The 113,756-nt window shown below is 37.5% G+C and overlaps 3 protein-coding genes and 1 long non-coding RNA gene across 8 annotated transcripts; 1 reads left to right on the top strand and 3 right to left on the bottom strand.

Annotated features, from left to right (window-relative positions):
* Positions 1-15,039: 15,039 nt before the first annotated feature.
* On the bottom strand, positions 15,040-26,654 carry LOC139134279 (transient receptor potential cation channel subfamily V member 3-like). The gene is made up of 12 exons (XM_070701179.1): positions 26,544-26,654; positions 25,459-25,572; positions 25,105-25,209; positions 24,617-24,768; positions 22,793-22,902; positions 20,952-21,052; positions 20,615-20,632; positions 18,778-18,877; positions 18,336-18,397; positions 17,872-17,966; positions 16,741-16,882; positions 15,040-15,902 (listed from the first exon to the last, which is right to left on the bottom strand). Exons 1-12 carry the CDS (start codon positions 26,601-26,603, stop codon positions 15,666-15,668), a joined length of 1,296 nt encoding a protein of 431 aa, XP_070557280.1. The 5' UTR covers positions 26,604-26,654; the 3' UTR covers positions 15,040-15,665.
* Positions 26,655-27,363: 709 nt separating this feature from the next.
* Positions 27,364-29,134, bottom strand: LOC139134278 (uncharacterized). Its single transcript, XR_011552764.1, has 3 exons — positions 29,001-29,134; positions 27,984-28,318; positions 27,364-27,607 (listed from the first exon to the last, which is right to left on the bottom strand). It is a non-coding gene; the product is annotated as an uncharacterized lncRNA (long non-coding RNA).
* Positions 29,135-45,169: 16,035 nt separating this feature from the next.
* On the top strand, positions 45,170-84,228 carry LOC139135019 (transient receptor potential cation channel subfamily V member 6-like). Of its 3 annotated transcripts, XM_070702180.1 has the most exons (17): positions 45,170-45,553; positions 50,159-50,417; positions 53,095-53,296; positions 67,794-68,122; positions 68,685-68,907; positions 70,645-70,760; positions 71,340-71,453; positions 72,179-72,283; positions 72,834-72,985; positions 73,803-73,912; positions 74,592-74,695; positions 75,319-75,336; positions 76,021-76,120; positions 77,356-77,417; positions 78,250-78,401; positions 79,370-79,538; positions 80,396-84,228. In XM_070702180.1, exons 2-17 carry the CDS (start codon positions 50,184-50,186, stop codon positions 80,540-80,542), a joined length of 2,337 nt encoding a protein of 778 aa, XP_070558281.1. In that variant the 5' UTR covers positions 45,170-45,553; positions 50,159-50,183; the 3' UTR covers positions 80,543-84,228. The 3 variants fall into 3 exon arrangements, with proteins under 3 accessions (XP_070558281.1, XP_070558282.1, XP_070558283.1); XM_070702181.1 differs by lacking the exons at positions 45,170-45,553; positions 50,159-50,417; positions 53,095-53,296 and adding exons at positions 63,770-63,881; positions 65,628-65,804; XM_070702182.1 differs by lacking the exons at positions 45,170-45,553; positions 50,159-50,417; positions 53,095-53,296 and adding an exon at positions 66,058-66,955.
* Positions 84,229-91,033: 6,805 nt separating this feature from the next.
* LOC139135004 (uncharacterized) lies at positions 91,034-113,117 on the bottom strand. 3 transcript variants are annotated; one of them, XM_070702156.1, is made up of 7 exons: positions 112,908-113,103; positions 108,728-108,847; positions 96,965-97,126; positions 94,759-95,639; positions 93,358-93,514; positions 92,869-93,007; positions 91,034-91,351 (listed from the first exon to the last, which is right to left on the bottom strand). In XM_070702156.1, exons 2-7 carry the CDS (start codon positions 108,788-108,790, stop codon positions 91,212-91,214), a joined length of 1,542 nt encoding a protein of 513 aa, XP_070558257.1. In that variant the 5' UTR covers positions 108,791-108,847; positions 112,908-113,103; the 3' UTR covers positions 91,034-91,211. The 3 variants fall into 3 exon arrangements, with proteins under 3 accessions (XP_070558257.1, XP_070558260.1, XP_070558258.1); XM_070702159.1 differs by lacking the exon at positions 108,728-108,847 and having other exon boundaries at positions 112,908-113,117; XM_070702157.1 differs by lacking the exons at positions 108,728-108,847; positions 112,908-113,103 and adding an exon at positions 107,335-107,579.
* Positions 113,118-113,756: the final 639 nt, after the last annotated feature.

The raw sequence follows: 113,756 nt of genomic DNA, 5'->3' as shown, positions 1-113,756 counted from the left end.
GGTGACAGTATACCTTTAAGTTGAAAGTATTGTCGGTAGCACGGAAATATAATTCTTATCTGAATGTGTTAAAATGCCAGACACTGATTTTTATATACTGAAGGTACTTTTACATGTTATTATGTTATTCTAAGATATTTAAAAAATATACTTGTGCGGCAAACGATGAACCGCCAAGCTACTATAAAAAGATTTGTGCCCATGTTGACATCCTGACCTGTGCTTCGGCAGTAGGCTTAAATGTGGTGTCTGGTCATCTCGGACCGCGAGAAATTCTTTGTTTGCCGTCCGTGTGCTGATAGGTTTTCATAGAAAATTAAGAAAACAAACACGATGTTAACACTTTTGCAAAAAATAATTATTCTTTTCTAAAAGAAACTAAATTAAAACTAAGCATATGTATACACTTGTGTTTTTTGTCTGTGTTTGTTTTTTTTTCCCTGGCTGGCTTGTAGGTTTTTCAAAACTCAAAGGACGGCAAACAAGAATTTTTCTTTAAGTAGCCTTATACTGTTTACACAACTAAGACTCTATTCTAACGTATGGAACACCAAATGCTTACTGAATACGTTGATGTATTATGGCATGTTTATCATTATCTAAAATTGTCGTCACTGTGTTAAATATGAACAATGGTTTAGAAATAGGGGTACGAAGATATACCCTCAACTATCGGAAGACATGTAGACAGTAGTAGAGTTACCGTGTACTTCGAGTCTGCGTAATCATCAGCTATGAAAAAAATCGGGCTACTTTAATATAAATATGTTCAGACTCTATATTAATCCCTCCTCACATATTTTGTCTTTGGAAAGGACAACGAAATTTGAAATCGGCAAAGAAATATACGTAAGTCGCCGGGTGAAATGACAAGAATGCTAAGTACATTGGAGGAAGTTTTTTTCAAAAATGCAATTGGCAACGTGCCAGATTTACAACCTATGACTGACCTCCAGGTGCAAGAAATTTTCGCAGATGTCATTAGGCTGTAAATATTACCTATTGAAGAACACTGAAGTCCAGCCAACAAACGCATAGTCGATACATCTTCTGTAATGTGAATCCCTACGTGACGATTTTCAAAAAACATATAGTCTATCGCTATCAATGTAATATTTTTATTCTCTGCAAAAAAAGATAGGGAATGATGATTAATCACAGTGACAATGGTACAAAGGGCTTGCTTTGTTTAGCCTATTTTTGCAGGTTTGTGAACTTTGTACAAACACATATCAAGGCTATCTAAAGTCACACGAAATACTAAGATCGCTGAAAGCGATTATCTCAAGTGTTCGTCATCTCAAGTCCCTGGTCCATTGTCGTGGCTATAAAAACTGCCTATGTGCAAATATTTCTATTTTCAGCCCTGCCAGTGCACGCCCATAATTTACACTTTGAAGCGATGTTGATTACTCAGAAGGTGATGATGCATGGGCAACTATGTTATGCTTGATACTTACTGCACACATGCACGCAACGTACTGTTTTTTCAGTTGATGTTCGACATACGATGTAAGACATGCAAAAAACATGAAATTTTATTAAGAAACTGACATCATTATTCCAGGTCGCGCTAGTCTATAAGGAGTTTGGAGAGAGGGACAGAGAGATAGAGACAGTGACAGAGAGAGATAAAAAAGAAAGAGATCGATGGTTGATTTTATCATCAGTGCTCGGTGGTTAACGTGTTCAGCTCTCGTGTCCGCACACGTGAGGTAATGTCTCACCGATGTCTGTCTGTGTGTGTCTGTCTGTCTGTCTGTCTGTCTGTCTGTCTCTGTCATATATCTCAAACGTAGCAGACAGGATTGACTCGTCAGTTTGTACAAAGTTGCAGTTTTGAAACGTGTATTAGTAAATTATGTTCTTTTATCTGTACAGTACCTTAAACGAAAATAAAGATATTGACATCAGAAAATGTGACGCCATAACGTCTATAAGGGTATTTGACTAATGACTCTGACTATACAACGCATGGTCAGGAAACAATCCTTGCCATGAAGCTGGATTTGAAAGAAGTAAGTCTGTCTGCTAGTTCTATATATATCTCAAGACTCGTTCGTCAGATTAAAATCCAATCAGGTGCATAGATTCTGTTTGGGAAAATGAAGAATTGAAATACTGTTTACACATTTAATGACTTCATAGAACCTTGTTAAAAATAAAGAGTAACAAAATTTGATGAGAATCGCTGCAAATATAGAGCACACAAGCGTATAACGTAAGGGTAATGAAAAATATGACGAGGTTGCATGACAGTCAATCGCAAATATGCATATATAATGAACTTTTCCATCACCTTAATTATGCATATATCATATCCTAGACTGACCACTAGTATTACTTTCAGAGCAAAGCAAGAAACTGAACGTCCCCGAGGAAAGTGCCAATTGGAACAGTTTTTGTTGGACATGGATCAAAAATTTGTCGCTGAAGTTTCGAATGACCATGTATGACCTTTTATCTATTTTCACATTCGTGGTAGGCGGCAAGACTAGGTTCTTGATATGGATCTCATCGACAAAAAGGCATACCCATTGTGTCATAATTCTGCTTGTCGACGAGGAACAACTCTACTTAGCCACGTTACGAGACTGATATATCTATTACAAATCTTCCATAAGTAAAGGCTAGAGGTCGCTTCATATGGTAGTCTAAGGAAGCACTTTAAAGACACATTTTTCAGGTCAGCTGCGAAGGAGAGTGTCATTCATCGACCCGTAGAATCTCAAGAGACAATTCCTCAATAAAGGTTAGTGTAATATGAGGTAATATGAGGAATCTTTAAAAGAGGGAGAGTTTACAAAACCAGCATACCGAAGAAGCTTAGACCAACTACTTAGCATACACAGCATGAGCAAGCAGCTGCTACATACTGCAAGAACCCTTACTGTTTTCAGGCCTCCTTTTCTGAAAAGTCATTGCTATAATTGACCTGATTACTTATCCATGTACTATCGATACGGGTAAAATCTGTCAACAAAACGACTTGGATCAGGTTAAATGGAAGAATGCTGTCGGTGATAAGACCAGTCTCCAGCCAGTTCTTCACAAAAGACATGGAAGATGGACATGATTGGGTCGCCAAGCATGGAGTGTACCTTTATGTGAGTAAAATATCTCAACAAATAAACCGCCCTAAATATCACTTTGACTCGTAATTCACAAAAATATGAAAAATATAGCAATAATTTTACAAAAAATACATCATATCAGATTTCACTCCAACAGAATCAGCCATTCCTGAGGTATCGAACCAACAAACATACAAAAATTCATATGCACAGAAACAAACAAACATAGGTGCAGACAAGCATACGAACATCGGTGCCACGACACCTTTCTTGAGTGAACATGTGGGCTTGAGTGAACAGAAAACCAGTTTTCATTTACACATCGTAACACCTAGGCAAAGTCCATGGTTTCATCCGATGAGACTGCAGAGTATCTCTATAGAAAATAAATGTAGTAGATCAAATATGTATGGGCAAGGTATTGGGGCTACGCTTCTTGCAATCTGAGTGTTAAGTAGACTGCCAGCTTTAATCTGTTAAAGTCAAATGGGACGCTGACACGTCAGAATGGCATCATGAGTAGCCTGTAGTAGTAATCGGCTCGTATGTTTCTCGTGAATAACAACGCCCGTGACCGTCAGAGAGCGATATTACAAACATCGAAAAACGTGATGGACGTCTGGACAAACTGCCTGCTTCATTGATAAGTTGTACCGTAGCCTCCACGCGTATCTGTGTTTCGATCAGAACCATGACAGCAGTTGTAAAATGGCGTTGAAAGAGCCCGACAGCCATGAATGGCAGGCAGACATAGAGTAGAAGCAATCGTTAACATATATCTTCTTCTTTATTTAGTTGCTATGCAGGTGTAAATAATGTTACCATAATACTATTCCTTTTGAGTCAGCCCATTTTTCACACTTACAGTATGTTTGATTGCAAATAGAAAGACATATCCAAACATTATATATAGACTTTATATTTAGTGTATGGGTGCCCTAGTCAAAGTTCAACCCATTACAGAGTTATATATGATATGGGCAACTTGCATTTACAGCTTTTAGTTCCTCTTACTACACCAGCATGCATCGGTCAACGGCAGTAGTCGTCCTGGGCGCGAGGCACAGCACTATCACCCGTCTTTGAGTGGCGCAGTTGTAATTTCCCACTAATGAATAAATGTGATCACCAAATTGCGATTACTCTAGGTTTTCCAAGTATGACTATTGGGAGAAATAGGACTCTGGAGATCTGAAGAACGCTATCCGTTACCGTGTAATAAGGACTTACTGAGCAAGAATATGAACATGCACACGTACATATTCAATTATTATTTGTTCCATAACACATTGCACCAATGGTGGGAAACCTTGCTCAAGTGATAAAATTTCTTGAGAAACTAGAACATGCAAACACACGAACTTAAAATCGAAAGCAAAGTTGCGACAAATAATAGAACGCCACACTTGTGAACGTAAAATCTACCAAGGCATAATTTATAAAGCTTCCGGAATATACAGAAATAAGAAATATCATTATTTCGAACGCTGAATAAACGATATCGGATGTACCATATTAAGAGTTCTCGAAGCCTCTAGTAGACGAAGTAAAAAATAAAATATTTAGCCTTACTTTGAGTGAAATAGTGCAGATTTGGTTGACTTGTGACCTTGAGCATGAAGTCATCGAATCAAAATGGCTGCAACAGACAGAAAACCAATAACATTGTACCAAAGTCATTGGTTTCATCAGAGCAGACTGCGGAATATGTCAACAGAAAACGACTATCGTAGGTTATACAAGTATTCAGGAACGACTCTATAAGCTTGCAACCTCAATGTTAATTAGACTTCTAACTTGATCTATTAAAGTCACATTAGACGCCGAGACGTCAGAATGAGATCACGAGTTGCCTGGTGTGGTAATCAGCTCATACGTTTTCCCGCCAATTACCACGCCTGTAAATTTGGCCAGCAGTAATACAGCGCTCACGGGTTTAAAAATTAAAAAATGTCATTGAAGTCTTGACCAGCTGTTTGCTTCGTTTCTGAAGTGTAATTAGTATTTTCCCAGTTAGTGAACGAGAAACTGACAGCAGCAGCAAAATGGCGTTGAACTTGGAACTGACAGCCACGAAAGGCTGGTTGACGTAAGCAATTTAACATATCGACATCATATAGTTGCTATGCAAGTGCAAATAATGTTATCGTACGTTTATCGACCCTTTGTTCTATTGCAAACAGAATGACATATAAAATATGATATATACTTCATAGTCGTGTATGCGTGCACAAAACAATGCAACGTCGTTTATCTGTCAACGTTAAAAATTTGATACAGCTATAGCCTATATGATGTAGGCAACTCGAAATTAGCACCGTGAGTTCCTCTTTCTACCCGAGCACGTTTGAGTCAATATCATCAAAGGGGCTAGCGAAGATATCCGTCCTCGGGGATGGGGCGGGGATAGAGCTGTCTTGGGGTCTCAGCATAGGTTTCGTGTTACTATTGTTTATTTTATTTTTTACACATTTGACCATGATATTGCCAATTTAAGAGTTATACTACCACCTTTGGTGTCTTAGTCTTGTCTTAGCACTGGTTTTGTAAATCTTTCTTTTTCTTTTTCACTGTCATGTATTTTCCTGTGATACTCTTACTGTAATTAGTTGGCATGCATCTATTATCTGATGCGTTCCGATTGGCTGATACGCCAAAGCAAGCAAAGGTAAGTTACTGATATGTGGATGTTCAGATGCTGTCACCAGATTATTACCGGGTTAAATTTGGCAATGTCGACAATGGTATACCAGGAGATTTCATAAAGCACATTATTGGCTGGAGGCTTTCTTAACTGATCAGGCGTATTGACAAATTAGTACATGTTAACACACAAGTTTGAAAGTGAATTAATTTAGCATTTTATCCATACGTGTCCCAAAACGGTATTCACGATTGTCGAGATAAATGAAAAATAAGGGAAAGCAGAAATTGTAAACTTCAAATCTACTAAGGAAGGATTTGTAAAGCTTCGAGGGAAGAGAGAGAGAGAGAGAGAGAGAGAGAGAGAGAGAGAGAGAGAGAGAGAGAATCATCGTTACAAGCGCTGAGTAACCTAGTATCATAAAGGAAGTATAGAGACCATACTTAGATTTTCATGTCCCTGCATGACACAGCTGTAATTAAAAGAATGCATTACAACCAATAAGAATTAAAATGATGAATAGCTAAATGGTTTAAAGTTAAACATTGAGAAATCTGTGTATTTTACGGGTGTATTTTAACATTTTAGCTAAAAATGGTAAAACAGACTTTAATATGTGCAACTTTCATCCTCCTTCACGCAAACATAAGCATTCATCTTTAAGAATCCACACCAAATGTGATAGCTATTACACTGGTGCTTTAAGAAGATATAATGTTTGACCACAAATGATAGCACTTCCAAAGAGAATCGCATAAGCAAATTTCAAAGTCATTTTCTCAAGTCAGAATTAAGCCTTCCCCAGAAATCTATCAATAAACTCTGAAAGGTATCACACGATCGGTTTCCCAGGCTTTGATGATCAGACCAAAAATGGGAACTTATATTTAGAAACGTTACAAATGCAAGCGTCATCATCATCTTGACACACGTGTTAGGAAGGTCACTAAAAGAACATAGAAATTAAATTTGAAATCTTTCGCGACTATCTGAAGATAGAATTTAGATAAACATTGACCTAAACACCTCAAAATAATAATTATATTAAAACGTTATGCTTGAACAGATGTTGACTGAGTCACTCCTACAAGTATTTATACTGAATATCAAAAAATGTAATAGGCAAGATTCCATCACTTCTAGGTAACCAATAAACCAACTCAAAATAATCGGTCTCAAAGATTTCAAGTTGTGAGCGATGGAAGGGATCGAATGCCTGGATACAGAGTGGTAAAATGGTCCCTGTTTTGCCTTCCACACGCGGGGGACCAAAATGACATGTGAATTGTCGGCTCAGCAACTGATATCGGCGTTTCGTAGCTGGATTGTGGGTCCTGATTTAGAGTGATGATATAACTATAAGGTTGAATAAAAAAGTGCAGAGGCACACCAATCATATATAGAATGCAAATTTTAGATATAGATGTTTACGACATGTAGTTATCGGATATTCAAAACACGACTCGCTTGTGGGATTACTGAGGGTACAAATTAAGCAAGTAGTATGAATGAATGCTTTGGCTAGTCTGAATATAAGATTTTGGCTGAAGTGAAAAAAGTGTAAGTCCGACTACAGATGTTATAGGCTTTGCTTTGGTTTGTCGATTTCGAACAAAACGTAAGATTGTGAAATAACTCCCCTGCCTAATGTAAAAGAAAATATAACTGTCATATCCATCGAATTATCCCAAGTAAGTAAATGGCTACCATCTACCCTTCACACAGTAGAAAACCCCAAATAAGATGCCAAGCTAATACAGAAAAATATGCACTGCAAAGCTGTCGTGGGTGCTTTATTACATGCCTCGTATATCGAACGTCGCGCGCTCCATAGGATTCAATGGTAACTCGCCGATGACGTCGCGGGCCGCATAGTCATCACTGGACTGAAAGTGAACCGGAACTATTTTCAACTTGAAAACTTTTCGACGTAAAAGTCTTGAAATTGCATGTTTTGCACAGAAAATCCGGTTTTTGGAAAATTTCGCATAAAAATATTGATAAACCGCATAACAGTAATTTAAATATATCAATGCGCCATTCGATGAAGAAAATCGCTCTATTTTAATCGTTTTTCGTCTAAAATGAAAATAAAGCATTTGACTATAATTTGCCAATAAACGTAAATATTTTTGGTGCAAACTGAGTAAGAGAGGCATGTAATAAAAATATTATAGCCCAAACAAGGGACTATGTACCCTCGGGGCAGGAGACCATTTGCCCTCCTTACGTCGGGCAAATGGTCACCTACCCTCGGGCACATAGTCCCATGTTTGGGCTATAATATATAATATTAACTCGTATTACCTTAGTATTACATGCAATGCATGTGCTGTAACTGTAAAGTATAACTGTTTGAAATGGAGATAAGCGCATGATTGGTGAACACTTTTTGAAAAAATTAGATTTACATCACCAATCAGAAGACTTAGGATTTAGTTATAATTTCAGTCTAATCGTATCATCACATTGCAGGGCCAATATCCTACATTTTAGGGTTACAATAATGTGCTCAAAACTTTGAGATGGTATGTCATCCATACCTAATTCTTAATCTGCAAAAATACTCATTTGCTTGATCGAAAAAAAACGGGTCACAAATGTATAAAATGTAAATTTCAGCTGACTCGGACAGCTATTTACAAATAGTATTTGAGCTTCAGCTGACTAAAACGTCCATGAGTGTACAGAGGTGAACAAATGACCCGGTATAGTACCGTGACACAGGTATGTTGCAGTTTCTGTAAATATTAGCTAAGGCTTGACTGGAAACCTGTTACACTCAATATCAGTCGTTAAAAGCTTTACTTTTGGTCACAACGCGACATCGGCGCGATTTTCGACAATTAAACTGCAACTTACCTATTAAACATTACAGTACATCTCTAATTTCACATCTTGGGAATTGTCGAGTTTACGGTCTATTGCAAGCTAATCCGACCTTTACTACCAATTAAACCTTTGGGACTCTTTTATGTTATGTCAAGTAGTACCGGCGAAACAAAACCTGCCAAGCTGTTACGGGCGCATTGTTGGCCTTAATAGACGCCATGCTCTGTCTATGGGCAGCCTGAGTGCAGTAATGTAAGGCCATGTGAGATCAGGACCGGGTGACCCAAGAATAATCATGCAGGTAATAGATGTTAACTATCAGAGCACTTGGTACTTAAAATGTTATCGTATCTGAACAATCTATCACCTGTTTTAACCATCTAAATCCAAAACGATGGAGACGCAAGCCATGCCTAAATATTTACGATGTTATTTACATGCATATTCCATTTTTATATTTAAACGATGAAATACGAATAAAATATTTGGTTGCTTATTAATGTTTAGATTGGATATACCGGTGACAAAACATCCACAACATGGTATATGTAGATGTTAATCATACGGTAGAAATACGTTGACCTATCGAGATAGATGTAAATCCAATGTTTCAACTTTTTATCGCAAGAGCAATAAAACTTGAAACCCATCAGAGAAATATGTCTAGGGCCCCAGTAAACATGTTAAGAATGATAAGAATCATGGTGGAAGTTCTTTAGAAAATCGTATAAGATAAGACTGACAGCCTTATGATTAACCTTTAGAAGCTGAAATTTATCACAGATGCCATCGGGTGGTAAATATTACTTGTTCAACGACAGCGAACACTGCGGTCAAGCTATCGCACGTCGAGTAGATTCCGTAAGAGGCTGACCACAAAGCAATCAACGGATAACACTAATGTCATCATAATTTGACTTGTTGCAGTGCACCGAATGTGGTAAAACCATGTTTTTCTTCTCTTACATTCTAGGCTAATTGTAGTAGGTTTACGGTTTTCTCTTAGATCTATCTGGAAGTCACAGCGGAGAATGCCAAACCGTATGACAAAGTTTAACAGGAAAACACATGTTACAAGTGCCTATTGAATGAAAGCTGAAACATTTGTTGACCAAAGTTACATGTTTGCGTGTACTTCAAAAACGTAGAAGATAACGATTTTACGCGCGAAAATATATTTTTGAAAGCAACTTATAAGGAGTTACAAAGTATTAACTATATGAAAGCAAATATTACATGTAATTTTATGCAATCTGTAGTTTCCTTGCGAGCCGATTTCATCCTTGTCGCACTTTAGAACGACGATTGACAGTATGTAAAGGTCAAATAACACCACGGCCAGACGGGATGTACGATTTGGTTGTGTCCAGGGATTCGTCAAGTCATTCCCTTGTATATGTACCAAAAGGAAGTTCAGCCGGTAATAACCGCGTTTGAAGGGAGTTCACATCCGTTAACTACTGGTTGATACAATCATTTCGGCCAACGCAGAGGTTTACATATTTTATATCTATTTGTTTAGGTCTAATTGCAATGCACAAGTGCATTGTATTTAATTCCCAGGTGAGAAGGTGAAACTGGGTTGAGAGGAACACTTCCAAATCATCCAGATAGCGATGAAAGATTTCGATTCCCGAAAAAGTTTGGGGAGAATAGAAAATCAGGAAAGAGATATTCAGTAAACCTTTGAAAGGGAAGATGAATATGAAATTTGAAATTAAGGACTCGTACAAAATTATCTCATGAACCATTTCAAATTGCCGACTTGCAAGTTTCACTGCCAACTGAGAGAGTGAAACTTTAAAGCGCCGTTGCTAGTGGCCGAAAAAAATTCGGTAGCTCGGGTTCCCCTTCCATTACATGTAACACGCAGAACCATGTAGAAATTCTGACAGTTATATTACGGCTATATATCATAATTTTGATAAAGTCAGCTGAAGCAGTTGAACATTCCAAAATAATTGAACATTCCAAACAAACTGCGCGCGTACTTCATCTGGCTGCGAACCGCTCCCTTGTCTGTGTACTAAGAGGAAGTTCAGCCGGTAATAACTGTGTTTGAAGGGAGTTCATGTCCGTTAACTCCTGGTTGCCAGGTTGATACAATCATTTCGGAGGTTTACATATATGCTATATATTTGTGTAGGTCTAATTGCAAGGCAAAAGTGCAATGTTTGGCCGTTCTATACTGCACCCATCGAGTTGGCAACCATGTTTATTACGCTGTGGGGGCAGTCTGATTGCAAATGGAGTGCCACTTCAGTCTATGATATGTACACCCTGTATATTTACTGGATAAGTGCATGTAAGCGAACAATTTTCGGCAAAGTTCACGTCATGGTATATTGTAGAATTAATGAGATTATGCAGATATTGTTATGTTTTCTCATATACATCAGAGAAACTACTGTCTATGGTTTTCTTAAAGGCACTGTTCGCGATCCCTGGGATCGCCTTTGTTCTAGTCTGTTAGAGGATTATGGAGGTGTGATAGCCTTTTGTATTCCATTGAAATTGTAATCTGGTGGGCAAATTTTCTTATGAAACAATCTGGTGCCAACACAGACCTTTAACGATGAATTAATGAGATTACCTCAGCTACAATTCACCCTCGTTACATTGCCCTTCTAAACAAGCACGAAACTTCAAAACCACAGAAGAAATATACGTTGAACTCTCGTTAAAACATGATGGAGATTATGGAGGAGGAAGTTAATTTTAAAATAGTCTAAAGCAAAGTCTTAAATTAAGTGCAGTCGGCAAAGCTGCCTACATCAAACGTAACTGTAAATTTTATTGCAGATGTTATCAGCTAGTAGTTTACTTCAGTGAACACCAAGTTGACGCTGTTTAATTCAGATTCAGGTGATGTATGAGCCACGAATTCCGAGCACAACAGTTTCAATAAATCGCCGTGTACAGGGGACGATAAAATGTTTTGGTAGACAGGAACCATAAACAATTATTACAAATATGTTTTACTACAAGGACAAAGGCTACACCCGAAAATCGGCCAGTTTAACACGAACATCTGTCTTCTAGGATAATTTTTGCAGATTTATTGTCTCGGCCTTTGGAAGAGGTCATACTTTTTACAGCCCGACAGACTTCCTCATGTGACGACAAACCGCGCGCGTTGAAGTTGACGTTGAGAATATATCCCATTTTGACGTTGACGCGCGTGAGCGCAGATACATTAACTGCATAAGTTGAGCATTTGAAGATGGGAAATTGTATTCATTAAGTAAAACTTTAGATTGCATTTCATCAGGGGTAGCCTAGGTAATTCATAGATAGCAAAGTTTGACGAGTTGTGCATCAACGAAATATTTAGCCAAGCGGTTTTGGCTATGTCTTCGCCATAGGTGACTAGATAGGTGTCGTGCGTTGTGAATTCGAATCCAATCGAGAATTATAAACAATTATAACTACAGTATAAAGACTCCTTTGGTATACCTTGCATAAGCTAAGTACGACAATATGAATACTGATTCGTTCGGAAACGAGCTCTACAAGTTGGCAAACGGTCAATACATTAGTACTTTAATGCAGTCAGTTTTTTTACATTCATGGTACATGTGATAGATCTGAAATACGACCGTGAGGCACTTGATCGTAAATAACCCCATGATGAACAAGAGTATCGACTCTATTTCGGCCATAGGTCGTACTTTGAAGTTATAAAAGTGGTAATAAAGCCTCTTTATGCCGTTTGTATTTTTCAGTGTCTCATGGCAACGGCATTCACGATTATTTCACTGTGTCGTGGGCATTCCTTTGGAGTGACATTTTACATTTCATTCATCGGCAGTGACTATATTAGGAATTAAGAAACAAAAGTTACGACTACCATTTTTCAAACTGCCTCTTAGAAAGATTAACTATTTTGATTCCAATTTATATTTTCTACATGTGACTTTATGCACAGACCTTGATTGCACTGTGAGTGTACTAGAATTGGACGCGCCTTCAAATTAGGATCCCTGTGTGGCCAAATTGCTAGGGTGTTCACATTTGCATTTCTAATATAATTTTCACTACGGTGAAGAGAACTTAGAGCTCCTTCGTGTACTATGCAGCTGATCTATTGGATAGCATAGGAACTTCGGAGGGACTAAGACCAGGTTGACTTTTGAGGGATACGTAATGCGTGTGCCTAAGACTAGAATTTAGCTTAGTCCAAATCACTGAATGTAAAAAAATTTAAACGCCGTTCGAACATAGCACGAGCTCTTCTTAATTCATGCGAACATGCTTTTGTTCAAGTTGTTGGGCGAAAACAATCGAAGTTGCAGAAGATTTAAGCGTATGAACAGCCGCTGATGTCCATGCATTTTTTGTTGATCAAAACTTTGAAAAGACCATGTGTTTGTCGTGAATTGTATCTGATCGATTGCCATCGCAATTGGTACTTGCATTGGACGACTTGTATGATAAGGTTTTTATTGTGATTATCAAAATGATATTTGGATTGTCGAATATTTAATCATTACGAAACAACACATTTAATATATGTGTCGCTTGTCAGATGAGCTTGGAAATATTGTGGTGGTGAGGCTGAAATCCAGAATTTAAGCGGGAAAAGTAATGCGACCTTCTTTGTGTGATTGCAAATCTCGCTAAAGCGCTGTTTTACAGAGAAATTACCGGGGGTATGTCACCTATGCAGTTTTTGGACGATCATTATTCGTTTGTTTACCAAAGCTAGGCTGAAAGTGTGGCGTACTTTGAGTTCCCAGAGGATCCCTATAGCAGTACGTGCTTTTTAAAAGTTATCAATTACATCGAGAAATACACCAAGGCCGCGTTCAAAAAATGGTGAGCTAGGGCTGGAAGAATAAAGGGGGGATTCGAAAATTCTTGGGGTAGTCAAGGGGTACTTGAAAGTTGTGCTCTGCCTATAGGGAGACCTTTAAATATTTTGGCTCCCAACATTTTGATGTCGTCCAATGGTTCTAATGTTAGTAATAATTATACAAAATCTAGAACTGTTTTGCCGCATTTTATGACTTTAATCTGGAAAAAATCTAAAAATGTATGAATGCCATTAAATTTTCGTAAATAATAAGTAGGCCTTGTGATGGGACAGGAGCTACAACTGTTAATATTTTGAAAAAGCAATGAATACAGGAAATCATATATCACTTCTGGATACTAAGATATCTATGACTATACACCGAACGTGTACGACACACTCAGAATAGGAACAATTTGTTGATTTTTTTCTATTGACAATGAATTAAGTTAAATGAACTTCTTGTGGCGAAAGTCAAAAAGGTAACCTTGACACTAAGTTTCTCTCGCTGTTTCGGACATGCAATGATAGCTGCACTAGAGTGTCCTAAGTTATCGCATTTGCCTGAGATTTCATAACAGTTAAAACAAATCAAGGAGATTAGTACAACCTCTCGTTCTGTCAATTTCAACTCAAGATTTTATTTGGGATCGTTGTGTTATAACAGTAATTGAACTACGCGTATGAAGGCATTAACATATAAAACAGATAAGCCAGAGATTAAACAAAGATCAAGGTAAAAGTCACAACAATAGCGTCATAGTATGAATAATATGAATAAGAAAATTAATAAACTTCCTTTCAAGCTTAGCTATTACTGTCTTTAGTTGAAAGTTAATTTGATAATGACCTTACCCTTGCACTAACCTACTATCTATGTTACTGCATTGAAAAGAACGAACGTGTGTAAATACGACACCTTCACTAGCACAGCTACTGACTGCGACTAGTCTAATTGAATTATTAAATGACACGTTAATCAAGAATGCATGCTATCAGTAACAGAAAAAGACGAAGAGCTTCTCCCCTTTAAATCTTAAATTGTGTCTAAATCTGTGGGATCATTATTTGTGACGAGTGAATTCTAAGGCATTTTTGTTTCGCCTAGTACAAAATTAGACAGTAGGCTACAGTCTATGATACTTAAAGGTGAACTGGATATTTTTCGTTACCATGACCCACTTTCATATGTAATCATGACCAAAAGTCTGTCATCTTAATAAGCTTTGTAATTTTTTATTTAAGGTTATTATTTATAAATCTAAAAACTAAACCAATTGTATCAGCAATAAATAACGTTATTTCATTACACAAGATGACCTCGTCTTTATTTAGGCTATACCGTCGCGCCCGTTTTATTATGCCTTGCAGACACCTGTTACTAGGAACACATTGGTATTTCAGGCATCGGGAAATACCAAATGTGTTTCTGGTAACGCATTACACCTCAGGACACACCACAGGTTCTAACTAGCGACTGGAGCGTGCCTTTGAATGACCTTGAACTGCTGTACCATTGTCGCCATTAGGTTACCATATAAGATTCTTGATACAATGCGCAATTCTATGCACATTTTATCCGTACATTGAGGATCACCCATTGAATTAGACCAGATTATCGTGTTCATTGTACGATTTTATTGATGGATGTAACACTTATTCATAACGTTGTCGAGAACAGTAACTTATTTATATCTCTTTCATGACACCAAAGACACATGGTCATGATGACATATGATATAGAAGAACACGCCGTGACATGCATAGTGTTCTTGGCGCACTAACAACCACATGAATTTCGAAATATCCTTAAAGCGACACTAACACGAAGAACACAAATATACATATTCGATCTAAAATAGCCACCACTATGTAATGATAATCGCCCAGTAACCATGTACATGAACGTGCTGTCTCCGGCGAAGTCACGCCAGGCGTGGTTGGAAGATTTTTGTCTGGTTTTATACAAAATAATTATGTTGTGAAAGGTTAAGCAGTATGCCATAATGCAAATATTTCAAACATATGAATACCTTCAATGGGGACCTTTTCCAACTTACTGTCTTTCTTCTGCGATAATCTACACGACAAATACCTGGCATTGCCATGTATTTTCTAAGTTTAGCATAGTCAGGAACAAAATAAACGGGCAGTGTTTGGCCCATGTTTTTGACCATAGACGTCGCTAGCGTTTGGAGAGCAAAGCTTTAATACAATGTAGTATGGACTAAATTTTACTGAATTTGCTTCCACTCATTTCAAATAAAACATGATTTCTTCTTGTATTTTATGAATCTGACACCATGCCTCCATTTGCCTTTTAATGATTTTTGCAACAACTTAGTTTGTCTAACTTCCCGGCCATCCCATAAAGCCATTTGAATATGCCAGTGTCTAGGACAGATCCTGGCAATTTTTCAACCAATTGGCCCCAGCATCCAGCTTTGTCTGTGATCTCGACATTCGGGCTTTCAGCTTTCGCTTTGGTCTCAGCGTCCAAGTCCTTGGAATTGGCATCCTCTCCAGTTGGCAGTTTATTGTCAGCTTTTCTTATCACCTTGAAAGACAGAAATATAAAACACTCTTGGGTCAAGACAATATCGACAAACGTCGGTTTACACCATGATATGATGGAAATTAATTTACAAAAACTTCAAGTAGGAATACAGTGCCTGAAAATTGGGTTGCTAGTATTATTTGAATAATTGTGTAACTAAAATTCATTTGAGTGATTACGCAAAGTCATTTACATTCTAGATTAAACAGCAACTAAGTAAAAGCGGCACCTGCAATCAATCGAAACAAGGAGTACAGCAATTATTACATAGTGACATGTACCAGGTGCATTGCACGCGCTAGAGCTGATCATTACCCAGCGACGATCCTGAGTAACTAGTAACTAGTGAAGACAGAAAATTGGAGTCCAGGCACTAAACACAGCATAACTTAGAAAACGTGTGTGTGTGTAAGATCCAATTACTTTACGAGGAGATAATTCGACTTCATAACAAACAGAAAAATACTATTGACATGTAAATACACATAGAACAAACAAATACATGTACCATGCCTGATGCACGCACTCAAAAATGTTTTAAGCTCTGTTGAATTGTCCGTTCCAAAGTCGATTCTGATATCCAGCGAGTTCATCCCGCTACATTGTTGTCGACCCTGTGTTTATAGTTGTTGCTGCCATGTAATGTATGTTACCTTACTATCAGTTTTGGCATTCTCTTCAGTAAAACAGGTGTTGGTTTGTGGTGATTTCCGAGCCCTATTTTCTCAGTAAAATTGTAGGGCTATCGCCGGGTAATTAACAACTTTGGTGTATGTTATACCGCCACCGCACGTGTTTGTATGACACTGATACCCTTTCATATTTGTAGTGTGCTTACCTTCCAATGTTGCAGAGAAAGTCTCTCCCGTGTGGACGAGCTGCCGATCTTTCTCTGCAATCGTGCTGAGGGAGTTGGTCTTATTATCGTCAAGGAATCGCTGAAGTCTGCATGGTTTTGGTTCACAGATGCAAGTGTCCCGCTGTTGATCATCAAAAACATCATGGAGTATTTTGTAAGTGGTGGAGGTCCTATACTTTCTTTATGTTGCAGCATCGTGGGCTAACTCAGCGTACGTTTGCTCAAGATTATCGCAATTTATACTGGTCTATGTTTGATGTTGGGCCATAATTATATTGAAGATAGTCGATTACTCGAAGACGGTACTAGTTCGTTTCGTACATAATCCATGTACTTCATTTAATATAAGGCTGTATTATTGTAAAATCTGTAAATTCAACAAAATATTTCGAATTTATGCACTATCTCATTGTACAGCGGCAGCATGATCATAGATAGATCACAAAGAGATGATTTATATACGAACCAAGTACATTCGACTTGATGCATTGTATTACATTTACAGGTATACGAGGGTATCTGGTATTGGTAAAGATACCCTTGTCAAATTATTAAGTCAAAATTAGGTACAGCTGGGAATTCAAGTGCAATATTATACCACGATATCTCCGACTCAACCTTAGGATGTTTTCCAATATCTCATCAGCCCACTACTTTTCGAGTATCCCTGTCTCATTGGTTTTGATGAAATGAACTGTGTTCTATTCGAAAATCATTGCATGATCCAAAGCCCTACATTTTCTGAAAAGTTGAGATTATCTATTTGCCTTCATTTTTTACACGATCTTATCAGTTTGGAGTAACTTATTGATATCTAATTAAATAACATGATCATAAAATGCTCCAACGGTGCATTGTCAGGTGCTTGTAATTGAAGAGGTGTTTATGTGGCCGATGGGCTTTGACTGGTCTAATGTCATTATGTAGACCTATAGACCTATAAACATTCAAGTCGATATGGCTGTTCTTCAACCAGTAATAATTGCTTCCTCGAATAATCCAACGCATCAAATACCTAGCATTGTTATATTATTTTTTACCTCCAGCGTATACCGGTCAATATCTATCTTTCTCATGGAAATAGTTAGGGGAATCTAATACATGCCGTACCTGACATCCTGTGCTGTAGTAGTATAGCGCTGTCGGTATTTCTGTAATTCTGACTTGCTACAAGAATGCTCCAAAACCATAATTACTCTAGCCTTCTGTTAAGAAAATGCAATATCCAAGTATTAGTCACACGGGCGTTGTTCATGGAAATGTTCGTCGAAAAATAAATCCCATTCTTTCAAAGAAAATTGTCCTTCGACATGTGAGCATGTACATTAAATGCATGTAACCGATTACCTTAACACTCCATTTCAAAGTTTGCCCACTCTGTACAAATATCCCCATGAGATACCTGTCGGTACGCTCTTGAACTTTTGCCAATGTTCTTTTTACCTCATGTCCTAGACACGTCATAATCTATGTTCAAGATCTACATACCATATTTTTGGAGAATTTTTTATTACAAGAACGATTTTCCTATTCTGACCAAAGCCATTAAGCTCTCGCTGACTGAATCCACTAACCTGTGAGATCCATTCTCTGCTTGCACGCTGTTCGATCGTCTTGTACGATTTAGCCATCTTAGCTGTTCAAAGGTCAAGATAAGTATATGCTGAAACACTGGTACCGACGGAAATGTCGTCTTATCCGGCATACGGATAATGCAAATGTTATCATTTGATTTACTGATGCCATATAATCAATCAATCAATCGATCGATCGATCTATCGATCAGTTAGTTTGTAAGTCAGTGTGTTGGTCAATCAGTCAAACAATGAATAAAGGAACTATTTCATTAATAAAATGATTTATATCTCTCATACCAAGTAACAAGTTTCTGACATACAAACGCACGTGTTTACAATGGCAATGAACACTACTGTTACTTATTTAAGTTTCCGGCTCATCAATGAATGTGTTTTTTGTATATTCTCTAATGGGTCAATTTAAGAGGCTCTGACCTACCGATTAACATATTCCTAAATAAGATAGGAATAAAAATCATGAAGGCAGCAAATAGAATGTCCGTCATTATTGGCCTTCTGCTCAATTCTATCTCATCATTCTGAAATAAAAATCGAGAAATGTTCGAGTGATGGCGGGGTGATGGTTTTTGTTGTATTGTTTTGCTCATTTACGATAACTAAGGAATAAACATTTCAGCTCTTTAGCGCCTGTTTTCAGCAGATGCCGTACCTATACCTTTCTGTCTGTCTATCTGTCTGCCTGTCTGTCTTTCATGTGTATATCACAGGGAGTACCATTTTGATGAAATGAAATTTAACGTAGTAGCCAGATTCATTTCTGAACTGATCAGAATCGCTTAAGGGTGTCAGAAGTTCTCCAGTGTTGTGATTCTCTTACGAAGCAAACAGTTTCTATTTCACTTTTGAAGAGCCTAGCCAACATAAGGTGGAGTTTTGAAGATGTATATACGGAACTGATTGGAGAGGGCTCAGTCGTCTATTGTACTTAAATCAATAGTTTGATGATGGTTACTGATATCTTATATTCATGCCTGATGAACAGTAAATTGTCTATATGCGGTCAAACCGTATATGCTAGATTTTCAACATGCCCCCAACCAACTAATCTATTGCAGTGCGCCAATCACTAAATGCTTATAGACACTGCCATACTAACTTTATAGAGAACCAAATATGATGTGAGAAAGTCATTTGTATGTCATGTTCACATGTCAAAAGTTCAATTTTAAGATTTATGGCGGGATGCTTTTTTTTGCCAAGTTTTCACACATTTATTTCAGAGTTATTCACTTCAATTCACTTTGTTTGAGTAAGATGCAGGTTAAAATCACAGTCTATTTGTTAGATTAAGTCCTAAGTCGTAGTTCTATAAAAAAAAACATGAAAATGTCAGGCTAGAATTTAAACAGTGGACTATCATACGTCCATTCGTCAGTTCTCTCATCTGTCTGCCTGCTGTAATTTCTCAGACCTATCTATTTCTTCTTAATTTGGAAAAGGCTTCCTCGCCAATGGCAAAAATCGTCCTTGATCCAAACTTGACATCCATGGCATCAGCCTTTTTGGAAACCTACACACTTTATAATTAACCTTGCGTTGAAACGTACTTGCAACACCAAAGCATTCGTATCTGATGAATGGACTGTCAAAATGGCCGGCACTAAGAAAGTAAACTCGCTTGAATCTAAGACGAGTTTTTCACGATTGCGAGTGTCGAAAGCCACACCAATGCAAGGATAGATTTGCAGTCATTAGTCAATTATTCAACCTCTTTCTGAAAGGGGACTTCCAGACACACAATTTGAGACAGATACCCTAACATTTCGCTGTTTAGCCCAAGAAAGAACATGAACCCCTAACTAAAAAGAAACACCATACATCATTGGCTTAATAAATGGACAGACACTAGTTATAGATTTCCGTTCACAGTAAATTTCTAGCTTTCTTGTAAACCTATGGTCATGTCAATCCCTTTTTATGATCTTAGCACATGAGTGTATGGTGAATAAATCGAACCAGTAACTGCTATACATTGCGCGATCTCTCTACAGTTTAGATTACTCAACCTAGTTATGTTGATCTAGCGAGTTTAGCCTCGTGCTATACGATTACCGGTTAATGTCAAACAATACAATTTCTCTTTGCTCACGGCAGTATATTGAAGCATTGAAATCATTTTATGATGTTGGAATCTATCATCTTCGACTTCAAAGCAGCGATTCTGTTAACTATATTAAAACATTTTTATTTGATTAAATTTATCTAAAATCAAGTGCATCATCCAAAAATGTTTAATTATATACATAGATACTCACTTTCCCGCTGATCAGAAGCTGAAAGTCAAAATTAAATAAGGTTTAAAATTAAATTAATTAATTAATAAATTAGTGAATGAATGAATGGATGAATGAGTAAAAAAATTACATTAATACGTAAAGCACATAAAGCAAAAGTGACATCTCGCCGGAATGAAAATCTTCACTATTCGCTGAAAGCCTCGGGATTCCTATGGGCACTTATTATCTTATCGGTTTGCTTGACGCGATTACTTGTAATGTCAACAAATCGATTTAGTCTGTCCTGAAAATGTCTTAACACAGTTTTCATTCGGCATGTTTGTTATTTCGTTATGTCAGATAACGGCATGCTTACCTCAGATTCGTCGAAGGTCATGTGAAACAGATACATCCAGCTGCCGTAGAATGTATCAAAGGACTCTATTCCCTCCATGCCGTTGTACGGGAAGAAGAACACTGCAAACAAAAGGACAAAAGAGACATTTTGAATATATCGGCATCGTCACTTGCGTGATATCAACACCCTACCTTTTCAATGAAATCAAATCTTACCTTTCATGTAATTTCTACAAGATTCCTAGTAGAAAGAAATATTTAAAATGGTATTTTTCACAAGACTATAGTGCAAACATAGACCCTAAGCTCTTTCTAGGGTTTATGCTGCAAGTACTCATAAACCAAAGTTAATGCCGTCCCTCCCCGGTAATGTAATCTTCCAAAGCCTATTCCCTGGCATGTATAGAAATTTACATATGTATTTTGGTGGATTTTGCAGGACAATTTGACGCTTCGTTGGAAAATTCTGTTTTGTGAGAAGAATTTTCTTAAAGCTAAGATGCAGATTAACTAATTCTACAAAACCCTTGTCGGAACTACTTTCTACATGTAAACATTGTCGTCTGCTCTTGATGATACTTGAATTTCAAGTTTCGCTTTTGTTGATAATAACACTCCGATTAGCAAAACCATGTCTTTATCGGATAGTTTTGGAAATGCATTTCATTATACGGATAAAACCAGGGATAACAGTCATCAGGTATTAGCAGCGTTACCAACTACAGCTGGACCGAAAATTACAATTTTCAAATTCAACATCATCGTCAGGCTCGAGACTGCAGTCTTGATATTTTCATGCGGTGAGGTCAATTTCATAGGTGGCCGCAAGAATAAACGTAGGATAAGGAATGAAGAACGATCAGGATAATGGATGTCTCAATACTGTCGTCGACATACAAACATCTGACTATACTTGTTCTTGTCGTTTTCTTGAGTTTTTTGGTTATTGTTTGTTTGTTTGTTTGTTTGCTTGATTGTTTTGGTTTTCAGTCTGGGAGAAAAGAACGGGGAGGAGTAATAATACTCAATATCGCTTTCGCAGAAATGCACCGATGGTTGGTTTTGAAGGAAAGCTGGAATTAAGTAGAATTAATGCGTTCCTTAGTCGAAATGTGCTGGAACAACGAGAGGGTGCAGGTCACATTTAGGCAGACCTTCGGGGAAGTTTCACCAGCCATCAACTACAGTTGCAAACACGTTTGGAGCCACCGCCTTTGCAAGTTCACCTTATTGCAAAAGGTGTGCAATATTTTCATGTGCCTGCTTCTGTAACTGGTGAAATTTCATCGTATGGTAAGTTTCGGTAGTGGTGGATGAGGGGCCAATAAACTTAGAACTTTGTATTGATCTTTTACCCAGCGACTGTAATTTACATAAGCAAAAGAGGTATCTAACAAGATCTGACAAGATCAAGATTGTATATGCTTCAATGATTGTATCACACAAACGACGACACCAAGTTTGAAAATCGTAATGTTTGAGAAATAATTACGCTAAACAACGATTTGATCTCTGCTCGATCGCGACATGAATTTTCGTTCCACAGGGTACGCCTAACATCTTCGACTATTGTGAAATGCCAGGATTTTTTTGTCGTTCATTGGTCGCTTCGGTACTGTTTTCGACGCTACACAACATTCCATCTCCCCGTACCACTTAAATCACGCAGAGAAATCTTTGGATTCTGTCGTATAATTCATCGGTTTGCTAAAGGGTATTACACTAAGAAAGGAAATCTTGCCAACATCACTATTAAATGGAAAGGAGCATTGAAAAGCAGAGACAAAGTGCTAGGCATTGTCGAGCAAATGCAAAGTAAAACATAACAATGACAACAAAACCCGAAAACAATATACTAACCGGGGCAGAGAATAGAGATGATTGTAATCCAAAGAAAACTAAACGGCAGAACATCTTCGGTGGTCATCTGATAGATCGTGACAACGGATTGTCCAAGACCTTCTGTTCCCCTGCAATGGAATGTATAACAATTCAGTTACGTATGCGTTCTTCCCATTCTCAGCAGATGGAAGTCCAGAGTGTACTAGAAATGACGGGTAACATAACATCTAACTGTAGCACGTTAAAACCCATATATGAACTGAAAATGCGCCCTTGTTTCAATATATGAGTTTCGTCAACTTTGATCATTCAGATACAGATCAGATCAGATTCGGATCTCTAATTATGAAAGATTATTAAATATGCAAATTAATAATGGGCTAGAGTAAAAATTCTCCATGGCGTTCAAAAATGTTATATCATGGTATCTTCAAGTACATAGCAAGTTGAATAAACTTTTACCAAGTTCATTTAGATAATATCCCAAATAAGGAAACTTTGTGAAATTTGCAAATAAGTGATAGGCTGAAGTAAAAATACTACACGACTTTTAATAACGTTATATCGTTGTGTGTTCAATGTACATAGCAAGTTTCGTCAAATTTAAAACAAATCAATCGAGATATAGATCCTTCACTATGAAAGTAAATATGCGAATTAGTGATTAGATAAAGAACAAGTGCTAAATGACTTTCATGATGTCAGATCATAGTATCACCCCTCAACATCTTTTATGTCTTATATATATCCCAGTGTGATCAACATTTGCGGCAAATATCATCGAATAGTGTGCAGCCATCCTAAATGTATATCATTTATTCTAAAATCATTAATATTGCAAATAACAAAAAATATGCAAGCAAAACACCAACCAAAAAACTAATCTTGCCATTCCTTTACATAATCTATGTATCAGATTCCATTCCAACATTATCAGCCATTCTTGAGATACCATGCCAACTGATAGACAGACAGACAGACAGACAGACAGACAGACACGAACACAAACACACACAGACAGACACACAGAGACACATCACACAGACATCGATGCGATATTAGCTCACGTGTATGAACACGTGAGCTAACACGAAGGAGTAAATAGGTAACTAATGATGTAACTTATTGCACAAATGCCGGCACTGTATACCATCAGAAGAACTATAAACCTTTGGGGAAACTATATACCGTAGCTTATGTGTGTAAGTTGAGTTCAATTCAAAACGGATGTAACTTAGTATTGGGTCAAAACTGAGGTTTACTTTTGTTAGCGATGGTCTTAATAATGCATTATTCAAAAAATTAATACCGCCATATTTGTATTGCAATATATTTTATCGTCACATGATAATTTATTAGTAATTACTTATTGCCAATCGAAATAATACAATCATGATTCAATACAGCTATAAAGCTGTTGAAAAGGTTATGTCGGATTTAAAGAGATATGAGTTCATCTACTCTTGACTCATAAGTTCATGTCACGGTCTTCTTACATCAATTTCCCCATAAAAATATACATGATTCACGCTTCGTTACTGCGGAAACTCGTAAATACAGATTCAGACAAAATGACAGGATCACAATACAGAAACCATTTTTTTCAGTTTCATGTGCACGTCAAATGGCGAAGTCAAACGAAACATAATTATATCAAACGGCGTCTATATTTATTTCTAGCTGATGAAATTGATAACACACACATATAAACGACTGAAACGGTGCAGCTGCATCCGAAATTCTAAAACCATAAGATTTGGTAATTATCAAGCAATTTTACACGATTTTAAATTTAACGAATATGTGTTACTCTAAAAACTGACAATATGCACGGTGGCTTACCTGAAGAAAAACAACATGTAGCTCCAAGCCATCGGAATAGCTACAGTCATCAGATGATCTTCAAAGTAACGCTGTGATAACAACCGTAACGGCAAACAGAGGATAAATAGGATACATGACAACAGAAACACTGGTCTTTCCGGCATGTAATACTGCAAGAGAAATGTTCTTCTGTTAGAACGTCAATCTAAAGAAAGAAAGTTAGCTCTCTGATATAACAGTGGAGAGACAATACAGGTATTCGACGAATATAGAAATGACGCCTGCACGGCAGCACGTGACATGCTATGAGCTACCATTGTTTTAATGCGTAAAGATACTGTATTATTTATCAATTGACTTCAACGAGGTGAAGTCAATTCCAATGGATACATTGCATGTATGAAGATACGAGTTTATCCATTTAAAGTTCATAAAGGTTCGCAAATGTGCGCTGTTTAATGGGTGGCATTGTCGCAGCTACTCATGCAGTCATCACGTGTACTCACAAGAATCTTCCAGTAATCACTTCTTAGGGCTGCGATGTTGAAATATTCCCAGGCCAGGTATATCACACAGTTCAAAAGCACAATGGATTCTGCTACATATCGAACCTGTTTTTGAAAAAGTTTATCAACATAAAATCTCCATCCTAAAACGGTCAATACGCATTTCGAACAAATGTCAATTTTACAACATCCTTGATGAGCCATCCTCAGTATTACAACAAAAATGTTTCAGATTTTTAATGAGAAAACATATTAATATCTTTTCTATTTAAAAGACAGGCACAATGCTGCAAGGTTTGCGGGGGTTTTTTTTTCGATTGAAGCTTTGGCTACATTATTGAAAATATCACCTACTATGTTTTCTGCGTCCATGCCGTTCAATAGGTCTCCCTCAGGTCGTAGATAAACAGTTATACTTAACATAATAAGATGGACAACAGCCAAAAAGAAGTGGATCAGTAACCTTTTCTATAAGGAGGAAAGAAGAAAACTGGTTTAAGTTTGAGCGTCGAGAGTGTATCATTTTTATTTCACAATTATAAAATTATAACAGGTTTGTACGATTTGTTACGCCGGTTTTTACACATTTTACCTCGTTCTGCACAAAAAAGAGAATCGAGAAAGTGTCTTTCTTCGTTATTATAGACGAGAAAGTGAAATCTTTCCTTTTTTAACTGTAAAGTGGAATATACTAAATTATATAATGTGAATAACAATAATGACAAAACACAGGAATGTCCACTGTTTTTATTTTTTACAAGTTGCGTCTTCAATGTTTCAGTTCACACACCACCCACATTGTCTACATCCACACCCTGGTCACTAGCTGCAATAATTGTAGCCCACGGGTCTTTGTTTGCCGTGTTGGCTATTCAGCCCCGGCCCGTAGGGCTACAAATATTTCCCATAGAAAACGTTGCAATTTTGCACGTAGATCTGCTGTGCACAGAAACGGCTCTCACTGGCGGCGAATCTTCTCTTATCTCACGGAAAATTTACCAAAGTCTTGCATCCCATCGACGGAAACCAAATGCGATAGTCGTAATTTATGCTGAATAATGATAGTTCAAACGACTCTGAGCGTAGTTTTTCTTTCAATCAGCCTCCATTTCGTAGGAAAAACTACACTAAGAGTCGTTCAACTGTCATTTTTCAGCCTACATTACAACTATCGAGCATTTGAATTACGTCGATGGGGTGCTTATTATGACCAGGAAGCAAGTCTTTGGTAAAATTTCGGTGAGGTAAAGGGAGATTCGCCGCCAGTTGGGCCGTTTCTGTGCAAAGCAGATCTGCTGTACAAAATTGCCACGTTTTTTATGGAAGCATTTGTAGCCCTACGGGCCTGGGCTGAAAAGCCAACACGGCAAACAAGGGCCCCTGGGCTACAATTATTGCAACTACCTGCACTTGTTAATGCAAACAAAAAGGTAAGTTACCTCGGCAAATATATCCCACTTTTCCTTTATCAGATGATAAATCGCACCATCCTCCAACATATCTAAATGTCCATCTGTGCCACCGAAGACAATCCGTTGCAAGGCTGATTTGGCATCTACAAGAGAAGGGACTAGATCTCACAGTTTCGATAAAAAGAAGAGTTACAGACTATTAAAGAGCTGTCGCGTCGGCAGCAGCACCTCTGTGGAGTACAGCCTTGCAAAGGTAAGGTAGAATGCGCCTCCGGAACAGATATTCGGACTCTCACTTTTTAAAAAAGAATTCTGGTCTACCGCTTGTGGGGGCTCAGTTTGAAGCTTTTGATCTCAGAAACAATTGCATTGCCTCAGTTTTTCAAAACATTAAAAATTGATTATTTTGCATATACATGTAGAGATAACAAAGGGATGTTTTAAGAAAATGTTTAAAAGGTTCATTGAGAAAAGTTTAATCTAAAGTTTACGTCTTTCTCTTGCGGCGCGCACACTGCCTTAATTCTTTAAATAAAAAGACCGAGCCTAAAAAGCCAAAGATACAAAAAATAAAAGAGTTGGTACGGGTCCTCTTATTAAAACGATAGATGTATGGACCCATATATTGTCGTACTCGTCTGCCTTCATAAACTACAAATGTATGACCGAAAGGTAGTCAGTCGCAAAATCTTCATCGAAACACGTAAATTGACAACTTGACAGTTTTAAACAGCACGATCGATTATCCATGGTAGGTTCCGGTCTGTTACAAGGGCTTCGATTGATATCGATAGACACCTAATTTGATACTGAAATTGACAGCAATAAAAAGAATGCTTACCAAGTTTCCCGTCTACTTTTATAGTATCCAATCCATCAAGGGGGTAACTAACGCACTGCACCGGCCCATATTCATACAGTGTATTACTGCTTGCTTTCAGCATGGCTTTGAAAATTTCACCGCGCCCCTCTTTACAGGCAAGTTCCAGTACAGTCAGTTCATCCTTGTTTGTTTTCTTACGGTCGTATGCGCATGACAATGGAAGCTTATCTTTTTCAAGGATTAAATCAAGAGGCTTGGTAAAAAAGATCTAAAAGATAATTATGATAAAACTGTTGTTTCTAAACATAACTAAGTTGTACGAAAGCTGGCAAAGTACAATAAACCACCTTAATTATGTTTCAAACTCCATGTTTGAAATATGAACGTTTTTTGAGGTGTGTCACAGTTTCCTTCGTTCCTTTACTAGTTTGATAGTCAAGTGGGCACTCCTTTCCACCTATGAGGAATCGTTGCACATAAAATATTGTAAAACGCCTGTAGAACAATGTCGTAGGGCCACAAGGTTTGTCATCGAGAAACAGTTCACAAGAAATAGTTAACTTCTTTTACTGGAGTCCATAATTATGAGTCATTTCAAAGATTGAATGTAACTACATACTGCATTCTAGTAGTGTTAAACTCACCAATCTGTTATGAATGACTGCCAGGTGAAAGGCGGTGTTCTTGTTGGAATCTTGTGCATTTGGGTCTGCTTTTCCCTGACCTTCGTTTCCTTCAAACTCGACAAGATAGTTATAGATATCAATGTTGCCGAGCGACGCGGCGAAGTGAATAGGGTATTCCCCATAGTCAACGTTGACAAAGTAATCTGAGCATTTATTAGACAGACAACCTTTTCGGCTGTTCGGTATTAAAAACCTGCCTATTGCTCGCTGGTCAACTTTGGCACCTGTGTTCAGAAGCATCTTCACTGTCTCCAGATCATTGTTCATAACTGCCAAGTGCAGGTAATTTAGTCCTGCAAAATGAAAAACTCCTTAAATGAGAATGACGTCCGGAAAGGCGGTTTTTACAAGCATGTTATCGATTGTTGTTATATTTTAACCTACAATTGATCACTTTCAAAGACTCATACAGACATCATATTGCAATAAAAATTACAATGAAAGGGCAGCATGTTTGCTCTGAAATGTTTTATACAGCATGAGAGAAACTAAAGGGAATTAGGGTTGCTGAATATATTCTTTGGACCACTTATCCTCGCCATGTCTTTAAAAACGGTGCCCTAGTGGAAGATGTTATAGAACATCAAAACAGGTCTGATGATCTGTATCATTCAAGGTAAATCAATCATTTGCCAGGTCCAAGTAACAAATAGAAAATGGCAATAATAATAGGTTTATCTTCAACCACTATTTAGTGGTGGTACAAGCTTTCCCGATTGGATGAGCGTACCCTGCTAGTATGCTGCACCAAGCACGATTCAAGTTAGACATTTCGAGTAATCCGGCAGTTATGAGTCAAAGCCAGGAATGGTGCCATTGATCATTTAAGAAGCATACTCGTCATATGTCAATACAACATCCATGTCTAGTCTAACATATAATTCAAAGATTTCAGATACTCTTTCCAAGCCATCTGGGTAGATGTGGTAGAGATATTTGGACATACAAGGATTAAGCTATCTATCTATTACTTACCAGGTTCCTCCGTTTCATAGATAAAAAATACAACCTCTGGGTACACATCTATCAAAATCTTCGCATTCTTTTCGAAAGCGTCTGCGTTTTTAAAACAACAGACATGAATATCCCAGACAGGATCTTTCCAATCGTTGTTGGACTGAAAAGATAAAAAAATGGTGGTAGCTTGTGTTTATGCATTAAATTTGAGCATATGACAGAAGTTGGATTTTCAACATTGATGTTCAGTTTCAGGTAATCATGTGCACATCGATGGCTGCTGAGCGGCGCCGCGCCTGCGCGTATTCAAACTGAAGTTTGAACTTTGCTATTCAGTTGTTCGTTTTGGGGTGATTTTGCTACAAAATACTCAGCAAACAAGCAAATTTCACTGAAATTCAAATTTGATTTTTAACGAAATTAACTTCTTCACGTGACGACAACTGTCCAAACTTGTAATATACTTGCCTTAAATTTGCTGATTCTCGGGTTTTACTACGACATTTTAAGAAATCTTTATTAAATGTAAAGTGATATCGCAACATAACATTTTTATGCGTCTGTAAATCGTACCCATGAATTGCGGGTTCTGGTGCAAACTCTACAAAAGATACAAATTTTAAAAGTCGGTAAATACTTTATATTGACGCCTTAAGATCTTGTTCTTCTATAACACTGAAAATACGGCGAGAAAATGAGAGACCTGTTTTGTGTAATTACGCGTACGCGTTGAGGACTCGCTTATGCCCTTTCGAGTGGCGAAGTTCAAATAAATGTTTTCATTCACATTTGGTATTTAGGTTCTATAAGTGTTAGTTTTGAAAGTTTTTTCAAATGCTTTTGTCAAATAGTAATAAGAATAGCTGAAACAGTAATCCATTAGTTTCAGGCTCAGTCTGTGCACTGGTTTTAGGTCACACTGTTTTGTAATTATTGTCTATTGTAACCTCTTCTAATATATTAAGTGTTATCTGTAAGTTAACGAATAAGTGATGGTCGGAAAATATTTTTCTTTATTTTGTCCTCTTTGGAAAATCGTATAGAAGACATCGTATTCATTCATTTTCTCACCCTGTATATCACAAGCTGTCATGACAGTGTAAATATGACCCATGTGATGATTTTCAATGTAATACAACAAGCAGACGCTTACTAAAGTCATAAATTGGAGATTACCTTTATTTCTTGAGATACATCCAGTAAAGGAGGAAACTTTTTGTTTATTTTTTCTCGAATAGCTTTGGCTTGCGCAGGAGTCCGATCATTGTCATACTCATTAAACATTTCATGTAATTCATTGCCAAACGGTGTAAACTTGTAGAGTTTATACTTTTTTAGTTGTTCTTTCCTGACCTCAGTTGATTCACGGCTGACATTAATTGGTGTGTCTATAGGAGAGAGAGAGAGAGAGAGAGAGAGAGAGAGAGAGAGAGAGAGAGAGTGTGTGTGGTGTGTGTGTGTGTGTGTGTGTGTGTGTGTGTGTGTGTGTGTTTTGTTAGCAACATATGTCAGTCCTTTTGCCAGTTTGCAGAATGTTCCAATAACTATTTTAAATTATTGTTGCGATTCCTTGTGTGTATACTGAAGAGATAAAAAACTTCCTCGGATATTTTTCGATACATTACCTTTCTTTTCACCCTGATTGGGCAATTCATGTTCATCTTCCAGATTTATCAACTTGAGATCATGCTTGTGGTCTATCTTCTTTTTCCATGGTACCTTGATATTACATGAGAGAAAGATTTAAAATTGACTGCGATCACTCAAAATACTGAAAAGCGGTTTGGGTAAGTCGTTTTAAAACACAAAGACATTGACACGAAATCAATCGCACTTTTTGACAGTTTGATCTTACAACATGCACATTCCTACAACGGAGTGTTTTACAACATGGTTCAAAGATAATGTAACATGATTGCTGTAAAGATATATTCTGTCTCAATTTAAAACTCATGGCGTGGTTTTGCACCAGAATGTCCGAAAAGATGAACAATTCTGCAAGAAAAGTTTGTGCTCTTTTCTTTCCGAAAACCTCTATAACCCTGCGTGTACTTTTGATGCACAACAAAACATTTACTTACTTGCCTATACAAACACACTGACTCACATGCACAAATATAGACATACATATATACATACATACATACATACATACATACATACATACATACATACATACATACATACATACATACATACATACAGACAGACAGACAGACAGACAGACAGACAGACAGACAGACAGACAGACGCGCGCGCACTAGACACACATATATATATATATATATATATATATATATATATATATATATATATATATATTATATATATATATATATATATATATATATGGGGTAAATACAATGATGCTCTTTTGAAAAGTAATTGCTATTATTTAAAGAAAATAGCATATTCTGAGAAAATTAATTATCAAACGAATTTCGGTGAAAATGTTGTAATTTATTTTACCGATATTACTACGTGTATTAATGAAATATACGTCAACCGGAGGGTGTGCCGGCATGATTATCACCAAGCTGTTTGTGGTTGTCCAATGCATTCAACAACTTCATCACTCACAATTCATGCACCTTAGCATAAAGTGTGAGGGCTTTGACATTTGATCTGTGACGGCTATGAACTGTTTCTAAGCAGGGCTGCATGAAAGGTTCGTAGTCGTCAATAATGACATGCAGACTACAGTATGTATAATAGTTCTGTACAAAGTTTTGCAGAAAAAACAGCACCGAGATCCGAGCTGAGCAGCTGACGAAAAGCGTTTTGATAAATGTTACACTTTTCAGCATATGCGTCCACGACGAACGAGCTTAAACGTGGATACGTTAACATGTATTCCACATTTGCCTAGCGTCTTGTAACCAAAGCTGCCAATACTGAGATGTACTGGTAACGAAAACAATTTTTAGATATCTATACACTAAACCAAACTACATTAAACTAAATTAACTATACAATCGACTAGATAGTTCGCACAATCATTCATATTTTGAGCTTCAAAGTCTGGTTGATCACAAAGAACAGGTAGGGATGGGTAAACACACATGCATTTTTGGCATTTTTGAAACCATGATTGCCATCGTTGAATATAATAAAACAACTCTACCTCAATACTTTTATAAGTGTCAGTCGTGCAGTATAAATGACATCAGACCATAGATTTGCATTCCAATACAATATTTCCCCGACGTCGTGCTTTTTGTCATTGAAAGAACTGAATCATTAAAATCCATAAAAGAAATATATGTATGTTCTTTGTAAAGAATACTATAGATTTTAAGGACCACAGAAGCTCTTTGGAAAATTTCTGTAGGTAACAAGATTTAAACAGATAACAGACTTTAGTCTGATATCAAATTAAACCGCAGATACGATCGGCTGACAATATCACCTTCAGAGTGTTAGTATTATTTACACCACATGATCGCCATTTATTGCCAGACTTGTAGAAGTTTGGACGGTTATATTGCAATCCCGTGGTTTTAATAAAGTCAATCGAAGCGGTTGAACAGTGATCTAACTGCGCCCATTTTATTTATTACCTGTTCCTGGTCGCCCATGTATGTGTGTAGAGGACTTGATTACAGCGATGTGAGGCACATTATAGCATGGTTTGAAGTGATTTTACCGCCATTAACGGATTGGTGACTCAGAGATTTACATGTCTTTCAGTTCACACATCTCTGTTTCGCTGCTAGTCACAGAATAATTTTCATTTTTACAATTGCATCCCTCATCCACATTTTGTGATATAAAGCCACTTTAACTTCAGATTAACAAAATAAGCATAAAACTTAACATTTAGTCGACACGAACATGAAATTGAAGCGGTTTTTTTAAAGATTACAATAGTACATTTCAGTTCAGTTATACGTGGCGTGCGTTGCTCGACTCTAACTCAAGTTTTCACCAAAATTCATCCATTCAGTAAATAATTATAACAGTTGCCCTGACAGAGAAGAGCTTGGCTTACTGAGATCTGACGCGGTAGATTGATATTTCGTACTTACAATTAAATATGATCATCACCGCTTTGGGATCGCTAGACGAATTGCTGAAGATTTAAAACATCGTTCATTGAGAATAATTTAGGAACTATACTGCAGCCGTTCCTACTCCCGAACGCACGACCTACCCTGTAACTAAATGATACTTTACTCCTTCGGCAAAAACACAACTCCGTGACCTATACATCTCAGTATCATAAGCAAAGGGTTCTCAAGATTTAAGGTAGAACTCGCCTCGGGGACAGATAGTCGGACTCTCAAATTTCTACAATTCTTTTCTGATCTACCACTTGTGGGGGCTCATTTTAAAGCTCTTGGAGAAAGAAAAACGTTCACCGTCTTAGTTTTTCTAAAATTCAAAATTTAATTTTTCCCCCGTAGAGTTAACACAGGAATGGCGGCTATTTTGAATTTCAAATATCGCAAAATGTTGGGTAATTTGTTTCGCTAGTTCCAAACTTTGCACGGTGACCCCCTATTTTTATTGTTGATTTGGTAAGAGAATGGTTGAAAGTTTCATTCAGGAAAGTTTGAGCAAAAGTTTAAGTCTTTCACTTTCGAGGCGCATACTACCTTAAGGAGAAAGCTTCCGGTATACAGGTCTAACTATATCTTACTTAATCAACTGGATCAAAAGACCATGGATTTGCTATTGATGGATTGTATCAGAGTATTCATAAAAATGTTTCTAGAGCGCGTCAAATGCCTTGTTAAACACTGCATCTCGCTGAGATAATAGGAATGCTGATACCATAACCGAACGTTTACATTCTTGAGAAGACATTCCCCGCTGCATGGCCATGCGGATAAATCAAAACAGCGCTGATTAAGATAACATTTCCAAAAGGAAGATGTGTGCATCTCTCAACATGAAAAAGGACGGTTTGTTTTACGTGACGTCAGAGTTATCGAAATCAGCAATTTTTGGAGGAAGTGCCTTTTAAAAACACCTAAACGTGACAACTTTGCTTAACAGTCGACATATGGATCGATAAATAATTGGCGGGATTGATTAGGAAAAGTTCAACAGATTTACACCAACTTTGGATTGAATAGCGTACAATAGACAAACACATAAGATGCCACACTGATAGCTACGGGCTAAGTTTTATCATAGTGTTAGCAGATGACTTGCCTAATGTGGAAGTGTATAGTTTCTTAACTCACCTATTCGTGAAGAAGTATGCTGCAGCTGCTCCGAAAAGTGCCAAATACTTGACTGGGAACTGTGTTCACTGAAATATGGTTAATAACACATGCAATGCCTATCTCTACAGCACGTTGTCGTCTAAATTTTCAACTTGCAACTATCAAAGTGACATCAAAGTGAAACAATACTCTGTTCCATCAAAGTGCATAAACTTTTATTTACCATATACGGATATTTAGTCACCTTGACAGTATAATTGTGTTAGTAAATCAGGCATTCACAACCCTTTACAACGCCCATGGTACTCCTTCTCGTAGCGTTAAACCTCCCCTTGTGATGCTAAACCGCCATAGCAAATCACGGACTGCTACCGTACTACTAGATGGGAGGGATTTGGGCTCATATTTAAATCATGTTCAATGAATGCATGGGCAGTAACAATAATGCTTGTATTGGAACCTAAACGGAGTGGTCTTAGAAGAGTAATAAAGAAATAATACCAACATTTTTTTCAGACGACAATAAATTTATGCTATAATTGTTCTTTTACATTTCTTGTTGACATATTTACACCCTAACGCAATAACATTCGCGAAACTTATAAATGTTATTCTCACGCATATTTTACCTAAAACCGTCGCCAATGAGTGAGGAATGAATATTTGGGGAACAGCTTTAAAAATCTATACTGAGCTTCAAATGTTTCACTAAAATGTACTGAAATATGTACTGGATATCAATAATCAGGAATAAAAATGTCCAGCTGTCGTAATATATTCAAACGCTACATTTCACCGTTGTCCTAGTATTTTGTTGTTTCAGACCAAAACCACTTGAAATTCACAAGAGAAGTATGTGAAGGACTCCAGGTATCTTCAAGAATGATATACAGTAAGCTTACATCATGATGGCGGAAGTTCATTTGAAAAAAAAACGAATGTCAGATTTAAAGCAGATACTATCGATGCGTAAAAATATAAGATGCCGTCGGCCGGTAAACATCACCTGTTCAACGACAGTGAAGATGAAGACCAAACCAGCCGATTCCACGTTTTTCCCAAAATTATGTTGACTTTTGAAGAAGCACAGCGTTACACTAATGCCATTTTCAAGGTGTGAAGAATACTAATAATCGTCATGTTTACCAAAGGTATGTATGAGTTTTATTCAGTGTAGTCCTCACTTTCACTAACTGTGACTACAAATAAAGACTCACCAGAAGATCGCAAGTGCATGAAACTCGAAAACATATATTTTGCCTGTTCATTTGCACTTAATGTGATGTTTTTTTTGTCTTGCTTTTGTTTTGTTTTTTATATTTTTTGTCTATGGCGTCTCTATTCGTAATTGTCAATCACCAGCTGTGAAAACATCGAGCTACCTGCATGTAAATATTCAAACTCTATATTCGTCTGTCCTCGCGTAGTCTGCCTTTCGAAAGAACAATAAAAGTCCTCAAAAATACACACATAAGGCGCTATAGGTAAAATGTTAAGAATGCAAAGTACCATTGGGGAAGTTCTTTCGAGAATGTATTTGGTAACATACAAGATTTACAGCAGTTGATAGATGTAGGTGCATGAAGTAGTCGCAGATGCTATTGGGCTGTAAATATCACCTGTTGAACGGCCTGGGACACAAAAGTCTAGCCAACAAACGCAGAGAAGATATCTCTTATATGATTTAAATCCCTGCGTAACATTTGCGTGATTTTCAAGACTTATACTATCAATGCAACAGAAAGATAATGAAAAAAATATTAATCACAGTTACAATGGTTTGAGTGCACTTGTTTTGGTCAGTTTTTGCGAGTTTATGACTCTATAGGCCCTACATACACGTATCACCATCACGAGTTCCTTCCTTGTCGAGGCTCTAAACTGCCTATGTGCCGATACTTCCATTTACAGCCCTGTACGAGCGGGCCAGTAATTTACACTATGAAGTGGTTGTGACAACACAAGAGTATGCAATAATTCTTAACATTTACTACACACGTGCATGCAAGCCTATCGTTTTTCTATTAATGTTCGACTCGTGATCGGGTCGTGCAAAGCACACGAAACTTTAATTTAGAAAATTGACATTAATATCATAACGCCCGCTGGTCTATAAGAGATTTAGTGAGAGGGAGCGGTTTGGAGAGCGATTTTAAAAAAAAGATTTGGAGATTTGGAGAGATTTAGAGAGAGAAATTTAGAGAGAGATTTAGAGAGAGAGAGATTAGAGAGAGATTGGGAGAGAGAGAGAGAGAGAGAGAGAGAGAGAGAGAGAGAGAGAGAAATAGCAATATTGTGACCCTACTGAGAGGGACGTTGTCGCTAGTATTTTATTGGCGGATGATGTGAGCATCACTGCCATGTGATCATTCACTGAGTATTTAGCTCTTATAGTCACCCACATGAGATGTCTTACAAATTTATGTATGTCTCTCTGTCTCAAATATCTCAAAAGCAGCTGATGCGATTGATCTAGTATGTCTGCTCTAAATATGATTGTATAAACCTGACATAGCGTAAACTCGACTTAGGTAGTTCAACGACTATCCTTGGGTTGCAGCACGGCATCAGATGGGTTTCAATGAGCAGCATAGTGTTCAACGAAAATCTGGTTCTTACGTTTACAATATCGAGTCTCATGCGCATAAATTAGTCTTTTTTTATATTTTCTGATTGAAAAATTCATCCTTCTGTACCTAAATCCACCCTCAATATCACCTTCAGTCTCAAAATCACACAATTACTAAAATATGGCAACTACATCTGCGTATCAATTTTGCTCCACCAAATCCTGCAAATCGGCATTTCCTCAGATATCGAACAAACAAAAATACAGAAATTCACAAACATTTAGACACAGGGGCGGACGAGCAAACAGATATCAGTAAAAGAACACCTTCGGTGGGGAACTCGGGAGCTAACGGTGGACTGCGTCAGAAAAACCAGTTCCCACACACATATAGTATCAAGGAAGCAAAGCCCTTGGTTTCATCACTGTAGACTACAGAAGATCTCAACAGAATGTATTGGGGAAACTGTAGCTTGCCATCTTAATATTACATAGTCAATCAGTTAGTCTGTGAGCTGCTGAAACCTAAGAAAGCCATCATGAGTAACTTGTAGTCGTAATCTGCCGTGGCAATGGCCGTCAATTGCGAAGCGTGTGGACTTAGGATAGCGATGTTACCGCCGTGATTCGCAGACTGCTTAAAGGTCACCAAAATGATGCTAAACTTTTAATGCAAAATATGCTCTGAAAAAACTATTGTGGGAACTAGATTGGCCCGTTTTGACATCATATTCTGCGCAATGCAAGGGCTGTAACGGTAAACATAACTTTGAAATCGAGAGTCGTGATTGTTGAACAATTTTGAAAGATATTGAATTGACTTTAATGAACAGAGGACATTAGATTTAAAAATTTGAACAACGATCTAACTCGTTTTTTCTTACTATAGGGCCTAAATTTCATGCATTAGGGTCACAATAACGTGCTCAAAACTTTCAGAACGAATGAAATGTTCGATGGCGAATGAATGTTTAGATTCAATAATAAAGCAGTTCCCCACCATGATACACCGTAGGGGTCAATCATAGGGTATACGTCGACCTATTGTTACGTGCAGAGAAAACGAACAAAAGGGTGAACTCAGCAGTTTCCGTTTAAACAAAATTTATTACGAAATAAAACTAATTGCTAAGTCAGGGATAGAGTACAAGCTTTAAAAGTGTACAGACTACTTATCTCAGCTGGGACGGCAGAGCTCCAGTCTCAGAGTTGTAACAGTCAGTCGGATGAATGAACAGTCCTTTGGCTGCAGGCTTGAAACTGCACAAAGTCCACAGTATAAATCCAGCGTTGGCAGTGAAGGTCTTGAAAGGTCTTGAGAATGACTACTGCTGGAGTTTAGTAACACACAAGAGACACGATCCCAAAAGTCTGACTGGAAGCTGTGCACGTCCCTTTTATAAAGGCATATAAGAACAATCTAGAACTTTTATTGACATGCTAATTACTGTTCTAAAATTATCTCCCTTACACAACTAATCAACTTTCCAGAACATTCCAAACATGACTAATTGAATTCAAGGTTGTGAGGTCATCAAGGGCAGTGACCTTGAGAATGTTCTAGACTAATTGAACTCAGGTCATGATGAGTGTGGGGGAAATGACCTACATAACACACCCCCTCTTCAAAAAAAGAAAATTTTTCAAAGAAAAATCTTTCTTTTACAAATGTAATCTTGAAAAAGATTTAAGTACTCAAAATTTTTTACTCTAAAGTAAAATTTCTTGAAAGTGAACAACAATAAACTCTAAATACGAGAGAGACAGTCTGCAATTAAATTGTCTCTGCCTTTGATATGTCTAATGTCAAGATTAAACTCCTGTAACATTAAACTCCATCTTAGCAATCTCTGATTTTTGCCTTTAAATTTCTGCAGAAAAACAAGAGGGTTGTGATCAATATAAACCACTATTGGCTGATTTGAAGAAGTAACATAAACTTCAAAATGCTGTAAAGCTAATATCAAAGATAAACACTCTTTTTCAATTGTAGAGTAGTTTCTCTGGGATTTGTTAAATTTGCGTGAAAAATAGCAAACAGGATGATCTACACCATGACTATCCTCTTGCAATTTGGTATTGGAAAACTTGAAATGGCACTGAATTTGGCATAAAGTATGCATGGCAAAGTCCGGTTATTTTTATTGAGTTCGATAAAGTCATTGTTCGGCAAATACTTGGCTTCCTCCTGGAGATATTCCGCTTTTGCAGGATTCAGTCTGTCTGGATGTTGTTCCACTGGATTACTGTCGCAGACATCTTCGTTGTGATAGATGACGTTTGTCCTTGTTGGAACATCTTGAAACAGGTGTTTATATTCATGGAGCAGTTCTTTCACCTGTTGTTGTTGTTCTGGCTGGAGGTGTGCCAACTTTGTAGACTCCAGCTTCTCCAGGATTTCTGAGTTCTGAAGCTTGACCGAGCCCAGCTTTGAGTTTAGAGTATTTTCACTCAAGTCAGTTTCAGTATCACTATCTTCATAATGGTTTGAACTGACTGCACTGACAGGCTGAGTTATAGTAGGATTATCCCTATCAAAATATGGCTTAAGCATATTTATGTGACATAGCTGTTTTTGTTTTCGCCTGTCAGGTGTTGTTATGATGTAATTTAAATCACTCAATTTCTTATCAATTAGATATGGCCCAAAGTAACGAGCATGGAGTGGTTTGCCAGGAACCGGAAGTAGAACAAGAACCTTTTGACCTGGTTCAAACTTCCGTTTTGAGGTGTTTTTATCGTATTTGGTTTTCATTGACTGCTGAGATGACTCAAGATTTTCTCTGGCTAATTCACATGGTTTAGAGAGTTTTGTACGAAAATCTGACACATATTGCAAAATATTCAGACAATCATCATCGTCTGATAGGAATTTCTCTTTAACGAGCTTAAGTGGGCCACGGACTGTGTGTCCAAATACAAGCTCAAATGGGCTAAACCAAGAGACTCCTGAATTGACTCTCTAACAGCAAAGAGCAAAAAATGAATTCCTTCATCCCACTGCTTCTCTGTGTCAAAACAGTAGGTCCTAATCATGTTTTTCAAAGTTTGATGAAATCGCTCAAGAGCACCCTGACTTTCTGGATGATAGGCGGAGGACCTATACTGTTTAATGCCTAGCTGATCCATTACTTGTGAAAAATACCAGACATAAAGTTGGAGCCTTGATCGGACTGGACACATTTAGGGAGGCCAAATAAAGTGAAAAATTGACTAAAGCTCTCACTATAGTCTTTGTCTTTATGTTTCTCAGTGGTATGGCTTCTGGGAACCGGGTTGATGTACACATAATTGTCAACATATACTCATTTCCTGATCTTGTTTTTGGTAGGGGCCCAACACAGTCTATTAGTATCCTACTAAATGGTTCTTGAAATGCAGGAATTGGCTGTAAAGGGGCCTTTGGAATGGTCTGATTTGGCTTTCCTACCATTTGACATGTGTGACAAGTTTTACAGAAATGTGCTACATCCTGCCTGAGATTAGGCCAATAAAAGTGACTGAGAATTTTATGATAAGTTTTCCTGACTCCTAAGTGACCAGCCCAGGGCGTTTCATGGGCCAGGCGCAATATTTCAGCACGATAGGGCTTTGGAACCACAATTTGATGTTTTATAGCCCAATCGTCATCAACCAAAACGTCTGGAGGTCTCCATTTACGCATGAGAATACCAGATTTTGTATAATAGGAAACAGAGCTATCTGAAGTTTTACCTTCATCATCTACCCTGTCAAACAAAGACAAAATATCTGGGTCTTTGTGTTGTTCTGCAATGAGATTTGATCTAGAAAATGTCTGACTTGGGTCAGCAGAAGTTTTACTGGAAGTTTCAAATCCACGAGGGATAACGGAATGATCCGTGTCAAACACCTGACTGAGAAAGGTGTCGTTTAAGTCAACATCTGTGACATTATTTTTGAGAGTATTTTGATTCTCGGAAGTTTTCTTTGACATGGCTCGAGTAATGGCACATGAAGGAAATAAATCGGGTATCTCTTGTTCAATTGGCTCTGGATCCTGATCTAAACTAGGATTATCAGTCACAAGTGGATTAGTAATGACCTTGTCCCCAGCAAGGTCGTTTCCGAGAAGAAGGTGAATCCCTTCAAAAGGCAAAAAAGGCCTAATACCTAAAGCCACAGGTCCAGAAACAAAGTCCGAAGACAAATAGACATTATGGAGAGGAACAGGAATGTAGTCATTACAATCTACCCCTTAATAAGAACTTTAGAACCTGAAAATGACTTTTCAGAAAACGGCAGGGTATCTGCCAACAAAAGAGACTGGGAAGCCCCGGTATCTCTTAAAATTTGACAGGGGTAGCGGAAGAAAAATCACTAGAAAGTGATATAAAACCATTATGAATAAATGGTTCGAAAATACCCATAATGCTATCTTGAGAAGAATTGACCTTGACCTCATTAATTGGGGATAAGAGGGATTTAACCTCAGAAAATGTGTTGCACACATTATTAGACTCTAATTGAGTTGATGAAGAAATAAAGCCGGTGGGCTTAGATCCACTTTGACTACTTTGACCTTCACGTTTTCTTTTCAATTTGAAACAATCTGACATTAAATGGCCGTCTTTCTTACAATAATTACAAGAAAGTGTACCGAACTGTTTGTCAGAAGGAGATTGAGACTTGGATCTGATGATGTGGAAGTGTTACTTGAATTTTGTGAACTGTTGTCATTGATTTCCTACTCTCCTTTGAAAAATTCTTGGATGAAAAGGAGGAGTTAAATTTGCCTGCATTGTTTCTGTAGGAAAAGGACTGGGATGGTTTGCTGAGAAATGAAGATTTGTGGGTCAATGAATAATCATCGGCCAAACGTGCAGCAACCTCCAATGTATCTGCCTTTTGTTCATTGATAAATGTTTTGATGTCACTCCGGATGCACCTTTTAAATTCCTCAATCAAAACGAGCTGTCGTAATTTGTCATAATTCTGACTGACCTTTTCAGAAGAACACCAACGATCAAACAGTTGTTCTTTTGTTCGAGCAAATTCAACATAAGTTTGATCTTTCGCCTTCTCACAATCCCTAAATTTCTGACGGTAAGCTTCAGGCACCAACTCACAGCCCTTGAGAATTAATTCCTTCACAGAATCATAATCTGAAGCCTGCTCTACTGACAACTGAATGTAAATTTCTCTGGCTTTACCCACCAAAGCACTCTGCAAAAGCATAGACCAGGACTCCTTAGGCCAATCCAGACTCTGAGCAATTTTCTCAAAATGAAGGAAATATTTATCAACATCCTTTTCTTGGAAAGGGGGAACTAACCTGAAATGCTTAGTGATGTCAAAACTGTCTGAAGGGAAGAATTTTCCTGACTTTCTAAGCTCTAAACGTCTCATTTCTAACTGCAGTCGTGTTCTGCTAATTCTCTTTCCTTTTCTTTTTCCTCTCTTTCTTTCTCCCTTTGTCTTTCTTCCATTTGTAATTCTTTTTCTTTCATTTCCAATTCCCTCTCTTTCTGTCTTTCTTCCATTTCTAATCTTTCCTGCCTATCTTTCTCTCTCTGTCTTTCTTCCATTTGTAATTGCATTTGTATTTTTTCTTTTCTAATGCCTGTCTCTCTTTTTCCATTTGTAATTCTAGTTTCTTGATCTCCAAATTTGTCTGCATTTCTAATTCTAATTTTCTTAGTTCAAAGGTAGACTCGGGCTCATAATCTTTCAAGGTGGATTCCTCAAATTGGCCTAAATTAACTAAATGTTTTGCAATGTGGTACTGTATATCCCGCTTGCGCATAGATCTTTTGACATCTACTTTAAGGAAATTGGCCAGTGCAATGAGGTTGTCTTTTTGAGGGAATCAAATGCGTCCTGATCGAGGTCATCCATAAATTCGCCTGGCTTGAATTCCGCCATGATTGAATTTCGCTGAGTTCATGTGTACATGTACAGTAGTTTTGAAAAGGCTGTCAAAATGTTGTCAAACGGCTCAAAATATTCGTATCCCGGACAAGCCCCCAATTTTGTTACGTGCAGAGAAAACGAACAAAAGGGTGAACTCAGCAGTTTCCGTTTAAACAAAATTTATTACGAAAATAAAACTAATTGCTAAGTCAGGGATAGAGTACAAGCTTTAAAAGTGTACAGACTACTTATCTCAGCTGGGACGGCAGAGCTCCAGTCTCAGAGTTGTAACAGTCAGTCGGATGAATGAACAGTCCTTTGGCTTGCAGGCTTGAAACTGCACAAAGTCCACAGTATAAATCCAGCGTTGGCAGTGAAGGTCTTGAAAAGTCTTGAGAATGACTACTGCTGGAGTTTAGTAACACACAAGAGACACGATCCCAAAGTCTGACTGGAAGCTGTGCACGTCCCTTTTATAAAGGCATATAAGAACAATCTAGAACTTTTATTGACATGCTAATTACTGTTCTAAATTATCTCCCTTACACAACTAATCAACTTTCCAGAACATTCCAAACATGACTAATTGAATTCAAGGTTGTGAGGTCATCAAGGGCAGTGACCTTGAGAATGTTCTAGACTAATTGAACTCAGGTCATGATGAGTGTGGGGGAAATGACCTACATAACACTATCGAAATAGATGTAAATGCAGTGTTTCACCTCGACGCGGCGTTTTATCTCACAAGAGCAATAAAACTTGAAACCGATCAATATATGCAAGACTGTAAATTGTTGAGATTAGAACGAAAAAAGTCATGGTGGAAGTTCTTTAGAAATAAAATTCATATCAAGATAAGATTAACAGCCTTATGACTAACCTGCAGACGCTAAAATTAGTCGAAGATGCCATCGAGCGATAACTATCACCTGTTAATAGTGATCGTGAACTCGAAGGCCAGGCTGTCAGATGCTAAGTCGATTTTCCTCTGACGCAAGGCGCTACAAGGGTAACATCATAGAGAAGCAACGCATAATAGATAGTCATGCCATCTTATTTTTCTTTGTTGCGCAGACGTTGGACAACAATGCATGATGTTCGTCAAAACCACGTTCAGTGTTTTCAGGTATCTTCGCTTGCCGAGGTCTCTTGTGCGGGCAGCTGGATGCTCCCCGAAATCAGAGTAACGGACCCGTGCGAGTGGACGATGGTGTCCAGGTATCACATATTTCTGGTAACTTTAATGTTTCGGCCTGGACCTACCTTCACAGCTGACCAGGACGTAAATGAAAGCTGAAAGATGAGTGGGCCAAAGTTACATGTTCTGTAGATACCTCCGATCAAAAACGTAACGATAACAATTTAGAAATTTCCAAATTGGCAGGATTGCCATGTAAATATTTGGCTTGCCGCAAAATTTTGTACGGATTGGAAGAGATATTAACTTGATCTGTAAAGGGAAGATTACTGTGATATGTGATATTCCGGACTTTTGCAATTTCTGACTCGTTATGAATTGCCGACTTTCAATTTTTACTGCCAACCGAGCGGGTGAGACATTAAAGCGCCATGGCCAGCGGTACAAAATATTCGGCAGCTTAGGTTTCCATTCTATTAATAAACAAAGCCACGTTTTATACAACTATCACAATTTTGATAAATCCAACTGAAATAGTTAGATATTGAATACAAATTACGCGCGCAATTAATCTGGCTGCGAACCGTTCCCTTGTCTGTGTACTGAAAGGAAGTTCAGCCGGTAATAACTTCAATTTAAGGGAGTACTTTACAAAGTCATCCATTATTTCGTCAGACGCAGAGGTTTACATATATGCTATTGAGTAGGTTAGTAGCAAGGCAAAAGTGCGCATTTGACCATTCTATTTTGTACCCATTAAGTTAACAACCATGTTTATTACGCTGTGGGGTCATTTTGATCGCAAATAGAGTGTCCCTTCAGTCTATGATAAACATACCCTATATTTACTGATTAATTTCTGTGCAGTCAAAAACGATTTAACGTCTTTTTGGCAAATTTTACGATTTCAAGGCTGTTTTTTGTACGCTAAAACCGATCCAGTCACCCGTATTTTTGTTACTTTATAATGGTTTTCAATTTTTATTTAATTCAATGGTACATTGGTATGTCATTTGAAAGAATTAGTACAGGGTATGAGTCCGCAATGTTTTTCAATTTTAGGTCAGTTAAGTTAGAAGGGGGGTGGGGGGTCTGAGGCCAAACTTAAGCAATTAAGTTAGATTTATTATATTGAACTTTTGATGTTGCCCCTAAGCTTAATAGCTATCGGAATGATACCCACGCGTAGCTGCGCAGTTCGATTACGTAATGGGTTTGATTAGATGATTAACAATATTTAATTTTTTCGCCTTGTCTGTGTAAACAACAGTCAAGAGAAAATGTCGATGAGTTATCTCCATAATTTCCTGTTTACTTCAACATATTTCTCTAGGTATATGATCAAATGATGTCAAGTACCACGATTTCAAATTGACGAAGCCTTCGTCGCGTCCCGCCGTTTTAGCGCCACCTACGGTCACTAGCTGTAAATGAGCGCAGGCAGGGAAAACGAAGGGAAGATGATCGATCCATTGCCGGGCGATGACCGACATGCGACAGCAGTACTGATTTGATACGTTTGTGCGTTATAAGACGTTGCAGCCCGTCGTTCACCGTTCAGTGTCTCCGTTACTTGTCAGTCATGGACGTAGGAATATTATGTAGCATGACATCTGAGCGTTTAGTGAGAGATTAGGCAGCAGTGTAGTGAGTACACCGACGTTGTCCTTACATGTTGACGGCGTTGCAACGCGTTGTCACAACAGCTACTGACCGAAGGGAATTACCGTGCCGCCAGCCATATCTGCAGCGGTAATTGGATGGATTGATTAATTAGGTGTATCTGTTTACAAGTGAAAGTGACATACGTTTACACCTGGTAAGTTTTGATTAACGTATGGACCTTAATTTCATTTACAGCGTTCGTTTAGCGACGCGAGTTCGGAATACCGCTATCGGGCCTCTCCACTGAAAAGTGACAGCCATTGTAGTTTGCTGGGTGTCACGTCATTTGTGGTGCCTCCTTTTCAAGAGTGACAATTGCAAAATTCCGACTACTCAAGCAACGCGCAACGCAGTAAAGTAGCTTGCTACCGCGGAAGAGCACCGGATATCACACGAACGTATTTTTCGTAGCCAGTAAGGCCCCGAAACGTTGGGCTCTTTTCCTCTGAAGCCCAAATACCAGACATGAAAACGCAGATAAGTTTATTGTTGTTAGCAAGCACTGAGCTCAGGGGAAACGTTTCCGTTCATTGTTTTCATTTGCTCTCCGTGATGTAGCCAAGTACATGTATTTGCTAAATTTATAGAGGCTAGGCTGTAGCTGCCAACTTTACATCAGCCTCTTTCCAAGAAGTTTTAACTCGCGATATTAATATTTTTAAGTATTTTGAACGAATCAAAATCAGTGGCAGACGAAAAATTTTCGCAACTGCCCCCACCCCTCTACAGTTTCATAGGTATCTTTCCTCTTGTGCTGGCTACCCCCACCAGCAAATCTCTAGATGTGTGTAATGTAGACTAGAAATCATTTAATCAAAATAACATCACAGATTGTACACAATATACTACGTTGGATGGCTAAGACATCGTGTTTCAACGAATAGGTAGTAGGGAGAGAGCAGGAAAATACATTTGTTCTAGCAAACCATAATAGTGAAAATTTATATTATAATACATAAAATTATTTTACTATCAGTGTGAATTTACCAATTTTGTGATGATAATCAGCAGAGAGTATCCTGCCTGTCCTTTCAGAAAAGAAATTTTATACTGACAAGCATACCTACCATGCAAATTATAGTAATGTAACAGTAGTCTCACTGACGCTGTAATATCCAATACACACTGACCTTTAAGTTTCATAACAACATAGCAATTAGAATTTTTCAATTTCAATTTTTTTGCCATATCTCAGCCACAAGCTAGTTCTAGCAATTCACTGCTATTCGTCCATGACAGATTGTTATTTCAAAGATTGTGTAGTGCTTCTCAAAACGTAATGATCTGTAGTTTTGTTTACATTCTTCAGAATATAATTAAGACAGAAGCTGCCAAGGTCCAGCTGTGAGATCAGTAAAAATGGTTGCGTTGTTTAAGAATAAGTGTGCGTAACTGTATTAATACATTGTCATTTGCTTGATGAATGTGTGTCTAGTAATATAATTATAAAATAAAAATAGCTTGAATTTAGCGATAGTGTACCGTAATCCTATTGCATGCTGATCGTAGTGTGCTGAACAAACAACAGGTGGTCATACTTGAAATGCAGGAAGAATAATATATGTGTAACTATATCAGCAAATGGCAATACACCTCAGATATTTTCTATTTTCTGTGTTCTCTTTGTAATGTACAGTTCTCCTACATCTCCAAAATCATGTCAAAATGCATATACACCTATAGGGCCAGCGTTGCAAATTTTATTCTTTTCACTAGTTTTGTTTTTAATATCAACTACAAATTCTTGTTCTTTTGCTACTCCTGGAAGGTATGTTGAGCTACACAGTATTCAGCTTGTCAACTCAGCCTGTACAAGTGTAAACTGCATTGTTTATTGTTGACAGGTAAATTCTGGTCCTGACTGGAATTCAAAGTTAAAAAAACATATGGCAGAGCATGTGCAGAGGTAGACGGTGTGTTAGCAGGCTAATAGTAGGTGTTTAATATCAAAACCACATTTTTAAATGACTAAAAAATCTCATTCTACCAGATCTGAAGTGGCATTGAAAAAGGACAGCTACATGTAGGACAACACTGTAGCTACTGATACTGCAATGGCCCAATTAAGGCCGCGTTCAAAAAAAGTGGTGAGGGGGGGCTGGAGGAATTCAGGGGGGGGATTCGAAATTTTTTGGGGTAGTCGAGGGGGGGGACTTGAAAGTTTTGCTCTGCCTATAGGGGGGGGACCTGAAAATATTTTGACTCCCAACATTTTGATGTCGTCCAATGGTTCTAATGTTAGTAATAATTAAACAAAATCTAGAACCGTTTTGTCATATTTTATGTCTTTAATCTCGAAAAAGTCTAAAAATGTATGAATGCCATTAAATTTTCGTAGAACAAGTTGGCCTTGTAATGGGGCAGGAGCTACAACTGTTGATAATTTTTCAATATTTCTATGCAATGTATCAAACACAGTTTCTTGGTGTCTCTCTACAGCATGCTGCTGAAAAACACAATATTCAGTTTGTCAACAAAGCCTGTTTGTCTAAATATTGGTGATAATTGAATGATGCAAATGCACGGTACACGTATGCTGTGTTGGCAAGCTGAATACTGGATAGCTCAACATTCTGTAGGGAGTAGAACAAGAACGCAATTGTATAAACTGAACAAAAATATTGTCAAAATAAAAAGTTAATACAACTACTGCCCTCCTACTACATACTGGCAGTGATGACAGCGATACATGTAGCTCTGACTCTGATCTAGTTTAAGAAGAGTTTCGGTCATAGGACACTCAATTGACTGTGAAACATACATCTACTTGTACACAAGATCCAGCCAGAGAGCAACACATAGAAGACTAGGGCACTAACAGTTCCATGGATATTTGAATTCTGGCATATGAGAAGAATAAAATATTAGAGAAAAAAGATGGGGTCACCATACTTGATCTTATACAAATGTACGATGAAAAGTCAGTTTTTCTAAAATCACTTGTACAATCAATATATAAAACCATTCATTTCAAGTTTATGCAGTGAATGAAATTTTCACATCTCATTGTACCAATAACACAAAAGTAAAACTTTGAACAGTAAAGACTCTAATTTAAATGGAAAAATGTGTGACTAAATGGAATCTTTTATTTTTTATCAAATTTGCCATTATTACACCCAAAATTTCTGAGATTAAAACATTAATTTCATGGAATATTTTAACCTTCCAGTATTGTCAATTTTGTAAACATTTTATAAGTGGCATCTAAGTTGTACATATGTCTTGTACTTTTGAAAAAAAAATTCTCGGTAGGTCACTGTGCTCATTTTTTCACAATTTGGTTAAACATAGCAGGAATACACAATTTTCATACTCTCTCATGATTGTCATTTTGTGTGCTTTTCAGCTGGTGCCATTGAACTGGCCACAGTTGGATAAACTCAAGTCGGCTTAGACTGAGAAATCCAAAAAGTTCACTGATGCATTTAAAAATGAATCAATTTAAGAACTTGCCCTAGGTATATGGCTCTACAACCTGCTGATAAGAGGTAGTGTTGAACATTTGCGTGCAGAACGACACATTACATGTTTTTTTTTACTCTGCGTGCATTCCTAATTAATATGCGGCTATATGGTAATTTGGGGGGGACTTGAAAATTTTTGAGGGTATCGAGGGGGGGACTTGAAAATTTTTGAGGGTATTGAGGGGGGGGATCTGAAAAAAAATAAGATTTCAATCGCGATTCCTCCAGCCCCCCCCCCCCCCCCTCCACCATTTTTTTTGAATGCGGCCCAATTAACCCTTTGAACGCCAAAGTCAATTTTTGCTGCCTTTTTAAAATGTAACCCAGACTAATTTTTTTTCAAATTTTTTTTGCAAAATTTTGACCAAAAACTGTAGTCAATAAAAAAGTAATGGTCCAAAATCATTGAAATTGGTAAAATTTTGCACAAAAATTGGCGAGAAAATTTACAGCACTCAAAGGGTTAAAGCATCCAAACACTATGAAATGTTTTCAGATATGCTTCAGAAATGTGTAGCGCCCACTTGTTTGAATAAAAATGTCAGTAAAACGTCCGACTATGTTCACTGCGGACCAAATAATCAGAAGAAATTTTTTCAGTAATTATCAATATAAATACCCATACATAGAATATTTCAATCAGAATAGATTAATTGTTACATTTTGAAACTACAATGTTAAAGTCAGGCCATGCCAATATTTGATCAGTCTTAACATTGTGTTCATGTTGACTTTGTGCTCCATTTCACAATGAACAGTGTTTGTTACATTGCCCAGTATACAACCATCACCAGGTGACTTGACTCACTCATGCTTGGTATGCTTACAGTTTACAGTGACACCTGACATAGGATATCGAACGGCTCACACTGCAGGGGTTGCCATGGAAAGTTTCATTGTTAGACTAGTCGGTTGCTATTTTGATTACCATTATTAGCAATAAGTATCCATGTGTATTGTCAGACTGCAAAAATTTATTTTTCAGACGTGTTGCTTCACTGCAACTTTTTTGGTTCATCATGCTGGCATTTAATATGTGAATTCAAGAAAAGGTCATATATTCTTAACCCATGCGTGTCTTTTTAGCATTATTCCAGCGCTGCTTTTTATTAATTGTTTTCAACTCTCCTTTGTTATGTTCAATATTATAATGAATTATAATCAGTCTCCTAGTGTTGAAGTATTATATTATACTGTACATGTATACTGTGGACTTCCAAGAGAATTGGAAAGAATACTTTCTTTTGCTTTTCTTTATATTTCCTGTGGCCTTTGTGTTTCATACATTGCAGGTTATAACTTAATCAACACGGCAACATGGGTAATAGCTTTGGCTGCCTCGGTGACAATGAGGGTGATCCGGATTCGGAATGGAAGAAGCAGAATGAGGGGATGGCCAGGAATCCCCTCTATAAACTGATCAACCTCAAGAGCGGAGGGGAACTGTTTGAGGTTTACAAGAGACAGGGGGAGGAGGCCTTCCGGGAGAAAGTCAAACAAACGCTGCCGGCATTTCTTTACAATGAGATTGGACAACATAGAGAGATCACGGTAATTAAATAAAGAGAATGTTTTCTCCTGTTCATCATTTATGAGAAAATATTAATATTATGTTTCTGACCATGATAGAGGAAAATAGAAATAATTTTGATGAAAGTTGCAAGCCAATGCTGTCTTGGGGCATGATAAAGTAAACATCATTTTGGTCAAAAGTTTTTAATGAAAGGATTCAGAGTGAGACAAGTGGCCTTCATGTGAACAATTTTTAACAACATAATCTTTAAATAACGTCTTTCTTGTCCAACCACTTGTGCCAAATACATACATTATGTGTCTTCATGACGGTATTGACTGCAGAGTTATATTCTGTCCCTCAAATGTGGTGAGGAAAATAGCATTTGCCATATAGCCTTGCTCCACAGTTGGTTTTTAAGCCACAATTTTTGACCGAGAAGACAAAAAGAAATAAGGATGCTGTGATTATTTTGATTTCATAAAGGATAAAACTCTCAAGTTCATTAACAAGTTTATTGGATACACAGTGGATGTGAATGCATGCAACTGTTAGAACAAACGCTATCAAGCCATATCAGTAAGACAGTTTAGTCACATTGAATTTTCATTCTGTACGCCAAGTGGATAGGCTGAACACATTCCTAGTCAGCATGCGATGGCATGACACAATGTTCAACAGGGCATTCTGAAAGCACTTTTGATTTTTCTTGTAAAATTTGACTAAAAATGGTTTTTAAAAAGGTTGTTCACAAAATGCCAGGATTTATGTCCTTGTACATTGTACATGTGTGCTTTGATATCTGTCCTCAAGGCCACATGTCTCAGACAATTTACCTCCACTGCATAAAGATGTATTCAGATATACATAATGGTATTTGGTTAACAGTCAATGACAAATGAAATCTGGTCAAGACTAAACTGCAGTAGTACAACAGGGGTTTCATTAAGAGCCGGCAGCCGGCGAAATTGACCGGTTACTCTCACGATTTCGCCGGCTACTTTTTTGGAAAATTGAACTCTTTCATAGCTAAAATATTTTTTACCTTCTGAAATGACACGGACAAGTTTCACAAGTTGTGTAATCAAACTTTTCAACGGCTTTTATGGGAAACAAAATTTGGAAGACGAGCGACTACTACGATTGCCACGTACTACGATGCAGCACGGTCTTGCCTATACTGTCTCAATAAAAATCGGAATTGCAATTGACGATTCTATTGGCTACCTGAATTGCTGATTCCTATTGGTGACCTTTATATACGCTAATGAAAACGTGCATACTACACCTGTCGGCCGTCGTTAGCTCAACTCAAAATGGTCGATGAACAAATGAAGACGGAAGCGATCGCAAGGTCAAGCTTCGCTGTACGATCCTTGGTTTTGAAGTGGACCAAGAAACAAGAGAAGGATAATTACGTGGATTTAAACTGTTTTCGAAGGCAATGACCTGATTTTTTCTCACGAAAAACTTTCCGATTACAGTTGGAATTTTAGTAAGCCGATGTGCGTTGCACTGCGGTAGGCGTAATTGTGAAGGAGTATAACCAGCTGGACGTATGATATGTACTGCTCTTCGGTCTATCGACGCCAATAAGAATGTCGCCCAGAGTGGTTACAATACGATCAGACCTCTAAATTCACTTCAAAAGCGATCGTCAGGTTAAATCCAAATGTGCGCTTCTGAACGTACAAATTTTCATATCCTATATCAAGGTTCTTACTTTGCATAGCCATATAGTCAAATAACCTTGAGGATCTTTGATTCTATTTGCGAAATATGGTAATGATTGTCATTTTTTATCATTATTCGTTATCCTTTTTACCTCCCCAGTGGTATCAAAGTTCTTCATCAACAGATTTCCATATCAAACATCAGGGTTCTTAATTTTAAGCATAACATTATGAGTGTTTCATCCAGGATGGCATCAACAAGGGGGATTTTCCCCTTTACGAGAAAATTTCGGGGGCATTTCACCAGTTCATGTGTTCTACTTGTACCTCTAAGGTGTGACTGGCACCATATCATGGAAGGGGGAGTGGTCCCCTTGACAAATTAATTGGGGGGTGCCAACATTTCAACAGAGGGGGAATCCCCTATCCCCCTGTCTAGATGTAACACTGTATAATATCATCTACATATCAAATTTATATCATTAACAATAGTAAATTATTATAGTTTACCTTCAAAAAGCTCTAAAGACTTGTTTTCTTTGTTCAAATTATTGACATTACCACATTTTATCATTTTAATTATGAATTATCATATTTAGGCCTAATCTCCCAGGAAAATGGCTTTTATGATATGAACACAAATTGCCCTAGAACACTGCTGACTATTCCCCTGAAAATACTAGAAATTCAAGTGACTGTAAGCTGTAAAATGTAAATTTTAGCTCATTTTTCAGGGTTTCCGGCCTCCCGGACCCTCCCCCGACGACGACCGCTTTGTGGTCATGGCAGCTGCAAGCCGCCAACTTTTCCATTCTAGCCCCCTACTTCAAAACTTAATGAAACCCCTGGTACAAGTTGTACACTATATACATTGTAGGCAAAATTAATTTCACTGCAATTTTTGAGCAGAGCAATTGTGAAACTAAATGTTCAAAACGGGTAGAGAGTGGAAAATCCAGCCAAAGTTCCAGTGTCTGAAGCTCTGCATCCCCAGGAAATATGGCATACTCAATGTTAACTTCCCGTTGTGTTTCTCAAACAGCAAACCGGCAAGGGCAAAGATGGAAAACAGAGTGAAAAACACTTCGCATGCTGGCACTTGGACAAGCGAGGTGGAGTCGGGGAAACCATTCTGCATATCTGCTATCTCAACAACACAGAGGACCACAAGAATATGGCCAAGATTTTGATCAATATGTACCCTGACCTTGGACTTGACATTTATGAGGGCAAGGAATACTATGGTGAGTTATTTTGACAATGATGCCCTCCACGAATCAGGACTTGGGAGCTTTGAGTGATTAAATGACTCAGAAACAATGCTTGTTAATGTTTACCCTATTTTCATGATTTTAATAGAACTATCATACTGTAAGTCCATACAATATTCATGTCTATTGATCATCATACAAATTTCATTTCTTCAACATGTTTTCCCGTATTACATTTGCAATTTTTAATCTTGGTGAGGAAAATTGGAGGCCGGATAGAAACAGTCACACGAGAATTTTTTTCCCAGTAACAGGTTAAGCACCATCACATAACAATATCTTCATTGCAGTACTTGAGCTGCGACTTCAATGAAAGAAAGAATTTTAACTGAAATCAGCAACATTGATGATACCAAACTGACATGAAATACGTTTGTTGTGGCTACAGGTCCATTTTGAGCAATACCTATGTCACACCAGTAATAGTACATGTAGTAAGCATAAAATCCTAATCATACCTAGTTTGAATCACACATGTATTGTAAATATAAGAAAATTTTACATTTTACTTGAAAATATCTCAAAAATTTACACCTTGGACCACCCAACCCATTTATCCACCCACCCTACCAGTCTATATTCTTAAAGGGACATAAGCTGTAACTTGTGGCAAGTTTTTCAGTATTCTGCTTCTGTATATCAACTACCGTGTCTGACCCTAATCCGTTTGTCATGCTGAAATTTCGAGTATTCTTTTTGTCAACACAGCTTGTACGTGTGTAGTGATCATTGTTTATTGTTTACAAATGAATTCTAGTCCGGACTTGAATACAATTTTCAACAATAACAATGTAGATTATACTCATATAGGTTGTGTTGATATGCTAAATACTTGGCATTAAATTACAGTTTTGGGATTCAATGCAGAAAGTGTAGGAAAACAACAAAAATAAAAGTTCTGAAAATATAGCCAGAAAATACAGCTTATGGAGCTTTAATTGTGAAAGTTTTTTTCTCACAGAAATATTTGAACAAAACTTTAACAGTTTGTTTCATGGCACTTATTATTATCTCACAACATTTTCAAGCAGTCTAATATCACACAATATTATAATTTACTTTGTAGCGTGCAGTTTTGGTCATAGACTGTTTCTCTAGGGTCTATGGTTGTGCCATGTAGTCCTCAAAATCATCAGTGTCCATTGCACTTTAAGAAAGGTTTTTGTTTGAAAGATCATTTCAGACAATTAGTACTGTAAACCAGAAAAAATCTCAGCTCAGGAAAATGTGTACAATGTTTTTTCTTGAAGTGTAGTTTAAACGTCCTTGGAGGGACAGCTTGTAGCCGTAACTTTTAATCATAATATTTGGATATATTTCTTTACAAACAAAACAAATATGTACATGTATGCACCTCCTTGAATTCAGATATAATTACAAAGTATAAGCCCAAGTTGGCTTCATGTACAGTATGAACAGTGTATTTGTGACAAATCTTACAGTCAAGACTTAAATTTGAATCATCAACAAAATATAATCTCAGAAAACACACAGATGCAGGGTTTGTTGACTTGTTGAATTCTTTTAAGTATTCTATTTGAGGAGTAGAACAAGAAACTGTTGGATAAATATTAAAAAATGGAGAGTACATGTTAAGATATTGCAAACAGAGCTGTATATAGGGAGGCCAGCAGGTCGCCCAGGATGTGCTGAATTGACACTCAATCACCAGTGACTTACATGTAGTCATGTTCAAAATTGAAAAAACATCGATAACGGGAAAGAAAATTGTGGAAAAAATTACATGAGGCTAAAAATTAAAAATGCAGCTATTCTCTCATATGTTTTTTATTTCTTTATATGAACTACTTACTTTTTGAATAAACTGCAAAATTGAGCTAGAAACGGTACCGGGAACGGCGATCTGAAACATGGCAGCACCTAATATTTACATCACTGATTTTGAAACGCATTTTTGGAGGTGAGCCAATCAAAACATCCCTTACATCGAATACTCATTTGAAAGCCCAGATCTCGCTCTTTCTCACGATATAAGGTTCTTCACCAACATAGGGCAGTGTATATGACCAAATCCGAGACAAAAAATTGAGAGCGATTTTTCCGAGACCTAACCCGACCAACTCTCAGTGAAACGTCCTCTAGTACGCAGTTTATCATTATTTCTTTTGAATTTTGCTAGAAAAATGAGAAATTTTGAACAGCTCACGTATTTATTGACGGAGATATTGACCACGCTTCACAGTAAGTGAGGCTACCCACACACAATTCTCCATGATCTGTACACACGGAGATCACTCATTGAACTGGAGCAAATTTCTTCTGTACACAGAACAGCTCGGTCCATATATCAAAATTCTGGGACCATAGTTTTGATAATCATAATTCTCTAATTTCTCACGGTGAATAATGAGAAGATCAATCCCTTTTGCGCAGAGGAGATAGCAATTTTGTGATTTTGTCGACATAGACTTTTGACAGCCATACACAATATTTTCAAGGAAACTAAGGGAATAAGTTGCATCTGTGTTGGCAAAAGAAAGGGTATTGATTTTTTTAAATGTTTGTAACAAAGGAAATTTGCATGTCTGACAGGTGGTATGATGAGACCATCTTAGTTGCTGATAACTTTAACATGACAAGTATGCAATTTTTAGCACCTCCAAACATCGATTCTCATTCAATTTACTCCTGAATTTTAAAGATGATCAATAATTTTGGAACATAGTTTTAACCAATAATCCTTAAATTAAATTCTAAGTTTCAAATTGTTCAGAAACTGATAAAATTGAAGAAGCCTTTACCAAATAATGTCAAAACTCCACATGGCCCCAGTGGTGATGTTTTGAAAGCCTTATTTGGATAAAATACTTTTTGTAGGTAGTTTTAATGCAGTAGAGCTATTCAAAAGTGTCATCAGCTCAAAAAGACCTTCAATTTGATATATCACTTATGCCATTTGAGCTTAATATTTTCATTTTGTCATTTCTCGTTAAGTGTCGTTCATCTGTTGCCATGGATAAATCCAATATGGCTACCATCGTAATCGCGTAATTTTAGGATACATTTGTGTGTGCCATTGAAATCTATCTCCATGCCAAATTTGGTACAAAAAGATGTTTTATTAACAAAGTTACAGCAAATTTACTGTAAATTTCAGCTAAAACTCCTTCATTTTTGTCCCATTGTTCCCATTGTTATTATATGTATTGTCTTTCTACAGAAAGAGTAAAAGTGAATGTTTTAAAAGCTATAAAATTGTAACCGTTCATCCAATTTCGAAAATATAAAAAATGTTTAGCTTCTCTCATTGAAATCTAAAAAACTACATTAATTAAAATGCAGATTGAACATTTCAAATTTCAGTTGGCCTCCCTACTGTATAAAGTATAATTAACATTCAATTCTGAAAATCAATGTATAAATATGATCATGATATTTTCTGTTGAATTTTATGAATGCACTGGTCTCACATGATTCGTTTTCAATGGTGTTACGTGCAGAGAAAACGAACAAAAGGGTGAACTCAGCAGTTTATGTTTAAACAAAATTTATTATAAAAATAAAACTAATTGCTAAGTCAGGGATAGAGTACAAGCTTTAAAAGTGTACAGACTACTTATCTCAGCTGGGACGGCAAAGCTCCAGTCTCAGAGTTGTAACAGTCAGTCGGATGAATGAACAGTCCTTCGGCTTGCAGGCTTGTAGTTGCACAAAGTCCACAGAGTAAATCCAGCGTTGGCGATGAAGGTCTTGAAAAGTCTTGAGAATGACTACTGCTGGAGTTTAGTAACACACAAGAGACACGATCCCAAAAGTCTGACTGGAAGCTGAGCACATCCCTTTTATAAAGGCATATAAGAACAATCTAGAACTTTTATTGACATGCTAATTACTGTTCTAAAATTATCTCTCTTACACAACTAATTAAATTTCCAGAACATTCCAAACATGACTACTTGAATTCAAGGTTGTGAGGTCATTGAGGGCAGTGACCTTGAGAATGAGACTAATTGAACTCAGGTCATGATGAGTGGGGGGAAATGACCTACATAACACACCCCCTCTTCAAAAAAAGAAAATTTTTCAAAGAAAAATCTTTCTTTTACAAATGTAATCTTGAAAAGGATTTAAGTACTCAATTTTTTTTTTTTTTACTCTAAAGTAAAATTTCTTGAAAGTGAACAACAATAAACTCTAAATACGAGAGAGACAGTCTGCAATTAAATTGTCTCTGCCTTTGATATGTCTAATATCAAGATTAAACTCCTGTAACATTAAACTCCATCTTAGCAATCTCTGATTTTTGCCTTTAAATTTCTGTAGAAATACAAGAGGGTTGTGATCAATATAAACCACTATTGGCTGATTTGAAGAAGTAACATAAACTTCAAAATGCTGTAAAGCTAATATCAAAGATAAACACTCTTTTCAATTGTAGAGTAGTTTCTCTGGGATTTGTTAAATTTGCGTGAAAAATAGCAAACAGGATGATCTACACCATGACTATCCTCTTGCAATAAAACGGCACCAGCAGCAGTATCACTAGCATCCACAGCTAATTTGAATGGCAAAGTGAAATCTGGTGCAGACAACACTGGAGCACTTTGCAGTATGGCTTTAAGTGTATCAAATGCCTGTTGGCATTGCTCTGACTAAACAAACTTTACTTTTTTTTTAAGTAAGTTAGTCAAAGGCTCAGTAATTGTGGAGAAATTTGGACAGAATTTTCTGTAGTAACCAGCCATACCGAGAAAGCGCATCAGTTGTCGTTTGCAGTTTGGTATGGGAAAACTTGAAATGGCACTGATTTTGGCATCAACAGGTTTTACCTCACCCTGTCCTACAGTATGTCCGAGGTAAGTCACCCTCGCCCAACCAAACTCAGATTTGGCAAGGTTGACAGTCAACATTGCTTTGCTCAGTCTCTCAAAGAACTTCCGCATGAGCTTGATGTGTTCTCCCAGGTGTCACTATACAGGACGACGTCGTCAACGTAAGCTGCACACCCGTCTAGCCCGGATATGACGTCGTTGATCATCCGTTGGAACGTTGCCGGAGAGTTCTTCATTCCGAATGGCATCACCTTGTACTGGAACAATCCGTCTGGTGTAACAAAGGCGGATATTTCACGAGCACGATCCGTCAGAGGGACTTGCCAAAATCCCTTCAGTAGGTCAAATTTCGTCACATACTTGGCTTTTCCCACTCGGTCGATGCAGTCATCAATCCTCGGGATTGGGAAAGTGTCTGTCTTTGTTAAAGTGTTGACCTTCCTAAAGTCCGTGCACATACAATAACTGTGATCTGATTTGGGAACAAGTACAATGTATGCACGGCGAACTCCAGTTACTTTTACTGGGTTCAATAAAGTCATTGTCCAGCAGGTATTTGACTTCTTCCTGGAGATATTTCGCTTTTGTTGGATTCAGTCTGTATGGATGTTGTTTTACAGGCTTACTGTCCCCAACGTCAACGTCGTGATAGATGACGTTTGTCCTCGTTGGAACATCTTGAAACAGGTGTTTATATTCATGGAGCAGTTCTTTCACCTGTTGTTGTTGTTCTGGCTGGAGGTGTGCCAACTTTGTAGACTCCAGCTTCTCCAGGATTTCTGAGTTCTGAAGCTTGACCGAGCCCAGCTTTGAGTTTAGAGTATTTTCACTCAAGTCAGTTTCAGTATCACTATCTTCATAATGGCCAGAACTGACTGTACTGACAGGCTTTGTTTTAGTAGGATTATCCCTATCCAAATATGGCTTAAGCATATTTATGTGACATAGCTGTTTTTGTTTTCGCCTGTCAGGTGTTATTATGATGTAATTTAAATCACTCAATTTCTTATCGATTAGATATGGCCCAAAGTAACGAGCATGGAGTGGTTTGCCAGGAATTGGAAGTAGAACAAGAACCTTTTGACCTGGTTCAAACTTCCGTTTTGAGGTGCTTTTATCATATATGATTTTCATTGACTGCTGAGATGACTCAAGATTTTCTCTGGCTAATTCACATGCTTTAGAGAGTTTTGTACGAAAATCTGACACATATTGCAAATATTCAGACAATCATCATCGTCTGATAGGAATTTCTCTTTAATGAGCTTAAGTGGGCCACGGACTGTATGTCCAAATACAAGCTCAAATGGGCTAAAACCAAGAGACTCCTGAATTGACTCTCTAACAGCAAAGAGCAAAAAATGAATTCCTTCATCCCACTGCTTCTCTGTGTCAAAACAGTAGGTCCTAATCATGTTTTTCAAAGTTTGATGAAATCGCTCAAGAGCACCCTGACTTTCTGGATGATAGGCGGAGGACCTATACTGTTTAATGCCTAGCTGATCCATTACTTGTTGAAAAATACCAGACATAAAGTTGGAGCCTTGATCGGACTGGACACATTTAGGGAGGCCGAATAAAGTGAAAAATTTGACTAAAGCTCTCACTATAGTCTTTGTCTTTATATTTCTCAGTGGTATGGCTTCGGGGAACCGAGTTGATGTACACATAATTGTCAACATGTACTCATTTCCTGATCTTGTTTTTGGTAGGGGCCCAACACAGTCTATTAGTATCCTACTAAATGGTTCTTGAAATGCAGGAATTGGCTGTAAAGGGGCCTTTGGAATGGTCTGATTTGGTTTTCCTACCATTTGACATGTGTGACAAGTTTTACAGAAATGTGCTACATCCTGCCTGAGATTAGGCCAATAAACGTGACTGAGAATTTATAATAAGTTTTCCTTACTCCCAAATGACCAGCCCAGGGCGTTTCGTGGGCCAGGTGCAATATTTCAGCACGATAGGGCTTTGGAACCACAATTTGATGTTTATAGCCCAATCGTCATCAACCAAAACGTCTGGAGGTCTCCATTTACGCATGAGAATACCAGATTTTGTATAATAGGAAACAGAGCTATCTGAAGTTTTACCTTCATCATCTACCCTGTCAAACAAAGACAAAATATCTGGGTCTTTGTGTTGTTCTGCAATGAGATTTGATCTAGAAAATGTCTGACTTTGGTCAGCAGAAGTTTTACTGGAAGTTTCAAATCCACGAGGGATAACGGAATGATCCGTGTCAAACACCTGACTGAGAAAGGTGTCATTTAAGTCAACATCTGTGACATTATTTTTGAGAGTATTTTGATTCTCGGAAGTTTTCTTTGACATGGCTCGAGTAATTGCACACGAAGGGAAAAGGCCGGGAATTTCTTCCTCTATTGGCTCTGGATTCTGATCTAAACTAGGATTATCAGTCACAAGTGGATTAGTAATGACCTTGTCCCCAGCAAGGTCGTTTCCAAGAAGAAGGTGAATCCCTTCAAAAGGCAAAAAAGGCCTAATACCTAAAGTCACAGGTCCAGAAACAAAGTCCGAAGACAAATAGACATTATGGAGAGGAACAGGAATAAAGTCATTGCAATCTACCCCCTTAATAAGAACTTTAGAACCTGAAAATGACTTTTCAGAAAACGGCAGGGTATCTGCCAACAAAAGAGACTGGGAAGCCCCGGTATCTCTTAAAATTTTGACAGGGGTAGCGGAAGAGAAATCACTAGAAAGTGATATAAAACCATCATGAATACCCATAATGCTATCTTGAGAAGAATTGACCTTGACCTCATTAATTGGGGATAAGAGGGGTTTAACCTCAGAAAATGTACCGTGTTGCACACATTATTAGACTCTAATTGAGTTGATGAAGAAATAAAGCCGGTGGGCTTAGATCCACTTTGACCACTTTGACCTTCACGTTTTCTTTTCAATTTGAAACACTCTGACATTAATGGCCGTCTTTCTTACAATAATTACAAGAAAGTGTACTGAACTGTTTGTCAGAAGGAGATTGAGACTTGGGATCTGATGATGTGGGAGTGTTACTTGAACTCTGTGAACTGCTGTCATTTGATTTCCTACTCTCCTTTGAGAAATTCTTGGATGAAAAGGAGGAGTTAAATTTACCTGCATTGTTTCTGTAGGAAAAGGACTGGGATGGTTTGCTGAGAAATGAAGATTTGTGAGTCAATGAATAATCATCGGCCAAACGTGCAGCAACCTCCAATGTATCTGCCTTTTGTTCATTGATAAACGTCTTGATGTCACTCCGAATGCACCTTTTAAATTCCTCAATCAAAACAAGCTGTCGTAATTTGTCATAATTCTGACTGACCTTTTCCGAAGAGCACCAACGTCAAACAGTTGTTCTTTTGTTCGAGCAAATTCAACATAAGTTTGATCTTTCGCCTTCTCACAATCCCTAAATTTCTGACGGTAAGCTTCAGGCACCAACTCATAGCCCTTGAGAATTAATTCCTTCACAGAATCATAATCTGAAGCCTGCTCTACTGACAACTGAATGTAAATTTCTCTGGCTTTACCCACCAAAGCACTCTGCAAAAGCATAGACCAGGACTCCTTAGGCCATTCAGACTCTGAGCAATTTTCTCAAAATGAAGGAATATTTATCAACATCCTTTTCTTGGAAAGGGGGAACTAACCTGAAATGCTTAGTGATGTCAAAATTGTCTGAAGGGAAGAATTTTCCTGACTGTCCAAGCTCTAAACGTTTTATTGGACACCGTGGTGCTAAGCACCAAAGGTGTCCTATGTCGCCACAATGTCTGTGTGTGTGTCCGTCTGTCCGTCCGTCTGTCCGTCTGTCCGTCTGTCCGTCTGTCCGTCCGTCCGTCCGTCCGTAGACAGATTTTGTTCCACTCATAACTTAAGAACCCTAAGTTCCAATGTCATGCAATTTGGTATTTGGTATTATCATGATGAGACTTAGATCTGATTAGATTTTGGTGGGTGTGGCTTATTAATTAATTGCTCATTTGCATATTTTATGATCTAGTGGTCAGAACCAGTAAGGCCTTTCACGATGCTGAAGTTAGACACGGTTTCGGATTCAGTTTCGGATTCGGTTTCTGATTCGAGAGACTGAAAGAAATTTATATTTTCAGCCAATTGTTACACTGTGGAATACTGGATTTTCCTTACTTTCCCTGGACCATTTTTCAGCTAAAATAATATCTAATCACACTAGACAAAGTGAAAATAAGATCACAATAAAACAATGCATATATTTCATGGCATAAATTGTGTGCATATATTCACAAGTAAAATGGTAAAAAATAGAAATTACAGAAAGCTTCAAAGGACTCTAATTAAAATTTAAAGGAAGTGTCGAGCAAGGAAAACAATATTTACAAAAACATACTTTAATCATTTTATACGTCACAATGTGTGTCACATGGTTTAATGTTAATATGTTGTATTAATTTGATGTTTTGATTGATGTTGTTTTACATAAATTGCATTTTGAATGTACCATACTAAACTCTCGGACTAAACTATCAGGTAATATGTTGCGTAATAAAGATAGCATTGAATGCATTTCTTTGAATTGTGCGTAGTACTGTTAGCTTGAATAGTCTGAACTGCATAATGCCCATAATTGAGATCGACAGCTCATAAGTTGTAACTTTTGACTGATTTTCAGCAGTTTTGTCTTGTGTAGTCATGCATTACAGTTCCTAAAGTGTTTTGATTTTTTAAACTTTATAAATTATGATTATATATGAAACATTTATGTCATGAAATACATGCTACATTTATGTGATAAAAAACATGCTATTTGTGCAGTAATTTCATCTAGTTAAAATATCTCCTTGTGTATCAGTAGTTATTATATTCTTCAAAAAAATAATAACATAAGCTTGAAATATAATAATCGCAAACATACCATTCCATAATTTAATGACAGTAGGTCGGAATTCGCAAGACAATAGTTGTAAACATAGACACAAAACAGCACAGAACAGACAGTAAATAGACGGTACACAAACAAAGTCATATTCATGAAAGAAAGATATATGGACCTCTGGCCAGAAGACCAAGAAGTGATGTCAGGTGTTTCGAAAATGGTAAGCGCATCCTGCCCCACATGTGGCACCCGCCATATATCAATCTATAAGTCAGATAGGTAGTGGTCACTAACTAAGGCCCAATGTCACCGATGCCATCAGTGATCATTTGATGAAGAGAGATATTGTATTTATCTACCAGCTTGCGATACCTGCCAAAAAGCGTTTGAATGTAGAGACAAGTCTTGCTCTGGTGTAACCTTGATTTAATAGTTTGTAAGAGAGATGGCCATGTCTCTTTACAAAATCACCATATGAACTGCATGCTCTAGCATATTGAATAAGCTGGGAAATGTATACCCCATAAGCTGGTGAGAGTGGAATATTACTTATGAGGTGTGGAAAATTGATGATACTAAAGTTAAAATCATCTCTCTTGTCATATAGCCTAGTAGAAAGGTGACCATTATAGAGTCAAATTCAAGTAAAATGTCCAGATATGAAGCAGAAAAGGCCATTTCTGTAGTTTCTTTAATCTCCAATTCTGGAGGATAAATCATATAAAACTATTCTCAGTTATTCGAATCCGAAACCGAATCCGAAACTGAGTCCCAACTTCAGCATCGTTGGCCTTTCAGCCTCGTGCATTGAGCAGCCATACTTTCTGTGTGTCGCTACGAGATTCAGTTCCTGCTACGTCTATCTACAGTCACACCAGTGGAGCCAGTACGACATTCGGTAAGAGGTTTATTTTTGTATCCGTATTTAGAGCATGTGTTAACTTTGCGTGTACCGATAATAACTGTTAGTGAATGAGAGGTGAGATTGTGAGAAGCTGTGTGCGGAAAGAAACGGCCTCGAAGGTTATCCAAAGCACGTCACTAATAAGTCGTGTTAAAACTGATAAGTCGTGTTAAAACGTGTGGCAACATCTCACCACACATCGAGTATACAGTATGGGCCCTAATTATGGTCTAGTTTAAAAAGAGTATCTAAATTTACGAGCGATCGACTGTAATAGTGTTTTCAATATTCACGGAGTTCATTCGAAAATGTTAGTCGCGTGATGACGACGCCATGGGGCTTGGCGTGCATTAAAAACAACCGTTCCCCTGATTTCTACCACACTTCGATTGAAATGATTCTTATAGTGGAAACTGAAAGTTCAACCCCGATTTGCGAGAATTTTTGGTTGTTTTTGGGCATCGTAACTTTTGTGGAGTACGAGTCGGGGGCCCCTGTAAGGTTGTGCCGTCACGGACATAGCAGAGTAAGCGAAATGTGGTGTTTACATCATGGTTCAAACTAGGATATATTTTCATTTTAATATACCGAGTATGAAAACAAATGAACCTCCTGGTTTCACTTTAGTAAATTACTATATCTTGTATTTTCACTGATAATCGTGAAACTTGCCAAAATGTCTCGATAGAACTTGCAGACCACGCTGTTAAACACAATGGCGTTTGTTATGCCCAATCAGATTGAGCGTTCTTCCGCACGCTTTCCAATACATTCGACATTACATAGTACAAGATATCGTAAGACGTAATCGTTGCTATGATTTGCGGAAGCGTTTTCATGCCCTTCGGCATGTCGATAGGGGCCATGAGGTAAATTTTCTCAGTAAACGCAATATCAAGAGAAATACGAGCGTGCGGAAGTGGGGCGAAGAATATGTAAAGACATTTAACACTTCTAAATAAACAACAATTATCAAACGTTTATAACCCATGTGTTAGAAAATGTAACTGGCGCATTTTTCTTTCCGACCATTGTACAGCGGTGCACGGACAGTGGGCTATCGCCACCGGAAATATTCACAATATAGCAAGGCATTTCTGTGTTCAAGATATGACAGTCGATGAATTTCATTCGGTTGTAAAACGAATTTAAAATTACCCCTCTGTGTCATAGTGTGGCGTTCAAATTATGGCTAAACATTTCAGTTTAAAATGTTGAAAAATGAAGTGTAGTCCACAGTTTGTTTCAACACATGCATATTTATTACTGGTATGTTATTTCATTTCAATAATTTAGCCCATCTTTAGTATGTATTTTTTATTTCTTTAGTCCATATTTGTTTAGCAGTGTTCTAAAATTTTGAACAATTTGCAAATTATTCTGATGATATTTCAGATGCATATATTTGTGGTGATGATAACATAGTTGGTACTTTGTACAAAGATTGTGATTTTGTGCAGTCCAGCTGCAATTGAAACATCAACTGATAATGGTGTATTAGTTTCCTATTGGATTTATCTGTCAGAATTGCACAAATCTGTGCTGAATTAGAATAATGACGCTGATCAAGAATCGCATCTGATTTCAGTTTTACAGTGGCTATTGGGAGAATGTTGTTCGCAGAGGAAATGCATAATGTGCATTGAATGTAAAATCAAAATATTTAATATGAAATTTAAATCATTTTAGTGAATCATAGCTAGACAACCTATCTCTGACATATTTTTCTTTCTTTTGCAGTACTGGTATTCACTGTGTCTTTACTGCAGCTGCTAATTAAAAAAAGAGCCAAAATAATCAGAATACACACACTTAATACACAGACATTTGACAACAACATCCAACAGTGACATTGACAATACATACTAACAAGCAGAGCTTGTTAGTTCTAGAATATACAGAATATTATCTCACATAGTGAGTGTCTGAATATTATTCTGAATTGTATTCCAAAGCACATTCTGAAAGTACTCTTCTGAAATATCCAATAACAGTACCTTCTGAATACTTTCTAGAAATACTGAGCTTTCATAGTGCACCTATACACGTATTTTGAACTATCATTGATAGCGAAGGCAGTGACAATAAACATTTCATATTTACGTGCATTATATATTTAATTGAACTTGACATTTTAGAAGTACACTGACAAATATGAAACAAAAAGAAAAGTCAAAAAGCATCAAACCTTGCAAAGAAATTATACATGGAGAGCCGAAGGTCTTCCCCAAAAAGCCAATATGAGATTGTCTCAATCAGAGGTGATGGCAATTGTCTATATCGTGCTATAAGTTATGGGATGTACAATACTGAAGATTACCACATACAAATCAGACTTGATGTTATTGATTATTTAACTACACATTGGGATGATTATGAAGATGTAATCAAAGTTGAATATGCAAGGTGGCATATCCAAACGAAAGAGGAATATGCACACTATATGAGCAGACATGAACCAGGTTTAGCTACATATGCAGGTCATATTGAGTTGACTGCAGCTGCTATTGTGTATAATGTATGTATCCAAGTACATCTTGACCCTGCAAATAACCCCATAGACACTGTTGGCAATTTGTGTTAACACACAATTCCTTATTTAATGTGCAATGGTCAAACACTATCCATGAAATATCTACACATCTCCCTAATACACTGATGACCCACGGTGTCCACTCAAGTCTCACTTTGATTTCTACCTGTAATCGCTGTTCTTCTAATCGCAATTCTTTTTCTCTCTGTCTTTCTTCCATTTCTAATCTTTCCTGCCTTTCCTTTTCTTTCTGTCTTTCTTCCATTTGCAATCTTTCCTTTTCTAATGCCTGTCTCTCTTTTTCCATTTGTAATTTTTCCTTTTCTAAATCCAATTTCTTAAGCTCCAAATCTGCCTGTCTCTCTTTTTCCATTTGTAATTCTTTCTCTCTCATTTGTAATTCTAGTTTCTTGATCTCCAAATTTGTCTGCATTTCTAATTCTAATTTTCTGAGTTCAGAGGTAGACTCGGGCTCATAATCTTTCAGGGTGGATTCCTCAAATTGGCCTAAATCAACTAGATGTTTGGCAATACGGTACTGTATTTCCCTCTTGCGCATAGATCTTTTAACTTCTACTTTAAGGAAATTTGCCAGTGCTATGAGGTTGTCTTTTCTGAGGGAATTAAATGTGTCCTGATCAAGGTCATCCATAAATTCGTCTGGTTTAAATTCCGCCATGATTGGATTTCGCTGAGTTCACAGTGTACAGTAGTTTTGAAAAGGCTGGCAAAATGTTGTCAAACGGCTCAAAATATTCGTATCCCGGACAAGCCCCCAATTTGTTACGTGCAGAGAAAACGAACAAAAGGGTGAACTCAGCAGTTTATGTTTAAACAAAATTTATTATAAAAATAAAACTAATTGCTAAGTCAGGGATAGAGTACAAGCTTTAAAAGTGTACAGACTACTTATCTCAGCTGGGACGGCAAAGCTCCAGTCTCAGAGTTGTAACAGTCAGTCGGATGAATGAACAGTCCTTCGGCTTGCAGGCTTGTAGTTGCACAAAGTCCACAGAGTAAATCCAGCGTTGGCGATGAAGGTCTTGAAAAGTCTTGAGAATGACTACTGCTGGAGTTTAGTAACACACAAGAGACACGATCCCAAAAGTCTGACTGGAAGCTGAGCACGTCCCTTTTATAAAGGCATATAAGAACAATCTAGAACTTTTATTGACATGCTAATTACTGTTCTAAAATTATTCTCTTACACAACTAATTAAATTTCCAGAACATTCCAAACATGACTACTTGAATTCAAGGTTGTGAGGTCATTAAGGGCAGTGACCTTGAGAATGTTCTAGACTAATTGAACTCAGGTCATGATGAGTGTGGGGGAAATGACCTACATAACAATGGCAATTGTCTTTTTCCAGGAGAAAACTGTTTGCACATCGCTATCGTAAATGGAGATCTGGAGTCAGTAAAATTCCTTGTTGAGAACGGCGTTCCCAAGAATCAACGCGCCAGTGGACGGTTCTTTTTGCCAGAAGATCAAGTGGACAATATCCTGGCGATGAAAAAGACAAACTATTTCGGCTATGCCTATTTTGGGGAGTATCCGCTGCATTTCGCCGCGTCGTTCGGCAACATTGAAATCTACAACTACTTACTGGGTTTACACGGCAGTGATAACGTTGATCCCAATGCCCAGGACAGCTTTGGCAATACTGTGCTTCATATGATAGTCATCCATGACAGGCTGGTGAGTTTGATGTTTCACTTACCTTAATCACAGTCCCTCCATGAAAACAGATATCCAGGGAAATTTGAAAAATCATGATAACATTATGCAACACTAAATATGCATGCCGGTGCCAAGGTCCAATGAAATTACGCACTAGAGTGTAAGGAGAGATGTTAAATCTTGTGTCATGTTAGAAATTTGTTTATCACCTAAATTTGTTTTTTTGTTTTTTTCAAAGTTTGTTTATTTTGCTAAAGATCTTCAATGTTTTGTATGATGAAAACTATTTTCTTGGGAGACGGTGTTATGTAGTGAATTTATTTAAAGGGAAAGAACACTTTCAAAAATGCAGAGATGTAGAGAATTAAGATCTATATTCAAACTGTTCTTGTGAAATAAAAATGACAGAAAATCTCCATGGGTAAACAATGTTTAAAGATGTACATGCATACCTCATACGTAAAACTGTTACAAGTTTACTCTATACTTATACGACTATAATATGATTAACATATGTACAGTATAAAAATAAGCTCAGAAACTTTTCTCATGAATAAATTATGCTTTATTCTGTCAACAGGAGATGTTTCAAAATGTCATGCATTCTGAGGTGCCGCCTAATCCAAACATTCAGAACGCAGCAGGCTTGACAGCTATGGCCTTAGCATGTAAAATGGGTCGCAATGAACTCTTCCAGTCCATGCTGGAATTCACTAGCACCACTTTGTGGAAGTTTGGCACTCTGCAGTGTGTTACCTACCCTCTGGAAGAAGTGGATAGCATAAAACCGACCGGGGAGCTTGGTTAGTATTTATGATATTTACAGTAATCAACCCTCATTTTAATAAAATCATAGTGACCACCTAGATTATGTCAAGTATTTTGACTGCAATAAGCTTTCCCCATTACATGAACCAATGGTTTAGCCAGCCGCTTTATGCAATTGGGTCAAACCAATGGTGCCTAGCTTGTTGATAAATCACCTTGCTCAAGCTGCCGCATAAATTTACATCAAAGTTGTCATTTTGTTCAATATACTCAATATGATAAATCAGCTAATGGTGATTTACTGTGTATGTTTGTTTGCTTTTTTTCTGTTACTGTAAAAAAATATGTCAGGCATGTCAAAGACAATTCTGTAAATTTATACAGTCTGTGTCTTGTAGTTCAGAAGTATATCTAAATAGTCAGAAGTGTGGCCTTTAACAAACATGATTTCCGGAAACTGAGTCTTCAGAGGGATTGTGGAACTTTCTACCTGTCAGCCCTATAGCTTTACATGCGATCCAAAAATTTACTTGCATGATCTCAGGCAATTTGTTTGCATAGCAGCGTGACATATTGGCGTAGGGGTGCACTGCTAGTCAGCTATACAGCATATCTCACTGAAATTGTCACGAAAGGTTTTAAAGAGTCTTACTTATCATAGACTGTGTGCCATTATAATTTGCTTTATTAAAGCTCCACTTATAGTCTGTGTCCTTACATAGTTTTTCATTCAAAAGATATCATCCAACATCATTTTGGCAATCTAAGTTGTGTCAATGTATAGACATACATTTTACTGTAAAATATGCCTTTTACCTCACATCCTTTTTAGAGAATTTCACCAAATGTGCTAATTTATAATAAGATGTGACTAATTTAAACTTTTCCCGATGTTTTCTACAGTGAGGAATTGTCTTTTAATCGCATCATTACAATGAAAGTAAAAAAAAAGCTAAAACATGCATCTTATTCATAGTGTTTTACAGTACGTGTATCCCCCAACACTGACCCTAGAGTCGCACGAAAACAAGCAAAATGAATTTCGAACTGCCATTTAGCAATGACCCATCAAAACTACCTTTGGTGTTACTGTATAATAGCTACAGAAAACAGTGAACTAAACTATTTCATTGTTGGTCTGTTAACACAGACAGGTCAGTTTGTAGTAATACAACTTTTGTGATATTTCACAGAGTTCATGTTAGCATGTAATCATCTACATTATCATGAATTAAGCTACATAAGTTAACTTCTGTGTACCTCGAGATATTTGTACTCTCAAATGTAGCCATAAATGTACATTATTGTTTTACAATCGTGAGATATACCTAATGGATGTACATCTAGTGAGCACAACAACTTGACAAAATTATTCTGGAAATGAAATCATGAAAATATTGTGAAAAAGTAGCAGATACTATGAGCATAGACCCTAGTCATAATTCCCGTTTGAAAGTATTTGTGATAGTTAATTTATTTAATGAAAATTCTAGTGGTGAAACCGCTAGAATTTTCATTAAATAATGGAAGATTAAACCTCATTTCTTTAAAGTGATTAACCACTTTACTTGAGCTAAAAACACAAAGAGGAGAGCTCTTCAACATATTCCTGATATTGTACATACTGCAATCCAGTTTATGAGTGTTCATTGTTTTGTTGATTGGTTTGACAGCTGGACAACCTTTAAGGTTGGGATCAGTAATGGCCAAATATGGCTTTTGGAAAATAAGATTGCAGTGTGACTTTTGATCGATTTTCTTTTTTTTTTCAGATTTGCAGTCAGCTTTGTCCATTATTGTGTTTGGTGATGAAGATGAACACCTTGAAATGGTAGAGGGCGGTGTCATCTATCTTTTACTTCAAGAAAAGTGGCAAGTGTTTGCCAAGGTATAGAAAATTATGTAATATTGCATTCATGTACATCAAAAGCATGCGTACATTTACCATATTAGGTAGCATAAATTTTACAAGGTCGATCCATGTTGTTAACAAAATGTAAATTGAAATAATTTAGTGACAACAAGGAGTCTATCTTTTTGTTCAAATTATTAAGGTATTGTATTGACATTTATTTTTAAAGTTTACCTAATAGTAATGATAATGTCAGATTTCTCCTGTGCAGATCAGACAAACATTATTGTCAACAAAATTAGCATTATGGAAATTTCTGTGTATTATCACAGTGACCAGTTTTCTTTGAATGTCAATTGGAATGCAAATGAACTGCAAACAATTGTCTGTCACTTATCTTTATGTTACTGTAAATGTTTGACAAGATTTGTTGAGGAAAAATATCGAAGGAACAAATTTTTATCAAGTATAACATTTAAGAAATAATAGTTATGCACGTGTGTCACATGCATTGCAAGCAATTTAATTATTTAGTGTCATGCAGACGTTTATAGATATAGTCAGATACTCATGTACTGCAAACAAAACCTTATATTGTTTTGTTTTGAATTCCAGAGACAGTTTATAACACGTTTCATCTTGGCGTTTCTTCATCTGATTGCGTTGAGTGTTGCTGTCTACCTACGACCTGACGGTGACTTACTGGGTGGCACGGACACCAGGGACATTGTAAGTGAATTCACCATTCACAGAAACTTGAGGCGTGCATGATTATAGCAGCTGAATGCACTTGCATAACCCACTCATGCAGTCAGCTATGCATATGCAGGACATTAAAGTACCCCCTCAGTGGTAGAAAACGTATGGTATATATCATTAATAACATTCCTGTGAGCTAGAGCTCCGTATTTCTGTTGAGGATGATAGTTCGGCACAATCATCATGATTTATTGAGAAGAATGATAAACTAAAAAACACTGCAAATTTAATTTGAAGTCCTGTTTAACTGTTTAATCTTTTCAACTCTAATGGCCATATCCTAATTATCCCAACTTATAAAATCTGCACTTTTACTGTAACCATGATTCCTGACTAGAGCATTTGTTTGATTTTTGAATTAGTCAGATATGGGTTTAAATGTTTAGGTAACTTAGGACATTTCATATAATTCAAATCATCATGCCTGCATGTATATCTTCTTCGATTTCAATGAGAAATGTAAATTATGAAGCACATGATCTTCTTCGCATTCACTTTCACTCAAGGTGCACGGAATGCAGATTACAGCGACAAGCAAAAATTCAATGTGTGTCAATTATTGCATCACAGGTATCTTGATGAAGTATTCCCCGGACTGAAAAGTGCAAGGGTTAAGTATCGGATACCTGTACATCACCTTAATCACTGCATTAATGGATGACTGATATTTTTTTTGTTTTTATGTATACACGTAGGTTCGATATGTGGCTGAAGTGATCCTGCTTATTGACTGTGCAATATACATCTTTTTCGAAGGCTTCAACATAAAAGCTATAAGACTCAAGTATATTAAGTCATTGGTGAGTGCTGCAGCAGTTTAATCTCTCTCCCCCCAGGTCCCTTTAAACAGGCCCACAATCACCATCGATAACAATGGGTTTGGTTCAAACCATGATGGTGAAAGGGTTAATCATCAGTTATATATTCATAGTACAATTGATGGATACCTCTTGCAAACAAGCTTATGCTACCGGCGTTTGAGTGACATAATAATATTACATGGGTTCATTTTGGGTTTGATAACTCTATTGCCAATTTGCCTGTGAAAATTTATTGTTTGTCTGTAGTTTTTGAAGATAGCACAGCTATATCAAAAAAACAGGTCAATGTCTTAATATTCAGCAGTGGAACTAGAAGTGAGCTTCAAATTTGTCATCTTATTTCAAGGAGACCACAGCTACATGTAGCTTTACTATTTTCAAATGTTTGTGATTATCAAATTATTCAGTGACATGTCCATTGCAAAGGAACTAACCGTGCAATATACACATACTTATGCTTGTTTCACTAATATGAACAAATTTCTGTTAAAAAGGAAAAAAAATTTTCCTCTTTTCTTCACCGTTTCAGATTTACGTTCCAGCAAAGACATTATTTTTGCTGTCCTGTATTCTGTTTATACTCTGCCTGCCATGTAGATTTGCATCCTTTCGTACCCTTGAGGACAGCTTGGCAATATTTGCTGTGCCCATGGCCTGGGGTTACATGCTGTTTTTCTACAGGTATGTAACCGCAGTGTCTTTATTGTCATAACGCAAGTGACTTCAATCTCTTGATCTTTAATCAGACTTGTAAGTTGACACTTTCAACAAGTACTGGTACTTAAATGCATGTATGTATAATTAGACCCAAGGGATGTTTTGGCCAGCAAGGTGGTGAAAGTGAGTATAATATGCAAAGACCAGGGGTCTATGGTATAATATCACACTTGTGTAATCAACCATGGACGTATTAAGAAGAAGGGATTATAATTTCAGAATGGCTAATTTACTTGTATTTTTATGTGACGTTCTTATGTGCAATAGAATCCATAGATATGTAGGAGAAGTAGATGGGTGCTGCATGTACTCTGTGTACACTATATGACTAAATAACAAGATCATCAAATATGACTTGTATAGAAATTCATCTGCGTTGGAAAAGTATCATGTCTAAACTTGAACTTTTGATCTTGAGAGATCTTGGGATTGAAAATTCAAGTTTAGGCATGACTCATATTTGTTGATTCGCTTGGAAAAATTCCAATATTTCACAATTCTCAATACATTACTACGATGTTTCTATTTGAAATTACAATTTTAGGTTATCAGAAACTGCTATAGGTAAACAATTGTAGACATGCGAGTTGCCCTTTAAGCAATGATATTTTTTTATTCAACACAAGGCAGAATTCTCGTACTCATAGATTTGCATGCTTCCTTAGAGTCAAAAGTTATTTCACAAAGCAAACAGTCAGGCCTGCCTAACATGGTCATCATGACTGTTACTATGTTAGAAATTAAGTGATTGAAAAAAAGTGTTTTATCATTTATTTTTCAGGGGTCTGGAGTCACTTGGGCCGTTCGTGACCATGATTTACAAGATGACGGTTGGAGATTTATTTCCATTCAGTATCATATGGGTGACAATACTCTCCGCCTTCTCTCCCGGTATGTAGAATCTGATAGTGTGTGAATTTCCTGACTGACACTGTAGTCTTTGTTAGTCCTGGAAAATACGATGATGCAGATGTTGAGGAGAAAATATCCCATTGTGGGAAATTTCACTCGTTTACAAACAATAGTGTCTACAAGGCCGATCTGTGAACTGTAATTCTTCGTAAATGTCAGCTAGGAATGTTGCAATACTATAGTCATTAAAATACAATTATTCACAGTGAATCAATAAGATTGATTACAATTTATCATACCTAACCTAATGACCTTCGACCGTCGGAAATATTTACAAATTGATTTGACGTAGACATTGGAGCACATCATGATTCTGTATCATTCAGAAGGTCACCTTGATCAGGTGGGCAACCATACATGTGTGTTAATTCTTGCAAGCAGTGGGTGTTTATCAACCCATATTCTATGTGGTATTAATCTAGATAGGTATGTACATCAGTATGTTCAAATTGACAAGAGAGTAATGTTAATTACGTATGGATGACAATGTATGACACATACATGTACAGGCAGGATGAATAGGACAGAAGCTGAATTTTGGCTACTGTATGGTAAATAAGTATAGTAGTACATGTTTGTCCACTCTAGTATTATACAAATCTTGAGGATCATCCGTGAAAGCCAGTCTAGTCTATCGATTATCTGTTTTTCATTGCAGCATTTTATTACCCATTCAAGGGTATTGATGATGAAGTTGAGACTTTTGATACACCGTACGGCACGTGGATGAGTCTCTATCACATGACATTCGGTGAATTTGAAGTAAGTTTTAGGATGAGCATGCATAATACCTTGATATTAGCCCCGCATATTCATTTTAGTGAGTTCACTGATTTGTCTGCCAGGACCCACAACATGAATTTTCATATAAAAACTGCAACACATAGCAAAAACATTCACTAGTAAGAATAACTGAAAAAATATTCAAAATACGATCATCAACTTATTACAGCTGTGTTATTATCAGTATTATTAATCTTTATTCATCCAATAATAATGAATCAGATTCTTGCCATGCTGGAAATATTGAAGAAAATTTGCAAATTTGAAATGGAGTGATTTTTTTCTTACTTTAATTTTTGATAAATGCTACAGACTTAGTGTATGAGAAATAGAACCAGTCCTAAAGTGATAATATTCCCAAAGTTTATTACACACATATATATATATATATATATATATATATATATATATATATATATATATATATATATATATATATATATATATATATATATATATATATATATCTACAAAAATGTATATACGTATATATATATGATTGCTTACCCTAGACTCTAATCCAAAAATAGCCTTTCATTTATTGAGAGATGATTGTTAATACTGCTGATATTAATCCATGTGATTTCTATGCTTTATTTCAGGCATTAATTAGTGGAGGGGTGAGTACATCTATGTCATAGTAAATGAATGATTTAAACTCTTGTTTAGTGCATGTTTACCATACGGAAAAAATTGCATGCTTTCAATTGTTTTTGACACAACTAACCAGTGGCACCTTCTTGTCGCCAGAATGTTCTCGCTGAAATCAACAAGCATTCCTGTATTACATAAGTTCCTACATTAAACAAGTGCTTGGAACTCATTGCCTGTCCATTCGACTTGATAAGATTTCAAGCTGATCGTAGGGTTTTTCATTTCTGAATGATTCCACCTGTGTGTTCACTTTCCTTTGAGGATTGATTGATTTGAAGAATTCTGTCTGTACTTTTAAGTATGCATACGGATATGACATCTTAACATTGAATAATTTATCATTAATTGAGCATCAAAGTCAATTTTTGTCGCCTTTATAAAATGTACCCCTGTCAATTTTTTTTCAGACTTTTGCCCAAATTTTTACAAAAAACTGTAGCCAATGAAATTTTTTGTCTGTTTGGTCCAACATCAAAAAAATTACAGAAAAATTCATGAAAATTGGTCAAATGTTGCACTCAAATTTTGGTTAGAAAAATTACAGCACTCAAATGGTAACTGTACAGTATGTGTATGCATATAAAATTAGAGCCTTTCCAGTCTCCAAAAACATACCAGACTGACAAATTATGTATTCTTTAACTTTTCAGGATGATGAAATTGATAAGAGTAGAATACCTGCTCTTTCTAAGCTGTTACTGTGTTTGTTCATGATCCTGGTTCCAATTTTACTCCTGAACATGTTAATTGGTAAGTTGGACTCTAGAGGGCGTGCTCTCCTAACCGGTTGAATCTCTGTCACCTCAGTGTTTCAATCAGTGGTTTTTTTCATGCCAGATTTCCCTCTCACAAAGCAAGGTTGCATGTTGTGGATTCAGCATAACTTTCATAGGGTTTCTTAATATGGGCAGACTGCAGGATGCTGAAAAGTAACATTACAAAAAAAAGGGCAATGAGAAGTGCACCAATTGAAACTTTTCCAGTTTTTTACATAAGGGATATCAAATTATTATGAGACAAATTATTATGTTCAAGTACTTCAAGATGCAGTCACATCCTGTCTTTATGTCATTCAGTGACTGGTGTTTGGTGAAAATTTTAGAAATTTAAATATAGTAATGATACACCTCTTTCAGTTGTTCCAAACATTGTACTCCACAGATTGTATCAGTTGTTTGTATATTTAACACAGGTTTCACAAAACCATTCATATAAAAGTGAATTTGTAATGTCAATTGCTAGCAAATTTACTTTTGGTATATGCTTTTCCATTTTTCTTTCTTTTTCTTTCTTTCATTCTTTCTTTCTTTCTCTGTCTCTTTCTTTCTGGAGGGGGAGAGGGGGGCAGGGCACTCTGACCATTGAATGATTGGTAACTCCACTGCCAATAGTCCACTGGATACAGTATTACAGTGTATGTACTTGTGTGACAAAGAATATGTTGCTGGTCTGCATGAATTTAGAGAGTTAATCTAGAAGTTCCAAAAATGCAAACTGAATTTTGAATGACCATGTCTTACATGATTGTATGTGATAAGCAAAATGCAATATAATCAACATTACAGTTAACTATTAAGGTAAAATGCGCCTCGGGGACAGATATTTGTACTCTTAAATTTTCACAATTCTTTTCTGATCTATCACTGTGGTGGCTCGTTTTAAAGCTCTTGGAGTAAGAAAAATTTCACTACCTTAGCTTTTTGAAAATTGACAATTTTATTTTTTCTCATAGAGTTAACACAGGGATGGCAGCCCTTTTGAATTTCAAATAAATGTCAGATAATTTGTTTCTCTAGTGACAAAGTTTCATGGTGACCACTGATATTTATTCTTGATTTGATGAGAAAATGGTTAATAGTTTCATCGAGGGAAGTTTGAGCAAAAAACTTTACATCTTTCACTTTTAAGGCATACCACATTTGTACACCTTACGGGATTTTAATTGTCATTTTACCTTTTATTTTATCTTTTACGTAATTACGCAGCCATGATGTCCAACACTTACCAGATAATCAAGCTCAAAGCCAGGAGGGAGTGGCAGAGACAGGTAATGAACAGATACAGCATTTCTGTAAATGCGTCTCATTTGATTGCATGCAGAAATAAGTTAATGCCTGGCCTACGTACGTGTATATATTTATATATTCATGTGACATGTGCTGCTTTTGATTTAGTATTGTGGATATTGCATCTCTGTTGTCATTCTGATCAGTGCCACAAAAACATGTCACGTAATAGTATTGTGTCATTTTACGTTATATATCTCAATTTTTCAAATGTTAAGCAAATTTATCGACTTTGTTACAAAAAAAATTGCCAAATTTAGAAAATGTTTTGCGTGTTTCAGTAACAGTAAAACAACACTTCATCAACTTGTTCAAGCTAGCAAAAGTGCTCTCATGAAATTGTATCATCAGTCAAAGTTTATTGTGATTTTTCAGTCGAAATTAAAAAGAAGTCCCGACAATCATGAAAATTAGCACACTTAAGTGGGAAGACAAAATCATATGTCGATGAAAGGGGAGTGGGGAGTTCTTGTGGTGGGGGTCACTGGGGAATTTGGTTTTTTGGGAGCTAGGGGAGAGAGGTAAATGATGGGATGGGAGGGGAAGCTTTTTAAAATCATGGTTGGAGGGCAGTTGATAAATAGCTTGTACTTTCCCCTCTAAAAATTCATTTTTGGCCAAAATTCTTTGAAATACTGTATTTACACCTAAAAACGCAGAAAACATCTTTCTTGAAATAGACTGGTTGTGATTGGCAGCCCCCTGATATATCTATAGGCAAACTTTTTCAGCTTATCATAATCATAGTTATTTTGGATGTGGGAGCATAATGTCACCTAATTCTTACATAATTATGTTTCTTTGATCTGACAGTGGGCCAAAATAATTATGGTTTTGGAGCGTTCATGCAGCAAAGCTGAATTACGCAGATACCAACAAGGTTACTCAATAGCTGGCACGAAACCCAATCGTCAGACAACACAACCTGGAGATAATATGTCTGAAGCAAATTCAGAATATACCAGGTAATTTTATAAGATAACCATATTTACAGCTCTGCCCAGTCCTGTTCAGAAAAGTATCTTGACAATTGGAGGGACAATGCCAGCAATTTTCACAGTTTGAGTACAACATAGCTGGTGTGGAATAATGTTATTAAAAATCATGTACATACTTACCAGTGAACAAATAAATTTAAACAATGCTTATGTGAAAAGGGGAAATTTTTTCAAATCTGTGCCCTCTCTAACTTCTGTAAATCCAGAAGAATACAAAGGTTCTCGACTCATTTCTGATTTACAAAATTCTGAAAACCATTCCTCTGTGCATATAGATCTCTCAGATGATCTGAAAGAATCATTACATATTATCACTTTGCCAGTTGATGTCAGTACTTAAAGATTTCAGTCCTTCATGACATCATGAGACATTTTGGTGAAACGCATTTTATCAGCTGTGAAGTCTAATAAAGTATGAAATTTTGTTAATCCTTGACAGGAATAAATCTTAGGAAGAGAAAACACGACAGTACATTCATTTTGTATTTTTACAATTTGTATCAATTTGTATGACAATAGAAAATTAGTTTCAAAAGTACATGATATCGATTGTAAAAATTTTGCTCATTGCATAAACATGAGGAATAACTGATGAGGCAAAAGTTGAGATTTGTTGTCATTGGGATCGAATGCATGCGCCCCTTCCACAACCCAATATGGTATGACCCTATTGATGTCAGTGTGTGAAACATATGCAGTACAATTTTTGAAGAAGAGTCATGAGAGATCAAGCAAAAGACTGTCAAACTTTGGTTGTGTTCCCAGTGTGGCCTTGTCCACAGTTTGCTATTACCTTTGACTTTTATCACATACATTGCATCATATCAGTTGTTGCTGAGGCCATACGATGCCTAAACACTCTATTGCATATTTCAATAACAAATCAGTTGATCAGCAAAATAACACATTGGTATGATGCAAATGTTTCACTATAGGAAGTCGTACGCTTCCATAGACGAGGTACTGAACGACAGCAGCAGTACTGAAGAAGGGGAGTGCTGTGCCTGTTTGATGATTGTCAAACCAACCTCCAAAGAACATTCTACACAGAAAAAGTCTGAAAGCTCATCAACCTTGGAAAGACTCCATCTCCAGGATTGGAAGGTAACACTTTTTTTTTGTAAATGTTTACCATTTCCTAATTGAATTTTTTTGCCATTATGAGAGACACCAAGATTGAAAATTTTGCTCCTGATTCAATCGATAGTATGAGGATATCAACATATTTTGAAGGTGTATCAGTGATATCTACATTTGTACAAGCCTTGACAATATTCTCTAAAACCGTGTCTGCGATTTTTTCCCGGAGGTTCCATTCAAATGATATGGCGTGATAATTAAAATTCCTTGAAAAGCACCTTCATCTAACACCTTTAAGAGCGCATTAAAAAAACAAAGGCATATAAAGAAAATCCCAGACACGGTTTTGAAGGATATTGTCAAGGCTTGTCAATGAAGAAATTCCAACCGGAAATCTTGCAGCGTGTTTGCATAAGGCGGGAAAAACCGGTTTTTGGAAGGTTCAGTAAAACGCTTGTCACGTGACTCTTATGCAAATAATGACCGTGTACTGTGCTTGGTCGGATAGCTCTATATCAGGGCTTTCAGAAAATGTATACTTTATTGGGGTTTGGGACGTGTTCAATTGAGAAAAAAATAAAAATCTGAAAGTGTCTAAAAGGTATGTAGCTACATTTAAGCTGATAATAAAAATAATGCACTGTGGATGTTCAAATGTAAAGAGTACATTGCATCATGAACTGTTGTATAACTAGTAATGTTATCGTTTGTGTTTGTGTTTAAAATTATGCAAATTTATGTAAATATTTGTGTTTACAATTATGCAAATTTATGTACATATGCATCTCACTCTATCTTCACAAATTGAGATTGGCCATTTTGGTGATGTCACTCATCGTATATGTATACATGTATTTTACTATGCTGTTTTCCCCTACCAGGTGATCAGCAGAAATGCAAGACACAGGTTGGCTGAACAAGGCAAGAAGGGATCCAAGGCAGCACGTGTCAAGAAATCCCGAACCCCTCTCAGCTCCAGACCAGGATCTGCGGTTGTACGTGGCAGCAGAAATGGCTTCTTGGCATAATGGTCACTCATGGCCATGTCATCAGCAGAATATTGTATTCTCTGAGGTTATGGATATCAGCTGAGCTGACTCAGCAAAAATACTTCACCTGTGGTAAACAGGAGAGATAATCTCCCTATATTCGGAGCGAGACACATTGGAACATCAAAAACATGGAAAACTGGAGAGAAAAAAATTTGCCCTGATTCCATCCAAAGTTGTCCGTCCTAACCAAACTTGACAAACTTTTTGTATATTTTTGTACGATATTCACTGTTCAAACACTTAAGAGGAAAGAAGACCCTAAGGTAGTATGTGCCTCGAAAGTGAAAGACTTAAACTTTTGCTCAAACTTTCCTAAATGAAACTTTAACCATCTCTTACCAAATCAACAATAAAAATTTGGGGTCACTGTGCAAAGTTTGAAACTAATAAAACAAATTGCCCAACATTTTGTGATATTTGAAATTCAAAATGTTCGCTATCCCTGTGTTAACTCTACGGGGGAAAAATTAAATTTGGTATTTTCAAAAAACTAAAACAGTGAAAGATTTTCTTTCTCAAAGAGCTTTAAAATGAGTCCCTACAAGTGGTAGATCAGAAATGAATTGTAGAAATTTGAGAGTCTGAATATCTGTCCCCGAGGCACATTCTACCTGAAACGAAATCTTATAACATACAGGTCAGACTCTTAGTGTGTTCTTATTGTGTACATAACATTGGGTTTTAGGTATTGTGTACATGGGTTTTAGGTTTCCTATTTGTGAACTCCGCAAGTTGACCACTCTTTCTAGCCAGGTACAACAATTACTCTCATTGCAAATTCAGTTAGATAGGTTTCAGAAATAGAGCAGCTATTATAAATGCTTTGAATTCCATTAATTTCAACCAAAAATTTGTTTGTTGGTGAAATCACATCCTCGTTTACCATCTTGTGATATCATTATTTGCTTAAGCAACCAGGAAAGCCTCCATTTGCTCTATCGAAACTTTGAGGCCAAGAGGACAATTCAAAATGTGACCAGTAAAATATACAAAAATGGTGAATTTTAAAGTGAGTGAAGAAGTGACAGATCGATGAAAATTAGTAAATGGCATAAAGTATGACATGCAACGGAAGGGGAACTATTTGAATTCGTAAGGGTGTATCTTGTGATTAATAGAACATTGTGGAGATGTGACTGTTGTTGTGCACAAAAGTAAAAGGTTTGTTTCTCATCCTCGTGTGCCCCTATCTAGAGTAGCTACGTCAGCTTTTTTTCATGTTTACTTAATAAACTTGGTGTGTATTGCATTGGCAGAATATGTGACATTTATTACCTGTAGGATTACATGCTTACAATGTACATTTCTGAACAGGGTTATCACATCCATCATACCAGACGTCAAAAATTACCATGTTAAAACATTTTTAATTTGGCTTTTTCACGTCATTTGTTAGATCATGTGAGCTTCAACAAAAGAACATAAAAAACATGTCATTAATGTAAAGACATAGGATGAGCAAAAGTTATTATTTTCTGCCAAATGATTGAAACTTAAGATAAATATGATATCAGGGTATATTTCATGTTGTTTTGTGACATTTCCCACTTGAACTCGATCAACATATCATGATGTTTATATCTTCATTCATTGTGTACAGAACCAAAACTTTTCCTTGTGCGTATCATCTATTGTGCAGAAGTGTTTTGAATGTTTCAAAGTCCGTATGTCAAATCAGTCATCACAAATTAAATCTTTTATTCTGTTAATCACCAATTATTCGCAAAATTGCAATTTTCTGCAATATCCCATGGCCATATGCTATGCTGAAATGATTGGAATTGAAAATCAGGAGCAATTTCAAGTAATTCTGTAATATGGATTTACTGCTGATTTTCTTGTGATATGTTCAACCAATCCTTACAACAGCTTGGCGTTTACAGGTGTTTCCACAGGGTGCATATGGTGCACCAGGTTATTCATAAAACATCTTCAAAATCACACATTAAACCAGCCAAGATATAACCCCCTACTCAGAACAACAAAAATGTAATATTTTAGTGACATTTTTTAATTATGCGATATTCATATATATTTTGTCACATATTTGTAGATTGCTTATTTATCCAGAAAGTGTCATGAAGTCAATATCAAGTTATACGTAGCGCACCAAACATTATTTTTTTTATTGCAATATATTTTCTCAGTATTTTTTTAAGACAGTGTATATGGGTTATTATCATTTTGTGGAAAATGTTGAGCATTTACAGAATTTTCATCAAGTTTTAATTCCACACCTGATAACACTTAATAGGGTGGCTTATACTGTCTCCAAAATCTTTGTGATCATTTATCAAAAGTTTTTTGCTGACGAACAAGAGCTGGAAACTGCATAAGTGGTCAACTGTCAAAAGTTATGTACATTCCTATGTGTATTCATTTCACCATAGATAGTTGATCGGGGAACTGTCTATGATTTCACATTATGATACGGAAGATCATAAGCAGAAGAATTGCTTCATTGCTTTTTAATGTTTCTTCAGTCCTACTGAGATACGTTTTAAGTTGTACATATTTACAGAAGGGATATCCACTCGCTGGAGGTGTTTGATTATGGTTTGTTCAATATAAATCAAGCAACATTTTTATTTTGTCGACTAGATAGCATGGTTGAACCATATAGTTCAATTTTTCCCCTAATATTCTCATCTTAAATAACAGCTGACATAATTTTACCACCTTTATTTACAATGCGTGTTGCATATGGAAATGCTGATTGTGTAAAGCAATAAATTACACCCGAAACAAACAGAATCCCCATCAAGCTTCAACTTGTAAGTCTTGATTTTTTTCCCCTATCTGTCAAGATTAGTGAATTTTTCCAATTTGATCTGTGTTTCAGCAGCTTGTTATTTTGATCCAGTGTGTGAATTCCTCCCTCAGATTTTACTGGTTGGCTTGGTCAGTATTTTTGTAAAGTAATCTGCTTCATGTCAAGTTAGTATGTAGTTGATGATGTTCCTGGAACAACTAAGTGTTTCTCAGGTGGATCACAGAGTATTTATTTCAAAACCTTCCCTTTCTTTCATGAAACTTCTTTTCAGCTGTTTTGGCAGCATTTACCTAAACCAGAATGTTGCCCGACCATGTGTCCCAAATGTGTTTTCAAAATATACCTTAAGTCACCTTTTGTCATCCTCCACGATATACAGAAGATAATTTGTAGCAGAGTATCCTGACAGGGTCCTTGTTTAGTCTATGTAAGATGATATATTTTTATGAAGCGGGAGATGTTGACTAACGGTACACAGTGTCTTTATAAGTTTACATCCTCGTATGGAATAATGCAAGTATGAAAAGTTCACATTATAAAAAATAATTTTTGTGGCCTTATTTCATTTCTGTCTTAAACAATGATAACTTCTCTGATAGATTGTACATATTTTTAGCATACTATTTTACAGTGAGAAGTATTTTAACATGCACATCATAATATTGCAAGATGGTACTGTACAGTGACATATATTGTAACATATTTACCCACATTGTATGGTATCACAGAGTGACAGATATTGTAACATATTCACATATTTGTACATGGTTCAGTATTTGTTAGTAAGTAAAATATATTTAAAAGTGGCTGTGTATATTTAATATCATAGTTATATGATGTTGTTAGTAAAACCGCTATCACTTATGTCATTAAAGCCTTCTCAGATGGATCACAAGTTCAACAAATGAATGCTTCTTCATACATTACAAGCTCCTCAACCTCCCTCCCTCCTCCCCACTGAACAAAAGCTCATCACTTCGAAAGAATTGGTGTCTTGCAGTGAGTGAGATGTTATTGCACCAGTATTACAATCTTTGTCTTTACCTTGCAGTCTTAACTTTTTACAAACCAACTCCTTAAGAATCATCTGTTTTCTTTCACGATTATTATCACAAATCTCAGACAGAACTACTGTATTCATTTCAAATGTGGTAGAAGGAGGCATAACGATGAATTTTTGTTACCAAACGACAAAATATCAGACATTCTTTGTGAAGAACATCCTCTCATGCAACACGAGTTAAGACTGAGTTATAGCTTTCCTTAGAAAAAAAGCTCTTGGGTTTTATAATAGTATTGGAATTCATCACAGCAACCATACACCGATAAACAACCCATAGCTTATAATTTATGACACGCCACATGCTCATTCCTTGTCCCAATTTGCTGCAACACATCACATGACGAGAAAATAAATACGACCACTCCTTACTGGTTCGAGAAAGTGACGTCAGAGCCAATCCTGTACCAGGGAAGCGTTCGATTATGATCCTCGGGGAGCCCTAAGTGACGTCATGATGTTATGGTGGGGCTCCCCGGGGAAGTGGGAAAATCGAACGTTACCGGGGTAACAAAATGTCAGACGACAACAACAATACACCCGGAAATCAAAGATTTCACCACAGAATAGCTATATTTTTGCTTGTTCATTTTCAACAACTCCACCATGTCACGTCAATTGTTTTGATTAACTGTACCAACCAATACATACGACTTTTCTCCATGAGCACTAGTGTTGTCTGTTTGTCGTCCGCCATATTTGTTATGCAGTGCCCCGCACTTCCCCGACTCGACGAGCAGGGGCGGTGAAATCCACCCCGAGGTACCCCGACAATGACGTCACACGATAATCGAACAGAAGCTGGGTCGCCCCGGGCCGCCCTAGGGTGCCTCGAGGAAGATAATCGAACGCACCCCAGGGAAAAGCCGGTCACGTGACTGTACACTGTCACCTGCGGCTTTCAAACAATGGCGCATGGTTGGACTTGGAGAGCATGGTGAGCGTCCGGGATGAGCTGGGAGCCGCCGACTAAAACAGTATAAGATTTTCAGCAAAACACAGAAAACCCTTCCAGGTAAGGGACGGACCATTAGATCTTGGGAGGGGGGTGGTCAAAAACAGAAAAAAAAATTTTCAGAGCAAAAAGTTAGGAAAAAAAAAATCTTCAAACTAGTTTGCAAATAAAAAAAAATAAATCAGAAGACAAAGGCGTAAAAAAAAAATCTGCAAAAGTCTTTAAAATTTTGAATTTTTTTAGATTTTACCGACTGAAAGCAACTTTCTGTATTTTTTAGTACATCCTCCAGGCACATTTTCATTGTAATTTATACATTTAGAGTGACTGTATCCCTTATACTGGAAGTTGTGATTATCTTAGCTTTTCAGGACTTTTGTATTCTGATCACTTGAAAATTATGAAATTATAGAGCCTGTTTTCTACTTGTTTCCTGCGTACAAACCAAGCAGGTACACTAGGTAAAACATTGAAACTATGGTATGGTTGTCAAGACAGAAAGTTGTATTTGCCTTTTAAGATCAAGGTAAACAGATGCAGGCTACATCAGTTTCATTTTTTTCACAGCATTTTATTGCAATGATGAATGCAAGAATGGCTGAACAAGTAGAAACACGTCAATAATGATAAAACAACATATCAAGTCATTATGTGTTATTTTGCTTTTAAAAAGGCATTTTCAATTCTTTTTTTCTCAAAAAACAGCCTCAAAAAACAACAGCAACACATGTTTTAACATTCAACAATACACTACCGTACATAGAATGCCATCTATCCAACAAATCCCAACACAAAAACACACAAAAGGGTTGAACTTTGGAAGTTTCTCGATAGCAAATACTGAATAAATCTGCATGAATAATCGTTTTTGTGTAGCAAATTTCAAAGAAATTGGACAAGCCCTTTCAGACAAATATTGAAATTTCAACACATCTATACACATCCAATCAATTTGGACATGCTGCTACAGAGAAATAGATGTTTTGATCAAAAAAGTGCATCAATTGCTCTAAAAACACAAATATGCAATTTTAACTATATTATTTAGCTTATTTTAGCTTCTCAGCTTGTCAAAATTAATTGTAAATCATGAGATATGCATGATGTTTGGTGGGGTGAATGTAGGCATTTCACCACGCAGTAGAAAGGGAAGCCAGGAAACCAAAATAGTAAACCAAATAACACCATTTTATCTCTTTTTTTCAAAAGCTCCAACAGCAGGAGGGGGGACAACCCCCCTCCTGACCTCCCCCCACAAAATACTCCCCAAGTGCCACCAAATAACACCATTTTAATCTCTATTTTTCAAAAGCTCCAACGGCAGGAGGGGGACACCCCCCTCCTGACCTCCCCCCGCAAAAATACTCCCCAAGTGCCACCAAATAACACCATTTTAATCTCTATTTTTCAAAAGCTCCACCGGCAGGAGGGGGAACCCCCTCCTGACCACCCCCCGCAAAAATACTCCCCAAGTGCCACCAAATAACACCATTTTAATCTCTATTTTTCAAAAGCTCCAACGGCAGGAGGGGGACACCCCCTCCTGACCTCCCCCCGCAAAAGTACTCCCCAAGTGCCACCAAATAACACCATTTTAATCTCTATATTTCAAAAGCTCCAATAGCAGCAAGGGGACACCCCTCTCCTGACCTCCCCCCCCCCCCGTGACCGCTTCGTGGCCGCTTGTGGTGCTTGGCACCACATCTTTGCCCTTTTTATCTTCAGACAGCGACGAACTAAAAAAAAATTATAAATCTGAAAATTTACTCTGAAAAAAAAAATTTGCACAGCTAATCTCAATTGGAAAAAAAAAATTCAGAAATTTACAATAGTAAAAAAAAAATTTTCACAATTTCATTGTGACCACCCCCCCCTCCCAAGATCTAATGGTCCATCCCTAAGATACACAACGTAGGAACTTAAAAAAACTCATTGAAAACAAAGATTCAAGTGCAACCAAGGACGTTTAATACGGTATGCTATTAAGGACATTCGTTTTTCTTTTAGTGAAGAAATTGGCACTATTGTTCCCGCTGTGGAGAATATAGGCCAGTAAAACTTCTCACAATATGTATTGTTTCACTTTCAGTGCCTATCAAAGTACATTTATGACAATGACATAGTGCATGAGCATGTGGTGTGTTATAAAACATCTACAACTGGTCTTTATTCGGGCTGTAGCACCCGTTATTACGCCTCGTGGTCTTTCGTTACCAGAAACACATCGCCATAGGGTGCGAAGGGTTAATGAATTAAATCTGATGAATTTGTTCTTTGTTTGTTTGGGGTTTTTTGGGGGGGAGTCACATTTTACAATTGATGAATTTGGGGGTCAAATTTTAGAAATTTGATTTGGAAGGGGGTCGATTTTTACATTTCATTTGTCGCTCAAGTTCCACCGACCCCCCTCCTCTCCCCGTAAATTACGAATGCTCCCTAATAAGCATAAACAACAATACAAACAACAACAACCAGATGTCTGGGTACCCTGTGCAATATCCTACGGCCTCGGGTAACGGTGTTGTGTTTCTGGTAACGCATGGCCTCTCAGGGTAATAAATGTGCGCTCTGGCCCTCATGACCAGATAATGTGTTTACTATATAAAACTGGGTACACAAACGGGCAAAAATAGTCAAATTAGTACAATTCCATTCATTCCAAAAATAAGATTCTGATGTTTCCTTCTTTTTTCTCCTGTTGACAACGTATTGCATTACAGTAGACCTTGCAATAAGAAAAAAAAAGTCACCCACATGCCAAATGGGGAAATTCTTTCAAGGTACATGGTATTTATATTTGTCATAACAAATCTTGTCTGTGTCATAACTAAGTACCTGGTAGACATAGTAACATCAATCAAATACTGTATATTGTAACACTAGTTTTTTATACAGAGTTTGGAAAAAATTACAGTGGGAAGTATAGGAAAACAGCCATATACGTGAAGTGCCTTTCTTTCATAGCTTGTAAGAGGACCGTTTGATTTCGGGGTGTGGGGAGGGGGCTGGAGGAAATGGGTATGACAGTAATTTTTTTCTCTTGTCTGTCCTGGATCAAATTTTTTCCACATATGGAAGCAATGCAAATTTTTGTGATTACCTCAGCCTCGGGAAACAGTCTGTTTTTGGGGGTGACACAGTCCCTCGTGATACAGACGTATGGTGTTGCCCTCATGGCCAGTCAATATGTGTATAACAAAACGAAAAAGAGTTCCCGTTTTACGAAAACCAAGAGGAAAGGCTGAATTTACATCCACTGTCATTTTGAGAGAAACTAAATTGCAATCTATTCTGAAGCTGATTTAATGAGAAAGTGAAATGTAAAAAAGTAAATCATGTATTACATAACGATGTCTCTTTGCTGTCAATAAGTTGTACAAATTTTAGATAAAAGATAAAAATCGTCATTTGCTAATAATTACTTTGTCAATTTGTTACATCATTTAAAGTACCATTTCCTCCTGACATAACTCAAACCGGAAAATATTAGGGGATTTACTTCTTTTGTCCTGCTTGGGGGGTGGTTGTCGGAAGTGCGCTCAAAGTCGTACGGGACCCGTATGACCAATGTAAACACTGTATCCGAGGTACATTAGCGACTGATGAAAGTTAAAGCAGACGTAATGTACATCATACAATTTTTTAGTGTTGCGGCTATGTTGCCGTGATGCATCTAGATATCATGCATGAAGTTCATCATTTATAATCAAGAAAGTCACGATCGCACAGGCGGAGTTCTGACGACCCCATCATTTGAAGCACAAGTCCTAGAAAACTTGTCACGAAGGTCTTAATTTTCAAGGAAGCATTTTACTTTATACTCGTGTAAATCTGTCGACAGCGTATTTAAGGTCATCCTGCCGCGCTATCCCTGATAGATATGTTACCGAATCATTCTTGAACTATTGTATATGTAGCAACGGAATGATCGAAAGATGACTAAAGCTTGATTCAATGCCAGAGCAATTTCTACTCGTGCTGTAATAATGGTAAAATAATCAAAACACGGCGAAGTGGTGATAAATTATAATTAATATTATGAAAGTCACGTTTATCAATGTAAATAATAAACTTTAAATACCACTCCCACTTTGTAACATTTTTAAAACACATTTTTTTAATGCCAACGGTCGATATTTGACTTGGCGACTGCGCGCGGATCGCGAGATATCGATAAAAATATGTCATTTCCCGAGCGTATTTTTCACATCCCGAAGTTTTACGATCGTTCTAATTTTGACTCGAAATCCCCCGAAGGTTTGTTGTTGTGCTGATTGACGATATTCTAGGGAGTCTACAATAAGTTCGAACGACGCAATTAATTTACTTCCCACTGCAAAGACTTTATATACAGCATTATGCCTTTACCTCAGGTAAGTTTTTAAAAACTTCTCAGTTTATTTAAACTTTTGCTTTTTTGAAGACATGTTTTTATCGATATCTCGCGATCCGCGCGCAGTCGCCTCGTCAAACATCGACCGTTGGCATTAAAAAAATGTGCTTTAAAAATGTTACCAGGTGTGAGTGCCACTTTATATACTTCTATTCTATTCACAACTTTGATTGAATTTCTTAATTGAACAAATTGAAACACTGTGAACGGTGATGTCAAGCGATGGGCATAGCAGTTGTACAATGAGGAAAAATACATTAAAGCAACAACATTTGGCCTTGCAGAATATGTCTGTCTCGGAATATAACCGTTTCTTTATCCGTTTTGCCTCTTAATTGCAAAAATAGTGGGCATAATTGACTCAGCTTACGTAATACATATTAAAACCACTGGTACCAGGGAGGAATGTGGGTCATCAGCAAATCTTCGAAACTACCGCAGTCACCTGTGGTCTATTCCGCTCTGCGTCTATGCGTCCCGTAGATGTGTGTACATCTTCTTCTCAGGCATATGTACACACGTCTATGGCAGAGCGGAATAGACCACAGGTGACTGTGAAACTACTGTATAAATTCTGCTGCACCGACAGACAGACTGTCAATACATACTGTGTACATATATTAACACATACACACACTCTCTCTCTCTCTCTCTCTCTCTCTCTCTCTCTCTCTCTCTCTCTCTCTCTCTCTCTCTCTCTCTCTCTCTCTCTCTCTCTCTCTCTCTCTCTCTCTCTCTCTCTCTCATTTACTAGATTGAGCGAATTTTTTCGTGAATTATCAAGGATGATTAAATCTTAAAATTACGAAAAGAATGCAAAGAACAAGCCGTAAGTCACACGCATCGTTGTCTTGCACCTTCTCGAATTAGCAGCACATTAATATTACGAAAATAACCCAGTAGGAAGTAATAGTAATTGGCATTAAACACAACGAGTCCGCATCTGGATCACAATTGAAAACCTAGACGCTAATTAAAGCAAATCTAGCCCCACGGTGATTCCCCCCCCCCCCTTGCAGGAAGGATGAATGGAGCAAGGCGTATTCTTCTTTCACATCACTGTTCTCAATGCGTGATCGCTTTTCGATTTTGTGACAAAATGTGGCAGGGACGACACTAGCCATCATGCATTTAATTATTACAAGAGCATGTGGCATGAACATAACTTCATAGCACGAAGAAGATATTTTCCCGAAAAATGTTTCCCTTTCGACGCATCTTCCAAGATGAGTTCCATTCATCTTGTGTTACATCGAATTCGAATTCACAAAAATTGTACGATGAAAGAAGTCAATCATCCTCAGAGGTAAAAGCTTTATTCATATACGCTTAATATAAAACAAATAAAAAAAATTCGCCTGTGAACCGGGGTCACTGGTAAGAGTATGGAAGTCACTTTAAAAACTTTTCCCTTGGCCAAAGAAGGAAAGCCTAAGCAGTTGCAAAAGTCAAATTTCGATGAATTCAGTCAAAAGATCGAGCCTCTTGCGGCATCCCTGGCAGTTTGCCAAGAAAAATATTCGGACGTCCATAAGCTGTCCTCTCTATGTGTATGTTTGAGCTCCATGATCCGAAGGTAAACCACGGTAGGTACACCTTGGCGCCTGTATGTGAAACAGAGTGACTCATTTGAAATCAAACTGGCATCAGTACATTGTGTCGGTAGATTTTCAAACAGTGAACGGGCAGCCAGTTCCCCGTTGGTGATATGCGTACATTCTGAGAATCATGCAGGCAATTAGATGTTGAGGTACTCGGAATTAAATTAAAGTACATGAGGAGATTTTTGGTCGTTTTTATCAAAAGATGGTTTATCGTCTTTCACTCTCGGGTACAAATGAAGTCAAAATACTTGAATATATTTGAGTTTAGAGAGAAGTAATGAAATGTAGGACGATTCAAGGCGGATGAACTTACATGGGCAGATAGCCTTTGCATTTACCAATCCGATATGATCAAATTCTGTACTTGCACCTTTTGTAAATTGAAAAATTAGGAGATACAGTTTTTCCTTTTCCTTGTAAACAACACACAGCAAAGTTTCAGAACTAAGTTCCAACCGGTAAAGGTATCATAATTTGAAATTTTGAACAATTTTATGCAGTAGGTGTGATTGGTACGCCTGGTCACTGAAGCAGAGCACATACGTATGCACCAGACTGCATTGAGAGTAAGGCCCTGTGTGTGCAGGTCTTGTTGCAAAATTTACATATAGCAACCTTTGATATTTGTATTGCTCTGCGAATGTTCTGTCCTGCTGACAAACTTCTTAAAAACTAGCATCATCAATATTTCGTTGTGTCATAAAGACTATATATTTCTTCTTCGCTTCACTCCCGGTAAAATTTTGCGGAGCCAAATAATTTGCCCTTCAATGAAGTATCAATGCAAATAATTGCGTATGTGTTACCGACCACTTTACTTAGGTCAGAACGTCTCGCGAACTTGAACGTAAACACTGTGCTTTGACAACCCCCCCCCCCCCCCCACTTGTATTAGTATGCTTGAATTGCAGGCAGTAGAGCTTACAGCGCTATTAGAGGTAACTTTTGGTGTACTTTCAATTTCATTATTTTTGTTCATTTTGTAAAACACAATTTCTTGGTCAACTCACAAAAAATATCAATCCGCGTATTCAACTTGTTGGCACAGTACGTGTTCCGTGTCCAATTTCATTATTGCCGGCTGAGTTTTGGGCCGGACTAGAATTTGTCTTGTGTACAAAAACATTGCTTGAGCTTATTGTACGCAATAGTTTGAGTATACCTAGAGGAGAAGAGTCTGAACAGGAAATTTTTTCCTGCTTTCTAGATTATTAATAATGAAAATATTATCAGAAGTTATAGTATTGTTCCTTTAGTCGCAGTCTGCCGTGCGCCACATACTATACTATTGAAAAGAAGTGAAATAACGTATTCAAGGTAACGTTTTTAAACCCTGTAAATATTTATGTTCAATAACTAGGTAGTTTTCTCCGTTTCTGTACGGTAAAATATGTTATACATTATTATGCAATTATACGACCGAGGTATTTCCACATTCATTAAATCTCACGTCTGAAAACAGCTTGACTCGTAAACACATAAGCATGCGTTCAACTGGATCGAAGCGGAGTACTTACGAAAGCATATCTCTTGTTCGATGAGCGAGAAGGTGTAAGTATCATTGACGTAGGGCGCCATCACGTCAAACCTAATGATATCAACCTTGCCGATGATTCTCTGACTTGGAATTCTAGACCTGAGATCGAAAGCTATTTGCTGCAAGTAAGAATATTGCGATATTACTGTCGATTGTCAAGTATTAATTCCCTTTAAAGAGGGATGAAATTTGATAAAATAATATTGTATTTGCTGCAAGTAGGCCTAAGGATATTGCGATATTACTGTCGATTGTGAAGTATCAATCCCTTTTAACGAGGGATGGAATTTGATAAAATATTCGAATTAGTCGTTTGTCAATGCCAATATTTAAGCAAAGGTCGTACACAAATGTGTAAGCTTTTACAGTAGTAAAAGCTTTGCTACAGCTTAGGGTACCTTTTTTGGTAGCTTTAAATACACGTAAAGTGTCAAGTTTTTGTGAATAAATATTAAAAGAGCATATTTACCTGCGGGAATGGAGGGTGTGACAGATACAAACAGGACAGGTTCAAGCTGTGCATATAATCGACAATGACATCACTTATTTCTGGTGACAATCTGCTCATTCGTTTCAATTCTTCGAGCGCACGAGCTTTCACCTCCGGGTCGGGTAGCGTCAGATATCTGTCAGAAGGTTGAAGGATGACAATCGAATGAACTTTAACGATCAATAAGTCTCGGCAAATTTACTCCATCGCATGGCACTTTTAAAATCATTTCTCAAAGAAGATGGAAAGCGCTACTTCAAAAAGATATTGTGTGTTCTCTGAAAAGCCGATATACTGTATTTCATGCAGTATAGTGCTTTTTCCGTCTTTTTGTTTGTGACGTTTGCAAAAAGTATCCATAACAGAGCAGAAGTTTCGCCTCCTCTTCATACCAGTGCTGATTGAAATCTTGTCAAGCGCTAGCATGACAATGACACTTTACAGCATAGGCAAGCAATCAATGAATTAATCCTACATACATACTATCATACACTATAGATTTATACATGTGTACGACTTATGATAATCAGTCTACTCTCTCGGTCTCTGTGAACTAGGGTCAATACAATGACAGGTCATCGGGCAAACCAAAAGAACAGCTCTAGGTGAATGTAAAGGACGGTCATCTATGTCTACAGACATATAAATTTGTCTGAAGTGACGTTCAGCAAACATGTGAATAGATCAAATGTATTATTCTACCACGAGGTCGGCTGGAAGGAGTCTGAAGCTGGAAATTACATGATAATTGAAACTTCAAAGGAATTTTTGAATACTTGAGATAGAATTTAGCCGCACGCACAAATGCTATATTGGACATGCGAGAATGCCATACTTTGGTTGCCTTGAGCCTGCAAGAGATTACTCATGCCAACAAACGTTGACTGGCACTTCGCAACTTTTAAAGGAATACAGTTGTAAAAATCTTTCATATAAAGTAGTCGATGATCCTTAATTGTGTGATTAAAATCGCCTAAAATTATCTCAAAACACACTTTGATATTCGGCCGCGTATAAATATACTACCTAATTTAAAAGATTTTACGCCGAGATACCAAAGCTTTTCAGCTCGTAAAACTTAGAGGTCGAAAAGTGTATGAAAGTATCCTTGTATTGGCGATTCAGCAGAATACGTAGACTTTCGTATGGATGTCGTAATAATTAAATCGTTTTCATTTGTTATGCAAATATGCAAACTTACAAAACTGCAATGATTTAATCAAATCAGACGGAATGTAAGATTCAAATATATCCGGGCATTTACATAGAGATGTGGTAGAGGGAAAACAGGCGAAAAAGAAGGCATATGCTAGTAATTTAGTGCTGAAAGGTGACGCAAATCGCAGAGGCTGCAAATGACCTTGTAATTAAAGTACAAACTTTTCTCCTGTCTTGTTCCGCCAGTGCATCGCAACGAACGGATCCCCTCCACATATACTTTCTTCAATATGGTCAACAATCTCTCGAACGTAACTTGCTTTTGCAAGACCTCTGGCCGCATTGTTTGTGAGGACTTGATCGTTCGGCAGTGAAATCACAATTCTGTGAGGATGATAGAGGGCGACACACTTCTCAGTTTCAAGGGAACTCAGACGTTCTCTGTACTCTGCCTGAGTACTTGGCATGCTACTGGAGTCAGGCAATATAAGATGAAACAGCCTTCCGTACACTGTGCGGTATGCATCGTAATTGTCCGCGGTGTTGTAGTCTTTGCTGGAAAAGAATGGGTCGATGATTAAACTTTCACGGCTCATATGATCGCCACAGACTTTGAGATACTCTTCTATCGTTGCAACGGGCAAGACTTTACTCAACGCGTCTTTGTCGAACGTTCTCTCGAAAGGTACCATTCTGTTGGGGTCACTGTCAAGATAGTGTGTTTTCATGGGAACAAAAACGACGGTTCTGTTGAAGTGTAACGCCACCTTAACAGCTTCTCTCAGTTGGCCCATCCACCAACCAGGACCGTTCCAATTGTACTCAATCAACGGGAACAAATATTTTTTATTATCGTGGCGACTGAGAGTCGATATTGAATCAGAATCGCCATCACCACCTGACTTTGACTCAGCCTCGCTACGGTCGATGGCGTCACGGTTCGGCTGTGTTGCTACGTCGGTTTGGTCGTCGACATGGCGAGTTAGTCCCGACCTTGCAACTTCACCGTGCTCGACGATGACGTCACGAGTTTTTTTCGACCAATCATCCTCAGCGTCACGGTTGTCATCATTTGTGTATTTGCCTTCTTCATATCCGGGTAACTGTTGATAGAAAATTTGTATCGGACATCTTATGAGAAAAATATACACGTCAGATATTTTCCCCCAATCATCAGCAGCTCTGTGTCTTGCTACATGGAGCGAAAGGGCATTCGTGGGGCTGAACAAATTTGAGGAAGGGTACTTGTCAATTAATTGATAATACCGTTTTATAAACTTCAAGGTCATCGAGATTGACCCTCAACGTAGTTTCTTAGAGTATGTTCATTGGAGTTGTCTATGTGAATTATAGGAATTAACTACACTCACGGCAGAGAGAGAGAGAGAGAGAGAGAGAGAGAGAGAGAGAGAGAGAGAGAGCCATCAATTAACCCAATATATAATACACTTAACCAATATAATGATATATAAAACCAGTTTTATGTAATTGTAAACACAATGCAGTGATACGGCGAAGAGTCAATTGTAAGATCGGCATTTTAGTTGGAACACCATGGAAAAGTCCAGTCCATTTTCCCTATAGAGAAGTCCAGTCCATCAAAAATGGAAATTTCATGACTCCGCTCGATTATTTTATACTAGTTGCAAAGATTTAAATTAAACAACACATGTAAATAGTCTCCCTGTCAAAGTATGGATAAAAGTTAATCTACGGCATTAAATACGAGATGTTTTGAATGTCGGATACTGAGATCATAAAATTTAGATTTTCATTTAGGCTGTATAGGAGTCTTTGAAATATTAGCTCATCCAAATATACACGAAACAATCTCTCTCTCTCTCTCTCTCTCTCTCTCTCTCTCTCTCTCTCTCTCTCTCTCTCTCTCTCTCTCTCTCTCTCTCTCACACACACAGCACATGACCCCTTTGACCTCGAAACTGTGACAAAACTGTGTTATTTTCTGTTGTAGGTTTGTTACGTGTGATGATGTAAACAACGCACACTTCATAGTTTGCGCTTGGTGTGTCAATATCTGTTCAAATACAACTGAATTAAAACTTTTGAATGAGGGCATATACTTGAAAGTGATAAATAAATTCATGGACAGAATCTGTACACTATCAGAACTAATTTGGGAGAATTGGATCTTTGAATTGCAAATTCATCAAAAGTGTAAGAAGCCCTATTGCTGAAAGTTGCAATAATATACATTACCCAAAAAAAACTTCATGACTACACACAGTCCCTCCAAAACGGAGGCGCCGTGGCCTACATCAACACAAAGCATCGTCTCCCTGACTCAATAATTTTTCGATTAAAAGTTCAAGTTTGGTCATCTCGTCCATAACAGCATGAACAACATGTTTGCTCTCCCTCGATAATTGTTCATCTTTAATGATTGAGATAAAATCCATCGTGCCCCTACCTGAGTGAGAAACTGGTGTTGTTCCATTGGCTTAATCTTTATGTAGTGGGTTGTGTGTAGGTGCAGGAACATGTACAAAACCGCTATTGACGCCGACACTATTACACCCAAGAACGCTTCAAGTCGACCACGGCGACGACGGCAAAACATTGTGGTAGACTCCTGGAGAATAGGATGGTGGTAAAACGGCGAAAGTAAAGTTTATGACATGATTGTCAAAAGGTGTATAAGGGCAACAAAAAATGACTTTGGCGCTCAAAGGGTTAAATGCGGCATACGGTAACAGGATTCCACAAAGACCATATACTGTTTGTGGTAGAAATACACAAAAATATCGTCACATTATTCTTCAGAAACACAATTATTTAACAACCGTAGTTGTATCGCTTCCAGTGGATGTACCACAGGGGCTCAAAAGTGGCTATATAAGTCAATATTACAGCGTTTTTCTTTCTTTTTCAATGTTACAAATAAACTAGCTGAGCCTGAAGAGCACACCACTTGTGTAGCTGTCTTTTGTGTAGCTTGTATTGACATGTATAGTGCGCCCTCAATAGGGAGTGTGATCATATGTAAATGCGACCTTTAGTTCCGTGACCTCTAGCCATTCCTACTTCCTGTCCTCGCTATGCTTACTGGGGAAATTAGTACAGTAAACACAAATACGTCAGTAAACACAGCGACGTCTGTACGCATGGCCGGCCATATGGAGAGGGAAGTAGGCATGGCTAGAGGTCACGGAACCAAAGGTCGCATTTACATATGATCACACTCCCTATTGAGGGCGCACTATACATGTCAATACAAGCTACACAAAAGACAGCTACACAAGTGTTGTGCTCTTCAGGCTCAGCTAGTTTATTTGTAACATTGAAAAAGAAAGAAAAACGCTGTAATATTGACTTATATAGCCATTTGTATGCCTTCCAGTGGATGTACATGAAAACACTAAAGTTTCCAAACATGACGTGATATACACCATACTTTACATCTCATCTTCAGTGCTTGTGCGCATGCGCTGGTTTGCGACAACTAATGACTTGACCTTGGGCCAAAATATGATAGTTTTTTTCAGATCTCCTCTTTGGCCTTCTACGATATAATGCACAATGCGGTATTACTTGCGCCTTTTTGTTTGTCTGTCTGTCTGTCTGTCTGTCTGTCTGTTTGGGTTTTTATGAGCTCACGCGGTCCAACTATAAAATTGAAAGCAAGAAGCCAGCATTGCTTACATACAGTGGGGCACACGTTCTTCTGACATGCAGCCAGTTGATGACAATAAGCTGTTTAGAACTGTAGGCATATCATCCTACTGCAGGGCATTGAACGTGACACTTTCTGCCGAGCGTAGCACAGTCCCATTTTTATTTTTTTCACACGGCAAAAAGCTGAGGCGGCTGGTCTATATCGATGTGCACAATGATAAGAAAAAATATTTTCTCTTGTTTGCTTAGAGATTGAACTTTCTTGTAATGGCAAGAAACTACCCGAAGAATCGAGGACAGCCAATCAGTCGATTCGAAAAACTACCGAAAGCGAATGTAAGCTTACGAGACCCTGAAGCACAATGCGAGACATATACCACATGCATGAGTCAAGTGTTTTGTCAAGAAGGGGGTACTCAGATCAGAATCGGTACAGCAATTATCTTGGACAGTTTCATTTCTTAAATCATCATTTTCGGACAAAATACTGATCTCAAACTTGACATTTTCTAAAACAGGGATAGAAGACTTCATATTGTCAAAATCCCCTTACTGAAAAGCTGGATGGGTGCAAAACTGCGTACATGTGTGCGCATACCCATCATGCAAGCCTCAGTGACGAAAGGTGCTTGAATTGTCTAAAGAGAATTGTACCAAAATCGAATGTAGGGTTATTTGTCTCAAGAAAGGCGTTCCCTGCGTTTGAAAGTAATTTTATCCGTTTGGAAACTAGGAGAGGAGGAAGAGGATTTAATTTGAGTGAGCGTCGTTGAACGCAAATTCAGAGCCGAGTATTTAGCAATGTCAATGGGGATACTCCACAGGTATGCGTACTTGGTCGGTACAGCAGACGAAAAAAAGATATGAACTGAAAATGCTCACGTGTTTCATTATATATTGCATTTATGTGCAAGTTTGAACCTTTGCTACATGCTTTGCTACATTTAAAGTGTTATGATCAACACAATGAATTCACCACAGATCAATTCTAAAGGTCATTAAGTATTCAAATATGTAATTAGCTGAAATAAAAATAACTAATTTCTTTGAGTACTGTCATTGTATCACAATATAGCATGTGTAATTACCTTTGGTCAAGTCCTTCAAGCTCTATATGCCAAACCGTGAAAGCTTGTTAGCTATTTATGCAAATTATGAATTAGCTGACATGAAAATGCAAAATGACTTTCAATACTGTTATAACCTGGTATAATGATCAATGTACACAGCATGTTTCGCCAAATTTTATCAAGTAAATGCCAGTATATATCCCTAATTTGGAAGGTTCATTAAATATGCATATTGGGAATTGGCTGAAAAAAAATGTCAAATGACTTTCAATAATCTTGTATCATAGTATCTTTAATGTACATAGCAAGTTTTGCCAATTTTGGTCAAGTCAAAACAGATAAATATCGCTAATAAATGCGGGATATCGGACCGCAGGCGGGCGAAGATTGCATTATAAGCGCGCCAACCCAAACTCACTGCATGGACATCACATTTACGAAATCGAAGTCCAAAGTCAACTACGTCATTGTTAGAATAAGAGAGGTTTTCCATCACACGGGAGCATACCACCACAAATTTTGCACAGATGGCGTTGCACTGGCATTGAAAAAGGGTGCATGGGAGCATGGGAACGCGGGCAGTTTTCCCTCGCTGTGGGTAGGAAATGCATTGAGCAAGACACACTTCCGGGTTCGCAAAAAAACGAGGATCCCATTTACGGGGCGCTCAAATATAACTATTTGCTGTGATACATAGCAGAGGCGTATATGTTTGTGATGCTGAGAATAACATCAGTAAATAAATGACGGGTTTTAAAAGTTGACGTTTTTTGCGATGAAACAGACTTCTGAGGTAGCTCGCTTGGGGAACAGGTCATCCCGGCCGCTGTCCGCTTTGACCCCAGTATTCACACTGGTTTTGGTCGGCCCCAGGTACCCAAGTCACTTCGACCCCGGCCCGTCACACTTTTGCCTACATGTCCACGGAGACGATTCAACATGTTCCACAACAAAGCCAAGACAAAAATTGAAAATATCAAAAATGGCTTCACAAAGGCTGAAATACACGATACTCGATGAAGTATGAAGTTTATGAAATGAAATCAAATTGACAACACAAGTGTTTGTCTCGGGTAATACCACTTGAAGTTGTTTTTTTCCATACAGTGCAGTATTTGTCAGTGACAAATTAATCTTTGCAATACATTTTTTTGCGATGAGCTGGAAATTTGATTAATATCGAGTTAATGTACATAAATATTCCGTTATTTACTGGGACACGTTTATTTTCTCGATCCGCTATCTGCGGACTACGTGCTGAAGTACATTGACTGTTCATGTCAACGATCGTTTCTCCCTCTGCAGAGTTTCTGTATCCCGTTCAACAACGCTGTACCTCGATCACACGATAGTGACGCTATGTAGCTGTGCAGTATTGAAACTTATCATAAAATGGCCACCTCGTCTAACAGTAACACGTATTGTCGGGATTATCGTACGGAAAAAAGACTGCAAAAGTAAGACTTATGAATCTTCATCAGAATTGAACACATCATGATTGTACACGAGTATCAACCGTGAATGCACGTTGAGCTCGGCAGTTACACAAGCATGGTACGCTACATGCATATATAATAGCCCTACGAGTATGGCGACAGTGTCCGGCTTTGGCTACGCCGCCTACCGGAGGTGGGAGGCGGCGTAGCCAAAGCCGGACACTCTCGTCATACTCGTAGGGCTAGCTACATGCACTGCCGCGATGCCGATCGTATGCATTCCAAGGCCTATCCCGGAATTTGTTTCACAAACAACCTCAAAGGAGAGCAAACATACTTCTATGGACAGTGACGAACACGTTTCTTGGCGAAGCAAATTCAAAACAGTGCAGAAGTACATGAAGTAGGTCATGGCCTTGGACTCTGTGCACGAACCTGATTGGACACTTCAATACCTTTGACCCAAAGTTATTATTCATCAGCACTTCCATGCCATGAGGCTAGGTAGAGAACGTATGTACTCATTTCTGGCGATCGAACAGCGAGGGAAACAATCAATTACCAAGGATAAAGCTAATTTGCTAAACGATATTTTATCTTGAATAGTGAGTTGAATGAGTAATAAAATATCATATTTTTAATGTTCAATACGAGGTTGAAACACGGAGGGACCGTGGTTGAAACCAGTGCTATCCAGCTGTAGCCAACCTGGACAAGCACATTTCACAGCGCCCTCAAACAGTCGATTGTTTTCACTTGTCATACGCGGCGTAACAGAAAAAATTAAAACTTTCATAACTTCATTAATATCCAAGCCACGCCCACCAAAACCTTTTCAGTTCTAGCCATTTGAATTCTGAAGATGTCTACCAAATTTGACTGAAATACGTTCAGCCGTTTTTGAGAAAATGGACCAACAGACAGACAGACAGACAGACAGACAGACAGACAGACACACAGACAGACAGACAGACAGACAGACAGACATCGCTGCGACATATGCTCACGTGTTCACACGTGAGCAAAAAAGTGAGAAATCTGGTTTGGCCTGTGCAGCGAAAAAATGCAAAATATCCGGGTCAAATCGAACAGTTCCATAAATATCATTACAAAAGTTTAGTTTGCCTTGTTTTATATCTCTCTTTTTTGCTCACGTGTTTACACACGTGAGCATATGTCGTAGCGATGTCTGTCTGTCTGTCTGTCTGTCTGTCTGTCTGTGTGTCCGTGTGTCTGTCTGTCTGTCTGTCTGTCTGTCTGTCTGTCTGTCTGTTGGTCCGATATCTCAAAAACGGCTTATCAGATCAGAATCAAATCTGGTACATAGATTCAGTTAGCAAATGGCAAGAACTGATTAGTTTTGGTGGGTCTGGCTTGCATACTTTTTGCTCATTTGCATAATTGATGATTTTAGAAAAAAACGGATATTCATTAAAAACGACTACACACAATTTGATGAGATTTGCTACAAATGTTGATCACACCAAGATATATCAGTAGTGGGAACCATTAAGGGGTGACATGAAAGAGAGTTGCTAATTTGCATATTTAATGAACTTTCCTAATTAGGGATATATGTCTGATTTGACTCGATCAAAATCGACCAAACTTGGTATGTATATTAAAGATACTATGATTTAACATTATTGAAAGTCATTAAGCGTTTTAACTGCAGCCAATTCCTAATTTACATATTTAATGAACTTTGCTAATTAGAGATATATATTTAAATTGACTGGACCAAAGTTGATGAAACTTGCTACATGTATTGAAGCTACTATGATACAACATTTTTGAAAGTCATTAAACATTTTTACTTCAGCCAATTCCCAATTTGCATATTTAATAAACTTTCCAAATTAGGGATATATATCTGAATTAACTTGATTGTAGTTGTCGAAACTTGCTATATACATCAAAGATACTGTGATATAATATTATTGAAAATCAAAAAACATTTTTATTTCAGCCCATTCCTAATTTGCATATTAAATGAATTTTCATAATTAGGGATATTTATCTGAATTGACTTGATCAAAATTGATGAAACTTGCTATGTACATTAAAGACACTATAATACAATATTATTGAAAGTCATTAAGCATTTTCTCTTCAGCCAATTCCTAATTTGCATATTAAATGAACTTTCCTAATTAGAGATATATATCTGAATCAACTTGACCAAAGTTGACAAAACTTGCTACATATATTGCAGATACCATGATACAACATTGTTGAAAATCATTAAGCATTTTTACCTAAGCCAATTCCTAATGTACATATTTAATGACCTTTTCTTACTAGGGATATATACAGGATTTACTTAATCAAAGTTGGCAAAACATGCTATGTACATTGATGATTATACCAGGTTAAAACAATATCAAAAGTCATTTCACATTTTCATGTCAGCTAATTTATAATTTGCATGTCTAATGAGCTTTCACAGCTCGGCATATATGGCTTGAAGGACTTGGCCAACAGTAATTACACTTGCTGTATAAAGTGGTGATACAATGACAGCAGTAAAAGAACTTTGATATTTTTATTTCAGCTAATTACATATTTGTATACTTCATGACCTAATCGGCGGTGATTATTGTTCAATACGTTGATCATAATATTTTCAATGAAGTTGCAAACATGTGGCAAAGGTTAAAATTTACACATAACTCCAATATATAATGAAACACGTGAGCATTTTCAGTTCATATCTGGCTTTTTAATCATATTTCATTTTTGCTCATCTCGATTTTTCCTGTTATCTAAGCATCATTGTTTCGACATTTGACCGAATAGGCCTGTTATAATCGTTGAGGGATCGATCGAAAACACTGGGAAATATCCGAGCCGACGTGAACTCTCGATGAATATGAATACAATTTTACTGCAGTATGCACCTCGAAAGTGAAAGACTTAAACTTTTGCTCAAACTTTCCACAAGGACTATTACAACAATTCTCTTTCAAAATCAAGAATAAAAATCGGGGGTCATGGTGCAAATTTTGGTACAAGAGAAACAAATTACACAAGATATTTGAAATTCAAAATGGTCGCCATCCCTGTGTTAACTGTATGGAGAAAAATGAAATGTACGATTTTCGAAAAACTAAGATGGTGAAAAGTTTTCTCACATCAAGACCTTTAAAATGCCCCCCCCCCAAAAAAAAAGAACCAAAAAACAAACCAGATATGAACTGTAAATGCTCACGTGTTTCATTATATATTGCAGTTATGCGTAAATTTGAACCTTTGCCACATGTTTGCAACTTCATTGAAAGTATTATGATCAATATAAGGAACAATATTCACCACAGATTAACTCTATAGGTCATTAAGTATTCAAATACGCAATTAGCTGAAATAGAAATAATTAATTTCTTTGACTGCTGTCACTGTATCACCTCTTTATATAGCAAGTGTAATTGCCTCTTGTCAAGTCTTTCAAACTATATATTCCAAACTTTGAAAGCTCATTAGATACGCAAACTATAAATTAGCTGACATGAAAACTTATGTGCGAAATGACTTCCAATATTTGTATAACCTGGTATAATCATCAATGTACATAGCATGTTATGCCAACTTTGATCAAATAAATCCAAGTATATATCCCTGATTAGGAAAGCTAAATATCGCTGCGACATATGCTCACGTGTGTGAACACGTGAGCACACACGTGAGCAAAAAACAAGTGGTAGATCAGAAAAGAATTGTTAGTTAAGTTTGAGAGTCCAAATATCTGTCGCCGAGGTGCATTCTACTTTTAAGGGACAACAAAATTAAACTTTGATGGAAAATTTAAAATTTGTCCAGCATTTATGGGATCTATTGCTACAAGTGTCAATGTCTTATAAACTTGGCGTAAAAACCATATTCGCCATAAGAAGAGTTTCTGATAAACACAATAGCATTATTTAACATGAGCATATCACAAAAGATTTTTTACACTCATTCAGTTACATATTCAAGAATGTCACTCTGAGTGAGAAAATTATCGTGAACATTTACTGAATTCTCCTCAGCCTATGGCACAACCGCACATAAAACCTGAAAAGTTTAGCGAACAAGTCAGCAGTTTCTTGGAAAACGTTTTTCGCAAATTTCGCCATAATTACATGTAACGAAATATGAATGAGAACACGCCTGTCTGAACTTCCAGCGACATAAATTCCAATGCTATTGGATAAAGCAGCAGAATATATTTTGTGCAACATAATTCAACATAGTCGTTTCGACCCTGATCGAAGTCATGGAGTGAGCGATATCATATTTCCAATTACTATACCGGTGTATCGTATTGCTTTGGCTATTTATGCCGTCGAGATCTAAGTGCTACGTGTACAATGCACCCTACCGATACACACAAACTTTGCAGAGGGACATTGCCCTCGCGCCGCTGTTTCGTTTCGAAAGCTAGAAAGGAACCGGGACCGCATCGTATGCCATATCACTTTCATTCCTTGAGTGCACGGAGCCTTACATGTCGTATATAAAGTGAGGCTATTATGATAGCTATTTGGGACACTTCACTTCACAGTGACGGAGATAATATTGGTGGACAAAATGGGAATAGATAGAATTACTCCGACCACTTGTGTGTATTCTAACGCCGATATCAGTAGGGATATCGTGGAGTTTTTCTTGAGAAAAAAAGTAATTCTCCAATACTGTAGAATTGCACAAATATATTTTCTTCTGACCTCTACTGTCAATGCACCACCGCCTCCAATAAAATTTGATTTCCGAATCTTAATGATTGACAGTGTACAAAATTTGCGCTAATGCTACTCGAATTCCCGACAGTTTCTGAATATACGTGAACTGTTGTTACAGTAACAGACCATTCGGTGTACAATCGGAGGCCGAATACGTACGCTGGGATAGCACAGACTTGTAGGCAGGGTTACCGCACTCCAGAAACGATAGCGCTGTAACTGTACCTTTCTTGCTACACCTGCACTCTGTGTAATACGAGCGGCGGGGCGGCGAACGCTGAGAGCCATACCCATCTGATAGGGGCAAAGCTATCTTAATATCTCTATTTCACATGAAGTATCTCGAACGCAGGCCGAACCATACCATTCGAGAGAGTAGTTCTACTTTCAAGCATGGCTGCCAGGACTTTTAAACGCATAAGAGATATGCCTTCAGGAGTGTCTGAATATCATGAATAACTTTATGATGTCTGATGCCATGAGTAACTTATGATGTCATGAATAACTTCCAATTGATATAGTTGCTGTCGATGTCTAAATTGTCACTTTGTATTGATTAAGAAGGTATTTATATCGAACAGAGCCTGGTGTCATTCAAGAGTCTCGTCATGCCTAATCCATATTATTTAGGTTAACGGTTGATTTTGTTGACGTATCTCAAGGGTTAGAAAGTACCAACATAGCAACTTTTTTCAAGTCCCTCTAATCCAAAGTTATTTGTGAAGCACCAAGCTGATAAGATGGTTAGATCGAGGTATTTATAGAAGTTTGAATGGCGACCAAATGCACATTACATTCCCATGGTATCGGGTTGATTCTGAGCCGCAGGGGCTCGTCTCGGATAATACCGTGCATCCATAGTCTGTTTCTGTTTTTGTTTGTGTCAATTCTTATAGGTTTCGGTGAGCAATTTACCCTTTTCCGCTCTTATGAGAATAACGTCAAGAAAGTTGTTCTTGCTGGTAAGCTACAAGACAGATTATATTGCCTATTACTGTCCATACATGACCCATAGAACGAGCTTTGTTTGGGTGTGCAAATTAATTAACCAACGACTAATTATGAAACGAATATTCACTGGCCTAAATTCTTGCACTGCCTATGGTATGGCCAAGTTAGAGCCGTATTGCAAGTGCCGAGTACAGTACTGTTTAAAGTCTTAGCGGAGGTGCCCCATTTGCATACGCAAATAAGAATTAAAGTTAAGTGGGGGACACTGCATGTACAAATGACCGGTGAGATATATTTTCCAATTTTTTTTTTTAATTTTCTTTTTAAGGTTTTGCCTTATTTTAGTAATTTATCATCGTACACTGACCTCTATATCAAAGATGTAAGTCTATCTCTGTCATTTTGAGGCTATATACCCGCTACGGAAATTGCACAAATAAAGATATACTATAGGCGTACAGAAGTTGGGGAAGTTTTATCGCTCTTCATGCTCTAATATATATAATCATTGGTCTTAGTCGATTATCTATCAGCCAAAATCAGTAACATCAGAGACATGCACGCACACACTCGCTCCATTTCGTAAGAATTACTAGGTGCTGGAAGCCGCCCATGTTCCCATTGTCTTGTATCTCGCCCTCGTTATGAATTAAGAACAACTTAGTTTTGAGTTCCGAACCTGGGTTAGTTTCTACATTTATATGTCAGTCCTGAGTGACAGATTCAAAACTGTCATCTATCTGACGGGCATGATAAGCATTTAAGCCGTACGCTTTGTGGTAGAACGCTGTGGCCATTCTTTGTTTCTTGCTTGATATATGGGACGTCGAACATTCGTGATATGAAAAACACATAGCGAAATATTAACCTTCCAGGCACTGTCGGGTCTGTACATACTAGAGTACAATGCATGAAGATTCAAACGTCAGTATGCGACGATGCTGTACTTAATTGTACGTGGAAGTGAAATGACTTTGTTACCATACTCACTGAAGGTGGCTCTTCCCCCTGCACAAGGATATATTACGTTGGCACTTTAAGGCAATATGAAGTTGCGCTCGATTCCACCGCGGCACCGGTAACTGAAAAGTTTCCCCGCGTCGTTTAAGCTTCGCATAAAACCATGTGATTATGAACTCTCGGTGGGCAGCACCAACGTGGCCATGGTGGCTCTAGCGCAGTGATGAGAGTGAGCATCGAGTTTCACGTCACCAATGGTGGAGGCCGATGGGAATGCAATCCATCCCAGTACAAAGAAAAGTGTATTTGGGGGCTTAAGGGTGATTCTAGTGTTGTGTGCTTGTTGAGCTTTTGATCATACATATTGAAATGCATGGCAGTAACTAACATTATAACTTTTAAATATCACTTTTAATCTTTCATTATTCACACATGCCCGTACACACACACACACACACACTCTCTCTCTCTCTCTCTCTCTCTCTCTCTCTCTCTCTCTCTCTCTCTCTCTCCACTTTGCTACGGTGCAATATACAGCATCTTGTTTTTGTAAAACATTTTATACACATACATTTAAACGCTTTGTTACAGGATATTATATATAGAACATGTTGTCCTTGTAAAACGTGAAGCTGGTACTCACAAGAGAGAGACATATGTTATTCTGTTATTAAAAATGGTTTTAGCTCATATTTGGTATGTATATAAATACCAAAACGAGCTTATATGATTAGTTGGTGACGTCTGTTTGTCTGTCGGTATGTATGTCTGTCTGTCTGTCTGTCTGTCTGTATGTATGTATGTATGTATAGTATGTATGTATGTGTCTGCAAAACTGTTAGTCAATGCTGCACAACACATTTCTGGACCTCTTTGTTATATTTTCAATCTATCTTTTACAAGTTGTCGATTCCCAAATGCCCTAAAAGTAGCCCGAGTAGTTCCAATTTTTAAGAAAGGGTCAAAAGACATTCCTTGAAATTATCGACCTATCTCTGTGCTACCACTTCTCAGCAAAATCTTGGAGAGGATTGTAAATGTCGGTTAGTTACGTTTTTAAATAAGTATAATCTCCTCTACAAACACCAGTATGGATTTCGAGAGAAACACAGTGCAAAACTGTCATTAATTAATTTACTGAATAATTTGACGCAACAAATTGACAAGGGAAATACTACAATAGGAATTTTTCTAGACTTCGCCAAAGCGTTTGACACCATTGACCACTCTATTCTTTTATCAAAGCTCCATAATTATGGTGTCAGAGGAAACCCCATTCGTTGGTTTACTGATTATTTAAATCAGAGATTCCAATATGTGTCAGCAGATGGTATTAGTTCTATGAAATTGCCAGTTACGTGTGGAGTGCCTCAGGGATCAATACTTTGACAGACCCTGTTTTTGATTTACATAAATGACCTACCTGATTTATCTGACTACTTTGATTTCCGACTGTTTGCAGATGATTCGAATCTTTTCCACACATACTAGAGTGATACGAAATTGACCTTTCATGAGTAGAAAACCAGTTAAGAGATGTAACCTGTTGGTGTGATGCAAACACGCTCACTATAAAAATTAAGAAAACCACCTATGTATTTTTTCACCAGAAACGTAAATCGGTGTATTTGCATGGTAATATTTGTGTTAAAACTGTGCCTTTAATTCAGTCTGATCAAGCGTCATTTGTTGGTGTAAATATAGATGAGAACCTAACTTGGAAACAACACATTACTAAAGTCAACGCACTAATTAGAATGAAGGCAGGAATTCTTTTTAGAATAAGAAATTTTGTACCACAAAATGTATTAGTATTACTTTATAAATCATTTATACAACCATACATTACATATGGTTTAGAAGTATGGGGAAATACGTATTCATCCTATTTAAATTCCATTCTTATCACGCAGAAAAATGTGTATGCGAACAATAACTTTTTAGTCCCCACGGACACCGTCCGGGGGGACTTATAGGTTTGGTCATGTCCGTGCGTCCGTCCGTCCGTCCGTGCGTGCGTCCGTTCGTTCACGCAGATATCTCAGACATGCCCAGGTCAATTTCTTTCAAACTTTACCCCATACAGATGCACGTCGATTTGTTTTACAATGCGATCAAATTTGGCCGTGTTAGAGGACTTTTTAGTTTTCACCTCCATAGACTCCCATGTATAAGGCAGTCCATAGACTCCCATGTATAAGGCAGTCCATAGACTCCCATGTATGAGGCCAAGAAAAATTTAAAGTTAGTTTCTCATCGTATTCATATCGCAAAAAGGATGCAGTGACACAGTTTTTAGTCCCCACGGATGAAGTCCAGGGGCTTATAGATTGGGTCATGTCCGTCCGTGAGTCCATCCGTGGGTCCATCCGTTCATGCAGATATCTCAGATATTTTGACAAAATGTCATGTGACCTTGGTGACCTTTGACCTCAAATATATATATTTGTCCATAACTCAGTAACCACAAGTGCTATACCCTTCATGTATGGTATGATGAGACAGCTTATGACGCCACATATTGTACCTCATTAATTATGCGCATATCTAATTTTGAGCGAGTCGATAGAGCTAGAGGTCTGATTTTTGGTATATAGGGATTACTTAGCAATACAATTTTTTTGACAAAATGTCACGTGACCTCGGTGACCTTTGACCTCAAATATACATATTTGTCCATAACTCAGTAACCACAAGTGGTACACCCTTCATATATGGTATGATGGGGGACCTTATGATGCTTCATACTGTACCTCATTAATTATGCGTATATCTAATTCTGAGCAAGCCCATAGAGCTGGATGTCTGATTTTTGGTATATAGGGATAACTATAGGATAGAAATTTTTTGACCAAATGTCATGTGACCTCGATGACCTTTGACCTGAAATATACGTTTATGTCGATAAATACGTAACCACAAGTGCTATGTCCTTTATATCTATACCCTCCAATTCTGATAGGATATTAGACCTTAAGATGTCACATCTTGTACCTCATTATTATGCGCATATGTATTTCTTGGCTGGCCAATACAGTTAGAGGTCTGATCTTTTTTCCCGATTTAGAACCATAACTTAGACATGCCTCATGTGTTTCAAATTGGGAACAACGACATAGACCTATGTGCCCATAGATCTCAACATATACACTCCAGTGATACTTCTTAATGACCACATTTCCCTGCCCCATCAAGACTAATACTCCTATTACAAGTGGGGACTATGTCATTGTCAATGACTTGTTCTGGATTAGGAACGCCGTCATTACCTTTATTTTTTAAATTACACATCATAGATGTTTATAAGCTTTACAAGTTGCTTGTTGGTAATTTTGTGTTTGATTTATATCATCAAAATTTACCACATCCCATGATAGACTATTTCCAAGTTGTGGATCATTGTTATGATACCCGTCAAAAAGTAGGGATGAATTTAACATTGCCGAAAATGTACACATGTAAAGGTCAATCGGCAATTTCGTACACGGGTGCTCAATTATGGAACTCGTTGCCTAATGTAATTAAAGCTCATACTTCCAGGCATAGCTTTACAAAAGCACTGAGAGAGTATCTGTTCCAGGAATACCTACAGTGAACTAGTTAAATCACAATAATCGTCACATCATTGTGTATAAATTTTCAGGAACACCTCTCTCTGATATCGAACTTGTATCATATAAATATAAAATAATGCTTGTAGCACTCTTTGTATAACAGCATACGTGTTAACTTAACTAATTTAAATTTTGTAAATGGGCCAGGCTCGACTAGCGAACAGCTATATTTTCTGGCTCCACATTACCACTGAAATGTAAATTTTGTATTTGCCTGTTATGACTTGTGAAGTGTACTACTACTACTTTTCATGGTAATAAACCAAACCAAATTTGTATGCAGTGTACCTATTATGTGAAGGAGTGGTGGCAGTGACTGAAACAGGCTACTCCACTGACCTTGAGTCATTTCCTGTCATTGTTCATGAACTGATACATATTGGCAGACCTGCTGAAACCATGAAGGACTGTGTTGAAACATTCCTCTGCTAAGCCTGTTCCTAAAGTTGACCTCCAGTACCTAAAGTTTCAGACCTTATTTACTTTTGTCGTTCTTGTTTTTCTGGTTTAAATATTTCTTGATGGACCGATTCAAACCAAATATGAGCACACTGTCCTTGACGGTATTTTTTAAAGTAGGTGCTATGTGTGTCCTTTGTTAGTAGCTATTGATGCACCTTTCACAGTTAATACAATTATGCATTTAAATTATGCAGTTTATTATAATTGCATTTATTATAAACTTGGCAATATAAAATTTGACCTCCCACAACCCCCCTTATAATAACTGAAGGTTCCCTAATAGCGCTATTGATAGAATAGTGGTGGTAAAGCAGTGCGCTGTAAAATCAGACTTAGCCGAGATAGTCGTACTGAATAAATTGAAAATATGTAGTATATTTCAAGAACTTAATTCTTCGAGAGTTCGCTGTAAGTTTAGTCTCACGTATTTCGCGTACGTGTAACCATAGACAGTCGAGAAAGTTTCTCGACTGTCTATGGCGTAACCACAGTCCCTCCCGTGTGTGGAGGGACTGTGGTCCAACGGCGGCAGTGTACTGGTGTACCTAGGGCGCATATCCCCACTAAAACAACGAAAACGTGGTTTAATTACAGTGTTCGTGTTTTGTGGCAAAATCATAGCAAACGCATAAATATACTAAAAATTAACAAGTTGGTCCGGATATGCGAACGCAACTGCGTGTAACTTTAAATCTCTCCATGCCTCCACGCGGCAGCAGATAGGGCTGTATTTGCACAAGAAGGCATTTCCGCCTGAGGCCAATGAGCGGAACACACGTATTGCAAGGGATAATATATGCAGTGAGCTTAGCTGATAAGATCGAGACAAACGGGCTATCACAACTACGTCTTGATATATAATCTGAAATTGTGACCGACACTTGATTGCTTGAGAAGAGAGGTGGTTTTGTGGTGGCATGACCTAGACTTGCCCCTAGTCTGTGGGCTTAATGGTAAAAATTGTGTTGATTTCATTTTAAGCGAGCGGTGTGATCGCGTAATAGGCGTGTGATCGTTTGGACCCAGCACGCAAACCCACACCACTGTCACCAGGCCAAAGTCTCTCCATCACGTGACCTAGCCAAAACCATATCCGGAATGTCGGAAAAGATAAAAACACAGTTAACACAAAATACGAGACAGGGAAAGACTGAATAAGTTGAAAATCTGTATTTAAACATCAAAAACGAAAAAACAGCTAAGCGACAAGGGGGTTGGTCTAGGCACGATCAGGAACAGACACAACAGTAGGACGATGTGTAGAACATGATTGGAGCGACATCGCAAACATGAATGACATGCTTTATCATAGACTGCATAGCTTTTTGGGACATTTATAATACACTTTGGTGAAGCACGAGCCACAAAATACCACAGTCACCTGTGGTCCATTCCGCTCTGCGTCTATGCGCCCCATAGACGTGTGTACATATGCCTGAGAAGAACTACAGGCATATGTACACACGTCTATGGGGTCGTGCATAGACGTTGAGCTGAATCGACCACAGGCAACTTAAAAATACTTACGTCGAAGTTGCTGCTTTGCTGGCATCTTTGCTGAAGGATTTTCAAAAGCGTATGCTGATGGAGAATAGCCCAAACTTCGCATCTTGTGTGTGGGTCTCTTGGAGTAGCTCTATTGTCATCTCCATGGGCAGACCGTGCAGATGGGTGGATGATCTAGTTGCAGGGAAGTTGCAGGACTGTGAGCGCACAATAGAGAGATTACTGGTGACATCATCACGACTGACGTAAGCCCTGTCAGTGCACGGGCTTTCGCGATCGCGCCACTAAAACGCGAGCATGCACCGTAACTTCGGGTTCACGCCACCAATGTACCAAAGACACAACGGATTTAGCTGAAATCAGGGAACAGTCATTTACGGTAGAGGGGTAGGAGAAAATGAAGGGGCCATGAAAGTGCCTAAAGCTACTAGCACAGGTAGTAAAAACATGTTAGGATCAAGGGTGCTACTACAATATTTTCATACGGTAAAGCCCCAATAGCTGCGATATGCAATATGCATTATTTTCATGATCTTATTTTCAAACCAAAGTTGCCTCGTGTAAATGTGCAAACTGAAGGACATGTATAGAACTATCACTGCTCGCTGATTTGGGCCATACCTACGTGTTTGAACAGGTTAAATAATAAACGGGTGCCGCACTCATAACATGGTGCCCCACGGAAAAGTAGAAAAAATGCAGGATTTCCTGGTAATACACGTCGTGATCATAAAAGAAACAAGGATGGCGCCAATTACTTGAATGCGCAATACACGATGGCCAACATTTTGTTGTTGTAATTTTTATTTTCTCTGTCACATGATTACTTTTTGAAAATGGCAGGAAATCTAAAATATGTTAAAACGTTTA

The sequence above is a fragment of the Ptychodera flava genome, chromosome 6 (genome assembly GCF_041260155.1).
Source record: "Ptychodera flava strain L36383 chromosome 6, AS_Pfla_20210202, whole genome shotgun sequence".
Lineage (NCBI taxonomy): Eukaryota > Metazoa > Hemichordata > Enteropneusta > Ptychoderidae > Ptychodera > Ptychodera flava.
This window is presented reverse-complemented; position numbering and strand designations above follow the sequence as displayed.

Coding starts and splice junctions, on each gene's coding strand:
- LOC139135004 (XM_070702156.1), bottom strand. CDS start 108,790: ATGTGTGGAAAAGATTCGAATCATCTGCAAACAGTCGGAAATCAAAGT. Junction 97,127..108,727: donor AAAGTAGTCAGATAAATCAG/GTAGGTCATTTA, acceptor CCTATTCTCCAG/GAGTCTACCACAATGTTTTG. Junction 95,640..96,964: donor AACACCAGTTTCTCACTCAG/GTAGGGGCACGA, acceptor TTCTATCAACAG/TTACCCGGATATGAAGAAGG.
- LOC139134279 (XM_070701179.1), bottom strand. CDS start 26,603: ATGTTGGAGGATGGTGCGATTTATCATCTGATAAAGGAAAAGTGGGAT. Junction 25,573..26,543: donor AGTGGGATATATTTGCCGAG/GTAACTTACCTT, acceptor TCCTCCTTATAG/AAAAGGTTACTGATCCACTT. Junction 21,053..22,792: donor CATCTCTATTCTCTGCCCCG/GTTAGTATATTG, acceptor TTTTGTTTGCAG/TGTTCTTCTTCCCGTACAAC.
- LOC139135019 (XM_070702180.1), top strand. CDS start 50,184: ATGGGTAATAGCTTTGGCTGCCTCGGTGACAATGAGGGTGATCCGGAT. Junction 50,418..53,094: donor GACAACATAGAGAGATCACG/GTAATTAAATAA, acceptor TTTCTCAAACAG/CAAACCGGCAAGGGCAAAGA. Junction 72,284..72,833: donor TCAAGTATATTAAGTCATTG/GTGAGTGCTGCA, acceptor TCACCGTTTCAG/ATTTACGTTCCAGCAAAGAC.